The sequence below is a fragment of the Podarcis vaucheri genome (genome assembly GCF_965113315.1).
Source record: "Podarcis vaucheri genome assembly, chromosome: 3".
Taxonomy (NCBI): domain Eukaryota; kingdom Metazoa; phylum Chordata; class Lepidosauria; order Squamata; family Lacertidae; genus Podarcis; species Podarcis vaucheri.
The window spans coordinates 47,947,755-48,069,295 of NC_138761.1; the positions used below are offsets into that span (position 1 = coordinate 47,947,755).

At 41.5% G+C, this 121,541-nt stretch overlaps 2 protein-coding genes and 1 long non-coding RNA gene across 8 annotated transcripts; all 3 read left to right on the plus strand.

Moving 5' to 3' along the window:
- The first annotated feature begins 5,289 nt into the window (after positions 1–5,289).
- On the plus strand, positions 5,290–17,932 carry LOC309528020. The gene is made up of 3 exons (XR_014217475.1): positions 5,290–5,745; positions 15,264–15,354; positions 16,865–17,932. It is a non-coding gene; the product is annotated as an uncharacterized lncRNA (long non-coding RNA).
- Positions 17,933–25,252: 7,320 nt separating this feature from the next.
- On the plus strand, positions 25,253–104,664 carry LYST (lysosomal trafficking regulator). 3 transcript variants are annotated; one of them, XM_082214946.1, is made up of 53 exons: positions 25,253–25,414; positions 34,462–34,545; positions 34,818–35,016; positions 35,596–35,686; positions 36,762–38,835; positions 39,158–40,103; positions 41,738–41,899; positions 43,734–43,890; positions 45,125–45,351; positions 46,406–46,472; positions 47,813–47,922; positions 48,900–49,323; positions 52,560–52,701; positions 53,938–54,111; positions 55,257–55,417; positions 56,433–56,623; positions 57,532–57,777; positions 59,196–59,369; positions 59,497–59,646; positions 60,884–61,021; positions 62,191–62,389; positions 63,287–63,418; positions 66,880–67,516; positions 68,462–68,639; positions 69,490–69,659; positions 70,885–71,115; positions 71,865–72,028; positions 72,130–72,282; positions 74,133–74,324; positions 75,057–75,235; positions 75,922–76,128; positions 76,215–76,391; positions 76,717–76,793; positions 77,814–78,002; positions 78,820–78,965; positions 79,053–79,149; positions 79,969–80,030; positions 80,715–80,770; positions 81,985–82,137; positions 87,249–87,493; positions 87,673–87,739; positions 88,627–88,783; positions 89,069–89,209; positions 89,366–89,583; positions 90,198–90,428; positions 92,042–92,231; positions 93,175–93,311; positions 95,200–95,298; positions 97,161–97,300; positions 97,585–97,682; positions 102,046–102,202; positions 102,708–102,779; positions 104,115–104,664. In XM_082214946.1, exons 3-53 carry the CDS (start codon positions 34,825–34,827, stop codon positions 104,251–104,253), a joined length of 11,316 nt encoding a protein of 3,771 aa, XP_082071072.1. In that variant the 5' UTR covers positions 25,253–25,414; positions 34,462–34,545; positions 34,818–34,824; the 3' UTR covers positions 104,254–104,664. The 3 variants fall into 3 exon arrangements, with proteins under 3 accessions (XP_082071072.1, XP_082071070.1, XP_082071071.1); XM_082214944.1 differs by having other exon boundaries at positions 25,254–25,414; positions 71,862–72,028; XM_082214945.1 differs by having other exon boundaries at positions 25,254–25,414; positions 71,862–72,028; positions 74,136–74,324.
- A 4,636-nt stretch (positions 104,665–109,300) lies between these two features.
- On the plus strand, positions 109,301–121,181 carry GNG4 (G protein subunit gamma 4). 4 transcript variants are annotated; one of them, XM_082215132.1, is made up of 3 exons: positions 109,301–109,602; positions 115,421–115,529; positions 118,630–120,839. In XM_082215132.1, exons 2-3 carry the CDS (start codon positions 115,431–115,433, stop codon positions 118,756–118,758), a joined length of 228 nt encoding a protein of 75 aa, XP_082071258.1. In that variant the 5' UTR covers positions 109,301–109,602; positions 115,421–115,430; the 3' UTR covers positions 118,759–120,839. The 4 variants fall into 4 exon arrangements, with proteins under 4 accessions (XP_082071258.1, XP_082071261.1, XP_082071260.1 ...); XM_082215135.1 differs by lacking the exon at positions 109,301–109,602 and adding an exon at positions 109,776–109,868 and having other exon boundaries at positions 118,630–121,181; XM_082215134.1 differs by lacking the exon at positions 109,301–109,602 and adding an exon at positions 109,903–109,989 and having other exon boundaries at positions 118,630–121,181.
- Positions 121,182–121,541: the final 360 nt, after the last annotated feature.

A 121,541-nucleotide genomic window follows, 5' to 3' on the forward strand; every position in this document is an offset into this window, starting at 1 on the left:
CCGTCTGACTCAACAGGTGATTCACCAGCAGCCATTGTTTCTGTGAGCTCAATCCTTTTAACTATTGATGAGTAATTCCTTAGGGCAGCTAATGGAAGTTAAGTAGGTTTGTGGGAGAACTCTATATGCGCGTGCTTGGCATGCGAAAGCGCAGGGAAGAACATTATACTTTACCGGCAGATCTTCCTGTCACAACATTCGGCGTCGAGCCTAACATGGAATTTCCAGTTTCTCAGAAAACGACGTCTATTTATTGACACTCTTAGGCCTAAGCTAGCTGAGCTGTCTTAATATGCCTAATTATTTTTATTACACCGCTTATAAAGAGTCTGTTTCTAATGTAGTGAAGGCTCCCAGAACTCTTCCAGTAACTTCAGTGGGGTTTAGGTAAGGCCAATATACATGACATCCCCTGGGAGTAAAGCAGATGGTTGACAAGCAAACAGATGGCATGGCTAAGCTCACTCTGACAGGCCTCACTTCACTGACAGGGATACGGATTTTGCTTGTGTTTGCATGTGACTGCATTTCTGTATTTTACCTTCCCATAGTCTGTCTCCAGGCAGACAGGGCTTTTTTTCAGCCAGAACTCGCTGGTGTTCATGGTGAGTTCTGGCACCTCTTTTTCTAGGAAAATAGCACTACAGACAGACATATTTTTCCCCTGAAGTTGAGCTCTGATACCAGAAGTGACCTAGGCTTGGAGAAATGGACTCAGAAGGTGAGGTGGTGGGAAAGTGCAGGCTCAGTTCTCTTTATCTGTGCAGCCCTTTTGCTTTAAATGAGGTCCCTCCTCATCCCTCTTGATGTGTCATCAGGACAGACATAGTCCCCCAAATGGGTCTGCTACCACCATCATACCCAGTTGTGTCTTTCTTCAGATGGTGCTTTTGATAAGCACATGTATATGCATATACATATTCACATGCTATGAAAGCAGGAGACAGGATAAGTTTCCACTCATGATCATGACATATGATTCCCCTCCCTCCCAGATGATGGGAACAAGCAGAGCACTAAGGAAGCCAACTGGCCAATGGGTACCCTGACATCACTTATTTCTGGTCATCCCCGACACCTCCAAACTGCCTCAGTAAAAGTGTTCAATTCCAAAAACAAGCTCCCTGCTCCCCAAAACACAGTTCCCTTGATGAGCTCTTCTTCTCTTTGCCCTGGGGCATCTATTTGTGTGTTACTTCCACAGGGTTTGCCCATGCTGACTTGTGCTATGGACCAAGCTGCTGATCTAAGGGTTGCCTATATTTAAGGTCCTCTTCTCATCCAATGGCTTCTCTGAAAAGGCTGGTATGCTGTTAAGTCCAGTTGTGTTATTTCTAGTACATAAAAAGTAGGCTTTTTGCACCACAAAAAAAGACCCAAAAGGTTATATTTCCTTGTTTCTTTCCGGCAGCTCCCTCGCATGCGCAGCCCAGTTCAGGAAAGGGGCGACAATGCTGCCTCTGCCTCTCCCGCCCTTCACCCCCGGGTCACGCTTATCCCAGGAGAAGAGCTGCTAAGGCTGAGTGTGAGAAAGCTGCCTCAGCGTGCCGGAGCCAGGCTCCAATGAGGGAGCTTGTCATGGGGGCGCCTGGTCATGCCTCCTCTAAAAAAATGCACCTGGGGCTGTGCCCCCCCCCCCAGCCATGCCCCTGTGTGTGTTCTTGCTTATGTAGTCAAAATGACCACATCAACACATGAAAGAAGTATCAGCAGGCTCAGGGAAACCTCAAGGTTTGCAAAAGTACAAAAAATATTAGGGGGAAACCCTAGTTGTGTGGTGGTGTAATAAAAAAATTAAGGTCTTATATATATTATAAATGTTCATAAATTTACCAACCAAGCATGTACATAGATATGCGGACCACATGTCTGGAGCAGCACAGGAAGACTGTCCTGAAACCATTTTGACTCCCAAACTGACCAAATGTTTTCTCTGCAAGGAGGGAGGGGGTGAGGGAACCTTCCCATTGTCTCAGGAATTGGGAAAACACCATCTCAAAGGAATAGCCAGACTACCAGGAAAGGCAATCAGATAAGGCATTATGAGATAACCTGGCAGACAGGAAAAACAACAACATTCAAATTTCTGTTGTAGACCGCCTTTTCTGTGATGTAGGCATGATGTTTGTGGGGGGTGGTCTTGGGTTACACCCCTTCTGTAATGTATGGAGGGGTGATCTTGAGCTCCAGGGCAGGGAATTCTTTGTTTAGGTTCCTCCTCCATCCTCCTGCATGTGAGGGGAGCACCCTGTTGCAACAGCTTTAATAAAGATCAGGCTTACTAGCTGCTTTGCTTCTCAATATTCTCTGATTGGCCTCTGTTATTTTCTCCTACCGATAGGGAACCCTCTTAAGGACACTATACGGGCTCTGGGATACCCCATAAGGGAAGAAGGGCAGATTTTGTTTACAACAGTGGAGGACAAAAACAATGTAAATAAGAATGGGCTTGCTCACTTACCATAGAATACAAACGGTGAGGGGGGGGGGACTGAGTGGGAGAGGGAATGGAATAGAATGGTGTATCATGGCTAAGCACACATGTACAAGAGCCAATTGCCTAAGGTTGGTTGTGTTTCTTCATTTTTGTTTGTTTTGTCTTCTAATAATTCATAAAAGCTGATTGGCAAAGTATGAAAAATAAAATGTGCCAGTAAACTCCCATCTGTCTGGTTCCCCTGTTTAACCCTATCAATAATGACATATATATATATATATATATATATATATATATATATATGCTTTCGTAGATTTTCACGGGTATAGGAATGCAGGTTTTGGTGTCTTCGGGTGTCTTCCCGTGTAAGAGTCGGGGTGTCTGTGCGACGTTTTGACGAGGTCTCACTCGTCATCTTCAGGCTGGTGCTTTCGGCTTCTTGTTACTGGAACAGAGCAGAGTCTGGTGTTTGAGTTCCTATAAATACTGTTGAGGGGTGTGGTGTATAGCCTCCAACGTTCTGGGCAGAGAGGAAGTTCCTAGATTAGTGTGCCTTTTCTTCTTTGTTCCTTAATTACTTGAGGGATATCTTGGGTGATTTCATGAGTGATATTCTGAATATCACTGGGTGGGTCATTAATTACTTGAGGGATATCTTGGGTGATTTCATGAGTGATATTCTGAATATCACTGGGTGGGTCATTAAGTGTAGATTAGTTGCTAAAGCTCTCGTGTCTTGACCTCTTGAGCTTGTGAAGAGTTTTTCTGAGAAGATGGCTGTGCTGCATTTAGTTGTGCTCTGGCTTGGCTTCGTGTATAGGGGCGAGCTATGGTTTTGTGCCTTGTGCCAGCCAGATCTGTGTAGGGATTGCAGGGGGGTGCAGCATCCGGAGGTGCCACTATAGTTTGGTTACTGGATGGAGTCTGTAATATGTCTGTGGAGAGGGTCTGGGTTTGGGTCTGGTGTGGTTGATTTGAAACCAATGCTTTAGACAAGTCAGAACACAAACCCAAACTTTGGCTCAGATATGTTGACGACACCTTTGTAATTTGGCCACACGGGAAAGAAAAACTAGATAGCTTCCTCACACATCTCAACAGCCTACACCCCAAAATACAATTCACTATGGAAATAGAAGACAACAACCAACTCCCCTTTCTTGACGTCCTAATCTACAAAAAACCTGATGGCTCCCTAGGACACACTATCTACCGGAAAAAAACACACACCAACCGCTACTTACATGCACAATCACACCACCACCCTGCACAAATAAACTCCGTAGCCAAGACTCTCATCTCCAGAACCAAACGCCTGGCTGACAAAGACCACTTGACAACTGAGTTACAGAATCTCTCAAATGTGTTAATCGCCAATGGATACCAGAAAAACAGGGTTACGAAGCTAATCCAAAAAGAAACACCCCCCAAAAACCAAGACACAGAAGAAAACAATGGCATGGCCCTCCTTCCTTATATCAAGGGCACTACAGACAAAATCAGCAAAATCCTCCATAAACACAATATCAAAACAGCCTTCTGCACCAACCAAAAAATAGCCAATATCCTCAGAAACCCAAAAGACAAAATCCAGCTGGAAAACCAAGGGGTCTATGAAATACCCTGCAAAGTCTGCCCAGCCACGTACATTGGACAAACAAACAGACGAATAAATGCACGTATCGCAGAACACAAGAATGCCGTCAAAAAAGAAGAAAAAACTTCCTCTCTTTTCCAACACATGAAAGAAACAGGACACGAAATTAATTTTGCAGATTCCAAATTGCTCTTTAACATGGAACATCACCACAAGAGAATAATCATGGAAGCCATCGAGATAGAGAAACACCCTCACAACATGAACAAGCGTGACGACACGTCCCGCCTGCCAGACATCTGGAAATTAGCCCTCCCCACAAAAACCGACACCAGAACCAGAGGCACACAGAACGCCGTCACCAATCAACCACACCAGACCCAAACCCAGACCCTCTCCACAGACATATTACAGACTCCATCCAGTAACCAAACTATAGTGGCACCTCCGGATGCTGCACCCCCCTGCAATCCCTACACAGATCTGGCTGGCACAAGGCACAAAACCATAGCTCGCCCCTATACACGAAGCCAAGCCAGAGCACAACTAAATGCAGCACAGCCATCTTCTCAGAAAAACTCTTCACAAGCTCAAGAGGTCAAGACACGAGAGCTTTAGCAACTAATCTACACTTAATGACCCACCCAGTGATATTCAGAATATCACTCATGAAATCACCCAAGATATCCCTCAAGTAATTAATGACCCACCCAGTGATATTCAGAATATCACTCATGAAATCACCCAAGATATCCCTCAAGTAATTAAGGAACAAAGAAGAAAAGGCACACTAATCTAGGAACTTCCTCTCTGCCCAGAACGTTGGAGGCTATACACCACACCCCTCAACAGTATTTATAGGAACTCAAACACCAGACTCTGCTCTGTTCCAGTAACAAGAAGCCGAAAGCACCAGCCTGAAGATGACGAGTGAGACCTCGTCGAAACGTCGCACAGACACCCCGACTCTTACACGGGAAGACACCCGAAGACACCAAAACCTGCATATATATATATATATATATATATATATATATATATATATATGTAAGTAAGTTTGTAGGAACTAAAGCAAGAATGTGCATGCAAAATATTACACCACAGAACAGATGGTTTGTAAAGTAGGCATCCAAATAGAATATTTTGCTGTAAAGCTTCAACTGTTTGCAAGCAATGCTATGATTTCCCTTATATATGGGGCCCTGGAGAACTGGCTTCTTGCCGAAGGTCAGCTGCATGGCAGAAGAGAGTTGCTCAGGTCAGTGGTGGAGCTTCAAGCAGCGCCACTTGGTATATTTGTGGTATGAAATATTGCAGAATTTCATCAGGATGTCACAGGAGGATATGCACTGATTGGAAACGAAGCTGCGTGGTCACCCCACAGTGTTTGTGGGTCAAAATATAGCACTGAAAGCAGGATTGCAGATGACTGCCCCAATAGCTTCATAAGCAGAAACTATCATGGCACAAGCAACCACTCGCCTTTTCTAGAAGTTGAGCAATAATTTTGTGCTGTGGTTTGGATTCCACTGTCTAATTTATCTCTCAGTTGTTTGCTGCTTATGACTCTAAGATTTAATTAGAAAGAAACAAGATAAGAACTGCGACCTGTGTGTTGTGAACAGTATGTCCAATCTTTGATGGAGGGCAATGCTTGGATTGCTGCAGCAGATGATTAATGCCTCATGCTAAAGAGAAAACACATACTTTGGTGAGTTCATTTTACTCTTTTAAGAAAATGTTGTGTTTTTATTCCTTTGTGATACGGATTATATTTAATAGTGACTATAGAAATGGCTGGTTGAAAGCAAGTATTTCTCCATGCCCCTGCCCCAGAAAAGAATCTGTAAGATGATGAAAAGCATGAAAAGGATAGAGAACTCTTTCCGTTTGTGTAGCTAATAGGAAAGAAGAACATGATAGAAGGTCTGATTATCAGCTGATGAAACAGAGCTTGAGATAAAATCTTTGCGTATCTCCAAAATCAGTTACTGCTGTAAAATGTGAATGGATGGCAACAGATTTAATATTTTTTAATTGTCCTTGCATTCACATGGAATATATTTTGCATGCCTTGAGATGATCACATGCAGCCTTGGATAACGAAGCTTTCTGTCTGAGTAAATTCATTTTATGGTCTATGAGAACGATGACAACTGAGCTGCCTTGCATAAATGATTTACAAGGACAATCTTGACATCGTTGTTAACATACAAGCAGGCATGCTGAACAGTAGTAAGACTTCAAACACAATCATATGCTACATCCAGTCTTACTTCGATTAGGCTTCGATTAGGCTGGAACTACCTGTTTGTGCTATCAAATCCAGATGCAGTTAAAATATGGATATTGTTTTAAACCACATAAAGTGAAATGAAATATTTCTGGATTTTTGCAAAACCCCAGAATAATGAGAAAAGTGTGATTTGCCTTCCTTTATTTACAAGGTTCAGCAAAGCCACTTTTTCATCATCATTGCTTATCTGTATGCTGCTTTTGCATGGTGACCCATGCTTAAAGTGGCTCACAGCATCAGAAAAATGCACACAGTTAAATATAACATTTCAAGATATAACAAGAACAACAGTCATAGATTAATTAAAACATCTCATACTAAAAAACTGTACACTTTGATTAAACAATCCACTTAACAATTCATAATGAGGCCTAAAAAAAGGAACACAAGAACATAGTCCAAAGAGTAGCAAAAATAACATTTTCCCCCAAACTGAAATGTCGGCCCCAGCAACTCCTAAATACCACCCCATTCTAATGACTTCTAAGCACCTTGAACATGATAAGCAGCATTTTTAGCTGAAGGTAGTCAGGACCCTGCCTTCCTGGGTCTGGTGGCAATGAACCAGAGCCAGAGCTACCATTGAGCCTTTCTGAGCCAGTTGCCTCAAGCAACACTCTGGAGTGTTGGTAGGCAAACTAAGGCCCGGGGGCTGGATCCAGACTAATCGCCTTCTCAATCCAGCCGGTCCAGGAATCAGCGTGTTTTTACATGAGTAGAATGTGTCCTTTTATTTAAATTGCATCTCTGGGTTATTCGACCCAGCATGACCTTGGCATAGAAATTCGGCATAGAAATTCATTCATCCTCCCCCAAAAAAGTAGTCCGACCCCCACAAGGTCTGAGGGACAGTGGACAGGTCCCCTGCTGATAAATTTTGCTGACCCCTGCTCTGGAGGGATGGCAGGTTTGGATCTGGATGCCATGCCCCGCCTCTTGCCTGCTTGCTTGCGGTGGCAGATACTTCCTTCTCTCTGGGGCAGTTTCCTTATATTCACACATATCTTTCTATCCTCCCTCCAAATAAACACACTTCCTCTTTCCTTACCACTGAGCCAGCTCTCTCTTGCCTTTGCGCCATGGCTTCCTATCTGGAGGCTGAAGCTGCTCTCTTGCCAAGTTGGGAGTCGGCTTGTGAGGAGACAACTGGGCACGCAGCGTAATGCTTGAGTGGGACTATGTGGGTTAGTGGTTTGATAGAGGTATGGAAAGGAAGACATTATGAAATGGGGAGGGGAAATGCTGTTGTGAAGAAATGGGGATGAAATGAAGAAGGAAAACGTAGGTGGGGAGGGAAAGCGTTCCATGCTCCTCCCTCCCCACCTGTGTTTTCCTTCTCCATTTCATTCACCGTGCTTCACTACAGTGAAAAGTGCGTTTGCTCAATGGAATTTGCTTTCTCCTTTTTGCCATCTTAACATTTTTCGGTAGTAGAAAGATGTAATACTTGTGACATCTGATGCAGAGACAGTACTGGAAAGTTCAGAAACTGAATCCAGATGATTAAAGTGAAGCCTGGTTAATGGATATACTTGTCAGTCTTTGTTACTGCTTTGGAGTTCAAATTACAACTCAGAGATATAAGAGAGCAGCATAGGCATCAGGAAACTGACAACAACACTCCATGCAAGTTAAATACCTATGTTTACATCAGGCACGAGGGTTAGCAGATGATTTTGTTTGTCTTTCTGGCTCACTCACAAGTTGGAGCCTGACTACACACTTCAAGCAAATACATGTGACAAAGCCCTTGATATACACGATACCATTTTCAAGAAGAATAGCAGCTTGAAAGGGGCAATATTAAATAAAAAGAAACCAGGGGAAAGGCGTGCTTTATCCTTCCACCTCTCACTGTTTCTCTTGCAAAAAGATGTACAGCTACTTCCCACTTACGGATTCAAAATGTTGTTCATTCATGTTTTTAACTGTGGAAGGGCGGGAGCTGCTTATTTGGAGTGGAGAACCATCAGAAAGGGAAAGGTGACCTAAGCCCCTTTCCCACCCCTTCCATTCAAAATCATCCTTCATGACACCTATGAATATTGATACATGTAGCCCAGTGTTGTCTGCTTTGACTAGAAATGGGCTTCGATGTCTTGCCAAGAGTCCATTTTCAGGAATTGAGATTCTTTAATTGGAGATGGGACTGAAGCTAACTTGGGACTTAGGCTGCACAGTGCTGTAGTGGAACAGGGACTCATTCCCCACCCCACCCCACCCCCCAGCAGATAATAACATCTGCTGGAGCAGTATTTGGTAATTGTTGTCAGTTTGGAGGGTGGTGTGTCTAGCTGCTTGATCCCTTCATGAAGTAGGCTAGTCTGATTGGCCTAAGGCAGGTCACGCCACAGATTTCATGGCTAATCAGGGATGACAACCCAGGCCTCCTCAGCCAAAGTCTGACATGCTGATTGCCAGCTGATCCTAATAAACTGGTTATTGTGCTATTTATTATGCTAGGTAAAAGTTGGGGATATAAATATATGCTTTTTAAAAACGTGTGTGTGTATGTGTGCGTATGAGTTCCTTAAGCCAACATTTTTGCTGCAATATCTTCTAATGAATTCTATTGCTATCAGATTTGCAGAGTTTAACAGCCACTTTTAGAAGCGTTCAGAAATGACAAAGTGGAGGGTGTTTCTAGCTCAGCCTAGGAACCACATGCGTGGCACTTTGGATTCCATGACAAAAGAAAGGAAGGGTAATAAACACAATAAAATAAAGAAATGAAATATGGAGCAACACAGCTGCCTGCATTTTTTAATTCCTCTTGGGGCATGGCTAGAGACTCTCATGTGGTATTGCTATAGGGGCAGCCTATAGCATGGGTAGAGTTCCACTACCCATGTCTGCATGCCCTGTGTCATCTCCTCAAAAGGTAGTATAGCCAGGGCTTAGTTAAACTGATATTTATACTCTGCTTTTCTTTGAAGAGAATATTCACAGTGTTCCACAATAAAAATAATGAAATATAATGCATGTTCCTACTCTAGATGCAGTGTCAACTGGGCCCAGTATGGTCAAAGATTAACCAGGACTGGTGCCATCCCCTCCACCTCCTGCCCCTTTCTTCTTCCTGCTTACCTCTGCCGGTGGAGGGAAGCTAACATCACTGCCAGTGTGGTGCTCCCTCTTCTGCCCAAAAACATGAAAGTGGGCAGAAATGCATCTAGCAGAAAACCCCAAAATGAGGTGTTCTGCAATGGAACTGAACTAACTCCATTGCCATCATGTGACTGCATTGACCCCAATCCAGGCCAAATTCCTGGCATAGCTATCTGCTTGCCCCCAACCTTCCACCTACATATGTGGCAGTGGCCCCACCATCCTGTTAAGCCCTGCCAGGCAGTGGCCAAGTTTGGATTATGCCCTAATTATGTAGAGGTAAAGGGACGCAGGTGGTGCTGTGGTCTAAACCACTGAACCTCTTGGGCTTGCTGATCAGAAGGTCGGTGGTTCAAATCCACACAACAGGGTGAGCTCCTGTTGCTCTGTCCCAGCTCCTGCCAACCTAGCAGTTCAAAAGTGCAAGTAGATAAATAGGTACTGCTGTGGCGAGAAGGTAAACGGCATTTCTGTGTGCTCTGGCACTTGTCATAGTCCTCCGTGCACCAGAAGTGGTTTAGTCATTCTGGCGACATGACCCGGAAAGCTGTCTGTGGACAAACACTGATTCCCTTGGCCTGAAAAGCGAGATGAGCGCCACACCCCATAGTCGCCTTTGACTGGACTTAACCGTCATGGGGTCCTTACCTAATTATGCAAAATACATCCAAGCATTAACGTCAGTAGTAAAAGAAAACCAGAGGTTCATGTCAATTGCCTGCAGCAGCCAGCTGGCATTTTGTACGATGTTTTCTGAGTCGCAGTAACATTCTCTGAGCATGGAGAAATGGAGATTTCAGAAGCTGTTAGGAACATAGGAAGCTGCCTTATACTGAGCCAGACCACTGGTCCATTTAGCTTAGTATTGTGCATGGGCTCGTCAGGGTTTAAGGCAACTTTCTCTTCCTCTCCTACCTGGAGATGCTGGGAACTGAACCTGGGACCTTCTGCATGTATAGGAGATGTTCTTCCACTGAGCTATAGCCATTGTATTGTATTAAGATAAATGGCTCTTCCTAACTCACCATCTGGCTAGCCCATGGGGGCATGCAATTGGAAGACTCCCCACACATGAAATTATCTAGCTACAAACACAGCACAGCTAGAGGGAGGGGAAGTGAAATGACCAGGAGGAAGAGGGGGAAGTAGCAGTGCATGTTCTTTTTAAAGGCAAGGGAGACTATCTTCCAAGTGTTCTGCATTTCATCCAAGTGTTCAATATTTTGACAAGCCCTGTCACTATGGGAAGAAATTTTCCGAGCTCCCATATGGTAACTACCACATTATTTTAAGATAACAGCTGTTATATTCTATCACATAAAAACACTTTCAGCAACTAGTCAACAACCCTATTTTCAAGTTGTAAACGAATAAATCTTATAAACATTATTTTCATATTGTTTGCCAGCAAGCCCCCATGTTCTGAAATTCCATATTGATAAAATATGGCCAAAATGCCATTGAGAAAATCCTATCCTTTGTTGTTATTAATGTTTTGCTCCTGCATCCTGATCACTGATAGAAGTTTCTCTCAAAGTGGGGATTATGGAGCATGAATGGCTCATACTTATTTCTAATTAATTTCCTTGTGCCATGCCCCATGTCCCCTTCATGGATCACTGCCTTGCCGTGGCGAAGGGGCTTGAATAACTCAGAAAAGCTATGAGCTATGCCATGCAGGGCCACCCAAGATGGACAGGTCATAGTGGAGAGTTTTGACCAAAAGTGATCCACCTGGAGCAGGAACCGGCAAGCCACTCCAGTATCCCTGCCAAGAAAACTCCATGGACAAAGGCAACAGGCATATAAAAGTTATGACGCTGGAAGATGAGCCCCTCAGGTCGGAAGGCATCCAACATGCTACTGAGGAAGAGCGGAGGACAAGTACAAGTAGATTCAGAGCTGATGAAGCAACTGGGCCAAAGCCGAAAGGACACTCAGTTGCGGATATGCCTGGAAGCGAAAGGAAAGTCCAATGCTGTAAAGAGAAATATTGCATAGGAACCTGGAATGTAAGAACCATGAACCTTGGTAAGTTGGATGTGGTCAAAAATTAGATGGCAAGAATAAATATTGACATCCTGGGCATCAGTGAACTAAAATGGACGGGAATGGGCAAATTCAGTTTGGATGGCCATCATATCTACTAATGTGGGCAAGAATCCCATAAAAGAAATGGAGTGGCCCTCATAGTCAACAAAAGAGTGGCAAAAAAGAGTGGATATTGAACAACTGATTGGTTCAAAATTGGGAAAGGAGTACGGCAAGGCTGTATATTCTCTCCCTGCTTATTTAACTTATATGCCGAATTCATCATGCGAAAGGCTGGGCTGGATGAATCCCAAACTGGAATTAAGATTGCCGGAAGAAATATCAACAAAGTCAAAGCCCTATAAGGTACTTTGTTTTCTTTTAAAAACAACAACAACAACGAAACTCAGTGGTTGCAGCATTTATGGATAAGAAACCATTGAAGTTGTGCCCTATTATTTATTAGTTTTTCCGAAGTCGGTGGAAATCAGGTCTATGTTGTTAAACCTAATATTGATTTGCCATCATGACTGATTCTTAGCAAAACCAGTTAGACATCAAGCCTCTGAAGTGATGGAAGATTGATTGCAAAACCACTCCTCAAAGAACAACCGATAGATCACAAACACAGGAGTCTGTGCAAACAAGATTAAAGGGTGTCACCCATCTTTAGTATAGTTCCACTTATAATGTTAGTTGTGTTAAATTATTTTTCGCTGCAAAATAAAACCATTTGGCCAATGACCTTGGATGACGGGAGCTGCAGTTGTTGTTAGTGGTGGTGTTTTTTTATTAGACATATACTGCCCTTCATCATAAGATAGCAGGGCAATTCAGTGACACCTGAAGGTTCAAAGGTTCCCCAATGTTCCCTGGGTCTAGAGGGCCAAACAGTTTGCATTAGGCAGCTTCCTTTTCTACACTTTCAACATTTAGTTAGGCACTGAAACCTTGAAGTGTCACAGCCAGAGTGAGTAAATAATAATAATAATGGACTATATGGACCTGTGTTCAGGTTCAGTAAGCAACTTCAGATATTCCCCACATCTCCCCCCCCACCAAATTTTTCATATGCATTAATATTCAAGTGAATATATGCCACTAACAAAAGTTTTTGTTCATATTGTGTCGTTTTATTTCCCTACTGGAAATGTACAGACAAATGGGAACTAAGGAATAGTGGGAGAGAGATGGATTCTTTTAAAAACAGGAAAGCTTCAGTCTTTTGTTTATTCAAGTATTCATTACAGCGGTACCTCAGGTTAAGTACTTAATTTGTTCTGGAGGTCAGTACTTAACATGAAATGGTTCTTAACCTGAAGCACCACTGGGCCTCCTGCTGCTGCCGCACGGCCGGAGCACGATTTCTCTTCTCATCCTGAAGCAAAGTTCTTAACCTGAAGCACTATTTCAGGGTTAGTGGAGTCTGTAACCTGAAGCGTATGTAACCTGAAGCGTATGTAACCTGAAGTACCACTGTACATTTATATGCTACCCCATTCTGCGGAGATCAGATCAAGTGGTACAGGTGAGAGCTGAGAGCAGAGTGGAGACCAAAGCTGGACAAACCCTAGAAGGAGCATGACATGTCCCCCACCAGAGGTACTACCCCGACCCTAACACCCCATACACCCCATTTCACATAGTAAAAGCTGCCTTATAAATAGGTTTCAATAAAGCTGCTTACTGTATCAGCAGGTTCAGGCTTTTGCATGAAGATCTTCCATCCTTGGAGAAGGAACAGACTCCACACCTTATGCCTGACTGGCTGCACAGGTTGTGAGCTGTGTATCATCCCCCTCTCTGGAAGCACACAGGTTGTTTCTTGGGCAGGAAAGATTTTACTCTGGTTCAGGGATATTCAGAAAAGGGGATGTGATTATGATATACACTGTTACATACACATCAAAACCAAAACAAAACAGGAGGTCGCCATTGAAACCATTCCTATACAGTATTCTTCTGATTGTTGGACATTCCATTTATAATTGACTCAGTTCATTTTTTGCGCTTAATAGTAGTTGTAATCCTGCTCATGACTCCCATCTGTCTGTTCAAATTTCTCATGTACCAAATAATGTCTGAGGGACCGGAGCTTAGAGTTTTAGCTATCACATGATACAGAGTCCCATGCCTCTTAATCAGAGCATCAAGTGATTAATTCAGCGTGCTTCTCATTTCCTGCCTCAGCCTGCTCCCTACAAGTTGGGGCGGCAGCCTGGGTTCACTTCAAAGCTTGCCGTCAACATCTCTGCAGCTAGTGTGGTTTTGTTGCCCTTTTCAGCTTGCCTCACTCCCAAGAAAGTTTTCTCTTGAGGGTTTTCACAGAAGAGCTGCAGAACAACATGGCCATACATTCATTCAGGATGGAGAGGAAACTGAACAGGTTTCCCTCTGAGCTTGAAACCAGGAGAGTCACCTCAAAGGTCTACAGTTTAATTTGTTGCAAACCGCAGTGTCACAAGATCCTAATAATTAAAGTTTGGGGAGTACTTTAATTATTCTGGAATCCATGCTCTAGGGTACACTGTAGCTGGGTCTGAAAGCAACTACAGTGGTACCTTGGAAGCCAAATGGAATCCGTTCCAGAAGTCCATTCGATTTCCAAAACATTCAGAAGCCGTGCAAACCGAACACTCACTTCCAGGTTTGCGGCATTCAGGAGCCAAAACATTTGACTCGCAAGGCATTCAGGATACAAAGTATGACTGTATAATCTTTCCCCAACCTGGTGTGTTCCAACTGTTTTGGATTATAATTCCCATGAGCCTCAGCTGTCAGGGCCATGCTGTCAGGGGCTGATGTAAGTTGTATTCCACCAGGGCACCAGGTTGGTGAAGCCTGCTCTATACTATTCTTTGTGCTGGCTTTCTCTGCTACAAGGATAAGGAATCTGTGGCCTTGCAGATGCTGCTGGACTCCAACTTTCATCCAGGCAGCATGGCCAATGGTCATGGGTGATGGGAGTTGTAGTCCAGCAACATTTGAAGGCCACAGACTCTCAATGCCTACTTTACTATGTTCAGTTCAAGCTCCCTCTATTTACCTTTTGGCAGTTCAGTTCCTTCCTTTCTCTGCTTGTTCACTTCTCCTGAATACCACAAACCTTTTTTTAAGCCCAAGATTTCCACCTCTGGTTCTCACATACATGCCATTTCCTATGTTGTCAGTTTTTCTCTATCTGTTACCACAGAGCCTCTATCTGTTACCATAAGAAGAGCCCTGCCGGAACAGACCCAGGGCCTTTCTATTAGTCCAGCATCATGTTTTCCACAGTGTTCAGCCAGATGTGTAGGAGAAGCCCACAGGCTTCTTGCACACCTATTTCACTTGAGCAAAATACTGTATCACAATCAAGAGAGCAAGTGTAGTGCTCTCTGGGTGACAGTATTATCTTTCCCCACACACTGGCAGGAGAGCAGTTAGGGCCATGCAAGCAGCGCACATGCACTGGGTGCTGAGCTGTGGGGCTGCAGTCTCAAAGCTTGGTAAATGAGACTTTGGGAAGGAGGCGTGAGGCTCTGACAGGGTCCTAGAGTCTGCCCTACTCCTTCCCAAAGCCTAGTTAGCACTCTCCCAGGTGGTTCATTTGCATATTTGTATGCTTTCTAAGACTATAAGACTGTTTTAATCTTAGTAAGACACCCAGCTTCTTTTTGGGGTGCATAATATTGTTTTGCAAGGCATTGTTGCCTTCTGTAGTCCTCCCTGCCATCTCAGTTTTAAGGGTGTTTTCTGTGTCCTTTTTTTCTTTTTTACTGAAATTTGATCTGTGATCAACTTGATATTTTCAGATTTAATAATTTCAGTGGTGCGGTGACCACCTAGTGGGGCTCCTTTTCCAGAGATGAGCACTTAGTTCCTTCACGTGCAATTCTTTGAGAGGTAAATACATGTGAATTTTTTATTTTATTTTTAAGAAATTTTCCTTTACAATACAAAAATGTTTTAAACTTCAGGCAGAATATTGCTTTAATAGCTGTTCTGTTCTGGGTACTGTTTGATTGCTTTTATCTTAGGATATTTCATCCTGTTTGGCTTGTCTTACATACTTCCTGTACATGGTAGAGAAGCAACTAACTAATCAATTTATGAATATTGCATTACAAAAGACTCACATTGACTTTAATCGGCTATAGCTAAACATCCTTTAGCTATGCCTCTTCTCTTGAACGAACTGGAGTCTGGCAATGTATTCATAAACGTCTGCCAACATTCATCTTGGAAATAAAATCACATGGATAATATTTTCATAGATTCTGGATTCTGGAACACCAGACTTTGAGTAAATAGACGCCCAGGCTGCCTCTTTCTCTAGTGTGTGTGTGTGTGTGTGTGTATACATGTGGCCTTTTGTAGTTTGCTTTCTTGCACAGGATTCTTCCCTCTATTTATACACCAAGTATTTAATTGTGAAATCCTTGCTGTGAATCAAGATCAGCTTTAGGATTTGTGGGGCCCATTGCAGGAAGAAGGGAAGCTGCTGCTTTTCAGTAGAAAGAACAAGAAGCAGTTAGAGTTGCCTGAAGCCATTACAGGGATTCGCCAGTCAGATGACCTCCTTATTGAGCATTTGTCCTAATTTGGTTGCAGAAAGCTTAGGCAGTGGTTAGACTATCTCCGGTCATTATTGACGGTCATTATTGAATATTTGTTCTGATTTGTTTACAGAGCGGTTATACAACAAAAAGCCTTCATTGTGATCTGTTTGTAGATATTTATATGACTTCCTGTTAATCTATCGTTTATTCCAGTTTTCAGTGCATTTCTCCATCGCTTTCCTAAATGCAAAAGCATTTTTAAAAAGCGGAATTGTTGCACTAGGGCAGTACAGTGTTTTGATTCACTTTAGTTGCACAAACTTAAATTCCCAGTGTATGGTTGAACCCCTTCCTGAAACTATCAGTATACTAAATGAGTACATTGATGTTGAGGGTGAGCTGAACAGGGTTGCTAGAGCCTGATGATCTTTAGCTACTGGGGACAGCTAAATGCAGAAAGAGCTAACAAGTAAAATTAAAACTGAGAGTGAGAAAAGAGTATAAGATATGATCATGAAATAGCCCTGCTAAGTTTGCCAAACCAAGATCAATGTATCTGTGTGATGTGATTAATTTTGACCTCTGCTAAGGCTATATCCAAAGCAATGCTTAGAAGAGGACAGAAAGGAAGATACACGGGGAATAGGAGTGCATTTGGGTACCTGTGTTGCATATGATGGATGCCTAAACGAAAGGAATAGAACACAGCAGCGGAGTAAGGCTGGATAAAGACAGCTATAACTTCAATGCAAACAATTAGATTGTCATGTGTTAATGCTATACAATCTGCCAAACTGCTTGCTTAAGTAAGCTTCTGTACCCATTCTCGCTAAGGGCTTTGTTTTGTGTTTAAGGTGTATTTGCTCACTTGAGCATGCAAAAAAACAACAACCAGCCAGCATCACCAGAAAAACTGAAGAGGCTGTGCAGCTGGCAGCTTTTATGACATCAGTCATAATCTGAGAGAACTGCAGCTGAAATCAGTCAGCACAAATAGGAGGTGCTGAAGGCAGCTGACAAAGCATGCACTGGAAAGCAAAGCCTCCTCACCCCACCCCCACTCAGCAAAAAAAGAAAAGAAAAAGGAAAATCCTTGCTGCAGACGACTCATATACAGAAAACAGAATAAAAACTGGCTCATGTTTCTCTGTCAGCCTTCCCTTTCCTGCAGTAGTGTCCCAGAACGTTTTTATACAGGATGGGGTTAGCCATGGGCTATCTACAGTGGAGTTGTCATATCTGTATTAAAGAGAATGATATGTGATTATTTCCCCTCGCCTGCATTCTAATATGTGCAAAATAAGTGCTGAAAGATTCTAAAAAATTAATTTCTAATGGTATGTACAGTATTTATAATCAAGGCAAAAGAATGCTTACGGGGACTAGCCATGGAAGTTCTAGATTATTGACTACAATTGAGACTAGGGTTACATAGTGACGATATCTCAGTTCCTGCTTGTTTTTCACTTAACTGAAACATATATTTTTTTTCCTTTCCTGGTCCTTGTCCAATCACCCTTGGTTCACAGACCCTGCAGGAGAAAAGGGGAACAGTTTTGATCTTCCAAATGTAATATTGATATTGCTGCATGCGACCCCAATCTCCAAACAGTGCAGGACTCCAGGAGTTCCAGGTACTTATCCAAGGTCCGGTTTCCTTGGAATGAGGGACAGTGGAGGCTGTGGTGCCCTTATGAAATACGGTTTATTTACACATATATACAACCTGATGGTGGGACTCACAGCATGAACACCCCAAGAGTCTTGGTTCGCCCATAGTCAAAGCCTTGACTTCAAGCAGAAATCAAGCATGGCTCTGCCTTTCTGGCTTGCTTCTAGCCCAGCTTTCACAAAAACTCATTGGCTTTTGTCTTTCTTATTACCAATCAGGTGAGGGAGCCACCCCACCCCAGCCATTTTCCCTATGGCACCATACAGTGGCACCTCTGGTTACAGACGCTTCAGGTTACAGACTCCGCTAACCCAGAAATATTACCTCGGGTTAAGAACTTTGCTTCAGGATAAGAACAGAAATCGGGCTCCGGTGGAGCGGCAGCAGCAGGAGGCCCCATTAGCTAAAGTGGTGCTTCAGGTTAAGTACAGTTTCAGGTTAAGAACGGACCTCCGGAATGAATTAAGTACTTAACCCGAGGTACCACTGTACTTAAGTGGCAACTATGACCCTTGCCTAATTCAACATTGATATCCTCCTTTAGATTTTAACCCTTGCAGGATCCAGGACCCTGGGAATTAGAAGGGAATCGGGCACCATGCCAATTAATCCCCTGCCTAACATACAACAATATCAATGGATAAAACTGATGGAGTCAGCCTCTATAGCTGCCAACTCAGTACTTGCAGCAAATACTAAATATGCTCTCTCTCTCTCTCTCTCTCTCTCTCTCTCTCTCTGTGTGTGTGTGTGTGTGAAATGACCAGCAGATAATTTTTTCCAACTTCCATTTCAGCTCGAATTTGATAAGTCTGTCGTATTCCTATCGAAATTTACTCCTAAAATTCCAGGGCCCAGCTTATTCAGTGAAATAATGAGGACTGGTTTTGCCTTGCATGGCATCATGCCATATTCCTAGCCATCTTTATTGTATCTGGCTCCCTTTTTTGGGGAAAAAATTCTCCTCCATCCTTCTATCGGCAGTGCTATGAATTGCTCTACATGTTAACCTATCCTGTGAAACTGAAAAGAAGCCAGATGTTATTGACAAAGAACTCTGATCTCAGTTGCCAGAAAGAAAGGCAGAAAATTTGCCGCAGTATATGTCACTGATGCAGCACTGATGTTAAATGGTCTGTATCAAATACTGTGTAGGACAAACTGATGGAGAAGGCTAAATTTCAGGTTTCTGTGACAGGAACTCAGAAGTCTTCTAACTGGCAGCCAAATACGTCATTCTATACGGCGCCTGAAACATAGGCAGGTGTGGTAGTACAGCGTCAAATACTCACAGACAGGCAGTTATTTCTGAGGTGAAGCATGAAGGAGGCGCCATTGGCTAGAGAGTGTGCACATTGCTATTATCTCTTCATGAGTTTTGCCAGTTTATTATTGCAGCACTTCCCAAGCTTTCAAAACCTGTTTAACTGGAGACAGCAATGAGGCTTGTGAAGTGACAACAGGAAATTATGCCCCAATAGTGCCACTTTCAGCTCTCTTAAAAACAATGGAGGAGGACCCATCTTTAGTCCCCAGCACTTCAGCTAGAGCTGTGGAAGACCCTTGAAAAGCTGTCAGTCAACGTGGGTAAGCTAAGCCAATACTGAGCTAGGCTAACTCGGTGTAAGGCAGCTTCCTGGATTCCTAATTATTTGTCTTCAGACATGGAAGTTTTAGTTATTTAAAATTTGAACTGGTGTACATAAAGCAAAATGGTTCCCTGACAAAATGACTTACAGTCTAATTTGACATTACAAGAGGTGCATGGTGTAATGTAATGACATTCAACATTTCCCTGCCACCGGTAAGCAGCAGATAATGAATCTGGGCAAGTAAGTGTTGTATGCACTGACATCACACCTTTCTTTTACTGGGGTAGAGATAAAGGTCAGTGGCAGCAAGCAGCACACCCTAGGTTCTAGTTAGGCCCTATAACAGGAAAACAACAAAAAGAATAGAGTTCAGGCACATTAATAGATGCTTCCTATTAGCTGCATTAAAACAAAAAATATCCTATTTTTTTCTCAAGCTATGCGCCTTTGCAAGATAATTCAATCATTATTAAATCAGTAGAACAGCAGAGAAACAAACCTTGCAAAAACCAGCCTGTTATGTACTGAGTTGAATAGGATCCAAACTGCAGCAGTCTGATTGGTCCTAGAACAATAGGATCCAAAATGCAGCAGTCTGATTGATCCTAGAACAATAGGATTCAGAATGCAGCAGTCTGATTGGTCCTAGAACAATGCAGCAGTATGATTGGTCGGCAGGAACCACCCAATCATGCTGCAGATAGAAGTGAATCCACAACCTGATTGGCCTACAGGAGAATTCCGGAATTAGCCAATCATGTGCAGCCCATTGTGTATATAAGCAGATACTTTGAGGGGACTTTCATTATTCCTCCTCACCACTATGAGCTGAATAAAGAGCATGAAATCACTTTGCGACTCTGAGTATATTTCACAGCCTTAAGGGAAACGTAAGACTGCTTGGATATTGAGACTAGTCAGAGAAATAGCATTGTTCTTTTTCATGACAGTAAAGCTGGCAATCCTCCAGTACAGCTGATTTTGTTATAGGGTCAAGAGAGAGATAAGAAAATCCTTCTTTAGACTACAAGCACTGCCACAAGATGTGGGTCATTCTAGATTATTCTGGAAAAGGATTGGACAGATGTATTTATCAAGGGGTACGAATGATGGTGATAACTAGAAGGTTTGGGTTCAGGATATTTGAACGATTGCCTTCAGATAACAGTGGAACTGGTGCAGGCATCAAGAAATCAGGTGTTTTTAATTCATGTGCTAGAGGTGGCAGAGGGATGGGGGACAGCAGGTAGATGGCACTTTGGCAGGGCCCCCTCAAACCTTGCAGCAACACTGTTTCTGTGATGGAAAAATGGTCAAGGTAAAAAATCACCCCTGGTCGCTCTCTAGTGTTTTCCAGCCCTCTTCCAATTATATAAACTTCATTGAAAGAGAAGACACTATTTAAACAAAAATTATCCTTAAGAGCTATCTATCTGAATCTTGTCTGAAACTCCTGAGTCACAAAAGTCTACAATTCCAGAGGTAACGTTTGTGTAATATGCAGGGAGTTATTCCCACTAAAAAGTAAACAAGATTGCTTATCATGCACTATCACAGATAATCACAAGATTAGGAGTAAACTTGCTCAGTCATGCAAGACAGAGCAGGTAAATGGTCTGCTATTGCAAAGGAAGAAAATGTACGTTCTTGAGAAAGATTGAAGAAGACAAGGCTACGCTTAAAAAAACCCCAACAGAAATGAGTGATCTGACTGACATAGGACCGACTGACATAAATTTAAAAAATAAAACACAAAATAGTATAATTTCCACAGATTTACTTGAATTAATAATGCAGGTGGTGATGGTTGTTACTCCTCCTCCCCCTCTCTCCTCAGAACATGACCTTTTATGCAGTTTCATAAATAAAGAGCAAGTTCCTTTCCCCACAGCAGCTTAAATTCTAAAACTGGCAATGGGGAAGTCTACAGAGGGAGACATAGGTAGCAAATGCAAATACGGCCGCTTTCCTATACAGTGGTACCTCGGGTTACATACGCTTCAGGTTACAGACTCCGCTAACCCATAAATATTACCTTGGGTTAAGAACTTTGCTTCAGGATGAGAACAGAAATCGTGCTCCAGAGGCATGGTGGCAGCAGGAGGCCCCATTAGCTAAAGTGGTGCTTCAGGTTAAGAACAGTTTCAGGTTAAGAACGGACCTCCAGAACGAATTAAGTTCTTAACCCAAGGTACCACTATACACATGGACCTACTTAGTTGGGAATAAGCTCAGTGGAGCCTAGAACTGTGCTCCATATTGATTGAAATCCTTTGTTTAGAGTCAATCTATTATACTGGAAATCTGGCTTAAACACAGTGCAAGAAACACATTTAGGACAGTCTGGACTATGTGGACAATATTTTTTCTAATTATGTGTGGATGCAACAGTGGTTCAGTTAGGCCAGAAGCCCAGAGTCCCACTCCACTGAATGATCACGGCTCTCTCAGTAAAAGCCGGTTTTACCACATTTTGAAGTAAGTGAAATCATGCACATTTCCATCTAAAGGGGTGAATATAAGACTATTAAGCCCCATGTACACCAAACATTTGAAGAATTGTAGCTCTGTGAGGGGAGCAGGAGTCTAAGGCAGCACTGCAAACTCCACTTAATGGGAGCAAGCCCCACTGAATTCAATATGATTTACTTCTGAGTAAACATGGTTAGGCTTGCATTATAAAATTATGTAGCTGTACCACTAATACAAAAATACAACTTTTAATGCAATGACATTAAAGCATTTTAGAAAATAGACAAGTTCTCGTCTTTTCCTTTGTTAATAGCCTTGCCAATTGTGTTAAATAGATCAATAAACTTACAGAACAATTCTGTGTATGTTTACTCATAAATGAGTTCCATTGCATTCAGAGGGCCTTACTCCCTACTAAGTGTGCTCCGGATTGCAGTCCTAGACTGCAACCTAAAATAGGTGTTTTTATTATTTTATTAACTATTTAGAGAGGATTTGCAGTGTGTGGGATTGGATCTGTATAGCATAGTTAAGAAATGTCCAGGTTCCAGTTGAGCCTGTCAGTAATGTAAGTCAGAATAGAACTTCAGTCCTTTTTCAACAACTGCAAATTTGCAAAATGATGCACATCTTCCTAAAGCTATTTAATTGTTTGTTACCTTATCTGTAGAGATTCTATAGGTGGATACTTTGTTTGCAATCCAGTTCCCATTGAAGTCAGAGTTAAAACTCTATTAATGTTAAAGGGACTAGTTTGCGTCATTTGACCTTCATAAGATCATGTCTATCTGTTTAAAGAGAGCTTTATCTGTATTCCGTGGAGTGACAAAACCTACTCGTTTTTACACACAGTGAAGAAACTGCTAGTACAAATGCTATCCTTTGCAGGACTACATTGATTTCCAAGGCAGTTGGTGACACAAGTTTGCATTTGTGACCCATTTATCACGCACATTTAATGATAAGCAATTTTCATTTCATTTCATCTCACTGATTTAATTATTCATTTAATATATTTTTATTCTATCTTTTTATGAAAATAAATTCCAATATAGCTTACAAATTAGAAATACTAACTATATCAAGAATAGTAAAACAAAGGGAATAAATAGCAATAAATACACACACAAAAAGCAGTCAGCAGATAAGAACAAAACAATATTCTGCATGAAAAGATCTGGGCAAATAAACCTCTTTTCAGTTGATGCCACAACTCATATAAGAGTAGGCAACAAATGCTGAGACCGGGGAAGAATGTCCCACAGTTGGGGCAGCACTACCAAGGTCACATCCTTGGTCATCCCTCACTCCATCTAATCAAAAGGATGTACTTTCTTTTGTCCTGTCACCTGGTTAGATGCTGAGCAAGCTAAGCATAAAATGTCATGGGAATTACCAAAACCTCATTGAAGAAAAGCAAGGTTTGGGGGCTCTGAGAAAAAAAATGCACAACATGTCTGGTAGATTTACAAACAGGAAATAAATGCAAAAATATATAATATAAACAAACAATTTTTTGTGCAACAAGGCAACCTTTTTAGTTCAAAAGTGATTTCTAAACTCTGCTGCTTCACCATTACACACATGTATGTAAATGAATGCTTGTGGATAGGCAACATGACAGACAAAGGCAAAAACACGGCTCATTCTAATATGTAGTCACATGATGAAACCTGTAACAGTTGCTACTGAATCATCCTTGAATTTATACTACAGTAATACAAATTGAGCTCATTAATTTGCCTCTTTTGGGGCAAAAAGTGTATTGTTTACACTACAATAATAAAACATTAACAAATTAATAAGAAAGTGCAATCCTATATAGATCAATTTAGAAGTAAGTTTCATTGTTTTCAGTAGGATTGCTAAGTTAAATATGCATAGGTAAAAGTAAAAAAGGCAAAGGACCCCTGGATGGTTAAGTCCAGTCAAAAGTGACTGGGGTTGCAGTGCTCATCTTGCTTTCAGGCCAAGGGAGCCGGTGTTTGTCCACAGACAGCTTTCCAGGTAATGTGACCAGCATGACTAAACCGCTACTGGCGCATGGAGGACCATGACGAGTGCCAGAGTGTGTGGAAACGCCATTTACCTTCCCACCGCAGGAGTACCTATTTATCTACTTGCACTTTTTGATGTGCTTTCGAACTGCTAGGCTGGCAGAAGCTGGGACTGAGCAACAGGAGCTCACCCTGTCACAGGGATTTGAACCACCAACCTTCCATGCTATGTTCATCAACAGGATTCACACACACATTATGACATGTTTCCCACTGTTTAGTAGCAGACAATGTGAGACCCATGTGAGCTTCTCCACATGTCAATGAACCTTACTCCTGGTAGGGTAGCAGAAGTTTTTGTGTGATGCCCCAACTCACATGATCAGTTTACCACATGAGTCAGCTAGCTGCTTAAGAGCATAGGAAACTCACAATGGGATATAAATTCTTATGACAAGTGCACTGTACAGACCTGTTCTTTACCACACCTGCCACCATGTGAATCTTGGTCATTCCTTACCTCACTGGTGCCCAATAATAAAGCACTATGAGATTGTTTCTGGGGATGAACAGCTACCTGTTTATTGCTGTTAGGTTTCCTAAAGGGAAGTGCTGACACTCCTGTCTGTACACCATCACCAGTCACTAAGTAAGGCCTCCCAACTAGCTGCCTTCACAATGTGAATGCAGTACACATTAGACCCTGGTTAGACCCTGTATAATCAAAACAAGTCCTAAGTTTAGATTCTAAAGCATTCTAGAGGATGCTAGTTCATTTGCAAACAAGAACTGCCAATAAGGAACGGGGGCTTTCAGGCAGGTCCAGGGAAATGCAACTGTAATGGGACTAGAGATGTAAAAGACAGGAAGTAGCAGAGGAAAGGAGTGGAACGAACGAATGAATATTGAATGGTCACTATTTGTTCTGGTCAAAAACAAGGAAACAACTTCCAGAGAGGTACAGCCGTGTTATTGTGTGCAGCAATAACAACAAAGAGCCATGTGGTGCCTAACACACTAATAATAATAATAATAATAATAATAATAATAATAATAATAAATGAAACAAGTTCTTCTGAACTAGAGTCCACTTCATCCCTCTTCAGGAGAGGAAAGAAAGACATAGACGAGCAGTGCTGAAGTTAAGCGAGAAGGATGCAGGTATATAATGGCTTGTAAGGGGAGAAAGCCAGGCCGGTGCAATTGGGTCAGAAGAAGAAAAGACACCAGGAACGCTGAAGTCAAAGGCTGGAGCCCGGAGATTAGCGCTCGGAGCAGCGCGAGATGACAGAACGCGGATTTCCAGCTACTGCTGCATAATAAAAGGGTTTCCCTTCACACAGGTCAAGGTTCGGAGCTGCTGTTCCCATTGGTCCTTGGGTTGCACGTGATTTTAAAAAAAAATCCCAGGGGCAGGTTTGCGGAGTGAGCCTGCGCGGCTTAATCGGTGGTTTTGGGTTCGCGTTGCTTCTTCTTCTGCAGCAGCAGCGGCTGGAGGGGGCGGGCTCTCGGGTTTCCTTGGCGACTTGAAGTGCCAAGGAAGGGAGGGCTGGAGGCGGCAGGATTGCTCTCTTGCCATGAGCAGCAGTGCTCGGCCGCCGCCACCGCCGCCGCCAACGGGCTAAGAGCGGGGCTGGCGGAAGGCCGGGCTGGGCGAGGCGGCAAGAACAGGTAAGGCTTGAGAAGGAAGTGCAGGTGCTCGGAAGCAGCTGCGGCGGCTGTGCGGGGCCCAGCGAGGAGGGGAAGGGGAGGCACCCGCGAATGTCGCTGGTGGCACGGGCAGGGATGGCTGCTCCGCCGCCGCCACGCTTCCTGCTCCTTCCCTGCCCGCTCTCCGATCGCTTTGTTTCAAGGCAGCCCTTTACTCTCTACCCACACCCTTCCCCTTCACCCTCTCCACTGGTGCGCTTCTTGCGGGGGGGCACAGCCCATGACTTGGTGGGAGGATGCCAATTCCCCCCCAAACACACACACACGCACCCTTCCTCCATTGCAGGGATACTCCAGTCCGGCTGTTGCAATGGACGGGGCGGGGGGAGCGGTGCAAGGTTGCCAAATGTTGCTTATCTTAGTCAAGAGCTTCTCTTTTTCCTTCCTTAAAGAAAGTCCTGCCCGCCAGGTATCTGATGGGTTCCCTTCTATTTTAATGCATCTCTTCGGACAATAGGTTTCCTTTGTGGCTGAGGGCATGTTTCGATGTGGCCAGTGGTAACTTTCGTTTTGGGGCTTTTGAATTTTTGCATGGACGACGTACCGCATCGATCGCGTTTGCATTTACGTAGAAGGAGTTTCTCTCCCGCCCCAACCCTCCACCTCTTGATCCTGTGGTCGCTGCTGTCTCTCTGGAACATTACTAGCCTTGAGATACGGGGTCCTTGCTAGGCGGCTGATACTCTAGGCTGGCATCAACTCCCCCGCGTCTGTCTCTCGGCATCAGACGGCAGGAGCTGGAGGGACGGCACTGATAGTAATTAGCCTTAGCAGCGCCCAAGTTGCGTGCAGAGGGGAAACAGTGCCTGAGTCTCATTAACCAGGCAGCAGAATCCAGCTACCAAGTGTGGGAGAGGACTTCATGATAGTAAACAAGCTTCACTGGAAGCCTTTTGTCAGAAATGCAGCTGTTCCTTGAACTTTTATTTTTGGACAACTGCTCAAAAATGTTTTGTTTTTTTATTGTCACTGTCAGTTTTCTTAGCCTCCATGCTACATTTTTACTTTGGTCTCCTCAGGCACTTAGGAAAACACACACCCCACCCCAGTGAACTAGTGTGAACTAGTGGTTCCTACTGGGTAAATTTGCTTTGGCTTTCTGCCACAGATAGGTCAAAGAAAATAGTAAGGATTAGGACCATGGGAGCCTCATATGCAGCTTCGAGGTCTAGTCTTCAGCACTACAGAATTGTCTGTCAGCACTGTCAGTCCAATATGAGCAGGGGCCAGTTGCCTGCAATGAATTGGTGTGGGCTGACACTTGCCTCCTCAGACCCAAGTTTGATTCAGTCTGCTGCAGGTTAAGGTGGTGCTTCCTGAAGGAAACCTATGGGACCTTAATCTTACAAAACTTGTATGCTGAGCTCTGGGGCCAGACTTAACACATTTGAACTACGAGGGTGTCTTTTATTTTTATCATAACTTCGTGAGGTAGGTTAGGTTGAAAGGTAGTGACTTGTGTAAGGCTGAGTAGGGATTCTAAGCTATTTTCTTAGGCCGAAGCCCAACATTTTATCTCCTGCATCATGCTGCCTCAGACATTTGAGTTTGTTTTTAACCTGGATTTTGAATAATTAAGGCATATGATCACCTTGATTATATCTGGTGTTGTATAAGAGACGCATCCAGTATTTTGAGATTATTTGAACTGATAAAGCATCACACTGACAAGCCCTGTTGTTTAATTTTCTCCTGTGTTGTGCAGTAATTTGCAAGCTATTGACAAGCTGTTTTAAATTGCAGTCTTTTCCATCATACAAATTTAATGTGTTCTTCTGCACCTATTACCTACTGCTGTCTCTTCTAGAAACCACATTCTCATAATGTATTATTTGTTATAGAGGTGTTATGCATATGAAAAAGTATACATGTCCCTACTCACAGGCTATAATAAAGTGTTGAAATCACATTAGCAGCTTTCTGCAGTAAAATTTTTCTTGGATAACTTTAATGGGATTGTTCAAAAGATGAGCTGTAAGTTTAAGACTACTCAGAGTCCTGTAATGATAGTTCTGTTATATTCAGAATTTTTACCTTAATGAGTTCTAGCACATGTACCCGGTACCTTTATAGTTCTAGCACATGTAAAAGGTAAAGGGCCCCTGGTTGGTTAAGTCCCATCAAAGGCAACTAGCTTCTCAGTGATGGTGGATGAGAAAGATGAGAATTCTGCTTTATTGTTAATTGTACTGCAGACAAGCTAAGCTGGAAAAAAAGAGAAGCCTCCTAATGTTTGCGTTATAAACTGTTAATGGATTTCCCCTCCTATTAAGGTGAAGTTAGTGTTTCTAGTTTATTCTTCCCATCACAATGTTTTTGCAGAATCTTGGGTAGAGATCTTTGAACAACCAGCTCAAAGGCTACTTTTAAGCTAACCTCAGGAGTTTCCATTACATCCTAGTCTATTTAAATCTTGAAAGATCTTTAAATCTAGATTCTGACTTGGAAGTTAAAGTTGTTGCAGAATGCAGTTTAACAGAAAAGGTCAAAATACACTTTAAATAGCATGTGTAGAAAGGCAATGCGCAGTACTGTGTAGCATTTTATTTATAGAATCATAGGCTTGGAAGGTACACCAGGGGTCATCTAGTCCAACCCCCTGCAATTGTGGAATCTCAGCTAAAGCATCCATGACAGATGGCCAGCCAACCTCTGCTTAAAAACCTCCAAAGGAGAGTCCACAACCTCCTGAGGGAATCTGTTCCGTTGTTGAACAGCTCTTACTGTCAGAAAGTTTTATTTGAGTCTGTTTTGCCTAGTAGGAATTATGAAATGGAAGTACATTTCATTATGTAGCAAACAATTAAATAAAACACGCCGAAGTAGCCCCACCATACAGTAAATGATAAAAAGAAGATATTTAAATAGGGTGGGGGGAGGAATGCTAGTGTTTCAAGTCAAATAACTTTTGCTGTGTAGGTACTGGAAGTCAGGTATCAAAATAAGCAACTACTGATGTTGAATGTACAAGGGAGAAACACAAATGTGCAACTGAAAGTTGTATATAGTTTGTTTGGTACATGCAAACTCCCAATTTCCTCTTGCAGAAGGTAGGTGAGCTACATAAGGATATGAAAGAAGTAACCTCTCACCTCATCACTTATAGCAAGTACATTGTATGTGCTTTTACCCGAGGTCAAAATGTGTGGCTGGCCAGATGCACTTTGCAGGAGAGAGCAATCCACAATATGGGGACCATCACAGAAAATGCCTTCTCATGCACTGGAACCCCATGAACTTGCCAGCAGGTCTTCCCCCTGCGGTTCTCACCTGGCCAGGTTTATATGGGAAAAGGCATTCAGTCGCATATTTGGATGTCAACATAAGCAGTAAACGAGGGATGGGGAACGTGTGGTTGCTGGACTACAACTCCCACCATCCCTGGCCATTGGCCATCCTGGCAGGGGCTGTGGTGGATGTCCAGCTCCATCTGGAGGGCCACAGGTTTCCCATCCCTGGACTTAGCCCTATTTGTACCTCATGTTATATTGTGGTTATGTCCATCTCTGAGGCTAATATAGGAGTTTTGTCATAACTGTATTAGGACATCATTTTCTAATGAAAGGCTACACTGAGATTATTTTTAGGAGTGTGAAAACTAAACTTGAGATTTCCGTGGCGTTGGTATGATGGCTTTGTCCTCTGAAGCTGATGAATGTTCATTCAGAGCTGTTTCTATCTTGTTCAACGTTATTAAATTTTGTTTTAAAAAGGCATACTGAGGATTATACAAAATTTAATTCATTTTTTAGCATATAATTATATATATATATATGTCCAATACAGATCTATAGTATCCAGTGCTAATAAACATGTCATGTGGCAATGAATGAAGGTGCCACCTCTTCAGAACATCTCAGAGCTGCCCTATACTGACTCAGACCATTGGTCCATTTAGCCCAGTATTGCTGGCCTAACTGCAGCAGCTCTCTAGATCCCCCCCCCCCCATTCTTGCTACCTGCAGCTCTTTAACTGAAAATTCCAGGGATTAGAGTGGGACCTCATGCATACAAAGCCTGAGTTCTACATGATAGCTTGCAAGCCTTTTTGGTTAAGCCTGGGTTATCCGTATTCACATATAAAGAGGACTAGTGGCCCAAGCAAAAGGGGCACATGGGTAGATATTTAGCCTCACCACAGTCTCTTTTACAAAGTCACTCTCCTCTGCCAGTCCAAACTGGGTTCTGATCTTGGATGTCTTTCCTTCCTGAAGGAAAGCGTCTTGGCAAAAAGCTGCAGCAAAGTCTCAACTTCCACTTTGTATATACTTCTCTTATTCTAAGAACCAAACTCCAAATTCCCCTGGGAAAATGTGATTGGGGCAAACCCAATTTAAGATTGTTCCTAGTTGCATGTAGTTAGGACCCACTATAGCTGAGTTGCATTGAATGATTTGGTTTGCTGCTTTTTGTTCCGGTTATTGAAAGGAACATAGCCAAACCGTTCTCTGTACTATTTTGATACATTTTGGAGGACTCGCTTGCAGACTTATTTGGGTCGCAAGAAAAAGTGGCAAATACTATTACAAGTTTTACACTGTTACAAGTTTCTCCTGGTGAGATACAAGAGGTTATAGATGTGATTCAAGTCTCTCATTTCATTGGGGTTATGGGGAACATATTAGTTACCTTTGATAATCTCAGGGGTGTTATACTTGGTACAGAGGAAGTGACTGTAATTGCGTATATTATGAATTGTTATAGAGTTAAATCCTATATAGGTTTCACATGTCTCGGAGGACTGATATGTTGCATCCTTAAGGCTTCTTTTTTCGGCTGAGACCCAATCTTGTGAAACAGGTTCAAGTAACTAATAATAATCCTATTAAAACAAGTGTGTTGTCTGTGTGAGAGCCCTTGAAGCAGGGGAGATGGGGGTTAAGGGTTGTTAAGGGTTGTTTTGAGCAATAATAGAAGTAGCAATACTTATTCTGGTAGATTTCCTTTTATTGATTTTTAGTACAGGGTAGCCTTTTTCTGTCCAGAATGGGCTAAGAAATGGACTGTAACTGGCTGGTGTCCAGATGAGCTGCCTTAATATCTTCCTGTGCCTTTAATCATGTTTAGATTACTTCAGTGTGACTTATTTAGAAAATGTTCACTGATGCAGAACACATTTGGCTGCATGTACTGTATTGGTCTGAATAGAAGCCTCACTTTTTTTTCCCAAATTTTGACCGTAAAAAGTTAAAGTGCTGTTTAAATTCACGACCTTACAAAAATTGACTTTTATGATATCGCTGCTGAAACAGACATACAGTAAAACGGAATGGGTGTGAGTGTGTGTGGAATTTTAAGGGAGCGGCTTATATTCGGGTATATTTCCCCCCCCTCCCCATAGCTTATATTCAGGTGCGACTTATATTCGGGCCAATACCGTATTGAAGGAGATCTTTGCTTTGAAATCTATTGGTGGCACTCTGCTAATATTCTGATGGAGCCTAAAGTAATGTGTTTGACATATGCTATATAAGCTTAACTGGATAGACATCTAACTGCTTAATAGGCTGTCTGTCTTCAAGTGGCATAATTCCACAAATTTGATCAGAGGTGGGCTGAAAGGTATTTGAAAGGATGCTACTGGGCAAGAAGAGTCATGAAAATGTTATAGTTCTGTTTGATCTAAAACTTCGTTTTATTATATTTTCCCCCTTCAAAGGACTTTGGGGAGGAAGCAATGTTGCTTTATGGGTTCTGCTTTGAAATGTTGGAGTAGATGGAAAAAACTTGCCGAAGGACTGCTGTATTTTTAAACCTGTGTAAAATACAAATAAACACTTTCCTTTTATTATCTTCAGGTATTGGATAGTAGTAGTATAATGTGGGATAGCAGTAGTCATGTATATTTTTGAGTTGTGAGCCACCTCGCCTAGTCTGTCTTGTCTCTCTCTTCCACCCTCCCTCCTTCATAGGGCATAACTTAATTTCATGTTGCTCTTGTGGTCTGTTAATGCACAGCTCCATGGGCTCTTTCTCTCTCTCCACAGTCTGATTCAAATGTTACTTGACTTGAAAAGTTAAAATTATAGACTAAAGTATATTTTAAACCTATGGTTTAAAGTTTAAAATAACCTATGGTTTATGGTTATTTATGCCTCACTCTTCCCCCAAGCTATCCTTTACGTGGCAATAAACGGCTCCTTGCACTGAAAGGCAAGTGAAAACTGTGAGGAATAGTAGATGCAGTTCAGTGAATGAATAAATTTGCAGAAGGTTCCAATTTGGGAAAAACTTTCCCTCAAAAAAGGTTGATCCTTGTATTTTCCCAAGAGGTTGCTGTAAGAAGTAACTGAATGGAAGTTGAGTGGGCCTTCTGCTGCCATGGGCTAATGTGATTTGATTAACTTTGGGTGTGTAAACTGTGTAATGTTGGATATTAGCAGTTTGTTTATATTTCTGACTTGTGAGCCACCAGCCTGGAGATCTTAGAATAGACTTATTTCCCCTTCAAAAGAATGCTGAGCATAAACCAGCTATTGAAATCCTTGTTGGAGCCAGACTCTGTATCCCATCATATTTTTAAAATGACACTAAGGCAAGCAGAGCCAGCTGAAGGATCACTCTGTGTTAAATAAATAAAGCATAAACCTTTATAGCTTCCTTTTAAAATACAGTAATGCTTTAGTGTGGAGAAGACAGTGTTTACATTGTTTTAGGATTTCTTGACAGACCAGAATCGGGGAATATGCACTCCTGGTATTTACTAAGCAACCCACTGCCATCTATTCTTATACCCATCCCCAAACTTGTATTTTGGCCTCTGTATGGTGATAGCACTAGGTCTGAGTATAATCAGCCATATGTGTTGCATTGTTCTCATACTTCTCAGTCAGACTTGGGTGCATTAAAGTGTTTGTGTGTGGCTTGAAATGTGTTCTTCTGCTGAAACGCTTCCCGGCAGATGAACTCACCATATATTTGAGCCCCTTTGAAGATTAGCAGTTGGTCATGCAAGCACTCTTGTCATCCTAGCACTAGAAATCCACTTAAACACCTACGCACACCCACCCACCAGGACTTCTTCTGATTTGGAAAGCTAAGGGGACATGCATTGAAAAGCATGGGATGAACAAATGACTAATGGGAAGATGTGCAAACATCCTGCAAGCAAATCAGGATGGATGTTCATTTTCTTACAACCACCCTAGAAAGAAATCTGAACTAATGCTCAGTGAAGTCCATATGTAATCTAATCTTGATGTAATCATTGTGCAGAGAAATCAGGGTGAATATTCAGTAATGCTCCTGTACTTTGTTTTCCCAGAATGTAGGAAAGGGTTGTGCGGGGGTGGGGGTGGGGAGAGAGCCATTCTTCTTCTGTAAGCAAGTATCTGTGAGGTGTGTGCTTGGTTTAACTTATGAAGATGCAGAAGAAAAAAAACATGTTAAAACATGTTAAAATGGTAAATCTGTACTCCTTTGGGAGTCAAGCAATCATTAATGTTTTATGGTTAGGAAAAAGCATTTCCGGTGGATTGTTGTTTTGCTATGGTGTCTTCCTTTGCTGTTGTTGCAATTATGTATGGCGGTATAGAGTGCAGCAAATTGGTTTGTTTCTTCCTTCTTGATTGCCCGCCTCTCCCAGATTAGTCGTTATTTGGTAGGAAGAATCGATGTGATTGGCCCCATGCACAGGTTTCCATGCTTCTCATGCCATAATAGTAATGTCTTGGAGCTGGGGAGAAGTAGCTCTCATGTTGTTTTAGTAATACGTACTTCCAAGACTTATTGAGTTCAGCAGGGGACAGTTAAGCATTTGCCTAACTTGCCTATTGTTGATGGATCTGAAAAGTGCTTGGCTTTGGGTGTTATGATGTAGAGCTTCAAACACATTAGCCTGTTTCAGGTAATCATCTAAAGTCCAGGTGGTTGCAAAAGAACTGTGGCTAACCTCCGGGTTGCATGTTTCCTGCCAAACTGCAGCCTATTCTTACTCGAGCTACTTAAAATAAACCAGGGTATCAAACTTTATTTGTGATAATCTAAATTATGGTTTAGATATATTGGCTCAGCCAGGCCACTAGCTATCAATCTCATGAATTTTCTGAGTATTTTCTGAGTTAAGCTTTCAGCCACATCCATAGGCATGTGGAGGGGGGGAGGTGTCCAGGCACAGCCTAATGTTTAAAAAGACATTAAAGGTGGTGGCGGGGATCTAGGGAAGCAGACAGAGAGGCAAAGGCAGAATAAAAAGGCTAGAGTGGCTCTGGAATGGATCAACTTCTGCCTGTGTCTCTGAAAGTAGTGGTAGGGTGATTGGCTCTAGCTATGATAGTAAGTGAGGAGGGACTCCCTCTTCAGCTGGCAGAAGCTCCAGATCCATTCCAGACTTTTCCTTCTGCCCACATCTGTCTCTGTCTCAAGGCTCTGTCTCCATCTGAAGCCTGCTGGCCACCTTTGGTGGAGGGAGATCTGTGGGGATGAGGGGCTTCTCTTGTGATGTGCAAGTGAGGAGAAGGAGTCACCCCACCCCTGGCCCTCCAGATTTGCAGTGCCATGCCTCGTTAGCTTGGCATGGGTCTTTTCTCTGTTGGAAAAGTTACCTGTTTGGACTTCTTGGCCACTCTTGTGATTGTTTTCTTTTTAATCATTTTGCATCTTTACCTCTTCCTTATTTGTTTGTTTTATTTCCCCCTTCTTTCTTCATTGAATTGCACACTCTAATGAAATGTGCTGTGCACGCCTATGACCACAACCGTAACACTTTGCAAGAGATGGAAGGGGAAGAAATATGACAAGGAGGAATTGCACTGGGAAAGTTAAGAACTCCTCCTCACTGGTCTAAGATCCCATTTAACTTTTCTTTCTTTTAACATTGCATTGCTTTCTGATGAACTTTCTGTCTAACTCTGAGCATTCTTGCTATCACTGGGTGCTGCTTGCTTCTGTACACAGATGCAGGTGGTAGAAAGATGGAAGCAGGAGAGCTAACTATATGGCTGAAGTGGGATTTAGAGCTTAGGCATTTTGTTTTAACTTCTGGATTTTTGCTTTGTTTTGTTTTGCAGGTTTGCTGCAGGAGGGCATACCAATAATTGACCTATTTAACACTTCACAAAATATCATAAATGAGAGAGGAAGTTTAATCTCTGGTGAGTCTTGGATTTTGGGAGCATTCATTTCCACAACTGCATATCAATGGCAGATCACATTGTTAGAAAATTTCAGAGATCAAGGCAGTGTATCAGTAGCAAATAAATTGTAATTTCTTGGAAATTAAGTATGGAGATCCAGTAAAACTGGGTTGATTTAAGTGGCCTCAAAAAGTAGTAATCGTGTTGTTTCAGCTCCTGCAAGCTAGCTGTTTCTTTAACGTTCTCTCTCTCTTTCTTTCTTTCTCTCTCTCTTTCTCTTAAATATATAGCTCAGACATGAGCAGTGATAGTAACTCACTGGCACGTGAATTTTTGTCAGATGTCAGCCAGCTTTGCAATGCAGTGGACCAAAGGGTGGAGGCCAGGGAGGAGGAAGAGGAAAAAACACACATAGCCGCACTGGGGCAATACCTTATCCAAGGTCGTGGATTCATTTTGCTTACTAAACTTAATTCCATACTTGATCAGGTAATACTTTCTTTTTCATAACAACTGTAATAGATTTGGCTTGATACCCATCTTGCATTTCAAAGTGGCAAAGTAGCTGTTTTTTAAAAAATGTCAGACCTTCAGTTACAATGTTGGTTTTGGCATGTGTGTAGATTAAATGCTAGTTTAACTTTCTAAATGAATTTATCTTGCCATGGGCAGTTAAGTTATAAAAACCAGCATTCTAATTGTTCTTGCCTCATGCCATGCTGCTCCAAACCAGCAGAAGTGGTTTGTTTTTTGTTGTTGTTGTTGTTGAATAATACTCTTCTAGGAGCGAGGAATTATTTCAGCTTGGAAAGTTTTATTACAAGGATATGCTAAATACTTACATGCCCTTAGATTAGTTTGCAGCCTTTTAAGCCTGACTCTCACTTGGCTGAATTTAAAACTTAAATCATGCTGTTGGTGTGTCACACTACAGAAATAAATGTTGGAGGCTTTGGAAAAGGTATTAAAATGAAAGCAAAGAAGCTTTAAACCAAATGTTTTGAATCTGTGGTGGATAACAGTTTCTATCTTTCCGTAAAGATAAGCAAACCTTTGTTTCCTAAACAGGAACTGACCTGTCGCGAAGACCTTCTTACGCTCCTCCTCTCTCTTCTGCCACTAGTATGGAAAATACCTGTACAAGAAGAAAAGGCATTAGGTACATGTTCTTTACACTCACAAAGAAATGCCTCTTCATTATTTAAGATATATACTTGGATATTTGTTCTGAATTTTGGTCGTGTCTTTTAGGGTTGTAGCCAACATGGCGCTGCATGAACATTCTGTGAGTGCAAGGATTTCCTTCCCCTCTCCTCCGCCTGCACACTCCCTAAATATGTTTTGCAGGTTCTCCCAACCCCCTGGAGCCAGGTTTGTGGAAGGCACAGTAGGAGGAGAGGGGGTGGGAAATGCCCCACTGTGCAAGCAAAAATCCCTCCACTAACAGGATGCTTAAATGGGAAACTGCCCTGAATTTCCCATATCTCATATGCAAAGTGGTAAAATCTTAGTTGTTTATTTTTCTATTATTTTTCTGCAGATTATGTATAATTGCAGACTCTTATGAGCAATGTCACAGAGTAGATCAGTTGAAATCAATGGGTTGTATCCAGTGACGTCCATGTAAGAGCAAAACAGAGCAGCGGGTCTTCTCCTTCCCTCTGCATTGCCCTGAATCTGTTCTGGAGGGTTTGGATATCCCCTCCAAAGCAGATCTGAATAGGAGTATAGGGTGCTGCATAGGAGAGGAAGGATAATTCTGCTGCACAAGTGGAATTCTGCTTACAATACATTGGAATCGATTAAGTGGACTTAAGTCACTTGGCTAGGATTGGATATAACCCTAAATCTTCCTGTATGCACTTTTTAAAGTGCATGAATAACCTGCACTGCAGCTAGGGCACTGATTCAGGGAACATAGAACATTCAAGGACCTGAAAATATTTGCATGTATACGTATCAAATGTGAGAGTACAACTGTATAATGGTGTATTGGGAGTGAGTTCCGTACATCCTCTCCACTTTGTGTAGGACCTAGGTGATGGTGCACAAACATAACTGGGACCTGCTTATCTATGTAGGCCTCAGTTCATCTTAAAGATTCTTGGTGTAGTTGCTGAGGCCGTATGAGCCCAAGACTTGCATGTATAACTTTATACTCCTGGATCATGTTTAGACTGGCTCCGAGGCTCCATAGTTGAAATCATCTAACTGTAATTTTTGACTCCCGACAGATTTTAATCTGCCCTTCTGTGTTGATATATGCTTGACCAAAGAGGCAACTCCAGGTTCTCTCAAATCTACTCAGGAAAAAGAAGATCTAGAAGAAAATCCTCATCTGTCTGCAAAATTAAGCTCCCGGAAAAGTAGACGACAGCGCAAAACTACTCATCGCTATTCTGTGAGGGATGCAAGGAAATCCCAGCTATCCACCTCTGATTCAGAAGGCAATTCAGATGAGAAGACGGCCGTGATTATGAAGCACAGGAGGTCCCAAATCCTGCAGCCTTTTCTAACAAACCCACCTAAGGAACAATACATTACAGGGAAAGGCAGCTTTCTAGAAGCTGGAGAAGTCCAGAGTTGTAATCTCAGTAGGGAGCATCTAGGTGACTCTGAACAGGTTATTCCAGTGAAAAAAATCAGTTCTGAGACTTCAGAGGAGCCAGCTTCACCACCTGTCAGCTGCCAGGACAATTCTCCCTTTGACTTGTGTCATGTCTTACTATCGTTGCTCGAAAAAATATGCAAGTTTGATATTTCTGTGAATCACAAGTCGGCGCTGGCAGCAAATGTGGTGTGCACACTAACGGAACTTTTGTCCAAACTTGGAGACTGCTACAGTGCAAGCAGTACTGCCGAAAATGAAGCCGTTTCCTCAAGCTGGGCAGAGGAATCAGTTGCCCTGGCTCAGAGGATGCTCTTTAGGACAGTCTTGCCTCTGATGGCTGTGGATGTCAACAATGCTGAGACCATGCCTGGCAACTTAAGAAAAAATCTAATTGATTTGCTTAGAGCAGCTTTAAAAACTAAATGTTTGCTGGAAAAAACATACGAGCCTTTTGCTTCTGGGCAAAAGGGAGCTTTACAGAAGGGAATTCATGGCAGCCTCGCCATCTCAAGATACCGCCACAGAGCCCTTCTTTTGCCGGAGTTTATAGAAGGAGTTCTGCAGATCCTGATCTGCTGCCTTCAGAGTGCTGCCTCCAATCCAATTTATTTCAGTCAAGCAATGGATCTCGCTCATGAGTTCATCCAGCATCAGGGATTCAGACTGTTTGAAACCACTGTGCTGCAGATGGAATGGCTGGTGGCCAGGGAAACCGAGATAAAATCAGAAGCATCGGAATACCTCTCAGCCCTCATTAACAGCATCATGAAAATAATCAGCACCATCAAAAAAGTGAAGTCAGAGCAACTTCATCAGTCTGTGTGCACCAGAAAGCGGCACAGGCGATGTGAGTACTCTCACTTCATGCATCACCACAGAGACCTCTCAGGGCTCCCGGTTTCTACTTTTAAAAACCAAGTCTCCAAGAACCCATTTGAAGAAACGCTGGATGGGGAAGTTCATTATCCTGACCGGTGCTGTTGCGTTGCTGTCTGTGCTCACCAGTGTTTGCGGCTGCTGGAACTGGTTTCACTTAACAGCACATGTTTTCAGATCTTGTCCGGTGTCCATAATGTGGGTATATGTTGTTGCATGGACCCCAGGTCTGTAATCACCCCCTTGCTTCATTCTTTCAGATCACAAGTATTGAAAAACTTTCAGCCACATATATTAAGCATCCTTAATAAATTTATATTGGACCAACTGGGAGGAGCGCAGGTCTCTCAAAAACTCACGCAGGCCTCCTGCAACATTTGTACCATTGACTGTGATCAGCTTGCTGAACTGGATGATGTCTTGCATGGGAATGCCACTGACGTTTCCCCATCAAGTTCTTCAACTCCCTATAGGTTTCAAGGAATTTTGCCTAGCAGAGGGTCTGAAGACATGTTGTTGAAGTGGGATGCCTTGGAGGCGTACCAAAGCCTTGTTTTTGAAGAGGACGACAAACTGCGCTGCATGCAGATAGCCAGCCATGTTTGCAATTTGATTCAGAAAGGCAACGAAGTCATTCAGTGGAAACTGTACAATTATATATTCAGCCCAGTGCTCCAGAGAGGTGTTGAATTGGCTCATAACTCTCAACAACTAGGCGTTACTACAGCCATCAGCCAGGCAGGCAGCTACCACAAATGGAGTTTGCCTCAGGAAGTGCTTCAAATCTATTTGCAGACTCTGCCTGCGCTGTTTAAATCCAGGTATGTTAATTTTCTTAATTGTTGGGGAATTGGGCTTGATCAGAGACTCACAGACAAGGCAGGGCAGCAGGGAATTTGGTGAAGGAACAGTGGTGGGACTGCTGGATTGGCACTTACCTCCCTACACTTTCTTCCCTGACACCCTCCTTCTCAATAAGCACAATAATCATAGAATCATGTTTGCTGACAGGAGGTCAGGTGTGTGGCACTGACCCTCAGTACCAGCTGCCCCTGGCAGAGGTACACAATCGGATACAACCCACAGTATGCTAATTTTTTGGGTTCCTTTTCTATCTAATTGGTTTTCTGCTTTTCTCCACAGAATAGTAAGAGAGTTGTTCATAAGCTGCAATGGAATAAATCAAATGACTGAATTGCATTACTTGGACTCTGTAAGAAGTTATTCTTTGAAAGTGTTCGAAACATTAATATTTTGCCTTGGAGACCAGCAGACGGACCAAGTGATTCCAGACTTAGATGTCTTAGACAATGAGCAAAAGAAGTCTGCGTTAGAATTAGGTGCTTTGGTTCATAGGCAGCAAGTAGCTTCAGATGTGCCTCAAAGCCTGACCAAATTTTATGCTGGGCTCAAAGAAGTCTATCCAAAGAAGAAGAAATCAGTCAGTCAAGATGTTCACGTCAACATGATAAACATATTTCTCTGTGTTGCTTTCTTATGTGTGAGTAAGGAAGCAGAGGCTGATCGAGATTCCACTAATGATTCTGAGGATACTTCAGGTTATGACAGCACAGCTAGTGAACCTTTGAGCCACAGGCTCCCATGTCTGTCACCAGAAAGTCTCTCTTTGCCTTCTTTGGAACATATCCATAGGGCAGCAGACATTTGGTCGATGTGCCGCTGGATCTATTTGTGCAGCTCAGTTTTCCAAAGACAATTCCATAGACTTGGTGGCTTTGAAGTATGTCATAAATTGATAGCCATGATTATTCAGAAACTTGCCAAAAAAGGAGCCAAGGAACAAGGCGAGCAGGAGAAGCCTGTTGAAATGAGTAATGAGAGAGGGCAGTCAGATCAGGATAGTCTTGATGAAAATCTTGACGGTGTAGGACAACCTGAATGCCCTTCCGGTGACCATTCAAGAGTGGAACAAAATTCAGCTGATGGCACTGCAACGTTGAAAAGAGCTTTCATGCAGGAAAACGAGTGGTCACTCCAGGGTATAAGACTCTTGGAAGCTCTGCTAGCTATTTGTTTACACAGTGCAAATAATTTCCAGCAGAAGTCAGAAATGGAGTCTCTTCCCCAGGTAACCTGCCATGAAATAATTACATTCATATTGTCATTTAAAAACCATTTTAGAGGTAGGAAGGAAAACAACTACAGTGGTGCCCCGCAAGACGAATGCCTCGCAAGACGGAAAACTCGCTAGATGAAAGAGTTTTCCGTTTTGGAGGTGCTTCGCAAAACGAATCTCCTATGGGCTTGCTTCGCAAGACAAAAATGTCTTGCGAGTTCCTGCGGGTTTTTTCCCCTTCCCCCCCTTTTTCTAAGCCGCTTATCAGTTGATCAGATAAGCCGCTAATAGCGCTAATCCGCTAATCCGTCAATGGGCTTGCTTCGCAAGACGAAAAAACTGCTAGACGAAAAGAATCACAGAACGGATTCTTTTCGTCTTGCGAGGCACCACCGTACTGTTCTGGATTTTAAAGTCGCATCTTACTTTCTAGATGGCAAGCTGAACTTCCAATTAAATTTAGTCAAATTGCAGCATTTTAAATGGTACACAGTGGATGGTTCCATTGAAGGAAAACAAGCTGTTGCAGGAATAAGAATAAAGTAATTGGGCATAAAGTGTGAAACGCATCTCCATAGAGAGATCTGGATGCAGTGTTCAGCCTGAGAAAATTTAGTGAAAGTAACCTAAAGATTAGGTGCATTGAGACTTATTCACATGACACATTTCTTCTTGTTTTGTATTATCTTGCCGCTTTTAAGCCTTGAGTGTTGTAATTGGGTGTGTTTTTCATTTACCGTATTTTTCGCCCTATAGGGCACACCGGCCCATAGGGCGCACTTATTTTTTTTTGGGGGGGGGGGAAGAAAAATATTTTCCCCCCCCCAAGCCCCAAAGAGCAAAGAAGCCATGACAGCGAGCGGGATGGATCCTGCTAGCTGTCCTGGCTTGGTTTTTAGCCTCGGGGCTGGGGGTCCGGGAGCAATGGGGAGGTTGCGCAACCTCACCATTGCTCCTGGAGCCTGCGGGGCGGGGGGAGCCCGAGCTTCCCCAGCCCCCAGAACGGGTTCCCGCCGGGCTCCCAAGGCTTGCGGATAGCTTCAGCAAAAGCCTGCATTCGCCCCATAGGACGCACACACATTTCCCCTTCATTTTTGGAAGGGAAAAAGTGCGTCCTATGGGGCGAAAAATACGGTAGGTTTTCGAACCATGTATAATGTTTTACTATGTATTTATAAAGAGTCCTTTAAAAGAGGCCCCGTACACATGTTCCACTGGGCCTCTTTTAAAAGACTCACCCTGTATATGCTGGAAGCTACCCAGAGTGACTGGGGCAACCCAGTCAGATGGGCAGGGTAGAAATAATAAATTTATTGCTATTATTATTATTATTAACCAAATATATATTGTATGAAATCTACTGATAAATTAGAACTGTTCAGAGGAAATCATAGTGATCTATATACCATGTATAACATGCAAAAAGCACATTATTTATTAATTTCATAAAATTTATATACTGCTTGGTTGTAAAAACAAAACAAAGAAGGCCTTCAAAACAAATATGCTTAGTTCTTGATGTTGTGATGTTGGCAATTGTGAGAAGGCCAGGAATTTAAATAGTGAAGAAACTATAATTGCTTTTAGTACCATTTTATTTAACCAGGACAAGCTTGTAAGCATATTTACCCCCTACTTGAATGTAGAATGTGTGTGCAGAAGATATATTACTTGAAATGCGGGACCATCTTACAAAATCTAGAATAATGGAGACTGACTTGGTGAAGCCTTTATTTGATTCTTTGCTTCGAGTTGCTTTGGGAACCTATTTTGCTGATCTTGATCATTCTGAAGAGAAGAAAGAAAAGGTATAATTAGATAAAAATGCATGTTTTGTATTGCCTGCTTGCTTGTCTGATAGCCTAATTTATGTTCTCATTATATGTTACGGAACATTAATAAATGTTATATTTGTACCATCAGTCTTCAGAAACAGTAGGCTCTTTACAAATAGTTCAGATAGCAGATGGGTCAGAATTAGAAAAATCTCTCATAGGGCATAGCGAAGGAGTGACTTGATGGGCATAAGAATAAAGGAGTTGCCTTCTTCTGTATCAAACCTCTGGGCATGGAAAATATAGGGACTAACGTAAGAACAGCCCTGCTCAATCAGGACAAAGGCCTATCAAGTCCAGCATTTTGCTTTCCCACAATGATTAAGAAGGCGGCAATAGGAAGCTCACATGCAGGAGACAAGGGCTATTGCTGTTTTCTCCCACCATTGGCATTCTGATACTGGAGGTGGCCCATAGCCATCATGGCTTAGAGCCTTATCTTCTGTGAATTTTACAAATCCCCCTTTAAAGTAATCTAAGATGGTAACCATCACTACAGAATTCTGTAGTTTAAGTAAAGGATAAAGGGACCCCTGACCATTAGGTCCAGTCGTGACCGACTCTGGGGTTGCGGCGCTCATCTCCCTTTATTGGCCGAGGGAGCCGGCATACAGCTTCTGGGTCATGTGGCCAGCATGACTAAGTCGCTTCTGGGGAACCAGAGCAGTGCACGGAAACGCCGTTTACCTTCCCGCTGGAGCGGTACCTATTTATCTACTTGCACTTTGACATGCTTTCGAACTGCTAGGTTGGCAGGAGCAGGGACTGAGCAACGGGACTCAGCAAGTCTTAGGCGCTGTGGTTTAACCCACAGTGCCACCAGCGTCCCATAATTCCGTAGTTTAGCTATGTGCTATTTATCTTGAATCTTCCAACCTTCATCTTCATTTGATGGCCCTGGGTATTAGTGAGGAAGTAAAATATCTCTTTATCCACTTTCTCTACAACATGCGTTATTATAGACACCTTCACCATGTCCCCCCTTACTCACTTTTTTTGTAAATAGAAAAGCCGCAAATATTGTAATCTTTCCTCAAAGGGAAGTTACTCCAGTCACCTTTTTTGTGCAAGTTTCTTTTCCTTTTTCTTCTGTTCCTTTCTCATTTGAGCACAAGGCATCCATTTTCTGAAGGAAGCCTCATTGTCTTAAATAGATTCCTTGTCTCTGCTCATTAGCCATGCTGACATCTTCTTGAACTTGGTGCTATCTTTTCTAATCTGTGGTGTGCATTATAGCTGAGCTTCTATTGTTGTGGTTTTAAATTGCCCTGAAGCTGTCTGGAGAGATTCAGCTCTCAACAACTTCTTCTTCTTCTTCTTCTTCTTCTTCTTCTTCTTCTTCTTCTTCTTCCCACTCCCCTAATTTGTTTTGGAAGTTCTGAAAAGCAGAATTTGAGGACAGCTGGAAGGTCTGTCTTCTGTTGACTTCAAGAAAGTGGGCAAGTGAGGGAGCTTCATAAGTTGTGAGCCAGGATGTCTATGTGGACTTGAACATGAAGACATTGGGGTTTTGTGTATCTAGTTTATTTGCTGAATGCAGTTTTCTTGGAACTTCTTTGGATAACTTCATGGTCCGTCTTGTTCTTTCTGCTCTTGTATGTAACTTCTACACTCTGCACAACAGTTAAACAGTATTCCAAGTGCCAAAATGACAGAACAGCTAGAATCCATAACAATTGAAGTAATGGATGTGTCAAATCTTGTCTATTTGAAAATACTTGACTGTGGTCAAATATTCTATGAAGCCCAGAATCTTCTGCAGGTTTTTAACGGATGAGCTTAAACATATAAAATATGCATGTCACAGATCCAGCAGTCTGAAAAGGAACCTGCACCTCAGGCTGGTGATATATCTGAAGAAGCTGAAGAATCCCAGTGCTGTGGCTTTACATTTTTTGCTGAAGAAGAAGGCTATGATGCAGACAGTGAAAGCAATCCTGATGACAGTGAAAGCAAGGATGAAGGTAAGTCTGAACTTAATTTCATGTGATGCACCCATGGTTTTCTCAGATACATCTTGGTTTACATTCCAGCAGCATTCACATGTGTGCATAGTAGTTTTCCAGCTCTGGTGGTTGAATCATGGTTTGATGGTGAATCTTTAAATACAGTGGTCCAGTTCACATGTCATGGTAAAACATAGTTAACAGTTTACCATGATTGTTCTGATCTCTGCTCCTCCACTTCAGTGCATGGGGAAATGGACCACAATTCCTGTACAGTATTAGCATTATGTCTCTACTGGGCATTGTGGTTTGTTTCACTCCAAACCACTATCAGCAAGCCAAGTACAAACTTTGGCTATTGATCATCATCTCCAGTTCAAACGTTAACACTAAGCCAGTGGTCGTGTTTCTTTCTCCAGTATAGTAGCAGGAAAGAACAAAGCGGGTGAGATTGTCACACTCATGGTAAACCATTAAATATGGTTACCACGATGTAAGAATACTGGAACCCCGTAGGCTTATTTGTTCTGACAACTTGTACAGATGAATCTGTACTGGTTTTTGGCTGGCTGTCATCTTAAAGTCACATTTGCTGCTTATTTTCACTCATGTTTTGTAGTCTGCTTGCCTGAGTCTGGAAAGGAGGAGCATGTTGGCAGCATTGCCTAGGATCTGCAAAATTTAAAAATATTACTACTGAATCACAGCAGTTGCTGCTGCTGTATTCCTCTGGTTCCAGATTTCTTATAAACTTGTGAAATGAGTAGACAAGTTATAACTCTTGTTTTATTTTGCTCATGGGACCTGTAATTTATTATTATTTTTTAATTGATAGTGGTACTGTATTTGAAGCTTTCAGTGTACAGCTCAACCTTTTATAAAGCAGGCGCTTTGTAGGTTATGATTTTCCTTAAGCAGGATGGCACAAAAGTGTCGGCATGCAGTAGTGGTGGTGAGGCATAAGCACATCAGTAAATAGAAAGATTTAAAAAATGGATTATTGTAGTGTATATGCTTGTCAATCTGCAACCCACTGCCCGATGAGTCCCTTAGTATATGAACATGCATGGTTTACTTTGTGCATTTCTGCATGATAATTGTATGCTTAAAAAGACCCCGGTTGTCTGATAACCACACCAGATCCTTGTTAATTAAAAGTTGGGCAGTAGGGGCAAAGCTCCACAAAATAGGTAGGTAGATAGGGCAGAGAGTAGCTGAATTTCAGCAGATAACCATGCTCCTTCCTTTCTAGGAACAGACATTAAGAAAGATAAAGGATGTTTCGGCTATTCCAGTTTTGCCAGTGACACAGCAGAAACCCTCATTCAAGGGGAATTAATATATCCTGAAATCTGTATGTTGGAATTGCATTTACTCTCTGCTAGCAACCCAAGCCTAGATGTCCTTACACATGTTTTCCAGAGCTTCTTGAAAGCAATCAGGCTGAAGGGAAAAAATGCAATGTTACTTATGCAGCAGGTAAGTGACGCCAATTCTATGACCTTGCACATATATAGTATACATATCTGATATACAGTAGTTCTACAACAGGGTCCCACACATTCACAAGTCTCTGCTCATCTGTCCCTGAATTACTTGGCCAGTGTAGGTGGGATAGAAAGTTGGGAAGGTCATAGACAATTCAAGGAACCTTTCAAGCGCGTGATCCCTATTTTCTTACCTGCCCCCTCCCCATTGCTTTCCTCTGTTTTAGGAGAGCCATCAGTGTTCCAATGGCAGTAATCATTTCACCAAATCACATCCCAGCTCAGACCTATTTGAATGCGCATGAATCAGCTTGCCTCACACTAGCAAAAGAGGCAGAGAATACCATTCTCAGTTGGCCTAGAACAGGCATGTCCAAAGTCCGTTTCAGGGGCCTAATCCGGCCTGCCTGTTGATTTAATCTGGCCCCTGTGGCAGTATATGTCCTGGGGTAAAATCCTTTAAAAAAAGCTCAACAACTTTGGGGTAAAATTGTATGTTCACTTCATCAAATCTGGCCCTCTTTGAAAAAAAGTTGGGGCACCCCTGGCCTAGAAGCATAGGGTTTAGAGTAAGTGTGGGCGAGAACAACAGCAGAGGTGAGCAACAACCAGAATGTCTCTTTTCTGGAAATGCTGTAAGAGTGCTGGACTTAAGGGCGCAGACACAATCTCCAAGGCTTGAAGAAAACAAAAACAAGATCTGTTCATTGTGCAGTTCATTAAGCACTAGTGCATCTGTAGGCCACATTCCCATATATCTGTTCTCTATTTGGTAGTCATCTTAATGTCGTTAGGATGGTCTTCAAGTGAAGGCAAAGAGTAAGAGCACTGAGGTAACTCTGCAGTTGAGGTAATCAACTGGGAGAGGAAGTCTGAGGGGACAGGACAAGGTCAGGCAAAGCCAGCTTAGAAGGAGGTTGGGACTAGTACTCAGCCAACCACTAAGCTGAAGCCCATTTTCTAAGGACACACTTCCCTATCACTTGGCAGGCATTTTGCTAATTCAAGATGATTGTTCAGTATATAATTTTTTATTTTATTTCTAGGGAGCTGTGAAGAGTCTCTTGGTAGGGTTCCTCCACATATTGACACAGACAGATTCCGATTTTCATGGTGAGTTATAAATAAAAGCAGTCTTTACCTTTTTGGGTACTTCTCACTTGGGCAGGTACTCTTAACTGTAAATTTACAGGTCTCACTGAGCCATGAGTTTAGCATTACGTTCATACTGGCCCCAATGAGTATCACAGAGTGTTTGTTGTGGGGGAGGAAGGGAAAGGAGAATGTTAGCCGCTTTGAGACTCCTTAAAGGGAGTGAAAGGCGGGATATCAAATCCAAACTCCTCTTCAAATGAATTCCAGAAAATTGTAAGATTGAATGCTTCTCGGTTTAAAGAAAGAAGTATAGCCACGGTGGGGCAATAGCCCTAAGTCAATTTATGTTTTGGGTCTCAAGATTTTTGGTTGACAATGTCTTCTGCCAGAAATGTCTTCTTCTTAGGACATAGATTTAAACTAAGAATAATGGAGTAAGTGAATATTACGTCATTATAATCTTGACTTCATAGTATGTATCCACTAAACAGTGGTATGAAGAGTTTGGTGACAGCCTGTCTTGAGTCACAGGGGCAATTGTTAAGTATCATGTTATGTACCTAAATAATGTGGCTTAGAATTTTAGTAGCTCTTCATACCATTGGAAAGTTTCTATTTTTCTTCCTAGGAATTTTTGTTGTTGCTTTAATTCCACTGTGCAAATGTTTTGATTCTAGTTTGCTTTGAGAGGTAGTCTGATAGTATATACAGTGCTACCTCGGGTTACATACGCTTCAGGTTACATACGCTTCAGGTTACAGACTCCGCTAACCCAGAAATATTACCTCGGGTTAAGAACTTTGCTTCAGGATGAGAACAGAAATCGTGCTCTGGAGGCGCAGCAGCAGCAGGAGGCCCCATTAGCTAAAGTGGTGCTTCAGGTTAAGAACAGTTTCAGGTTAAGAACGGACCTCTGGAATGAATTAAGTACTTAACCCGAGGTACCATTTTAGTGCTGTTGCATTGTTTAACCTAGATAAGTATTAATCAGGCTATCATCTACCTCAGAGACCCTCCTGCTCCTGGGGACAAGGCACTTTGAGGTTTTCCCAGTATACAATGGGATAGAAATGTTAGTAGCAAAACTATTTTATGTTGTTGAAATGCTTATATACCAGCCTGTAAGAGCTGCATATCAGGGTTTTTCAGTCTTTTTCTGGTGACAATTCTGTGCAGGATCAGTGGTTGTTCTTGATGTTTTCCTGTGTTTTAGGAGAAATATTACCCAGCAATGCAAGAACTGCTATCAGGATGGGGAGAGGGGTTGACCGGGTGACTTCTTGGATTCTAGCTGCTTATTCTAATAACTTTGGTAGTTTTGATAACATTTTAAAATGAATGATGCTGTTGCTTTTTAGCATGTCAGCAGGTGCTGGTGGATCTGCTGGTGTCTCTGATGAGCTCAAAAACCTGTTCAGAAGAGCTGAGTCTTCTTTTAAGAATCTTTTTGGAAAAAACTCCATCTACGGTAAATTTTTTAGAATGAAATGAAGTACTTTGAAGTACGCTGCCAATGTTGATATAGTAGCTATTTTGTTTTTATTTAGCATTTTCAGAGTGAAGTGGTATGTCAGCCCCCTAATCACATAGTGTGGGTGAAGCAAGTGCCAGATACACATGGCTGGCAGGCAGCAAGCGAGCAAACAAGCAGGATGGGCCAATAGCCGAGAGGGAAAGCCATTCCTGCCACATCTCTCCTCCTCTCCAACAGCCTTCCAAACCAATAAGAATGCTGTGGGATGTGCCTTTCCGGGTCCAGCAACCCTCTGCCCTGCTCTTAGATCCCTCCCCCTCAATTCCAAAAAAATATTAAGAGCCACAATTGAAGGCCCTGCCCCCCATGGGCAGGGGGTTGGCAATCCTTGCTGCAACTAGACACATTGTCATTACAGGTAACTAGTGTCTTGCACAGGGGTGGCCTTCTGGGGGTGGCACATATACACAAAAACACATATACTCAAACTAATTCCTATTAGCTGCTGCTACCCAAACAATCTTACCTTCTGGAGCCGGCACACTAAACGGGTCTTACCACCCCTACCCACAAGCAAGTCAGAGCTTAAAAGTTATTTCTGCACTGGGAAAAACCTGGGCGAAAAGAGTTTTTAAGCTCTCTGGCTTCCATGGATTTAATTCATGTAATTTCAACCAGGTGACCTTCAACTGTGTAAAGTTGAAGCAGCACATGTTCAAGGTGCATTAGTTACAAGTTACTTGTAGAAGGATATTGTAAAGTTGGAAAAGGTCAGAAAAGGGTCAACCAAAATGATCAAGGGGATGGAGAAATTCACCTTTGAGGAAACTGAATATTAGTTGTCTCAAAACAACTTTTTGAGCTGCATCAGTTTCTTTAAAGTGAGCTAATTGAAACTGTTCATTCTTGCAGTTTAGGGTATATAGCAATGAACAGTTACATAGTTCCTGTCTTATTTTCATTTCTTTTAGAGCACGTTGCTCAAAGGAATTCTGAAGATTTTGGAGACAAATACCGAGATGAGGCCCTTACATCATATCTCATTTCCTTTGCATCAAATACCAAATTCAGGAAGTAGCCCTTCGCAAAAACCAACTCTTAGTTTTGGCAGCAAAACCATAGGACTACTAAGACGAGCAAAGTTTGCACAGACCAAGAAGGAAGCAGAGGGGGAGAGCTTGCCTCACCATCTACTTTCTTCTTGGCATGTTGCTCCAATCCATTTGCCTCTGGTTGGGCAAAACTGTTGGCCGCATATGTCTGAAGGTTTCAGCATCTCGTTGTGGTTTTGTACGGAACGCATTCATGAAGTAGATATTTCTTTAGAGAAAGCAAAAAGAATGAAAAGGAGGAGCAAATCACTGATTTCACACGACAGCAGTTTTGATGACATGGGTAAGTCATATTCTGTAATACAATAAAACTGAATCTGTAAAGATATATAGAGAGAGGGAGAGTGTGTGTGTATAAAAATCAGGTCATTCTTCTAGCTGCATATAGTGCCACACATTCAGATGAAAGAACATTGATTCCAAAGAGAGCTTTTTTGAGTTGAAAGATTCCAGCTATAGATAAACATTACACATTGCTGTTCTGTAAGGAGCTCCAAATCACAGTATTGTGTATTTTTAAAAATACTTTTATTTATTTATTTTTAAATATAATAGGATAAAAAAACACTTTTCAACAAAGCAAGAATCAATGGAGTACAAGAATATGACAATTCGAGTAAAGAGAATTATTGCAAAAGCCAACATACCATGCATATTTTTATTCCACTGAAACATAGGAGTTTGGAATTTCATAGAATCATAGAATTGTAGAGTTGGAAGGGATCCTGGGGGTTTGCTTACCCCTGCTATAAATAGTTGGCTCTTGAAGTTTTCTTAGTATGCGTGAATCATAAGTCACACAATAAGCCATTTGCTTACAACTGTATTATTTGCTTGATACTTTCCAGATCCTAGTTTAAGTTGAAGGTTTTAACATATTTCCATGTCTTAGTACCACAGATCAGCAGGCTCTTTAGTCATTTTCACCAGAGGCTTGATACTTAAATCTGCTTCCCTCTCCCCGCTTTCTAAATGGGTTTCTAATATGCATGCAAATCTACCTTGGCTGGGATGCATGCTTCTGTTTTTCCATTCTCAATTGTCTCCTGCATTAATAGTGGTGTTGTTGTTGTTTAGTCGTGTCCGACTTCGTGACCCCATGGACCAGAGCACGCCAGGCACTTCTGTCCTCCACTGCCTCCCGCAGTTTGATCAAACTCATGCTGGTAGCTTCAAGAACACCATCCAACCATCTCATCCTCTGTCGTCCCCTTCTCCTTGTGCCCTCCATCTTTCCCAACATCAGGGTCTTTTCCAGGGAGTCTTCTCTTCTCATGAGGTGGCCAAAGTATTGGAGCCTCAGCTTCACGATCTGTCCTTCCAGTGAGCACTCAGGGCTGATTTCCTTCAGAATGGAGAGGTTTTTTGTTCTTGCAGTCCATGGGACTCTCAAGAGTCTCCTCCAGCACCATATTTCAAAAGCATCAATTCTTCGGCGATCAGCCTTCTTTATGGTCCAGCTCTCACTTCCATACATCACTACTGGGAAAACCATAGCTTTTACTATACAGACCTTTGTTGGCAAGGTGATGTCTCTACTTTTTAAGAAGCTGTGTAGGTTTGTCATTGCTTTTCTCCCAAGAAGCAGGCGTCTTTTAATTTCGTGACTGCTGTCACCATCTGCAGTGATCATGGAACCCAAGAAAGGAAAATCTCTTACTGCCTCCATTTCTTCCCCTTCTATTTGCCAGGAGGTGATGGGACCAGTGGCCATGATCTTTGTTTTTTTGATGTTGAGCTTCAGACCATATTTTGCGCTCTCCTCTTTCACCCTCAATAAAAGGTTCTTTAATTCCTCCTCACTTTCTGCCATCAAGGTTGTGTCATCTGCATATCTGAGGTTGTTGATATTTCTTCCAGCAATCTTAATTCCGGCTTCGGATTCATCCAGCCCAGCCTTTCGCATGATGAATTCTGCATATAAGTTAAATAAGCAGGGAGACAATATACAGCCTTGTCGTACTCCTTTCCCAATTTTGAACCAATCAGTTGTTCCATAGCCAGTTCTAACTGTAGCTTCTTGTCCCACATAGAGATTTCTCAGGAGACAGATGCGGTGATCAGGCACTCCCATTTCTTTAAGAACTTGCCATAGTTTGCTGTGGTCGACACAGTCAAAGGCTTTTGCATAGTCAATGAAGCAGAAGTAGATGTCTTTCTGGAACTCTCTAGCTTTCTCCATAATCCAGCACATGTTTGCAATTTAGTCTCTGGTTCCTCTGCCTCTTCTAAATCCAGCTTGCACTTCTGGGAGTTCTCGGTCCACATACTGCTTAAGCCTTCCTTGTAGAATTTTAAGCATAACCTTGCTAGCGTGTGAAATGAGTGCAATTGTGCGGTAGTTGGAGCATTCTTTGGCACTGCCCTTCTTTGGGATTGGGACGTAGACTGGTCTTCTCCAATCCTCTGGCCACTGCTGAGTTTTCCGAACTTGCTGGCATATTGAGTGTAGCACCTTAACAGCATCATCTTTTAAAATATTAAATAGTTCAGCTGGAATACCATCACTTCCACTGGCCTTGTTATTTGCAGTGCTTTCTAATGCCCATTTAACTTCACTCCAGGATGTCTGGCTCAAGGTCAGCAACCACACTACCTGGGGTGTACGAGACATCCATATCTTTCTGGTATAATTCCTCTGTGTATTCTTGCCACCTCTTCTTGATGTCTTCTGCTTCTGTTAGGTCCCTACCACTTTTGTCCTTTATTGTGGTAATCTTTGTACGAAATGTTCCTTTCATATTTCTGATTTTCTTGGGCAGATCTCTGGTTTTTCCCATTCTGTTGTTTTCCTCTATTTCTTTGCATTGCTCATTTAAGAAGGCCTTCTTGTCTCTCCTTGCTATTCTTTAGAAATCTGCATTCAATTTCCTGTATCTTTCACTATCTCCTTCGCATTGGAGGTCTTTAAGCAGAGGCTTGACAACCATATGTCAGGAGTGCTCTGATGGTGTTTCCTGCTTAGCAGGGGGTTGGACTCGATGGCCCTTGTGGACTATTCCAACTCTATGATTCTATGATTTTGCTTGCCTTCTCTCCCCCGCTATTTGTAAGGCCTCGTTGGACAGCCACTTTGCTTTCTTGCATTTCCTTTTCATTGGGATGGTTTTAGTTGCTGCCTCCTGTATAATGTTACTAGCCTCCATCCATAGTTCTTCAGGCACTCTGTCCAGCAAATCTAAATCCTTAAACCTGTTCCATTAATAGTGTTAATGACATACAATTTGCAAGAAAAGCTCAAGGGTGTTTTGCATATGAAAAACTGCAGGCAATTCACCATTCTTAGCTAGCTATAAATTTATCAGTGGGTTTTCCTCACTCTAGGAAATGCAAAAAGGAAACAAAATGGACAGGAAATTTGGGCATGCCTGCGATGTATATTTCAAATCCAGCTAGGACTCTAGTTTCAACCATGTTATGGAATGCTAGCTACATATTTATACTTTATAGAATGCAAAGCAGTTGCGCTTGTCAGCATCCATTGTTTTAACTATGTACCTGATTTAACCGTTTTTCTAGAAGAAAGCAAAGCTGGAATTGATCACCTCAATTTAGGAGACAAACTTCTTGAAGATGGTTGCCTTCATATATTTTCACTGGGGTCCAAAGCATTGATGATCCAAGTGTGGGCGAATGTGAACACTGGAAGTTTCACATTTCGGTACTGTAAACTTGTTTGTACACACTGACAAATGCATTATTTCTTCTTCTGTTCTAGTAGGTTTAATGTAGGGTCCCATTCAGGGAATTTTAAGCACAATACAGGCAACCACCCATTTTCACGGGGGTTATGTTCTGAGTTACCACACCCGTCAATTAAATAATGTATATTTGAATCCCCATTGAAGAAGCCTGCAAACACCCCATTCCACCCCTTTTTGTGATGTTTTGGGGTTCAGTGTGATTCATGTGTGCACAGTCATGTACATATTGAACTGCATAAATGGTGGGTTGCCTGTGCTATGTTATCAGGAGATCATAGAATTCTTAGCAATGATTCTTATTTATTTTTAACTAACTGCAGTCAGTCTTGTTGCTGCTTGGAGCTCAGGGAATGAGATGCATAAAATGGGTCAGATGATTTTTACCCATCGTCTGTTTTAGATCAGTTTTAATTGGTAATATCATGCTGGCAATTGTATTTCCCGGAGCCTAGTTGGAGAAGAAATCTGTACAGTGTGATAAATAAGATTTTCAAGACTTACAAAAGCGAACATTAGGGGAAAAAAGGATTAATTTACCTTATTACTGAAGGCATAGTTGGGCCGTGTAGTATCCTGATAAAGAGGAATGAAACAGAAAAAAGTGCTCTGAGTTGCTTTGAATATTTTCTTGTGTTTAAAAAAAAAAGCAGGGTAGACAATAAACTGGCTGAAAAATTACACTGCAGCAGAGGGATAAAAGAATAGCTGTGAACAGTTTCAAGCATCCATAATAATGCAGGCGGGAAGGTTGTGCCAACAGTTCTGGTTCTTGAAGTGAAAAGCAACCCAGGAGAACATTTAGGTCATCTCTGATCATCCTGTCACAGGGTAATGATGAGGAGATGGCCATGAACTGGAGCACTGTTGTTTAAACAGTAATAACTAAAGGGGGGGGGTATAGTGGAGAAGGAGAGGATCCAAGCTTCAAAGAACTGTTACAGAAAAAGGGGGGAAATGCCCCAATTAGTTGTAGGCAGAAACCTAGAAAATGAGCGGCAGATAGTATTTTTGTCACTAACAAACTGACATCTCTTGGTTCAGTCTATAAAAGCAATGAAAAACATGGCAAAGTCTGTATGTATTGGAAACCCAACAGACATAGTGTTCCAGAGTAGTATTTTATGCATAAATTTAAAAAAAACATACCGCAATTTAAAAGGATGACAGACTGGCATATTCTCCTATTTTCATAGTATGTGTATGGACCCAAACGATGAAATGAAAGCTGGGCTACTAGCACAAGCGGAAACACCTGAGAACACATTCCTTGTAGGCACGTGGCAGCATATGGCACTGACATACCAGCAACAGCCAGAAAGCAAGAAAAACATCCATGGAACACTGTCCTTATGGATTTCTGGTCAGAGGTAATTCCCCAATGTGGTAAATGATAGAACTATTATCATTAAAGAAGCTCTAGAGGCATTTGCCTTCTCTCTAAATTGGAACGTGATGAAATATGGAAATGCTCACAGCTGAAATAATGGAGTGGTTGCTTACCCTTCTGTTTCTGTTAAACTCTTGCTGCTGGAATCCTTCAGTATCCTTAAATGAGCTCTTTGTACGACTTGCCATCCTAATTAAAGCTCCACTTGCAACCATAAATGCCAATGAAATTGTTGTGATTGTTTTTATTAATTTTATTAAATATTTATAAGTGGCACTTTCATATAAACAAGGCGGTGTTAAAATGCACCAAGATTCGTACTCGGCTAATACTGTATGAAAGAGTTAGCGGCAGGCAGGCCTGGAAGGTGGAGGTGGCAGTGTAGAACTGGCAGTGAGAACCTGTTCTAGGGCAAGTGGGAAGGAAGTGGTGAAGTCAGAATACAGGTGCACTTGCTTGCTTGCAGCTGCAGCAGCAGAGAGCAGGCTTGACTGTTGACATGGCCTTACCAGTAAAGTTGCATGGGGAAGAAGAGGATGTTAAATAACCTTCTTCAAGCACCTGCCCTAAAGATCTTGCATCTCTCTAGTCTCACTGTTAAGTGGATTTATATATTATTGTTTCCCCCTTGAAGTATGCATTATAGTCTTTATTCTTAATATATCAGACACATGACTGATACATTTATGTCCATTTGCTTTTCTGTGGTTCTTTGGTCTGCTTCAGTGAGAGATGTTCCTGTTGGTCTACGAAAGAACATCCTCAGTATTTGCTGGGCCTGGTGTGAGGAAGCTCTATATTAATTGGTTGCTTGAACCAGGGTAGGGTAGCAGCAGGAATGGTTACTGCAGAGATTGAGGCTGTGGGCCCAGATGAGTGCTATCAGCCATCTGGTGATCTAGGAATGATAGGTGCAGCAGGTATATTTGAAGCACTGTCAGGGTATCTGAAGCACCCTGTAGGGGTGTGGAGCCAATTGTAGGAGATGGCTTCAATTTTATTTTACACAGCTTTCAATTTAATTATCACAGAAGAAGTGAGATTACCTATTATAAGCCCTTTAATCACTCTCGCTATTCAATTGAAATTGTTCAGGATATACTAAAGCTTTCTTCTTTTTCTTAGAAAACCCGAAATTAGTTTAGATTATACCCTCCCGAGGAAAACAAGCTTATCTTCTGACAGCAACAAAACCTTCTGTATGACTGGCCATTATACATCATCCCAAGATGAGTATTTGCAGTTGGCTGGAAGATGGGACCTGGGAAATCTGCTGCTCTTCAATGGTAAGTTTGTTTGTTTTTGCCCTTATGTGTTGCTGGTTATCTTGTACTAAACTGGTACCAGATATGAAAGAGGTTTTTAAAACTTTATTAGTGCCGTGCCATAGTTCTTATACCTAAAAAAAAGACAATTAAAACAAAAGAAGAGCCTGCTAGATCAATGGCCCATCTAATCCAGCCTCCTGGTCTCATAGTTGGCAGCCTGAGGCCTGTAGGAAACCTGCAAGCATAACAAACACTCTCCTTCCTGTAGTTTCCAGCGACTAGAATTCTGTATTTCTGTGACACTTTAGCTGCAATCCTGGTCTCCTTTTGTTTCCTTTTTTCATATGTTTTGCTCCTTTAAACATTGTTTTTTTCAATAAGAGCTGCCTTGAAGGCAGGATATAAGTCTTCCTACTAAAATAAATAACACTGCTGCTTTCTGGAAGGTGGCTGCCAAAAGGTGACTCAAAGAGCGTTGCTGGGGGAAGATCGCGTGTGAGGGCATGAGCACTGTCTGAGTCATTGTGGTGCCACATGGAAACCACATTGTTTCAGTTCCTGATATTATGGAAGACTTTTTATTAAGCCACCTTGAAAGATTCTTGGGGATGTAAATTGGAATAGGTCTGTTTTTAACTTTAGCACCATCGTTGAAGTAGTGTGCAACTTAGACTGTGTTGTTCGGCTTGTTCTTGCCTTGTGACAGATACCACACATTCAGGTCTTGTTCCATAGAAGTAATAAAGTATATTAGCCGGTGGCTCATGAATTTTGGCCACTGCAAATCCAGTGATCCGTGAAGATACATATTTGCACATTGCATGCCATGGGATTTCCTGTGGCTTCACATCTTGCTTTGCTTCTTTGAACGCAGATGCAGGCATGTCATCCACATGTGCAGTGTAATATGAGAACCAAACCTATGGGGACCTGTCTATCACTTATGAACTAAGATGTAGGTGAACTACAATAGAAGTATTATTTATTGTACATGAGGCAGCATATATTGAAACACATGTTTTTGTTTTTGTAGGTGCAAAAATTGGGCCAGAAGAAGCATTTTATCTTTATTCTTGTGGACCAGACTTTACCTCTGTAATGCCTTGCAAATATGGCAAAACAATAAGTGATTATACCAAATACATAGATAAAGAAATTCTGCAATGTGAACAAATCAAAGAACTCCTAATGACAAAGAGAGAAGTGGACACTGGACCTTTAACGGTAAGTTTGTAATCCTAGTACAGTACTAAATCTCTCTCTCTCTTTTTCCCATTACAGCATGAAAAATGAATGAGAAATTGTAAGCCACAATGCTCAGTGGTGACATTTATTTTAGAAGCATAGCCTAATTTATCTCAAGTATTCAGGGCAGGTAACAAATACCAAGAGTGTTTCTCTCCTACCCAAAGTCTTATTGTCTCAGGCCTGTGTGGGGAACCAGTGACCCCTACAGATGTTGCTGAACCACAATTCCAATCATCCATGGCCATTCTTGCTTGGGCAGATAGGAGTTATAGTTCAGCAACATTTGGCTACCAGAGGCTCCCAAGCCCTGGTGTATCTGTGATGTTCCCTTGGTCACTTGACTTGCATTTGGTTTTAACCACACTTTCTGTGACCACATTTTATTGGGAATAGCATTTGTGCCCAGGCCATCTCAGGCCACATCCTGATCTAAAATTCAACGCGTATGGCAGTCTTTGCTGCCACATTAGTTCTGTTAATGCTGCTATTGCAAAAAAACACCCCAAAAAACAAGTTCCAAAGACCATAAATGGAATAGGTGGAGAAGAGGGGATATGACAAAATGAAATGCAGCGAGATGTGAATCTAACTTATGGTACAAATATCTCAAACTCACTCCTCAACTTATTCAGATGCATTTTGTCTCCCTGAGAAACCTTTATTTATTCCTAACTTATCTCCTGTAGGTTGTCTCCTTTCTACCCTATAACTTAACTTTGTTTTCCATGTATCTCAACTCATAGTTACATTTCTGAAAGGCTAGTATTATTTCATTAAATGCGTAGGGATGAACTGCTGTGCCAGCTATGACAGTGGAAGCTCAAAAGAAAAGTGGTGATTTGGGTAAAAGCTGCAAGCTCCTTTAATGTTGTCTTGTATTTCAGGAAAGCCTTGCTACTGTTTACACCACTTGCTGCCCTGGCCACTATACAATCTATGAGCCAGTAATCAGGCTTAAAGGTCAAGCGAAAACCATTCCTTCCCAACGACCTTTCAGCTCAAAAGAAGTACAAAGCAATTTGCCAGATCCTTATTACCTGAAAGTGCTACAGCCGGCAGAATACAAAGGTCTTCAGGGCATACTGCACGAGATTGGTGGAACTGGGTCCTTTGTCTTCCTTTTTGCCAGGGTAAGATGCTGAAAAATTGCTTTACCTCTTAGTGCATTTGTCATGGCAGACTTTCAGGTCTTTTGATTGTTAGTATGTGGGGAAGCAAATAAAGTGAACTGGTGCATGAAACCTAGGCTGCTCCCAAACTGGCACCTCATAGGGCTACTAATAAGGAGCATTGTTGTTAATGGAGGTATAAGGAAAATGCTGTCAGTAAAAAAAATAATATTTTTCTGCTGTAAGCTGTAAGCAGAACTACAATCAGGGATATTGCACTTTTTTGTGTGTATAACCTGCTACGTTTCATCTACAGCAGCGTATGTGACACATCAGGTATGGGTGGGGAAGCTGCAGTTTACGTACAGTGATTCCCCCCCCCCAAAGGCCCAGCAATTCTTTTAGCATTAATTAAATAATTAAAACCTACGTTCTTACTCATTTACTGATTGCCCAATACTGCCCATAATGAAATCCTAACCTACCACTTCTTGCAAAGTGTTTCAAAATTTGTTTTGGTTTGGATGTGCAGGTTGGAAGTCTTTTAATTAGGAAGAAAAGCAACATTACTAAAACGGAATTGACTGGAAAAATAGCAGGGTCCCGTCCCCAGTCCCCCCGCCCCATTGCCATGCCAACTCCAGGATGGTGAAGCAATTTGTCTGTATGTATGGCAAGGCTGTGGATGTGGCAGAGGCCCCACCCTTACACCCCCCCCCCCGGGTCTGGATTTTGCCCTTCAGAGACTATGCTATTCATAGATTCAGGAGTACTGGATTAAAATCACTTTAATTAATAATGGGTGACATCCAGTGGACCACTGTGAAGTCCAGGGGACTGCATGGGTGAGGAAGGGGAGTTCCAGCATGGCCATTTCCCAATTTGCTTGAGGCACTCTTGAAGCACTTGAAATACACTACAAGGGTGGCCTAAATAGGCATTAAAGATAAAGGTAAAGGGACCCCTGACCGTTAGGTCCAGTCGCGAACAACTCTGGGGTTGCGGCGCTCATATCTCTTTACTGGCTGAGGGAGCCAGCGTACAGCTTCCGGGTCATGTGGCCAGCATGACTAAGCCGCTTCTGGCGAACCAGAGCAGTGCACGGAAACGCCATTTACCTTCCCTCTGGAGCACTACCTATTTATCTACTTGCACTTCGACATGCTTTTGAACTGCTAGGTTGGCATTACTTAGTTGTTATTCTGTCCAGTGCCTTGTTTGGTGATAGGATTGCACATGGTCTAGTCTCCCTTTACAAATCAACCCCTGCAATAAAGGCCTAAAATGTGCCACCAGTAGAGACCAAGAGCTTGCAGATGAAATAGCTCCTCCATGATACCTATAACAAGATAATCCATGTGCGGCAGGACAAGTAACACTGAAGTAACACTCTGTCAGACATGCTTTATTACTTAAGCGGCATATTGGCTTATTTTTAGGTTGTGGAAATCAGCGACTGTGAAGAAACCCAAGCTTTAGCTCTGAAAGTTATCCTTGCCTTAACCAAACACAATCAGCAGAGAATACATGAGTTAGAAAACTGCAATGGTTATTCCATGATTCATCAGGTGTTGATAAAGCCCAAATGTATTGTTGGATTTCATATTTTGCAGGTAAGGTGCTCTGCTGAAACCTTCTCTTTGCGTTGACTGATCTTGGCAAAATCGTTAGTCTACTTTTCACATTCACTTCTGGTTCATAACTTCACAAAACTGAATCTTTTTGCTATCCCTCTGCAAGACTCTCCTTGCAGGATGCTGCAGTGAGAAGATGATTCATCTGAATGAAAATGGGCAGTTCATACTAGATGTAGAGTCTAGAGCGGTGATTCAAGATGTCAAGCTGTTGGAAGAGCTGCTACTTGATTGGAAGATATGGTCTAAAGCCCAGGTGATTTGCACAGATCAGAACATGACTGCTCCACAACAAAATCAAAGTTAAAATATGGTTGTTACCAGAATTTGATATCTCTTTATTCCCCCTAGAAAGTGTGACGTGGTTTCCAAGGTCCCTTGGACCTCTAATGACCTAGATATATCCAAGAATACCCCCAAGCTATGCATTTTCTCCTTTAGAGGGTGTGCAGCCCTGTCCAGAACAAGCAGTTGGCCTGTCTTTCTGAATGTGCACTTATATAGAAAGGATTTGCTTTTTAATTCACGTAGGGGATCTCAGCCTTTTAGGGACCCAAGGGTACATTTGAATTGAAACTCAGGAGCACCACAAAATACCCATTTTACAGTAGAAAAAAATGGCAGCGCTCAGAGCCCTCCTGCAAAGTGGGCACCTCCAAACACCCCAAAATACTGTTCCAGCTAAACTTCAGGGTCCTCTCAATTTTAAGAAAAAAATGTAGAGGGGTTGTGGGGCTTGGGAGGTGCCATAGTGCTCAAAGGTGCCCTGCTGGGCATGGATGCCTGTATAGGCAGGTCAGTTACCTATTGTCTTCATGGTTCCCCTGGCAAACTTTTTCCTTGGTGAAATTTCTCCAGTGGTGTTAAAACAAATCTGTATTTGTTGTGTAAATGCTTTCATTGGTATACCAGTATCAATATATCTATAACCAAGGATTTTAAGAGCACGTTGGAGAAGTTAAACGTTCTGCAATATATCCTCCCTGCTTTGTGAAGAGAACTGGGGCAGGAGGCAGAAGATGCAGTTGTCACCTGTACCTGTGTTTAGGAAATAGTTAAAAGTGCAGAAAAGCCCCATCCTCCTGAATAATCTTCATAATTCTTAATGGTTATTGCACAAGTTTGACCACAAAAAACAGCCTCAGCAGGAGCATATGCAAACTTCTGATTCACAATCATTTTCAGGTCTGAATTCAGGTTCAAATGTTGGACTGGTGCTAATAGTACTTTAGACGGAAGCCTAACAAATATTTTGCTGGTGTCTAGATGTAAAATGTAAGTCCTGCATTCATTTGTGACCGCTGTTATGCTAAGCGCACAGGATGTTTTTCATTGACATCCCACTAACAATCTAGATTTCTGAAGTTTTGGGTTGCCTTGCTGGCTACAGTTTTTTTTTATTCTCCCAGCATTGCCAATACACTTTTGATGGCAACTTGCTTCTAACTTCATTTTGATTTTTTGTGTGCCTAAGACTACTTCTCTTTTTGCAGCCCAGTGTTTGGGAAACACTCTTATCAGCTCTGGAAGTCCTTATCCATGATGATCATTGGCAGCAGACGTTTAACATTAAGCAGCTCCTCAAAGCTCAAGTTGTGCATCACTTCCTTCTTACCTGCCAGGTTCTGCAGGTAAGGCACCTCAACCTTTGTTTTGAATGTTTCAGGTTCTTGTCTGTAGGAGTGAACATGTACATGATGGTTCACAGCATCTGACTCACACTCCCCCTCTTTCTCCAGCCCTATTAATAAAGATATTACATATAGTGATGATTTTGAACAGAAACTGTTGAATAGTGAAAGCCGTCCGGCTTTCCCAACTTCCACTGATGCCACTAACTGATTTATGATGATTTTAGTTAGATCTGCAAATGCCATAAGTCCTATTTAACTGTTATAACTCCACCCCTGATATCAGGCAGCTTTTGCTGGTGTTCTGGTGTAACATTTGCAACAGATAGCCCTTTCTACCAGTGCAGTCTTCCTGTGCTACTTAGAACCCCAGTACTCCAGAGTGCTTAATCAAATGGGGAACCTTCATAATTAGAAAAGGCTCTCCTGCTGTAGAAGTTACACTAGAACATGTAGAAGCCTGCAGAGCTATGTGATGATTGGGGGAGGGGGGTACAGGTACATAGCTCCACAGCCTTTTTCTACTCATGTTGCTCCTTTAAAGTATATCTGAACAGGACTTGAGATGACCTTGCATCACAAAAAGTATGCGCTTCTAACTTTCCTGGTCTGTAGGTCCCTCATGCCTCATTGGAATATTCTCCACAGATGCCAGTTAATGCAGATGATAGCTATATCTGAGATAGTAGATATGCATTACATTAGGTTTCAAAATTGCTTGATAGCAAGTTTCCACACGCACAAGTTAGGGTGGACCTTAGTGCTGCAAGCTATAATGCCAGTGTTTACAGGACCATGCTTGTAACATTGTCAATTGATCCTAAACCTTAAGTGTTGAGAATTGGTATCCCAGAGTAATTACCTTACAGATACTTCTAAAAATTCTAGATTTTGAAGGGGCCAATGGATCTGATTCAATCTCCTGTTTTGAAAGAGATAAACCATTGCCAGCAGGGAATTTTCTGACCATTTCTTGGAAAAGGTTATAAATAGCAGCTATACATAATACTGTAACATGCCCTCTGCTATACATGCATGTATCCTAGAAGTCTGAGTACAGGCAAAACAAAGGAATACAGTTTCATCAGATATATATCCTTGAACAGTACACAGAAGGAAATTGTGGTTTTGTAGGACTCTATTTGTTTTTCTCTTTGTTTCTTTCTTAGGAGCAGGAAGAAGAAAACTTCACATCTATGCCTACAGAAGTTTGCACATCATTTGTGAAAATAATTGAAGAAGTCCTTGGTTCTCCCCCAGATCTGGAATTGCTGGCACTGATCTTCAATTTCCTTTTAGCAGTTCACCCTCCTACTAATACATATGTGTGCCACAATCCCAGAGACTTCTACTTTTCCCTGCACATAGGTAAAGTATTGTTTTGACCTGAATCAGAAAATAAGAAACTAACTATATTAATACCACAGAAACATAGCAGCTTACCTTTTTTCAATCCCTGCCCTCTTAGTTTTATAGCTTCTACTCTTGATTTGTCTCCCCAGATTATATTCATACTTGCATTCTGATTGGTTTATGGTAGCAGATTTCTAGTCTCTCAGCCCTATTGTATTGAATTCAGAGCTTGATGTTCAACATATTTGACATATTTGTAAAAAGCTAATACAGTTGCACCTTGGATCCTGAACACCTTTCGAGTCAAACATTTTGGCTCCCGAACACTGCAAACCTGGAAGTGAGTGTTCCGGTTTGCGAACATTCTTTGGAACTCAAACATCCGACGTGGCATCCGATTGGCTGCAGGATGCCACGCCTTGGTTTCTGAACATTTTGGAAGTCGAATGGACTTCCAGAACGGATTCCGTTCGACTTCCGAGGTACCACTGTACCTGCAAAATAAATCATCTGATTTTAGGGATAAAGGATTTGAGGCCTTAAAAAATGACTTATTCAAAGTTGCTCTGTGCATTGGAACCTTGGATACTAGCTGTTTCACAAACAAGGTTGTACTTTATCAGTATCTTGCTCATAAACGTTCATGTCATCTTGGTCCTTGTTGCATGTACAGACACTGAAGAGTCAATTCTGTAGGTTTGTAGAGTGTGTCGTTGAGCTTGGTAAGATGCACTTATGAATAAATACATACAGGATTACACTGCATCTTTGTCAACACCCTCTAATATGTTTGTTCAGAGTGGCTCCGATGAATCACATTACTGGTCAAGACTTAGCGTAGTTCAATGTCTCCACTCTGTGCAAGGAATGAAATCTTCTGAGATGTTAAATTCCCTTGTTTGCTTTTTCTAGATGGCAACATTTTCCAAGAGAAGGTCCAATCCATTATGTATTTGAGGAATTCCAGCAGTGGCGGAAAATCTATTGACAGTCCAGCACTGGCAATTACAAGTCCAACTGGATTTTCAGCTGTTTGTCAAGAAAGTAAGTAATTGCCACAAGACCTGAGCTTCCCAAGTTACAGTGAAGTGAGAAGTGCAGCATAGAAGCTTAAAGGGACTGATTCAGGCTGGTGTAGGCAGCTGTGGTGGTGAAGTAGATACACTGTTCCTGCCTTGCCTTAGGAGAGAAGGCTGGAGCAGGGTGCACATTGCAAACTTTCTAGTGGTGCAGCTGACCTGCCTAATGGTATGTGAATCCAGCCTTGGCAGAATTGGTGGCAAAGCTCTTGCTAATGTTTGGTGCCTGATGGACATGATAATAGCTTACAGGAGATTATTAGAGGTTACCGCCAACACACTTCTGCTGCGCTTTACTGCTTGTGTGGTAGCACCTCAATAAAACCACTTCTTACTGTTTGTAGCAGAGTTTTCCCCAGAGGCAGAGGACAAGAACAGGAGTCATACTTAAATTCACAGTCAAGAGCTTCTTTATTGCTTGACTGGTTGCACAAGCATTTCTGTTACTATTACATACAAGCTGTTTACATTCCTTTATCTTTCCAGCACGGTATAATCTCAGTCCAGTAATTAACAATCCTGACACAGCAAAACTCACCGTATCAGCAGCACACATTGTCTTACTTCCAACCTTGTTGTCAGCGTGCGTGCTGACAGCGTGTGTGTGTGTGCTTTCCTCGTGTGGAAACTGCAGCCTGCAATTTCCTCCCTTTATTTGCACATCCAGCTGACACCAATCCATCGTTCTGCCCGGACACTGAGGTCCAGCGCCGAGGGCCTTCTGGCGGTTCCCTCGCTGCGAGAAGCCAAGTTACAGGGAACCAGGCAGAGGGCCTTCTCGGTAGTGGCGCCTGCCCTGTGGAACGCCCTCCCACCAGATGTCAAAGAGAAAAATAACTACCAAACTTTTAGAAGACATCTAAAAGCAGCCCTGTTTAGGGAACCTTTTAATGTTTAATAGGTTATTGTATTTTAGTGTTTTGTTGGAAGCCGCCCAGAGTGGCTGGGGAAACCCAGCCAGATGGGCGGGGTATAAATAATAAATTATTATTATTATTATTATATAAGCCTAGAGTGCCACTCCTACACACTAAAGAAAATTCCGGAACCCTCTTTAAAGCTTCCAGGATCTTTTTATCTGTTTCTTAAAGAATGTTTTCCTAACAGAGATGTAGGAACTTCTAACATTAATATAAGGGGGTCTGATATTTAACGCTCTGAAAAAAAATAGATTAAATTGAAAGCAAGGGGCGATATTCAGCTACATTTTACTTAGAGTGGACCCACTGAAATTAATCAACACAAATTAGGGCCATTAATTTCAGTAGATCTACTCTCAGTAAAACTTAGTTGCATACCATCCATGGCGATTAACGAAGCGTGTGCATTTCCAAAAGTGTAGTGAGTGTGCATATCCAATTTGGAAGATACTGGGATAAGATCTTCCACTTCCATTTCTCTCTTCAGTGCGGAAATTGTTTGGGGGTATTGGTCATTCGTTTTCAGAAAGCTGTCTCTGTGAGTTTCTGTATGTAATGCGAAGCTCTGGCTGTGAAGCTGGATTGTTTACACAGCTGCAAGATAAGAAAGTGAAATCATGCACATGCGCATGGCATTATGTGAGCAACTGAGAGTTTTGGTTTTGGTGTACTGAGAGGATGCAAGCAGATCTGCTGCTGTGGGGACCCACAGTGGTCTCTGTATACAGCAACCTACACTTAATCTACCTAGAACAATCTTGTGTTGCTGATCAATCAAGACTCAGGGCCAATTCCGCTTGCTTCACTGCCAACTGTGTTTCAGCTCTGCTGACGTCTGGTGGGAAGTTTGCTGGGCAAATCTGTTTATGGCAGCCTTCACACCATAAACAGCCACAGAAATGTCAAATTACACAGATATTCTATGCCCAAGACCAGTGTAGTCCTGGAACATTCTGTATTTAGGACTTCTGAAGTATTTCCTACAAGTCCTGGTGCTCTGCTTGCCTTGTGTACTGAAGCATGACTCAGAAGACATGTGTGACATCCGTTTTACTTTGGAGGCATGATATAAAATGCTGTATGAACACTTTGTGTGCAAAACCAATTAACAGCCTATATTTAGCTGACATTAATTATAATGCAGCAGGAAACTTTTTCAAGAAATGGATGTTCTCCAGTAGCTTGCTGTAGGTAACTGTTATGAAATATAGTCCTTTCTACATAAAGGTCCTGACTTATTATGCTTTGGAGTCTCTGCTTTAGAGACACAATACATGTTAACAAACAAATGTTTGGAACAGAGCTGTGGTCTCTCACCCCCAGTGTAGATGTCCCCACCCAAAGTTCAAAATCCCTGATTACTTGTGTTTCAGACCATGCTAGTGAAAAAATGTGTGTTTCGACTGGAGAAACAGTGGCAAGGAAAACTTAAGCACTCCCTTTTAGTCCCTTTGGCATTGATGCAAATACATAGCAATGTCAAAGCATATTTATAAGATGCCAAATAAGTTTCCACCTTCAGTTTATCAGCAGCAAGTAATAGTACATTACCAACCTTCAAAACAGTGGCATACTGCTTATATTATACAAAAATAATATTTAATTTACAAACTTTTGTTCAGTGGGCATGTTAATTTCAGTTAAATTAGGCGGGAAAGTGCTGGTGAAATTTCTTCCCTAGAGTAGTGTTAAGAGAGGAGTTGGTTGTTGACAAGGAAGACAGTAAAGATGAATAAATAAAAAAATTCCTTCCAGTAGCACCTTAAAGACCAACTAAGTTAGTTCTTGGTATGAGCTTTCGTGTGCATGCACACTTCTTCAGATACACACCTTCAGATACACACTTCTTCAGATGTGTATCTGAAGAAGTGTGCATGCACACGAAAGCTCATACCAAGAACTAACTTAGTTGGTCTTTAAGGTGCTACTGGAAGGAATTTTTTTTATTTTGACTATGGCAGACCAACACGGCTACCTATCTGTAACAGTAAAGATGAATGAGTGTGAGTGAACTTAAATAATGGGCGAAGAACAGTATTAGGTTTTATCCAGAAGCACTTTGTGGACCTTAAGAACATAAGAAGAACCTGGTGGACCAAGCCAGTGGTCCATCTACTCCAGCATCCTGTTCTCACAGTGGCCAACCAGATACATGGGGGAAACCAGGGACCAGTACATGAACACAAGAGCTCTCTCCTCTCCCATGATTTTCAGCAACTGGTGTTCGGAAGCTTTCCTACCTCCAGCTTCTAGTAGCCACTGACCCTGAAACCTTTTTTGGAAGCTGAATGCCCAGCATGGCTTCCGCGGCTTCTGATTGGCTGTAGGAGCTTTCTGCAGCCAATTGGAAGCTGCACCTTGGTTCTCAAACCGTTTGGGGAGTTGAATAGACTCCCAGAACAGATTAAGTTGGAGAACCAAGGTTCCACTGTAATATTTTCATTAAGGACTGATGTAAAAAAAAAAAAAAAAATGAGAATAGCACTTGCCATATTTGTTTTCTCAGGAAATGATTCTTCTGAAATCAGTGAACTACAGACAGCAGTTCCTCAGGCACCTGACCGGCGGTGTAAAAGCCTACCAACATCTCTTACTTCCTCTCCACAAATGCACCGAAAAGGGTTCTGTGGGAACATGGGCAGCAGTGCTGAGAACTTGAATATACTTCGAAAGACTGACGTAGATGAGCTACTGCATAAAAATAATTTGGTAAAGAGCTTGGAGGTTTTTAAAATGATGCAGGAGGTGCATTTACTCAGTAGCTGTGAATCGGCAAAAACAGTTGTAAATGTGGGAGAGTTGACTTCTGCTGAGACGTTTGATATTTCAAAGGAAGAGGTGGAAATGTTGGACAAGCCTTCAGAGAACCAAGAAGCAAACACAGGAATGAAATCTAGTGAAGATGGCGCTGCACCCGCATTGTCCCTGAGGCGTCCTGACAATCTGAAAGGGTTGTCTATCTTTCAGAAAAGTCATGGCAACTTTGCAGGTTTGGGATTAGCCTTTTCAGCTCATAGTGGATCCACCATTGCTCATTGGCCAAGCCTGGCTGATAAGAGTGTAGCTTCGGAAGGCTGGGAACATCTCGCCTTTTCCTCGACTAGCAAACAGGCTCCTCTGAAATCCGAAAGCACTGCTGATAGGTACGTGGATGTGAAAGTTTATAATTCTCACGTTCATGCAGTTTGCACTTGGCAAGAACTGAACTTTGCTTGGCTGATTTTGTGGACAAAAGTAGCCCCAAAATATTAGGTGAATCATCCCTCAGAACAGAGGTGGGCAACCTCAGGTCCTCCAGATGTTGCTGAACTACAGCTCCCATTATCCCTGGCCATTGACCATGCTTGCTGGGGCTGATGGGAGTTGTAGTTCAGCAGCAGCTGGAGAGCCAAACTGTTCCCCACAACTGCCTTAGAACAAGAGTGGTTAACCTTTTTGGAACTGAGGGCTGCATGGATCCATGATCAACCCTTGGGTTCATGGCAAGTAGGCATGGGCAAAGTGTAGAAATTGCTATGGCCTCTTTTTTTTAAAAGGACAAGTTTGAGAAGGTCACAAAAGCCGTTTGGGATCACAGAATTGCAAAGAATGGCCTTTTTTATATATGTGTGAAATGGACCTATTTTGCAGGACCTTAGGGACACAATAAACCATTTAATATGCAGTCACACAGAGAAAAATACTATTTATTTATATGTATGCATGCATGCGACCTGGATTATTTTATTCTACTGTAGTGGTGTTTTCAGCAACCACAGTTTGTCTGGTAACTTGTGCCCCTTCACAAGACACAATTCTCCATGTGATTGTGTTCATGAATTACATATTGGAACTTTCCTTTTGGATAGGACTCATGCTGTAGAGTTTTATATAAAGAGTGGAGCTATTAAGATAACTTTCTATTAAAGAGATTCATTCTCTTCTACTGGGTGTAAGACATGGTGCAGTTGAGGCAGAAGCAAGCGGATTACCATTCTTCTTGTTGCATTCCAGCCCCCACTCATTCTGGCAATGACTGCAATCTTCTACTACTGTGCAACAATAAATACAAAGGGCATCTTAGTAATAAACTCTCTTCTTCCGATCAGATCAACAGAAGACTGTCTCGTACTCGTATGCTGTGGTTTCTATCAGCTCTTGAGGAGAGTACTTTTGATCTTGCCAGATGTCATGCTTCAAGATGTGATGGACAAGCTTATTCAGCCAGATGTTCTCATAGTTCTTGTGAACCATCCGTCTCCTCTCATACAACAAGGAGTTATTAAAGTAGGAAAAATACGTGTTTGTTTGTGTTTGTGTAAAAGTATAATATACACATTTGCAGCCTTATTAAACTGCTTAAGCAATCTCATGGGTCACAATCAAAGCTGTAACTAGGGACCTTTCCTGAACATCTTCTCTCACTCCCACTACCATAATGCTAAAAATAGGGGATACCCAATGAAGTTGACTAGCTGTAGGTTTAGAATATGGTATAAAAAAGTAGTTTATTTAATGAATGAATGCCAGTGAATGGCCTAGAAGCACATGATCATGCAGCATTGTCTGTGCCAGATTTACACATAAGCTAAACAAGCTATAGCTTACGGCCCCACTCTCTTGGGCCCCCCCAAAAAAAATTAAAGTAAAAAAAAAACCACTGGAAGTACATTTCCAAAATATAAGATAAAAAACAAATAAAATCTACATACAACAACAGCGTTTTGTGTTGTGTAGGCTCCTATTTGTTATGTGCAAATGGCTTTAGATACCTATTAGGTCTATAAATTACCATATATTCAACACAAGGAACAGTGACAATTTGTTGTTGACAAAGGACAGCTGGACATATAAAGGGCCCCATTACCTTCAGTAGCTTAGGGCCTCATTAAACCTAAATCCGGCCCTGAGCATTGTTTTATATACGGTATATATCTTCTATTCTCTGAATGGGAAACCACCAGAATTAACATGCAAGAGTGGGAAATAAGTACAATATATATTAAGTATAATTATATTAAATGTGTATATGGACTTCACTGCCACAAGCAATGGCATGATTGCTACCTTAAATACTGTAGTTTTAGAAAAAGAATTTCATAATGAATAACTTAAAATCATTCTTCTGTTCCCTCAGCTTTTGGACACATATTTCAGCAGAGCAACCAGGGAACAAAAGGAGAAGTTCCTGAAGAATCGTGGTTTCTCTTTGTTAGCTAACCAATTATATCTTCACCAAGGCACTCAAGAACTTATGGAATGCTTCATGGAAATGCTGTTTGGTCGATCAGTTGGTCTTGATGAAGAGTAACTAATACTTTTTTATTCTCTATAGATTAACTTATTTTTAGCTGAGCTAAAAATTGGGCAGTATGCTGTAGGCAAATATAAATTGCTTGCCAAGTGCCTTCAGTTCCCTGCAAAGGCTTACTCAGAATAAATCAATTTATACTATAAACAGTTCATAAGAACTCCAGTTCCATTAGTGCACCTCAAAGAAAACCATTTCATCAATCCTTATTTTGTTTTGTGAAATATACACTCCTTCTTTTGTACTGTGTGTTGTATTTGGCCAGATTAGGCTCATTTGGTTGTATCCAAAGCAGCACTAATAGTGTTCCACAGCTCTTTAATTTCCTCTTCTCCCCCTTTACATGCGCAAAATCTTCTCCAGGGTTTCTCCCAATTTTAAAGATACCCTGGGCAAGGCGTGTCTCTCTCTGTGTGTGTGTGTGTGTGTGTGTGTGTGTGTGTGTGTGTGTAGGCAGGCTCCAGGAGAATCACAGAATTGTAGAGTTGGAAGGGACCCCGAGGGTTTAGTTCTACTAGTGAGAGTCTACTGGTGAAGGAAAGGAAAGGAAAGGAAAAAGGAAAGGGAAAGGGAAAGGAAAGGGGAAAGGAAAGGAAAGAGGAAAGGAAAGGAAAGAGGAAAGGAAAGGGGAAAGGAAAGGAAAGAGGAAAGGAAAGAGGAAAGGAAAGAGGAAAGGAAAGGAAAGGAAAGGAAAGGAAAGGAAAGGAAAGGAAGTTTTTCACCCCTGATCTAATTGTTTCACTGCTAATCCCTGCAGTGTATCAAAGTCTCTGTTTGTGGCCAAGTTATTTTATTTATAGCAAAAGATTTTCCTGACTTTGTGTTCATGATGGTGCCAGCAGCAGAATGATTTATCACAGCCAGTAGGGTTTATCATAGCCAATAAGATTTTTAGTTTTTCTACTAATGTGATTTTTCTCTGTCCTGTAATACAGAAGCTGAATTGAATTTGTTATCTCTTATTATTAAATCCCAGGACTTGTTAGGCTAGCAAATTAAGTACTTAGGATAGTGCTGTGTGTCAAATCATGATGCTATTCAGTGCCAGAGGTTTGATTTCATCCACATACCTTGTTATTAACCGCATACGAATTTGTAAATCCAAGTTCCATCTTGCTTCTAATAGCCTAACACAGAAAGGTCAATAAGATGTGGGTTGATTGTTATTTTTGTTGCATATTTAAAGCTGCATTACAGATTGCCTTTTCCTCCCTTTAACAGCTTTGATTTAGAAGATGTGAAAGGTGCTGGACTTTTTCAAAAGTGGTGTGTGATACCTGTTCTGGGGCTTATAGAGAACTCCCTCTACGATAGCGTCCTGCTGCATAACTCCCTCTGTTTCCTGATGCAAATCATAAACTCCTGTTCTAAAATGGCAGACATGCTGCTAGATAATGGCTTGCTATATGCACTGTGCAATACTTTGGCAGCTCTCAACGGGTTAGAAGCCAAGTAAGTGATGGATTAGTCCTTACTATTTTAGAATTCCTACACTGTATAGATTGCTCTCGTTTTTGTTCAAGTAGCAGGCAGTCTTGTCCCAAGAAGCAGTAAGCAAGTGACAGGAGAGCTCATTTCCATTCTTAAATTAGTAATGGGTCTAATAAATTCTGTTGCCAAAGAGAGTGCTTATTATCTCAGCATAACAAGTCCTTCTTACAGGGCATGAGTAGGCAAGCTAAGGCCCAGGGGCCGGTTCCGGCCCAGTCGCCTTCTAAATCCAGCCTGCGGACGGTCTGGGAATCAGCGTGTTTTTACATGAGCAGAATGTGTCCTTTTATTTAAAATGCATCTCTGGGTTATTTGTGGGGCATAGGAATTTGTTCATATTCTTTTTTCCAGAATATAGTCTGGCCCCCCACAAGGTCTGAGGGACAGTTGACTGGCCTCCTGTTGAAAAAGTTTGCTGACCCCTGCTTTAGGGTTTCCTGTATTCAAATTTTTAAGCTTTGCATGCTGTTATAAACATTTGTTTAGAATGTGCTGGTCATTGTACAGGATGAGCATCTTTCGATGGACATTTCCTAGAAAGCTTACGGTTCTTAGTTAGATGTATAAATTAAGTATTGGATGGGAAGGTCAGGAATTGCCAAGCAAATAATGGGATTAGGGTAGACACAGGTTAGTTGGCACTGAATATGTGTGTCGTTCTTATAAAAATAATGGAATTCAAGTGAACGATTTTACTTCCTTTGCAGCAGCATCTCAAACGACTACAGGTTACTTGTGTGTGATATACAGCAGTTACTTGTAGCGGTGACAATCCATGCCTGCAGCTCTTCAGGTTCCCAGTATTTTCGGATTATTGAAGATCTCATGGTGTTACTTGGACATCTTCAGAACAGCAAGAACAAAAGAACACAGAGTATGTCGCAAGTTCCTTTGTGTGAATGTACTGAAAAGTAACTTTTTTATTTATTTTAACAATTTCACAGTTTGAAGAAATGCTTGATCTCTTCCTTTCAGATATGGCCATTGCTTTGCAGTTCAGAGTCCTACAAGCAGGCATTGAGTTCATAAAAACTGCAGCAAATCAAGACTCAGAAGATCTAAGCAATTCGTCCCAATTAATTCCTTCACATCAGCAGGCTATATTGCAAAAACGTCAGAGCATCGCTGGTGAGTAATGAAATTCAGCACAAGTTGTTTCTTTTTCTTTTTTCTTTGAAATTAGAAATCCCTGATCATAATTTGCTGTGAAACCTATCCCATTGTGGAGATGTTCTTTTAAAATGTTAAAGTTTCCCATGAGTGAATGTTGTTATCGGGGACTTTGCAAAGCAGGATTGGGACATACAATCTTGAACCAGTTCAGTTAAATGACAGCATTGCATGTGTGCACATATAATTAGGTGCCCTTTCATATAGAGGAAGACCAGCAGGACACCGGCTAAGGAGAGGCAGACTTTTTGGGACTGCATAAAAACAGCACAAACTGGAAGAGGAGCATTGATCAGAGACAGGAATCAGGATGGGGTACCGACTAAACATAGTGGAGAAATCCTGTTCAGTTCTCATGAAAGTGTACCAAATTTCCCCTTCCTGAAACAATACGCAAGCCTTCCTTTTGTGCGTCTCTAAATTTTGTAATGCAGTTGTACAGCAAAAAATGTGTACAAAGATGCATGTATTAGGGGAAAGTGTGCATTAAAATGCACCTGAGTGCAAAAACGACTTAACAAAAGTGCATTATATTAGGGAAGGTTGTTTGCAAAAATATGTATGCTAGGAAAAATGAGCACCCAGATGATAACAATTTTTCACGAGGACTTGATTCGAATGCTAAGGTTAGAAAAATGGAAAACTCTGAGAATCCAAAATGGACATACTCTCCATCCCTAGACTGCACCTGGTCATCATTATTTAGTTATGAGTTCAGAAAACAGCTAGTGTAGACATATCCTTGGGCACATTTGATCTCCATCAATTCACCCAGTTGGGATATTAGCTCAATAGCCTCCTGCCATTTTCAGAACTGGAGTGCCAGTTCAACTTTTCCTGTTTCTAGACTCTCTTTGAACTCTGATTTTATTTTATTTTATTTTGTTGTAAAATGACTTTGCAGTATGTATATACAGTGGTGCCCCGCAAGATGAATGCCTCGCAAGACGGAAAACTCGCTAGACGAAAGAGTTTTCCGTTTTGGAGGTGCTTCGCAAAACGAATCTCCTATGGGCTTGCTTCGCAAGACGAAAATGTCTTGCGAGTTCCTGCGGGGTTTTTCTCCTTCCCCCCCCTTTTCTAAGCCGCTAAGCCGCTTATCAGCTGATCTGATAAGCTGATAAGCCGCTAAAAGCCGCTAATAGCGCTAATCCGTCAATGGCCTTGCTTCACAAGATGAAAAAACCGCTAAACGAAGAGAATCACGGAACGGATTCTTTTCGTCTTGTGAGGCACCACTGTACTTCAGATTAGTCACATAAAACTGATTTTTTTTTGTTTTTTGTTTAAAACAAAGGTTCAATTGCAATGAAAGACTCCATTATTCCTCATCTACCAAGACAACATTTCCTTTCTTACGGTCAACTTGAGATGCCTTCCTCCTTCAGTCTGTTAAATTTGGAGTTGTCCCTCCTGTCCCCTTTTGGAACTGCTTTCTGTTCGTTCCCTACAGATACAGGTGCAGTAATGGTAGCTGTGCCTACCAGCTCATTCTGAAAAAACATTTCTCAGGAAATGCTTTTGCAGAATTAGATTTAGAGCATCGTGTCATCAAAAATGTTTTGATGATATGTAAATCAGCTAGATTTCTTGAAGCTGTTTTGACACTTAGCCTGGCTGATTCCCCCACCCCACTTTTAGTTCACATTGATGAATCGTCTAACATTTGTGCTCCTTTCCTAAGAAAATTGAAAGTTTCCCTCCTTTTGATCACCACTAGAGTCTTTATCAGTAGCGCTGGGGCTCTTAATCGATAGCTCTTTTATTGATATTTCTTTTTCTGTTGATATTTCTTTTTCATTTTGAAGCAGCTAGAAAATTTTCTCTTGCTCAGTCAGACACATTGCTAATGAGAATGCGCACAATTGCAAGCGATGAACTCAATTTGATGATGCAGCGAAGAATGAGTCATGACAACCCTGTTTGTGCCACCGAAGCAGAGCTTACACAGAGGTTACAGAGAATTACTGTTCTGTCAACCAACAGGTTCATGTATCAAGGTAATAATACTCCTTCAAAAATTATCAGGTTGTTTTTAATGTTAAATGGGTGGGGTAGTAACAACAACAACCTTAAAATTCATCCCATTTACCAATAGCTATATTATCAACTTCCTTAATTGAATATTTGCACTCCACTAGGACATAGCATTGGTTTTGCCAAACTGAAAAGGGCATTTCCATTTCTGGCTTGCTTGGCTTACATGAGAAGCATTAATATTTGCTTTTAGACAGAAGTAAGATTGGAATTGTTGCACGGAGTTTTACAAAATGGCCACACTTTCAGGATGTAAAATTAAACAAATTAGCTAATAAGAATGTGAGGAAATATATGAAGTCAGTATGGAGTAGACCCATTGAAATCAATGTTGATGAAATCCATTGATTTCAGGGGATCTACTTTGACATTGTTGGATACAACTTAAGGTCATTTGCTGCAGCATTATTTAAAAGAGTTCTTAAGCCACCTCTCTGAGCGCACTGTCCTAGTAAGGTGACTTACAAAACTCTAAAATTCATGAAAAATGCAATAGCCCACATTGAGAGAAGCAGTAACAAGATTTTTCCCAACTTACAGCACAATTCAGCCGAACACAGGCTTGAATAAATTTATTTTTATACACATTATAGTGGATATTACTTGTGTCGCTTAAAAAAGGGTGAACGTGGCTCCGGATTGGAATCATCTGATTTTTAACACTGACCTAACAATGTTTTTTTTAAAAATTACAGAGTTTTCTGAAAACTGCCTTGATATTCTGGACATAATGGAGGACCCAGTGCAGAGCAGACTTTCAGTTTCACAGATGGAAGAGGCAGAAAAGGAGGATCAACCAGAGCAACCTAGCCTTAAATTTGCTTTCTTGAAAGAAATTTTGAAGATAATGATCGAAGGAATTGGATTGTCTGTTGTAAGTTACCATGCTTGGTGTTATCTCCTGCAGCCTGTTGTCTCCAATACCTCAGTCCCCCTTTATGTATTCTGGATATACAGGTCTTACAATTTGTTTTCCCCCTTTATTTTATCAGTTCTCTTTTAACCTGTAAGCCAAAATTATCTCTTAGGGGGCATGTGTATTTAGGTTTGGGGTCAGAATATGTTTCCTATTGGAACTTGCATAAAGTTTCTAAATAATTACGTCTTATTTAGTAACTGTTGAATGTGGATTTGATATGCAGCTTGAACAGTATTAAAACATTCCAAAGCTTTTGAACCCAATCCTGTAAAAATTTGTTCTTGTTGATTGAAGCCATTTTTATTAAAGCTTTTGGCTTTTACCTCCATTTGTGTATGTGATATATACAGTGTTTTTTTCGGGGGGGGGTACACATACCCCTAAACATTTTGTGAATCTAAGTCTGGCCTCATTGAAGGGAAGTATTTCAATATGAGTAGGAAAATGAGAGTTTTTTTAAGAAAAAAAGCACAGGATATATATCTGAAACATTATTCATGGCAGGAGGGGGTGGAATCTTCAGTGACAGTGCATTACGTTACTTGCATTTTGTTTTATATACAAAATCAAACAGAGGCTTTATTTGTCAGATTAGGAAAAAGCATCTGGTTAAGTTCTCTAAACTTTTTTTATTTCTTTAGGGCACAAGTAGATCTAGTACCCCGAAGCAACAGTGGAAGAGAATTCTCTTGTCATGTAAGGATACATTTCGCGTGCAGCTTGGAAGATTGCTTGTGCATGCTCTGTCTCCAGCACGCCCTTTACAGGAGAGAAAGCAAACTCTGGAGATCCTATCTGAAATCAGCCACCAGGAAATTTTGCGAGACTGTCTAAGTCCAACTTTGCAAGTAAGCATGGTGGTGCTTCTTAACACTGAACGAGAAATCCATTGACCTTAAAACCAATTACTTACAATTCTTGTTTTGCTTTTCAGCATGGGCCCAAACTGTCACTCTACTTATTTGAGTTAATGCACGATCACAAGGAGCAGCTGTCCAATGAAGATCAGTTAGTAGTGGGAGTGTTTATGAATGCATTAAAACTTTGTGGTTACAAATATATTCCTCTCAACGCACCACCAAAGCCAGACCTTATAAAAGCTATGAGAGAGGTGCGTAAGTCTATACAATCACTGTTCTTCTTGATCTTCATTTGACTAATTGTCATTGAAATGGTCTTTAGGGGACAAAGTCACATTTTTGCCTTGTTTAGGAGATGTATACATCAGTTGAGAGGAAACAGTTGAGAGAGCTAGCTTTTGTGCCACAAAAGATTGCTTTCTAGAGATTTCTGGAACATTTTTCTGAAGATAATAAAAAAGGAAAAGCTTATAAAATGCTTTAAAATGAATCATTGATACAAGAAATAAGAAAATACTGGTAAGTAACTGAAAAGAAAAGAGCCCCTAAATCTTTTTTCTAACAATTTTTTGTCAGGATCAAAAAAAATATGAGGCAGAGGAAGATGTAAACAAAGCTGCTTGGGAGAAGACTATGGCTAATAATAGGCAAACGTAAGTTGTTCCTGTTTTCATTAAGAATGGCATTAGGTGTGAAGTTGTCACCAAAAGCAGCACCATTACCAATCTTGTTTCTACCAAATTCCAACACTGCCATGAAATGAGATACATATGGGATCGCATCATACCATGTGTTTCCCCACTTCTAACCGCCTCTATAGTGAAACAAAGGGAAATGTATGGCATAGTGTCACGTCATATTTTATTTAATGACACATCACAAAGGAGGAGGTGGCAAACTCAACAGAAGCTTACAATTTCCAGTAGCCACAGTCCCATGTGTTTGGCCATGTCAAGTTCCACTCCCTGCCTTCTGCTTGAATGGCCTTAGTGCTTGCATGGTCTCTCAGTGCCCCAGCAGAAGCCAACTTGAAACAGAAGTATTTCAAGCTAACTTTTTAAAGCTACACTGTACTGTGTCTCGGATTCCGAAACATGAAATAGTTACTGTTGTGCTGACAGATAATCTGTTCCTACCAAGTTTAGTAGTTTAGTACAGTGGTGCCTCGCAAGACGAAAAGAATCCGTTCTGTGATTCTCTTCGTCTAGCGGTTTTTTCGTCTTGCGAAGCAAGCCCATTGAAGGATTAGAGGATTAGCGCTATTAGCGGCTTTTAGCTGCTTTTAGCTGCTTTTAGCTGCTTTTAGCTGCTTTTAGCGGCTTATCTGCTGATCGGATCAGCTGATAAGCGGCTTAGCGGCTTAGAAAAAGGGGGGGAAAGGGAAAAAACCCAGCAGGAACTCGCAAGACATTGTCGTCTTGCGAAGCAAGCCCATAGGAAATTCGTTTTGCTAAGCACCTCCAAAACGGAAAACTCTTTCGTCTAGCGAGTTTTCCGTCTTGCGAGGCATTCGTCTTGTGGGGCACCACTGTATTCCTGTCATATAAGTGAATAAGACTTGAATGCCTGGATCCACCCATAAATTGGGCATGTTCCTAGCAGTATTTGGACTTATTTTATTCTTATAAAACAGAGACAGCTGATAATCCTTTTAAGTTGATTTGCTTATTCAGTCTCTTTCAGCGCCTGGATGCAAAGTCGAAGGACATTTCTAAAGCAGCTGGAGATATCACCCAGGCTGTGTCTCTGTCCCAAGGAATAGAAAGAAAGAAGGTGATTCATCACATCAGAGGAATGTATAAAACAGACTTAAGTGCTAGCAGGCACTGGCAGGAGCTTATTCAGCAACTAACACATGACAGGTAAGCAACTTCACTGTGGCAATCTCCCTTTCTGGATATGAGAGGCTGTTCTTGTGTTCGTCTCTTATCTCAAAGGAAAATGATCTGAAATACATATAGAAAATATTTGCTCGTTTATAAAGGACTTAATGCCTTTTAACTTCTAAAGAAGGTGTCTTGAGCTATAAGATTTCATTCTTGACTGTGCTAAAGTAATCTCGGCATCTCTCCTGGTTGTGCAGGAAGAAGTGGAAATAGAGAGCACATCTTGGACACTTCACTTGGACTTGCAAAGGCTTTTCTGCATAGTGCAAAACCATGGTTTGGGGTTGCATGTGAAGTGTGCCATTCTGTGTCTACAAAACTGATGAATGAATTAGTAGCAAAGTGTTTAGGAATATATGAGTGTCTGCCTCGTTCCCCACCACCATCTTCAAGGAAAGAGTGATACAAACCAAATTCCTGTTCTTATAGAGAATACATGCAAGACGTAAACTTAATAAACTTAGACTTCTTCTAACATGCTCTCAAAAATCAGGATGGGTTAATGGAATAAAAACACATTTTACTGCAGGTCACTGAAAGCTGAACCAAATTGATTTCCTAGTTTCTCAAAATTATACCCATCCTCCATTTTCAGTACCTTAAGAGATTGTGTATTTTTATCTTTGAGTAGCTTAACTGTACTTTTTGAATGTGTGGTAATATTTTGAGGCTCCTGAGAACTGAGTTTTTGGGCATAAGGTGACACTGGGAAGATCTTGACTTCCTGAAATTTGCACCACTGTTTTAAGACAGAAATGGTCCCTAATCCCTGATGAAATGCTGCTTCTTTCAGAGCACTCTGGTATGACCCAAGCTCCTACCCAACATCTTGGCAACTAGATCCGACAGAGGGCCCCAACCGAGAGAGGCGGCGTTTGCAGAGATGCTACTTAACTATTCCAAATAAGTATCTTCTCAAAGACAGGCAGAAATTTGAAGGTATGCTTTAATATCCTCTGGGGTTCCTGTTACCGTCTCTTAAATGTTGCAAAAAATAATTTTTTGTTTTGTGTTTTTTTTTAATAGAGGTTATTAAACCCCCTCTGTCATATCTCTTTGAAGACAAAACACATTCTTCTCACTCTTCTACTGTAAAAGATAAAGCTGCCAGTGAGCATATAAGGTTAGTTTGAATTGGGGAGAAAAAGCTTTTGCATAGCTAGACCATCTGCGTAAAAAGTGACAAAGAAACTTTGGACGGTATCCAAGAAAGCAGTTCCAGTAGCACAAGGATTTTTGTTAGCACAAGGGAACTTCTGATCCCTTTCCTCTCCCTGGGTGCTTCCTGTGCCTTCCCCAGATATGCTCCAGAGGATTGGGAGAACCTCAAGAACAGAATTAGGGGGCATTTGGGGGAGAGGTGGTGAAATTCTGTTGTGCAGCTAGAAGTAATTGCCATGCTTCATTAGATGCTGCCCTTCATCTAAGGAAAATTGGCATAATTCAGGATTGCAAATACCCACTTTCCTGTTCAAAGTGAGAATTGGTTCCTGGTGATCAGGAACCATTTTCCCTCCCCCCCCCCATCAAATTAGGCAGTCCGTGACTGATGAAGGTGTACAGTATAGTTACACCTTATGCGGGGATTCGGCTCCAAGGGTTTTGTATACACACAAAAATGTGTACACTCATACTGCCCCTCCTGTGAGCATCCCAAGCCTTCTGAAGTTGGAGCGCTGTGAGGGCCTTGCACAGCAAGCAAGGCAGAGAGCTTTAAAGTTCTTTTTGTACCAGGGAAACTTTGCATTTAATTTGTGGAATTTCAACTAGCCAGCTTTCAGCCGCGTATAGTTGGAATCATGCAAGTGACCTTGACTGGTAATCCAGCTGACAGAACACATTGGCCATGTTGCTAAAGTATTGTATTTGAGAATGGTAGTTTTGACATGCTTTGGAGAGGTTCGTAACAGCAAACCAGTGAATTCCCTGTATGTCGCTGCAGAGTAAATCGAAGATGCATCAACGTGGCACCATCTAGAGAGACTCCTGGTGAATTGCTACTAGGTAACAGATATTATTTCTCTAACCTCACACTTAAGCAGTTGAGTTGCTTTGTTTAAAGTGAATGTTTTGCAAACAGCACCTTTTTTTAATAATTTGGGAAATGTTGGAAAGAAAACTTGCAGGAAAAAGCTATTATTCCTCAGGCCAAGCTAGACATCATGTTAAATGCATGGTTCTTATAAATAACTGTTTTCCCCTTGTGTGTCTGTCGGGATTTGGACAACAGTGCACAAGGTGAGGGATTTAACCTATCTCCTGCTGTGGTTCCAATGAAAACTGCTGTTAGTTCCCAGAGAACCTGCTAACTCATCAGCACTACTGCTATGATCCCAAGGAAGGAAGCTTCCATTGATGTTAATAGACATTTTATTCCAAGACTGAATAGATGGTTTTTTGTGGGTATGGGGTATTTGCATCAGGACCATGATGGAAGTGAATGCAGATAGGAGTGCTGTCCCCTCCTCCTTACGTGCTGTCCTAATTCTGAGGCCAGTGGGTCTACTCTGACCAACATTGGAGCTCACTCCATGTTTATTTTTAGAAACTGTTCCATAGCTGAGGATCTAGGGTTGACTTATTTTCATGTCAATTCATTGATATCAGTAGTATATTTCCAGTGTAATAGGGTTATATATTACAAAGTGGGTGAATAAATAATCCATATAAATGTTCTTCATGGTGCAGGTAAATGCGGAATGTATTTTGTGGAAGACAATGCTTCTGATACAATTGAAAGCTTGGTAAGTAAAAAAAGTAAAAAAGTGAATTGACTTGTTTTTAAAGTTGATTTTTTCATTAGCATAATTTTAGCAGTAACCTGTGATTACTGGTTACTTCTGGGTTGCCGCGGAGCGCAACCCAAAAGCGCTCAACTTGAAGCATATTTAACCTTAGGTATGACTGTACATACGGTACTCAGATCCCATTAAACTAATTGGGTCTGAGCAGGCATGTATATCGGATTGTATTTTCAAGCATCTAACTTAAATAAAACCTGTAAGTACTTGGTCCTTTGGAATTATCATCAAGGGATTACAGACCAGAGGCTGGGACTGCAGGCCAGGAACATTTAATGGGAGTGATTTGGTTCCCATGTGCAGTGACTCCCCGCAAAGTGCTTGCACTGGTGAAAACACCGTAAGGGGAACTGGTAATGGACCACGACACAAAATCCTGCACTGAAGACTCTCTAGAGTGCAGCTTGTTTCCCTCCCAGCAGTTTTTGTTTTGGGGATGCCAGAATGTGCAGCCAAGAGGATCTTCTCCAGAATCATTGGGATTCCTAATGAGAATCTTAAGAGGATGCAGGCACACAGCAACCAACCAACCTATGGTTGTTTATGCATGAGAAACAGGCATCCTCTTATCCCCTGCCAACCCCTGCCAAGGGAGGTGTAGTGCTAGCTTGCCTTAACACCAGAGAGGCCCCATCAAGAAGATTCCCTGTCTTCTGGGCATCTACTACCCATAGGGTTAGCCACTTCCAAGCTTTTCTGGCTCTTCCTCGTTGCTCCTGGCACTCTTCTTCTCTCATGCAACATCTCATAACTCCACTCAAGTGCTTTATACAGGGATTAGTTGCATGTGATACTTTCCTGCAAGCACATCTGGTCCATAGTCCTGGTGGGAAGGTGGGCAGCTCATGTGTGATGGTGGCATGGGGCGGTAGGTTCAGGCCCATAGCAGTGAGCCCTTGCTTGGAGCCTGACCAGGTCAACTGCTCCTGCTGGCCATGAAGTTGTTGAATGCTTATTGAGTCAAATATAATATGAAATCAAGAATGATAGATTTAGATAATGTAGTATGTATTAAAAGTGTTCATATGCCACCCAATTGCAAAGTTTATTACTCAGTATCTGAAAGATTACAAAATATTAGTGTGGCAAATAAATGCATTTTAAATGAACACAGTTTTTAAAAGGCTAATAACTTTAATATGCTGTGCTTTGTTCAGAGCTTTCATGGTGAAACTGAACCAGCATCATTTTCTTGGACATTTGAAGAAATCAAAGAAGTGCACAAACGTTGGTGGCAATTAAGGGACAACGCTGTAGAAATATTTTTAACAAATGGCAGAACTTTGCTATTAGCTTTTGACAACACAAAGGTAAATATTTTCCATGACAGCATAGCAATGTTGAGCAACAGTTAGCCTAAATATATATTTTTAGTATATACCAAAATAAGCTTATTAATAGAATAATAAGGCAGATTTTTCATCACTTCGTTAAAGCGGTGAAATAACTTGGTGTTCAGCAAGGAGAGAATAGTGACCTGAGAATGTTGGGTTTTTTAGATTGTATCTGATAGGATGTCAATCACAATGCTATCTATTACTGTAATCTGTTTTATTAGTAAGAGGGGAAATAATTTTAGTTTTGAATTTTCAAATCTCATTAAAAATGCTTAGTTAGTTGTTAGATGGAATTTGATAGAAATTGTATTCATTTTCATTAGCTTTCAACAATGGTTACTTTGGTAGATTCTCAGTAGTCAATGGGCAACCAACCATGACAGGAATAATGTGTACATATATATGTGTGTCCCCTTCATGGATCACTGCCTTGCCGTGGCGAAGGGGCTTGAAGAACTCAGAGAAGCTATGAACTACGCCGAGCAGGGCACCCAAGATGATCAGGTCATAGTGGAGAGTTTTGACCAAACGTGATCCACCTGGAGTAGGAACCGGCAAGCCACTCCAGTATCCCTGCCAAGAAAACTCCATGGACAAAGACAACAGGCATATAAAAGTTATGACGCTGGAAGATGAGCCCCTCAGGTCGGAAGGTGTCCAACATGCTACTGGGGAAGAGCGGAGGACAAGTACAAGTAGATCCAGAGCTGATGAAGCGGCTGGGCCAAAGCCGAAAGGACGCTCAGTTGCAGATATGCATGGAAGCGAAAGGAAAGTCCAATGCTGTAAAGAAAAATATTGCATAGGAACCTGGAATGTAAGAAGAATGAACCTGGGTAAGTTGGAGGTGGTCAAAAATGAGATGGCGAGAATAAATATTGACATCCTGGGCATCAGTGTGCTAAAATGGACGGGAATGGGCGAATTCAGTTCGGATGACTATCATATCTACTACTGTGGGCAAGAAACCCGTAAAAGAAATGGAGTGGCCCTCATAGTCAACAAAAGAGTGGTGAAAGCTGTACTGGGATGCAGTCTCAAAAATGATAGAATGATCTCGATACGAATCCAAGGCAGACCTTTTAACATCACAATAATCCAAGTTTATGCACCAACTACTGGTGCTGAAGAAACTGAAATTGACCAATTCTATGAAGACTTACAAGACCTTATAGAAGTGACACCAAAGAAGGATGTTCTGCTCATTATAGGGGATTGGAATGCTAAAGTAGGGAGTCAAGAGATAAAAGGAACAACTGGCAAGTTTGGCCTTGGAGATCAAAACGAAGCAGGGCAAAGGCTAATAGAGTTCTGCCAAGAGAACAAGCTAGTCATCACAAACACGCTTTTCCAACAACACAAGAGACGACTCTACACATGGACATCCCCAGATGGGCAACATCGAAATCAGATTGATTATATTCTCTGCAGCCAAAGATGGAGAAGCTCTATACAGTCTGCAAAAACAAGACCTGGAGCTGACTGTGGCTCAGATCATCAGCTTCTTATAGCAAAATTCAAGCTTAAACTGAAGAAAGTAGGAAAAACCACTGGACAGGTAAGATACAATCTAAACCAAATCCCTTATGAATACACAGTGGAAGTGAGGAACAGGTTTAAGGATTTAGATTTGCTGGACAGAGTGCCTGAAGAACTATGGGTGGAGGCTCGCAACATTATACAGGAGGCAGCAACTAAAACCATCCCAATGAAAAAGAAATGCAAGAAAGCAAAGTGGCTGTCCAACGAGGCCTTACAAATAGCGGGGGAGAGAAGGCAAGCAAAATGCGAGGGAGATAATGAAAGATACAAGAAATTGAATGCAGATTTCCAAAGAATAGCAAGGAGAGACAAGAAGGCCTTCTTAAACGAGCAATGCAAAGAAATAGAGGAAAGCAACAGAATGGGAAGAACCAGAGATCTGTTCAAGAAAATCGGAAATATGAAAGGAACATTTCGCACAAAGATTACCATAATAAAGGACAAAAGTGGTAAAGACCTAACTGAAGCAGAAGACATCAAGAAGAGGTGGCAAGAATACACAGAGGAATTATACCAGAAAGATATGGATGTCTCGTACACCCCAAGTAGTGTGGTTGCTGACCTTGAGCCAGACATCCTGGAGAGTGAAGTCAAATGGGCCTTAGAAAGCACTGCAAATAACAAGGCCAGTGGAAGTGATGGTATTCCAGCTGAACTGTTTAAAATTTTAAAAGATGATGCTGTTAAGGTGCTACACTCAATATGCCAGCAAGTTTGGAAAACTCAGCAGTGGCCAGAGGATTGGAGAAGATCAGTCTACATCCCAATCCCAAAGAAAGGCAGTGCCAAAGAATGCTCCAACTACCGCACAATTGCACTCATTTCACACGCTAGCAAGGTTATGCTTAAAATTCTACAAGGAAGGCTCAAGCAGTATGTGGACCGAGAACTCCCAGAAGTGCAAGCTGGATTTAGAAGAGGCAGAGGAACCAGAGACCAAATTGCAAACATGCGCTGGATTATGGAGAAAGCTAGAGAGTTCCAGAAAGACATCTACTTGTGCTTCATTGACTATGCAAAAGCCTTTGACTGTGTTGAACACAGCAAACTATGGCAAGTTCTTAAAGAAATGGGAGTGCCTGATCACCTCATCTGTCTCCTGAGAAATCTCTATGTGGGACAAGAAGCTACAGTTAGAACTGGATATGGAACAACTGATTGGTTCCAAATTGGGAAAGGAGTATGGCAAGGCTGTATATTGTCTCCCTGCTTATTTAACTTATATGCAGAATTCATCATGCGAAAGGCTGGGCTGGATGAATCCCAAGCCGGAATTAAGATTGCCGGAAGAAATATCAACAACCTCAGATATGCAGATGACACAACCTTGATGGCAGAAAGTGAAGAGGAATTAAAGAACCTTTTAATGAGGGTGAAAGAGGAGAGCGCAAAATATGGTCTGAAGGTCAACATCAAAAAAACGAAGATCATGGCCACTGGGCCCATCACCTCCTGGCAAATAGATGGGGAAGAAATGGAGGCACTGAGAGATTTTACTTTCTTGGGCTCCATGATCAGTGCAGATGGTGACAGCAGTCACGAAATTAAAAGACGCCTGCTCCTTGGGAGAAAGGCGATGGCAAACCTAGACAACATCTTAAAAAGCAGAGACCTCACCTTGCCAACAAAGGTCCGTATAGTAAAAGCCATGGTTTTCCCAGTAGTAGTGTATGGAAGTGAGAGCTGGACCATAAAGAAGGCTGATCGCCAAAGAATTGATGCTTTTGAATTATGGTGCTGGAGGAGACTCTTGAGAGTCCCATGGACTGCAAGAAGATCAAACCTCTCCATTCTGAAGGAAATCAGCCCTGAGCGCTCACTGGAAGGACAGATCGTGAAGCTGAGGCTTCAATACTTTGGCCACCTCATGAGAAGAGAAGACTCCCTGGAAAAGACCCTGATGTTGGGAAAGATGGAGGGCACAAGGAGAAGGGGACGACAGAGAATGAGATGGTTGGATGGTGTTCTTGAAGCTACCAGCATGAGTTTGATCAAACTGCGGGAGGCAGTGGAGGACAGAAGTGCCTGGCGTGCTCTGGTCCATGGTGTCACGAAGAGTCGGACACGACTAAACGACTAAACATATGTGTGTGTGTGTGTGTGTGTGTGTGTGTGTGTGTGTGTGTTTATAAAATATTTATATACTGCTGTATCATAAAACAAACCAAAGTAGTTTTTTATATGAATTGGATTAGTCTTTGGGCAATCTTGACATTATTTCTGCAGAGTTGCATATTTTAACACTTATTAAAATGTTATATCACTTTCCCCAAAAGTTCATAACAGTGTTCAACCAACCAAAAATATTTAGCACTATTAAATTACCATCCAAGAAACAAAGTACATCAGAAAACCCACAGTGCCATTCAAAGACCTGATAATTTTTATTTTTATTTTTAAAAATCACAACCCTGAGAGGAAGCCTGTCTTAGAACTTCTGTCCACATTTTGGACAGGCGTCACTGAAAAGTCTCCAGCCCTAGCAGTCACTGACTAAACTTCTTAGTGGTGATCATTCATATAATAGCATGCATAGTTTGTGTATGTGAGTGTGACTTGCATTTGAAATGGAGGATACCTACTCATTTATGATTGTATGATTGTCCTAAATACTGTTGAAACTAATACATATCCAAGAACTGGAGCCTGAGAACTGCCTGCAGAAGGGCTGGCTAGAAAGTGATTTCCCCCAACATTACCTCCTTCCCTAAGCAGTCCCTAACCCCTCTGAAAAGAGCCCTAAATGGCCTCAGCCCAGTATACCTGAAGGTGTGTCTCAACCCCCCACGTTCAGCTCGGACACTGAGGTCCAGCTCCGAGGGCCTTCTGGTGGTTCCCTCACTGTGAGAAGTGAGGTTACAGGGAACCAGGCAGAAGGCCTTCTTGGTAGTGGTTCCCACCCTGTGGAATGCTCTCCCATCAGATGTCAAAGAAATAAACAACTATCTGACGTTTAGAAGACATCTGAAGGCAGCCCTGTTTAGTGGCGTTTTTAATGTTTGATGTTTTATCATGTTTTTAATATTCTGTTGGGAGCTGCCCAGAGTGGCTGGGGAAACCCAGCCAGATGGGCAGGGTATAAATAATAAAATATTATCTATCTATATATCTATCTATCATCTATCCATCCCATAACTGCAGGACACTGCTGACTAGGATGTGCTGTAGTGGTGGAGAGATGTGGAGAAGCTGTGAGGAGATTGTATAGAGGCAGTGTCTGTGAGCAGGACATAAGGTGTCTCCACAAAATCTGGCAATTGTTCTATTCAGCAGGGTCCCAGAATCCTTTTGGGGAGAGGGTTCTTTTCAGAGGGCCTGAGAGAAGAGGAGAAGGTAGGAAAGTCCCCTTCTGCCAGTTGCCTTCCATGGGCAGATCTCTCCCACTGCAATGCTTGATTAATGCATGTAGGTATTTGCATGTGTTAATTCAGCTAAAGTACTGAAATAAAAGTATGAATATGTTATAACACTGAAATATGCACGTTTCAGGATACTAGATCATTTGTGGTTTGGTAAAAGCTTGATGTTTTGGTTCTTTTTAGGTACGTGATGATGTGTACCACCACATCCTAACAAACAACCTCCCTAACATCTTGAAGTATGGCAACATTACAGCATTAACCCAACTGTGGTACACAGGACAGATCACTAATTTTGAATACCTCACTCATTTAAACAAACATGCAGGCCGTTCCTTCAATGATCTTATGCAGTATCCAGTATTTCCCTTTATACTTTCCGACTATACTAGTGAAACATTGGACCTCAATGATCCATCCGTTTATAGGTAATAAGAAATATCATGAATTGTTTCTTTTAAAGTAATTTACTAAATATGCCATCTGCTGTAGAATTAATATATTTTTATTAATAAACACCCATTGTATTCATTGTTGAGTTTCTTAACTACAGCAAGTATCAGTAATTTATGGAACTGACAAGCTGCTAATATTTGTATAATTTCAGAAATTTGGTCAAACCCATAGCTGTACAATCAAAAGAAAAGGAAGATCGTTATGTGGACACTTACAAGGTATTAAGATATCTAATGCATTATTGCTTAGTGCCAGCCTGGTATAAAAGGAGAACTTAGTATAGTCCATAGTAACACTATGGACTTTGCTTTTCATTCTGCAAACATATGCATACATTTCCAGTTCAACTGAGTGAAAGTAAATAAAACGTTCATAACCCAACATTCCTCCCCATACTGGCCTTTGTGAAGAGATTAGCAAGTATCTTATCTGCTAAATCAGGGCTAAGGTACCTCTGGCCTGTGGGCCGATCTACCAGGTGGCCCAATTTGGCCCGCAAGACCATATTCCCCAAACCACACTCATCTGTCAATCAGCTGACATCACTGTATGATTTAAGCTGATGAACAATATGGCAGAGTTTAGTCCTGGGGGAACACGCTACAGATCCCTGTAGAGAGCAAGATTGAATTCTTAATTCATCTGCTGATGAGTGGAAAGTTCAGTCTTGCTGCGTGCTGCAACAGCAGCACACTTTCTGCAGGGAATGTGCTGGCGAAATATACCTTTTGCCCATGCTTGTCATGTTATCATGTCACCGGCAAGGTGGATAGTTCCAACCACCTGTCAGATTTGGGCCTTTCACTTGATCCAGCAGGATTCTTCTCATTTTCCTGTGTACTTCTACTATAAGCTTGCCTAAAGTGTTTTTTTAACTGGATAGGGGCGTATTCCAGATAGTTAAAATATCAGAAGTCTAATGACACGATACCTCTGAATTGGTTGTAGAGAAAGCCTTTGCCCACCAACCAAAGGGAGCCTTCATGATAAGTACAGGTGGATGGATTGATTATGGTGTCTGTTTACATAGGGACAGGACTGTGTGTCCATTTCCATGTGGATTTTGGAGAAGCATACCTATGTCCATATATTCTCCCTTTTGCAGTATTTAGAAGAGGAATACCGTAAAGGAGCAAGGGAAGATGACCCAATGCCCCCTGTGCAACCTTATCACTATGGATCTCATTACTCCAATAGCGGAACTGTACTTCACTTCTTGGTTAGGATGCCTCCTTTCACAAAGATGTTCTTAGCTTATCAAGGTAAGAATTGCTTTAGGTTTTCATATATACATTTAATTGATCATTTATATGGAAGCTGTTTGTATTTATCGCTGTTTCGTTAGCCAAATGTGGCTATTATGATATGTGTAGTACATTTATATAGCTTTGGAAATTTTTATACTGGTGCTTTGATAGTATTGTATGACCAAAAAAGTAATCCATTTTGGTTCTGTTTTGCCCTATTACAGGGTTCTATAAATGTATAGCTCATGCAATGTGTTCTTTTCTGTAGTATAACCAGTTTAATTTGACTTCATTTTACAGACCAGAGTTTTGACATTCCAGACAGAACCTTCCACTCCACCAACACAACCTGGCGCCTTTCATCATACGAATCCATGACTGATGTAAAGGAGCTTGTTCCAGAATTTTTTTATCTTCCTGAGTTTTTGGTTAACAGAGAAGGTGTGTTGGGGTTTCGTTGAGTATAAAATTGGGAGGAGAGGAACATTGTGTAGGCAGCTCTGAGCTGCTTGAAGGGAAAAGTGGGTTGCGAACATTTACTTGCATTGGGTACTCAAACCCAAGCCAACTACTATAAACAAGGCTTTATATTTGTAGGATTTGATTTTGGGGTGCGTCAGAATGGGGAAAGAGTGAACCATGTGAATCTCCCACCTTGGGCTCGAAATGATCCCCGACTTTTTATCCTGATCCACCGTCAAGCTTTGGAGTCGGACCATGTTTCCCAGACAATCTGCCATTGGATTGATTTAGTGTTTGGGTATAAGCAAAAGGGCAAGGCTTCAGTTCAAGCTATCAATGTCTTTCACCCTGCTGTGAGTACCTTTCCCCCCGTAAATCAATTTTTACTTATTGTACAGAATCACTGGATGTTGTATTTGTAGAACGTGTTACAGGACACTCCCCGACTTCCTCTTGTGAAAGTTAGTTCAGGCATTGGGAATTGCCCTACATCTTCCTCTGTGAGGATAGATGCAAAGAAGTCCTGGAGCTTCTTGGCAATCACCTTGACCATTTATTAGTGCTTCTTCGACTTCTACTAGGCAGCACCAGGTCCTCAGGGAAAGACTCTGCACCCTAAAGACCTTCCTGTATTCAGCTAACTCTCAGTTTACTCTGCCAAGGTGTGTGAATTCAGCTCCCACTAAAGAAACATCCACCAACCATTTTGGGTCATTAATAGGCAGTGTGCCTGACAAAGGAGTAGCTGGCCTGCCGCCATAGTGCATTTGTCTTGTTAGTTTAAAATTATGATCTTGTGTAAGAACATTACTTGTCAGTCTGCAGATTTGGTATGCTTTACCTAGTTTTGTCTAATCCAAGTCTCAAACACATGCAGATGTTAAATGCATCAGACTGTGCAGCAAGAACCCCCCTTTTTTGTCTTTTCAATAGAACATTATATTCTTGTATTTGGCTCGCATTTTAGACATACTTTGGAATGGACGTGTCAGCTGTAGAAGATCCAGTTCAAAGAAGAGCCCTGGAGACTATGATAAAAACATATGGACAAACCCCTCGCCAGCTGTTCCACACCGCACATGTCAGCAGACCTGGATCCAAACTCATTATGGAAGGAGAGCTCCTTGCTCCCATGGGGCTATTGGTGCAGCTTGCATTCAGAGACACAAAGGAGCAAACTAAAGAGATCACATATCCGGTATGTCAGAGTGATTCATAAGGCTGCTTAATATTAATTAATATGTGGCAGCTAGTGTGTGGGGTCTTTTTGTAGGGGAGTATCTGGAAGATTCCCCTTCTTTCTAACCAGGGAAGGGGATCCTGTGGCCTTTCAGATGTTCTTGGACTCATGTTCCCAACAGCCTCAGCAGCACAGTCAGTGTTTGGGAATGGTGGGAGTTGTAGTTCATCATCAACTGGGGGGGGGGCACACATTCCCTACCCTAATTCTAAAGTTTCTATCTGTCTGAAAATCACCCTCTTATATTTCACGCTGTTTTCCTTTGACAAGGAGATATTTCAGCTGGACTGCAAAGCATCAAGTAATCTTTCATGTTCCTGATTACTTGCTCATTTTATTTTCTCATGTATTATTATACAGGTATCCATGTCAGTGTTGACCAAAGAGGTCCACAGATTTTCCTTTAAAAGGAAAGAAGAAACTCATGTTTAAAGAAAGCGTTCACTGATACTAATCTCCAAATGTTGTCATTAAGTTTCTTTACAGAAATGCTTTATTAAAACCTGAGATGATTAGATCACACACTTTATTTTCCCCAGGAATGTATTTTACTTACTCTAAAAACATTTGGCATACCTAATTCTCAAAGCGGCTTAAAACTCACAACACAAAAATCTAAAATAACAATAAAATCCACATTAAAACCACAAATTTTAACAAACCACAGATATTAACATCAAATCCAAGCCCCCATTAAAACACACACACACACCGGCAAAACAGCTATCAGGCTACCAAAGATAAACCAGCAAAAAGGGAAGAATATTGTAAAAGCCTTTTAGGTCAGCTTGGTTTTTAGCAGCACTGATAAGGTCTGGTATACCTCACTTGGCAGAGGGTGCCTCAACAGAAGAGGTTCTAGCTCTGGGTATTTCCTGCTGTGCTTTTGGAGATGAGGGATATGAGTTGGGGCTTCAGATGATGATTGGGACTTGTGGGGAGGAAAATTCAGAAGAGGGGATGGGCCTTAAGGTACTCAGGCCCCAAGCCATTTAGGGCTTTAGAGGTTAAGATCAGTACCAGGAAGCCCGAAAATGGGAAAAAATTAAAGATTTGATATAATTTACCTTTAGCAAACTCTTAGGCCTGGCTCAGATGTAATGATCCAAGCGCGGTTTATCAGCCTGTAAACAAGTCCTGTGCTTTCATGCTCCTTCTTCATGCCTCTCTTTCCAGCCTTCATTTCTCCTTCAGAAACACTTTCCTAGTTTCTTGAACCACAGTATCTTGTGATTCTGAATTGCGAGACTGATTTTTAAGGGCTTACTCCCAAACCAGGATATGAGCCAGGATTGGCCATTCCAACCCAGTAAACCATTGTTTAGCTTAGCAGTTTGGAATTGTTGCGTCTGAATTTTGCCCTTTTGTCTTACACTATTCCGTGCTTCTATTTTCCCTTTGATATTTGTTCTAAGACCTTATATATCATTGAAGTTACCTTTGGATTAATACCTGTTTAACATTAATGTATGTTAAAGAAAATGGCATTCAGCTTGAGATTTAAAACGCTTAGCTACAATGACTGTTTAAAATGTGTTAGCTGACAGCTGTTTTATTTCTCTGTCTTTTAGAGTCCTTTACCTTGGATTAAAGGCTTAAAGTGGGGGGAATATGTAGGTTCCCCAAGTGCCCCTGATCCCCTTGTCTGCTTCAGCCAACCACATGGAGAAAGGTTTGGCTCCCTGCAGGCTCTGCCAACAAGAGCAATTTGTGGTTTATCCCGGAAGTTCTGTCTTCTGATGATCTATAGCAAAGAGCAAGGTAAGGGTGCTCCGTGGTCTCTGCAGTAGCATTGCAAAAAAGATTTCATGCTGCCAGCCTAATTGTCTCAGCTGCTCTGTTGTCCAGTCTCTCACTCATTCAAAGATTGCAGCTAATATAATGCTGAGGCCTGACTCATATGTTACCTGGGTGGAATAATTGCTGCTGAGATCTCAAAGTGCACGGGAGCAGAACTGTGTGGGAAGCAGTTTGTGAAGTGGCTCCCATGTGAGTTAGAGCAATTTTAGCCACATCTACAGAACCATCCAGAAATAAGTGGTTCTGCAGATGTACTAAGAATCTGCTCCAAAGTCAGTTCATGCAGCCAGTTTCCTAGTGGTTTGAGATCTCTCTAGCAGTTGTACTGCTCTGATCACATGTGAACTGGTCCCAGTAAACTTGTTAAACAAGGATTCTTCACAGTGGGAAGTGTTTTTTATGTTTAGGAAACTGAAGAATTTCAAGTGTGTCTGTTTTCTATCAAGTTCAGGGTTTGATATTTGGATATACAGCACAGACAAAATTAAAGATGACCACATTATTGAAGGAAGAGGTGGAGAAACTCGGGTCCAGGGGCCAAATATGCCTTCCCAGGCTGTTTTGTAAGGCCTACAGTACTCTCCCTTGCTGGATTTTTGCCTTGCTGGAATTTGACCTTCAACTCTGTTAATGCAAAGATAACACCCACCTTTGCCTGTGCCCCACATGCCACTAGCATGTGGCCCTCAAACGGTTTCTTAGCAGGGAATGTGTCCCTCCCATTTGAAAAGGACTCCCCACCCCCTGATTTTAAGACTTTATTCGGAAGTGTCCATTTGTTGCTCAGACATTTGAACAGTGGAATTTAAAATCCAAAAATAGATACATAATATGTGTCTTTTTGTTGTAGACTAACACACTGTGAGTATTCTACTTAATCTGAATGTCCTGACTGCTGTTACAGGTGTAAGAAGCATGCACAGTACAGATATCCAGTGGTCAGCCATTCTGAGTTGGGGATATGCCGACAATATACTGAGACTGAAAAGCAAGCAAAGTGAACCTCCAGTGAACTTTATACAGAGCTCACAGTTTCATCAGGTAAAAGCCATTTTTATTTCCCCTCTTTTCACCTATAGAATGCCGTGTTTGAAAAACAGTGTTCATCTGTGGCAGCGAAACCAGACCCATAGCATCTTAGATGATATGCTGGTTCAAAGATAATCTCAGCCTAATGATTTATGTCCAAGAAATCAGTCTAATGATTTTTTCCAGATGCTCGCCGTTCTTGCCCCTCTCCTCCCATTGCTTGTCTCACTTTGGCACTTTGTGCCAAATGACTTATTAAAATATCAATTTCCTATCCTATTAAGAACAGGAAACTGGTTTAATCTCTGTTTGCTAGCCACAAACTGATCCCTGATACCATATCCTTGTTTTTTAACAGAGATTAAACCCCAATTTCTTGGTTTTGGTGTTATGAGAAACTGTGGTTTATTAAACCCAAGATGGAGGCCAATCAACCATGTGTTATGGTGTGAAAGGGATGAGGGAGCATGTGGGCACAGTTTTATGTCTAAATTAGGCCAAGACCTAATACACGTATTATTATAACATGAGCTTTTATGGACTGGACCCCACTTTAGACAGTGTTCATCCTCAGGTGGCAGCTATATATTTGTTAGTGGGGCCAAAAGGCCACTTACTGGAAATCCAGCCTTTCTTATTGCTGTTTCTTATGAATGTGTGTGAGCAGGTCTGCAACTGAAGAAATGGCTTCTCATCCATGAGGGCTTATACCACTATAAATCTATTAGTCTTACGTTCATGTCCCTGATTTTCCTGGACTTCTGCTTTCTCTGGATTGTAGAGATGTAGATAAACCTGCTAATTTTGTGAGCATTTCTCTGCTAGTAGTATTTGTTTACTACATTTCTGCCCTCCCTTCCTCCTCAAGGTAGCCCAGGGCAGCAAACAAGCAATAAAACAATGCAACTAAAACAAAACATGCTTATCACATTAAAACTTTAAGAACATCTAAAAGCATTTTTTAAATGGTCACTTGCCCTCATAGTTAATAATTTCAAGGTTGCCAAGAACAGTCTTTTTCAGCCATCAAATGCCCGGGCGAATAGGAATGACTTTACTTTCTTCCTGAATGTGCATAATGAGAAAGGCCAAGACCAAGAGAGACCTCATTAGGGAGGGCATTCCACAGACAGGGAGCTGCCACCAAGAAGGCCCTGTCATAGGTTAGCACCAGCCGGGCCGGGCCCAGCAGTAACACCATGAATAGCGCCTCCCTACCAGTCATCACTTGACTTGTTCACTTCAGCAAGACTATAGGAAAACGATTGTTCATAAATTTATGGCCTTTTAAATTGTGTTTGTTTGTTTGTGTGTGTGCATTATTGTTTTTGTCTGTTACTATGTTATGCATTATTGTGGTTTTATATTGTAAACTGCCCTGTGAGCCCTGAATGAAGGGAAGTATAGGAATTTAATAAATAATGAAGGCAGCTATTTACCTCTGTTAATATGAATGAATATGAAATCCGGAAAAGGTAAAGTAATTGAGCCCAGTTAGGCTCATGTGCCGGCCGGCCTGCAATAGGATTTTCTGTTTTTTGAGGCGCAGCTTCCTCTGCACAGCTCTAGAAACTACTTCTGGGCTCCCCCCGCAAGGTTTGGATTCAGCTTCCTTTGTGGTGTAGAATAGCTGCTTTCAGATTATGAAAGCAAGGAGCCCTGCTGTGCTGGGTGACTCTGCACCCTCATTAACCAGCTGTAGGTTTCTCTGTGATTAAGAGAGCTTTAGCCATTGCACTTCCAAGAAACAGCTAAAGAACTGAAAAGTGTGGGGTGTCTGTTCTGCAGTTATAAGCCACCTTGAAGGGTCTTTGAGATGAACAGCAGGGCATAAACTTAATAAAAGCAAAAGTAGTGTGGGATACTGTTTAAATGTCTCTCACTTTTTCTTTTATGCAAGGTAACAAGCTGCGCTTGGGTGCCTGACAGCTGTCAGCTTTTTACTGGCAGCAAGTGCGGGGTCATCACAGCATACATGAACAGATTCACTAGCAGCACAGTAAGTAAATGAAAGAGAAATAGTGACTAGTTAAAAGCCTGGCTATAGTAAATCGTATTTATTTCTCTCTCTATGATTATAAAAACAATAATACAAAGAGAAATCATCTTAGCAAGAACTGATCCCCCCCCCTTGCCTTTTTTGTTGTTGTACCAAATTGGTTTTCTGATTGGGCTGCATCTTCTAGCAAAATGTTTTATCATTGCTTAAATTGCAAAATGCTTCCTCTTTTTTGTGGGTTTGCTAGATAAATGAAGGTTTGGAGCCTAGTTCCATGTGATGCAGGAGATCCGTGATTAGATCTTCATTTTTATTTTACATCAATTGCAGAAGTTACAATTTGAAAATATTGTTTGTGGTAAACGAGAGTGGTGCTTTAAAGACCAGAAAATAAACTGATACAGAGTGGGCTTATATTTGGTCTATAAATGCTCTCAACCTAAATGTGGGCATTTCTCCCATTCCCTTCTGCTCAGGTGTGACCATCTTTATGGGAGTCCCATAGCTCTGGCATTTCTACACACAACAGACAGCATGCAAAGGAAACTTCTGTGTCTAGTCTGCTTCTCAAAATAAAGCCATATGGTGTGACAGCATGTTCACTGGCATCTGTTTTGGTTTCTGCTCCCAGCTGACTAATTTAGGTGGACAACTTGATTCGGTGCAGGGCAGGAAATAAGTATTATGTATTTTATTTGTTAGTCGCTTTTGTCACAGAGTGACCCAAAGCGACTTGCATTAAAATCAGTTCAGAACAACAACAGAGTCATGGAATTGTAGAGTTGGAAGTGACCACGAGGGTCATCTGGTCCAACCCCCTGCAATGCATCAATCTTTTGCCCAATGTGGGACTCAAACTCACAACCCTGAGATTAAGAGTCTCATGCTCTACCAACCTAAAAACCTAAAAAAGCACAGCTATACAAACAAAAGGCAGGGCTGCAGATCCCACCCCGCTAAAAAAGGCCACAATGCCAATCACGTGTGAAGTAACTCATACTTAAGAATGAAAGACATACAGTGTGGGTCTAAACTATTTGCGTTGCTGTTTCTACCTGAAATACCAGCGTGATATGGCAACACAGTGCTATGATTTCTAACATAGAGCAGATGTAGACGACAGGCCCTATACCTTTATCCTGGCACAAGAAATCTTAGGCTTGGTACAGGAGAGAGACAGGTCTGTTTTTTAATGGGCTGTTGGGAGTCTAGCACCACATTGATGCGGCTAGCGTATCTAGGAAAAGTGTTGGTTCTTGTCTGTCGCCTCTTCCTTCTGTTCTTACCAGCTTCTTTTATTATGATGACGATTCTGCACCTCAGTTAGTTTTTTGGCTCTTGAGCGAGGAAAGGGTGGAATTAAACAGTAGTAAAGTTGGGCAAGGTTTTATTTCCTTTTCGCCGCGGTTTGTTCTTAACAGTGGCAATGTGAAAGACACATCTAGATATAAATTAGTCAAGCGACAATGTGTCTTGACAAATAAGGCAGCTGTATAGAGCTTTTCTCTGTGCTAATAACTATGTGAGACATCTGAAGATGCTACCTTTCAGCACTAATACCATACTACCATTTGTTTGTCAGCCAAGTATTCAGGTTGTGTGTGTATTTTAAGTGGTATGGATGCTTTTGACTTGAGCAACCCTCACTTACATGTTGTTGTTTTGATAGCTGAAATGGAAAAACAACTGTACAGAATAGGAGCTATCAGTGATGCAAGTGCAAATCGTTATTTAAAACATCTATACCCTACCCGCTAGCTTAGCATCAGACCTCGTTTTGCAATATAGTTTTGTGCCCTCCTTATCGCCCACATCCCAATTCAACCAAAGTTGGAACTTAGTGTGTCTTTGTTCCTTTTCAGCCATCTGAGATTGAGATGGAATCTCAAGTGCATCTGTATGGCCATACTGCAGAGATCACCAGCTTGTTTGTCTGCAAGCCTTACAGTATAATGATAAGCGTGAGCAAAGATGGAACTTGCATCATCTGGGATTTGAACAGGTACGAATATGCTTCAATATATCCTCATGCTGGCTTGACTGCGCCCAACTTCTATATTTTAAATATTAAAATATAATGTAGGATTGACTTCTGTTTCATTTATCATAAAATGGATGGTGATAATTAAGTACTATTCCACCCGTACTATATAAAAATATTGTAGTCAGATATTCATAATGGATATTGGAGGCAGGCACATTAAATGAAACGTTGATTGAAAGATACTGATACTTTCAACAGCAGTGAAAGCTTCTTCTTTAATCACTGAACTCTGATTCTTACAGGCTCTGCTACGTGCAAAGTCTTGCTGGACACAAGAGTCCTGTAACAGCAGTGTCTGCTAGTGAAACAACAGGTGACATTGCAACAGTTTGTGACTCAGGTAGGTACCTTCACAAAAACAGTGCTGTGGTTTGTTTCCTTCCTATTGGGCAAAGGCTGGTGCAGGACAGACATAATTTGAGCAGTGTGCACAAGGGTGCTGCTGGTTCAAGGGAGGCTATCATTTATTTCAGACTAGCTTACCTTGGTGTGCAAACAGGACCATTAAATCAGACCCTGTAGTTCAGTCTAAGCTGATGGGCAATGGCTCTCTCCCTGGAGATGCTAGGGACTGTATGTGGGACCTGCTGCATCAAAAGTTATGCTCTTCCACTGAGCTGTGTGCCCCTAAACACAAGATGCCGGGGTTCTTATTGGCACATACTAGCAAAGACTGACCCACTAAACAGGGCTGAGGAACCAGAACTGGCCAGTGGGCCAGATCCTTATCTCATCCACTGGCAAACTACGGCAGGTAGGTAGAACCCTCCATAATGACACCTGCCAAAGTTCAAAGGAGGTCTCTGTAATGGCTGGTCATTGCTTAGAGCAACCTTCTTTGAAGACGAGCTTTCAGTGCCAATCAGCCGAAAGAGGCTTCTTTTAAATGGTGATCAGCTGATTGCCTTTTGAAGTTTCTACAGAGAAAGCAGATCGTATTCTAAGCACTGGGGAAAGCGCGTTGAATGCAAACTACTTCCTTTGCAAAGAAACAAAATGCTCCCTTTAAAAACAAATGTGCTGCTTCCCAAGCACCCAAAGGGGCTTAGCAAGGCCTGTCTTTGGGGCTTGAGAGGTAGGTGTGGGGCTTGACTGTCTTTGGGGCTTGAGAAGTAGGTGTAGTGGCCTGTGTAGCTCAAGTGGCCTGGTCACCTAAAGGGGAGCTTCATTTCCCTTCTGCCAGGTGCCCTTTGTTCACCATTGAATGCTGTTCTAGAGGGTGATCCCAACATTCAGTGATGGGTTTGAAGGGCTGTAGCGTAGGAAGGTGGGACCAAACACTCTGCATACCTGTGATTCCTGGACATCATGTTTACTATGCATTTTCCTGGGTGAAATGATGCTACATTGTAAAATCTGTATGTGTGCGAACACAAGCAGATGAATCTCAATCTCTCAAAGGTTTAATGGTTCAGCTAGCTCTTAAAGAGTTTCCATTATCTGAAGTTAAGGCCCAAACATCAGATTTGTGATCCAAGATACTGTATCAAAAAAATTCCTGTGGGGGATATACAAGCCGAAATTGCTTTTCTTAAAATTATATCTTCTCCTTGCTTCCTGATATTAAATAACTGGTAGCATGGGGACTGTATTAAAATGTTCATTAAGTATACATGCAAAAGCAAGACAAATATCGGTGATATTCCCATTGGCTCTGCAATAGAATTAAAACAAGCAGCGCAGGTGTTCCAAAATAGGAGATTCCGGAAGAGAATGTGGATTATCTGTAGCTATTTGTAGGTTACTGCACATCTCTAGAGACTGAATTGATTTATCAGCAACTCTCTAAAATCCTAGAGAGATTAATGGCCAGTTTACACCTTCATTTGTTTCCGCTCCTCAGCTTGAGCTAAAGGTAATAATGACTCTAGTCACTAGAGTACTTAAAGGTAAAGAGGGGTTGGATTAGGGATGGGAAATGATGTGTTATTTATCTAGATATTACTTTTAACCTGTTCCTTTTCTTTAGTGATTTAAAGCTAATCAATTTTTAAAGCTACCTCCTTGCCACCTGCCTCTTTATAAATTCATGTTGGAGTTAGATTTTCTTGCTATTCTGATACCTTTCTTATTTGGTTGATTGGCTGGTAAAGTTCAATCAAAAGTCATGACCCAGAGGTGTCTTGTCTTCATTTAAAAAAAAGAAGAAATATCAAATGCTTGTGTTCCTTTTTATATATTTTATTCTTCTTCCTTTATATATGGGAAAGGGCATGGAACTATGTGAGTCACCAAAGCGCATTCCCCTTATCAGTGGAAATAGATGTCATTTTTACCTCCCTCCATGAGGAATTCAGCACAGCTTTTCATGCCTATTGTCTGAGCAATAGCTGCGGAGTCACAAAATGCAGCCTGCTACTTCTCATCATGTCTACCTGGCCCATGAAAAATGTTCAAGGCTAAATTAACAAACACCCCTTACTCTTTCAAGGGTGGGCACCACATTACCCTCCACAAGGACCCCATCTGAAGATCTCAGACAAATTACTTGGGGTGGGTGGGGTGTCTCTCGCTATCCAAGCAGAAGCTGGCTAACTACCGTATTTTTTGCTCCGTAAGACACACTTTTTTCTTCCTAAAAAGTAAGGAGAAATGTCTGTGCATCTTATGGAGTGAATGCGTGGTCCCTGGAGCCGAATTGCCCAGGGGCGAAAAGCAGATCATGCTTTTTTTTTTTTTTGGAAAGAGGGAAATGGATGTTGAAACAAAGCCACTGATCGGCAAGCAATCAGGAGGGAGATAAGGCTGCTGGTAAAGGAGGTTGCCGGGGAGGGGGGGAGGTAAAGACAGCGAACTTGCAAAGAGAGGAGACAGGAATACAGTGGTGCCCCGCAAGACGAATGCCTCGCAAGACGAAAAACTCGCTAGATGAAAGGGTTTTGCGGTTTTTGAGCTGCTTCGCAAGACGAATTTCCCTATAGGCTTGCTTCGCAAGATGAAAACGTCTTGCGTTTTTTGCAAGTTTGTTTCCTTTTTCTTAACACCGTTAATACAGTTGCGACTTGACTTCAAGGAGCAACTCATAGAACGCTGTGTGGTAGCCTTTTTTGAGCAGCTGATCGGCAAGCGATCGGGAGGGAGATAAGGGACTCTAGAGATAACGGAGGCTGCCTGGGAGGGGGCAGGTAAAAGCACATGGATCCTCAGGATTTTTGCATTGGGTCACCCCAAATTCTCCATCAGATCACATAGCATGTCCATGGCTATAGTCTGCACAAAAAAAAAAAATCATGTGTCCACTGTTTCGTGGGGCCGCAATGGCGCGAAAACATGGTTGCAAAGCACGGATCCACATGGATTCTCCAAACTCACCATCAAATCACATGTCTGTGGCCACAGCATGAACCACAAAAATCATACACCCACTATTTCGTTCAGAATATTTTATTTCTTGTTTTCCTCCTCTAAAAACTAGTTGCGTCTTATGGTCAGGTGCGTCTTGTGGAGCAAAAAATATGATGTTTGGGGTGCTTTAGTTCATGCACAGAGCAAGGCTAGATCACCTACAAGACCCTCTTTGACTCTGTGATTCTATTAATCTGGCATTTCAGTTCTGTTCGTTAATTAGGTGAAGTAATGGTCAAATTATCCATTATGTCAGTCTGCACATCAAGAAATGGCTTCACGCAACTTACATTTTCTTCCAGATGTTGGATGCTCTCATCACACTGATGTAATACAATTGTAAAAGTAGCTGAAGGCACATTTCAGAAGGCAATCTTTCTGCATTCCCGTTTAGGCCATATGATATCTCCTGGGGGAAGAAATATACTTTTCTCCAGTACGTCCCTAAGCATAGCCTGGTAGGAAGCCAGAATATGCATTGGTTCTGTGCTGACCTTTCCATCAGCTGGGCCATTACATCTTGCATGTCTTTACTTGCACTACTGGAAATAGAAGTTTTATCTGTTGCCAGTCCTTATTGTATCCATTGTTACTGCATTTTAATCGTTCTTCAAACCACTTTGAGAAGTACAGTGGTACCCCGCAAGACGAAATTAATTCGTTCCCCAAGTTTTTTCGTCTAGCGAATTTTTTGTCTTGCGAAGCACAGTGTCGGAAAAGTTTTGGAAAAGCTTCAAAAATCACCAAAAACCTCAAAAAAGGCTACCACACAGCGTTCTATGAGTTGCTCCTCGAAGTCAAGTCACAACTGTATTAACAGTGTTAAGAAAAGGAAACAAACTTGCAAGAAGTTTTCGTCTTGCGAAGCAAGCCCATAGGGAAATTCGTCTTGCGAAGCAGCTAAAAAACCACAAAACCCTTTCGTCTAGCGAGTTTTTCGTCTTGCGAGGCATTCGTCTTGCGGGGCACCACTGTAGTTTGTATCTAAGAAGCTGTATGTGAATGTTTGAAATAAAAGAAATGGGAAAATATTTGAGATCCCCCTGATTAGAGCAATTTAGGGGTGCCCCTTATATTGACAAAGATGTCCCCCTGCAGTCCAGTAACACCTTCAGTTTGTTAGTGGTTGTTAGGTGTGATTGGTATTACCTATTGATAATGCTATTGCTTCTGTGGAATTCATTTGGCTTTTATGTTTTTGAGAAATAGTCAGTACCAAAAAATGTAATGTCAGTGCTTGCATATGATTGGATGCTAGTCCTTCATTCTTTTGAGTGGTCTTTTGGGTAGTATATTGTTTCATCTAGATCATGTTCTGGATTTTATTTTGCTAATGCAGCTGTTCTATTGTGTTTCAGTTGGTGGTGGCAGTGATCTGAGACTTTGGACCGTGAACGGTGATCTTGTGGGACATGTGCACTGCAGGGAAATTATATGCTCTGTTGCTTTCTCTAACCAGCCTGAAGGAGTCTCTATCAATGTGATTGCTGGAGGGCTGGAAAATGGAGTTGTACGGTGAGTGGTTACGAGAGACAATTTTCCTTTTTGATTGCAAGTGCTCCTTATAAAAGCTATTCTTTGGGAAACTCTGTGCCATACTTCTTTTCCCATGCATCTGTTCTAAAGATGTTATTTCTGTGGAGCAAAGGGGACAGCTTCCTCCATACAGTAACCCTAGTTTTACAGCTTTACAACAAGGTTGTGAAGGAGGGAGGGAGCTCTTGCTTCAGAAGGGACCCATTTAAAACAGATGAAAAGGGCTTTTAAAATCTTTTTTCTAAAAAACCCCCAGTTTGTCCATGACACTTGCACTAAAAAGCTATACATATGCATTAGTGCAGCAAGGTCATGGGTGCGTCTGAAAAATGCCAAAAATCTGCAACACAGGTTTAACCAGAGACTCTGGCAGGACACAAAAAGAGATGAAAGTGCTAGTCTTAAAATACTGCAGCCAAATCTCTGAAAAGCTGCTTTTGGATTGTATCCGGTAGCAGTCATTCTGTCTTTGTCTTTTCCTTAGGCTGTGGAGCACGTGGGATTTGAAACCTGTGCGGGAAATTACATTCTCTAAATCAAATAAACCTATTGTAAGGTAATAAACAAACAAACAAGGAAACAAACAAATGGCTTCATTTTGGAACACAGCAATTTACTGTTACGCTTTGAGAACATGGTTTTCTGTGTAAATTGATACCTTTGAAATATGTTTTGCTTACCTTTTTGAAGTTACTATTACAGATAATTTTGAGAATTCTGCATTACTGTCCGTTACTGAATTTACTGTCCATTTGCATCTATGTGTGTTCCCATTTAGTTTGTGTAGTCCACATATTACCCTCAAACAACACCAATATCAATTTCCACTGTAAATTTGGGTTTGTCTGATATGGGGATAATCCAATAAATTGGGGGAAATTGGGCTCACAACTGCTCTACTGAGGGCCGCAGTTGATCAGTTTTTGTGTTCAGTTGTCAGTATAGCGGTACCTCGAGTTACAAACGCTTCAGGTTATAGACTCCGCCAACCTGGAAGTAGTAGCGGGAGGCCTCATTAGCTAAAGTGGTACCTCAGGTTAAGAACAGTTTCAGGTTAAGAACGGACCTCCAGAACGAATTAAGTTCTTAACCAGAGGTACCACTGTATCTGCTACTCCCTTTCCCATGCCCACGACTTCCTCAGTGCTTTCTTTCTTCTTTTTCCTGGCTGTACTCATAATTATTTCTGGCGCGTTCCTGAATGGAGGAATAAATATTCTTTCTTTTGAGCTGTCAGATTACATAAAACGAGAAACTTCAGAAACAAGCCACATAAAAACAAATTTTAGCGCCAAATAAACTGGGCAGCAAACTGAAAGGTGTATGCCAAGAATTTATTTTCAAAAGCCCTTTCTTCCACAGTGGGCTAGTAAAGGCACGTCAGGAGCTCAGCCATATATATTTCTTTCCATAGATATTTCACATACATTTTCTTTCAACCCCTAAGATTTGCAGGAAACCAGAAAACTGCACAAGGAAATTTATGGTTGCCTGACTCTGCAGCACAAGAGGCAGCCGGGATGGGGGGCGGGGGAGAGAAAGCACACAAATTCCAAAGAATTAGTATAAAATAAGCGTGAGTGTAGACTTGATGTGCGGCAGTTTTCTTGGGACCTATTCAGGGGTGAGGGTGGAGGAGCTGTTGCAAACATTCCTAACGTTTTTCAAAATTGAGTGAATGTACAATGTGCTGTTTTGTATGAGACTTTTTTTATTTAGAAAGGCAGGGTGTGGGTGTCAGTGTTGAAAATAAATGTATGCATTAGCACAGGTATATTAAAACTGTGTCTCCCCCCTCCCACCCCCATTGAGGAGCATCCTTAGTGTTAGGGTTTAAAATTCTCAATAACCCGTGAGATGTGACAGATTTTTGTTTTGTTTTCCTTTACAGCCTTACATTTTCCTGTGATGGCCATCATCTCTACACAGCAAATAATGAAGGAACTGTTATTGCTTGGTGTCGCAAGGACCAAAAGCCCTTGAAGCTCCCCATGTTTTACTCATTCCTGAGCAGCTACGCAGCTGGCTGACGGCTGTTCTCCCTCCTTGGCCTTGGTTATTTTGAAGCGCTTTCAGTCCAGGGTAGATTATAGAACTTCTTCTGTTTACCTGGATCTTGAAATACTCTTTAACATCTTCATGATAACTGAGAGTAGATTAGCAATATATCAGTGAAAGGCTGCTACGAATGCTCACGCACCAGACCATATCACTGGTTATAGGAAACCTTCTGGTGTGCTTTTTTTCAGGAGAGAGTAGAAGCGCTAACCCAGAAGTTTAAATGCTGCAATGTATAATGTAAAAATATTTTTACAAATCATTTCGTGGACATGTATATTCTAAATCCTGAAGCGCGAATGGTGACTTCTGCCCCTTTGTGTTGTAAAAAAATAAAATAGAATTAAAATACTTCAAAGGTTTATTTAAAAAAAACCAACAAAGTCTGTTTGTGTGTATAACTTATTAGTTGACTGTAGTACACCTTTCTCTAGAATGGACACACCCAGTTACCAGTGTTTTAAAATTCAAGAACTCAGATTTGCTTTATAGAGAAGCAAATTAACTCTGTAGGTGTCTCTACACCAATGTTGTTGAAATACCTGAAGTACAATTCTATGAAATGTGATTCTATTTATTCACTGTCTTAATTTATAACAGACCATAAGTCTATAGCAGTTTAAGTATATATGGTACCTGTACTTTAATAGGCAAAACTGTTGTGACAACATGAAGCAATACAGAGATCTTTCAAAATAATTTTCAAATTGTATAAATCCCAAAGACTGGAACATCTTGTGGTTTATACTCTGGACATCAAGAATGGGGAAGCAGAAGCAGAAGTATGCTTCTATTTGTCATGTAATAATTGTAAAAACTCTGTAATGGCGGATGGGGAGGGGAGCAGAATTATGGCAATCTGGCTAACTGAGCAATTCTGTTAATTCAGATATTTAAACTCCACCAAAACTATTTCTTTCCAATTCAGTTTTAGCAATGGTAGGGGGTTGAAAAAGTATAAATATCATAATTGTGTTAAAATAATTTTGATTTGTTTAAAAACTGCCTGAATTACATTTTAAAATATATCTGTATGATACTAATGAAGAGTTACATGCACAGAACATGATCTCACAGACTAGGAACTCATATGTTTTCTTTTAAAATTATGCATTTAAACATAATTATGACATTTTCAGCATGACTCCCCCCCTTGTTAAAAGCAAATTGTAACAATATTTACAATTAATAGTTAAATATGTAAAGCCTTTAACATTCAGTTTATAAAATTCTGAATCTTAATGGCTTTCTCATGTGACTAGTTCAATAAATAAGTTTATTTAAATTTCTGATATACATGTGGTATAAATGCATCTACTCTCTTTCTTGGGGAAAAGCAAATAAGCCCAGAATTCCATAGAGATGTATTAACTTATACATTTTTCCATAATCTACATCTTTCATTTTGTTCTTCCCTTTGATGTTTCTTTTGCATGTGCCTCTTTTAAAAGCATCACGAAAACTGTAACTGATCACTTCATAAATATGCAATCGACACCCTTTTTCTGCTCATTCAAATATAAAATTGTAGGAGTCTTGAAGCTTTCAGAATTGTTTCAGAAAATTCTTTTGGGAAAAAAAGTATTTCTGATTAAACCAGAATCTAAAAAAGCACACTAGGCATGGTGTGTGAATATATGTATGTCTCTTCCTAGTCTTTTCCCAACTTTATGCTGACGTTACATTAACACCTATGGATTTCCACATTTAAAATTGCAAAAGGAAAATGCATTTTGGTTCGCATTTCAATCATGTTTACCATCTAAAAACAAGGACTTATACTGCAATGGTGTGCTTGAGGCAACATCTTTTTTCATTGTTCTTGAGGCATTTTTTATTGCTTCTACATTAGGATACAAAATGTCACTTATGAAGTCTTACTTTTAGGACATTATTATAAATCTTAAATATGCAAAACAACTGACCTTGTGAGATGCAGTATTTTTATGCAGAGCTATAAGGTTTTTGGATAGAATTATATTTATTCAGCATGGTAGCTTTGTTCTGGAAATCTTAATAACACCTCATGAGGTTTATGCATACATTGAATACCCCTGTAAATAATAATATAATTACAGTATATTTATGTTCACTGCACCTATACTGCTGAGTAAAAAAGTATTTCATACAAATATAGATAAGGCATTAATATTATACAGATGAAAACTAGAGTCTACAAACCTCCACAGGGATTCTAGGTATGTTTTCTTCTTCTTAACTCATATTACTTATTTCAGTTGTTATTTTGTTTACATTTGCTGCAGTGCCATCTCCTTCTTAGGACCAGTTAAATGCAAAAAATAAATTACTGTACAGATCTTCAGTATTGTAAGATAATTCTACTTTGCCCAGAAACTATAACAAGTGAGCCCTGTTCTTAGCTGTCAATTGTTCCCAGATGATTGTTAAAGAGAATTGATCAGGGAATTCTCAACTTCCCCTTTCCCCAAACACCATACCCACCACATCAACTCACTCTTATGCTGTTTTGACCTGATGTTGGCCATATGTTTCCCAGATTGCACCTTTTTTGGCCAAATTACATTGTGAAAATAAAGGTGTGCATTAGATTTGATGGCACACTGACATTAGCCAGCAATTTTTTATTTTATTTTTTGGTTTCAAGGTTCTGAAAATTGAGGTGCACATTAGATTTGATAGTGCATTAGACTCGAGTACATATGGTACATCAGTTAAAGAACTGAAACTACCAGACATAGAACTGCATTCAAGAAGTTATATTTGACAGTTTGGTAAAATTACAACAATAAAACAAGATAGGTGTGAATTTAGCTAATTTGAATTAAAATGTACGTTAAATGGAATTAAATGGTCATGAATCTGAAACACTTTAGACTTTTTACGGTTGTGTCATATAACTAGCTCCAGATTTGACAACAGCAAATGATCTCACTCCACAGATAATTCAACCCCAACATATATAAAAATGTTTTCTCCTTGGAAGGAGCACTTGACAAAGACATTTTGATTTTTCTGGCTATATTAAATTTTATTTTCAGAAGTGCAATACATGTTGGGTGCCTGAGGTAGAAAATCCACGTTGCACAACCCATCAAAACCAGGCTTGTGAGCAATTCCATTCACTTCAGAACTTCCTATTGGACTGTGCCCTGAAAATCGGATCTATCTCCCGCCCATTATGCTAGTCCTTTGGCCTACAACTCCCTGCAGCTCCAGCCACCACAGACACAAGGTTGGCAAAGGCTTCACTGTACCATTCTTAACAAAAGTCGGTCTGCTACCTGAGGTGACCACCTAATTTTGCTTCATTGTGGGCTGCATCATCTCTGTGAGCTCTGTTGTTGTAATACAATACAGTTTTTGGGGTATTTTACCTCACAGACCCCTTTCAACCAGTCAGTCACAGCTGTGTTTTCCTCTGTTCTACTCCTGCCTCCCGCACCAGCACAGTTATAATAAATAGGGATTTCATGTATGCCCTACATGGGGCTGGCCAAAGACATAATTGTTGCTTCAGGTGAAGAACAAGAGGGTGTCTCCTCCTGTTCCATATATCCATATACAGAAGCTGCTTGGGCTGGCAGTTGAAATCCATTCCAGACAACCTCAGTGCCTGGAGACAGACAGTCAGGTTGTGCATCCATAGCAGAGAAGGAATGACTGCTAGAAGGAATGCAGGCAGAAGAAACGCCATGGTGCATCTCCAGCAGCACAACTGGACGCCTTCATCTGCCCCAGCTGCAACAAAACGGGTCTCCCACATCGGTCTCTACAGCCACAGCAGGAGCTCTAAATTTCCAACAGTTTGACGTCATCTTCCATCGTCTCCCGAGGCAGACTGATGCCAACAAGAAGTGAGGGGAGAGCATCTTCCACACCTAACAGTAGGCTGGATTTGGGAACCCAGGCATGGTTATGGTGGGGAATGGCTGGGGCTCAGGAGGAATAGCCAGAGGCTGCTACTCTTGGCCCTAATGTCACATCCTCACCATCCATTTGGGCTTTCCCCAAAGAACTTTGGGAGCTGTAGTTCCCCCCTTACATAGCTGTAATTCCCAACTCCCCATTAGTTAAGAGCGTTTTAACATTTTCTGGTTAACACCATTATTTTGCGGAGCCTCCATCAGCGTTCCCTGTAGTAGTATGAAGAGTAGAGGCACCTTAATAACGCATGGTGTTAAAACCGTTGCCAAGGTCCTCTGTGCTTGGAGCGTGGCTAACAAAATGTTTTAGGAACGCTTCTTTGTCCTTCACACTTTTTCGTGTTCGCTATGGGAACCATCTGTATATCACTGGCAAACACGATTCCTTCTCAAAGTGTGAAGTAGCTCTTACTCACCCCTCACACTTGTCATGTTAAATTACAGATTGAGATTGGATGACCTTTCCCTATTAATCAAATCCAAATCGGTTTGTGACACTGTTACTTATGAGCAATATTCTTTTGCTGGTCCCCAGTTAACCCATAAGTGTGTCATCCCGAATCTCCCCCCCCCCATGTGCAAAAGTGAACCCGTGAACACCTCTTTCAGGGCCCACTCCATGTGACGGGATACAGCTTTATTTGGTTATTTAAACATTGCGATTGGTTTAGTGCCTCTTTCTTTCTGCCAGTTCATACCAATATAACACGACGGCCTATATAAGCAGTAAACTCTATGTTAGCTTTCATGGGTTGGAAGGAATTCCTAGCGTTACTTCCCTATTTCTAGGGAAATTTCTGCGTTGCTTAAGAGGCAGAAACGTTGCTGGATGGGCAGAGAGAGAGAAAGAGACTCTGATCACTTTAATTTGCGCGATGGGAATTCACACACGTTTCTCTCTTCCTACAACACGCGACACCCCGCAGACGGGCTGCCCTCATTAAATAAAAGATAGATGTGTGTGTGTGTGTGTACAAAAATACACACACACATACATACATACACACACACGAGAAGCCAGGAGTAGCTAGCAGGTATGGAAGCGCGCTCTTTCTTGCTCTCCCACCCAACTCCATTGACGTCACGAGCTGGAATTCCTTTCCGTCGGGGCTGCGCGCGCGCCCCCGCCTGCCTTGCTCAAAGCCTGCGAAGAGCTTGGCTGGGCTCTCCCGTCGCAGGAGGGCAGGCGGCTGAGCAGCCCCGCGGGTCCCGCCGGGCCCCTTTCCGGGAGGGAGGCGCGTCTAGCAGGGCGTGGTGGGCCGGCCGTGCTCCTTCAAACCCCCCCCCCCGCGCCGGACAGGCATGTGGCGCCTCGACGCGAGCCTGGTTGTAGCCGGGGCGTGAGGTGGCCGCTTCGCGCTGCTCCGCCGTCGAGTCCCTCGGACTGTCCCGAGCCTCCGTCGTCGTCTGCAAGGGGTGAGTCAAGGAAGGAATGGAAATGGGAAAGTAGGCAAGCAAAGGCAAGCAGCAGACCGGTGGGCTGGGTCGGTGTCTCGCCCAATTTGGGGCGGGAGTCGGAGACTTCCCAGGGGCGCAAGGCTTCAGGGATCCCTTGGCGTGGGTTGGTTCCAGCGATCTCGTGTTCTCTGTGATGGGCAAGGGAGCAAAATACTGCGAGGTGTATAAGTGCCTCTTAGTCCTTATAGACAGATACGCGTGTGAGACCCGGGTCCTGCGTGCATGTAAGAAAATCATATTTTAATCACTCGCACGTCTTACAGGGTTGACTTCAAGGATACTCTGCTTATCCGCAAATGTGGTAACTTGGGAAGGAACTACTGAATAATGGGATAGTCTTTCCAGGTGAGAGTAGTGTTCTACCTAATCCTAAAGCTAATGGCTCCCTGGGAGTAGAGAGATGGTTTGACAAGGAAAAATAGTGGGGTACACTGCCCGATCTTGAAAACATGTATTTCCTGGCATCAGAAATGGGTGGTTGGGCTATGCACTCTGTACTTGCTCTGAGACAGACTTTTCCATTGTGCATATGTTTCTGCGGTTGAGCTTGTAGGTCCAAGGAATGAGTTCTAGACAACCTGATGCAAATGAAGCTTGGTGTTTTCTAGGTTAGACGAGACGGGGGTTTTGTATTTTAATGGCTCACATGTGATTTGTTGGCCAGAATCATCACAACCCTAATGGCTCTGGTACCTCTCACTTGAGTCAGTCTACTAGTAAGAAATAATGGGTACTGTGAGTTTCCATAAAGGGAACCTGCAACCTAGCCTCTGTTATCAGAAGAGCCTTCATGTCTGCATAGATCACCCGGAAAATCCTGGATTCCAGTGGCCATTGTAATACTGATTGGAGAGGGGTTATTATGTAAAAAGTGATGCTTGTTCAGAACAATTTGAACATTATGAACATGGAGAGATGGTAGACGAAGGAGATGGTAGCCAAGAAAGGCAATAAGCCAATTTTGGCACATATTTCCCAGAATTCTGCAGACATGTGTGAGCTGTGTGAGAACGCTTATCAAGATGACCTCCTGCTGAAAGCAGATATCTGTTGCTTGATGTGCATTTGAAAATCTTGTTCAAATAAATCTGAATATTTGTAAGACAGGCAGACCTCCTAGTGCACGCTCCCCCCTCCCCCCAGTTTCGTAGCTTCCCGAGTGCAAATAGAAGCTTGCACTGCAGAAGGTATCACAGTGTCCCGAGTGAGATGAGCAGGGCACAACTGGCACAGCATAAGCATAATCATGAGGAGAAGGAAGGACAAAAGACGAGTGAGAATGCATCGCGATACGGCTCCATAAAATTATGCATGTGGTGGAGAAAATGGATTGAGAGGTTTTCTTCCCTCTCTTGTGACTGGGGGGGGGGCGGGCGGGGGGTCTTCCAATGAAGCCAAGCAGTGGAAGATTTGGGACAGAAAAAGGAAGCACTTCTTCACACAGTGCATACTGTACTTAGATAGCTTTAAAGAGGATTAGATAAATTCATGGGAAACATCAGCAGGAGAGGACTGTCCTTGTGGGCTTCCCATAAGCATCTGGTTGGTCAGTGGGGAAAGAGGTGATAAGACTAGATAACCCTTTGGCTTCATTTCAGAGGGCTTTTATGTTATGGCAAACTTGTCAAAATGCAAAACTAGGATTTGTAATGCTTTTTCTGCTTAGTGCTTTTCTCCCGTTACTGTAAAAATAGATCCATGTGTACATCCAGTGCTGAATTGTTGGCATCCGTCTGTCTTGAGAGAAGTCAAACTGCTGAGGTAGTATCAGGAAGTGACCTCCCCAGGGCATAAGTCCAGGCAGTGTGTGTGGAGGTTCTGGGCTGCCCATACAACAAGACCCGTCCCCCCCCTTGCCCTCACTGATGTAGTCCGAAGGAAAGCAGAGCAATATGTTTGGCATCAGCTTGGCTGCAGGAATTGCTAGAAGGAGGCGTACAAGGTGCCCTCGTACCATCTTTGGGACCCCAGTCTGGATTTGTGCAAGGTTTACTCCTTAGCCTTTTCTTCTCCTGAAGATAGCCTGCAAGGCAGCGGAGGTTTAGGATCAGAGTTTTCCTTCTAGATGGGATTCCTTCCCAGGTTGATGAGCCCCATCTGCCCCTACATTCAGTGTTGAGTGCATTCATTAAAAAGGAAAAAAAAAAAAACAACCCCAAAACATTAGACTACCTGGGACCAATCAAAATTCACAGGGGATATCATGCCTTATAGACCTTTATATAGACAGTGAACTCAATCTTCACTCAATCTGTGTCCAGTTCTCCACCTTCAGGATCTTTTTAGGGGCCGAAGAACAGTCCCTGATTTGGTGCTGAAAACCTCTGAGGTGGGTGGGTACCCCCTTACGTTGCAGATAGAGGGACTATGCATAGGGACTGTGCAGATAGAGAGACCATCTCCTGCTGTATTTCCCACCCCCACTACACACAGATATAGTTTTCCAAAGCCAGACTCTGTTCAGGTTTTGACTTTGGAAATAGATAGATGGATATGCTCGTATTGGCCTCAGTTGTTCAAAACAAAAAAAAAGTTGTCAGCTGAACTGCAAGGCAATGGTTGTGTAATAAGAACCTCTATCTGCTATCAACTTTCCACCACTTTCTGCATTTAACAGAAGTGTCTCAAAATCAATGCTTCCATCTTCCAGCAACAAAGAAACATTGGTTTCCTGGGGGGCTATCCAGTGTTTTGTTTAGCACCACATCCATGACTCTCAGCTTACAGAGTGAAAGAAGTGTGTGTGTGCAGAAGTAAAACCAGAAGCACCAGCGCTGTTTAGCCACACGCATTCTTAGGCTATATAGAACAAAAAAATGAACTTTGGGCCAATGCAGATATTATGGCTTCAATACCAAGGCAATACCCCCCCCCCCACGATACCCCCTTCCCACATGTTTTGTTTAAAAATCCTGCCTGATTAAAAGTTTGGGTGGACTTGAATTTTTTTCCACATTTTGTTTGGTGATAATAAAGAAGCTCTGGAATTTTTCCAACTAAAAGTGGCAGTTTAACTCATAGCTGTGCATGCTGATGTAAACTGCCTCTTCTATGGACTAGCTTATTTGGTGGGTTTTCTCTATGAGAAAAATGTTTTTGGCATGCAGAGTTGGAAAATGGGGCTCTAGGAGATGACATCACTGTTCCTGCTGTGAAATAAATGGCAGTCATTTATGGGGGCCCTTAAAGATGTGAAAGCAAGTCAGGCATAAAATTTCACTCAGTTCTATACAGTCGTACCTTGGATCCTGAACGCCTTGCTACTCGAATGTTTTGGCTCTTGAACGAACGCCGCAAACCCGGAAGTGAATTGTGGTTTGTGAACATTATTTGGAAGCCAAACATCCAATGTGGCTTTTGCAGCTTCCAATTGCATGCAGGAAGCCTTGGTTGTCGAACATTTCTGGAAGTTGAATGGACTTCCGGAACGGATTGCGTATGACAACCAAGGTACGACTGTACATGAAGCTTCAATGAAAGTATGGATAGAAGTATCATAACGCATGCATTGTGGTCAATTTTTATTACAAATGGAGTGGAAAAGATTCATATAGCATATCAACACTACAACGCAAATATATGAATACGAGTTGTTGCCTCCACATGTGATGGAGAAACAGAGAAAGCCTACCCCCTTAAAAAGCATGTTGTATGGCATCATCATGGGAGGGACATATGGTGAATTGGTGATGGCCATTTCACTGATAAATAATGGTACAGTGATTAATTATTTAAGAGGCAATTCCCTAGTGCCCTGTGTGATGAAATGAACTTTTTGAGCCTTGTTGGAAGCAAAGTTCTCAATCAGATCACTGTAATGCAAACCTCTCCCAACATTCATCTGAATTCAGTGCTAATTCTAATAGGTATTCTTGAGGCATAGAAGAGTGCGGGTAATTTTATCAATTTCAGCTTTGAAAATTACATCTCACCAGATGCAATGAGAATAAGTACTACACATAAATTGGGGTAAATATATTGACTATTAGGGACGTGGGTGGCGCTGTGGGTAAAAACCTCAGCGCCTAGGACTTGCCGATCTTATGGTCGGCAGTTCGAATTCCCGCGGCAGGGTGCGCTCCCGTCGTTCGGTCCCAGCGCCTGCCAACCTAGCAGTTCGAAAGCACCCCCGGGTGCAAGTAGATAAATAGGGACCGCTTACCAGCGGGAAGGTAAATGGCGTTCCGTGTGCTGCGCTGGCTCGCCAGATGCAGCTTCGTCACGCTGGCCACGTGACCCGGAAGTGTCTGCGGACAGCACTGGCTCCCGGCCTCTAGAGTGAGATGAGCGCACAACCCTAGAGTCTGTCAAGACTGGCCCGTAGGGGCAGGGGTACCTTTACCTTTACCTTTATATTGACTACTATGTTTATGGATAAATTGAAGGGCTGACAGACCTGCATTATTATTATTTTGAGGTTGATTATATAACTTAAAAATTCTCTTGATCTCAGTCAATAACTCCGTTGAATTGATTCCCACTTGGGAGGCAGTGTCCTAGTGCCCACTGGAGAAACATCTTTTCAGCCCTTTCCAAAGGCATCATCTTCCAATTTAGCCAACGATTTAACATCAAGTGTGAATTCACACTTGCCTTTAAGCAGCACCATTTGCTTACACTTGTCATCTAGGTTATTTCATCAGCCTTCGGTTGAAAGACAAATGCATGATTCAGGGACTTAGCAGGCCCTTGAGACAAATGCTAAGAGAAACCAAGTCATGAGATAGCTTTCTCCATTCTAAAAAGCTAGGGAGTGATTTGATCATAAAATTTAAAATAGTCAGGTGGGGTCTTTTGGTGAGAGTAGTCCATGAATGGTATAGGCTACCAGCCTTTTTGGATCCAGAGGCATATTTGGCAATACACCCAAACCAGAGAAAAAGTAGGCGAGTTAAACACCAAATGAGAAAAGCATGTACCAGAAGCATTCTGGGGAAATGGAGATAAGAGGGTGGGGTGACTGGATGTCTTCACCTTTATTTCTAGCCAGCCCAGTGCCATCCATTGTGGGGGGGGGGAACACACCTGGGAGGGGACATTGGCGGGTTGCAACGGTGGTGTCTGAAAGCACAGCATATTGCCCATGGGACCCCAGAAGTATGGGTTGTTTCATAAATGAACCTCCTCCCCCTGAAATTTATACTGCAAATTTAGCTAGTAGGCTGCCATGATCACTAGTGTTGGTCACACTATCCACTGCCTAGGGGCTATCCAGAGATCTGAGTCTTTACTATCCCTGCTTAGATATATAACCTGTTTCATGGCTCCTTCTATGGCATAGAAATGTGGCCTGACCTGATTGGTATAACTGTAATCTGTTGCTAGTAAAGAAAACTAGAAATAGTGGTACCTCAGGTTACATACGCTTCAGGTTACATACGCTTCAGGTTACAGACTCCACTAACCCAGAAATAGTACCTCGGGTTAAGAACTTTGCTTCAGGATGAGAACAGAAATCGTGCAGAAGTGGCGCAGCGGCAGCAGGAGGCCCCATTAGCTAAAGTGTTACTTCAGGTTAAGAACAGTTTCAGGTTAAGAACGGACCTCCGGAACAAATTAAGTACGTAACCAGAGGTACCACTGTATTGGATATACTGGAAAATTTCTGAGAAAAGAGAGTTTGTGGAGGTAAACTGTAACACTTTTCCATGCCATGATGTATGAAATGAGAGAATGATCTCAGGATAAAAACATGGCTAGAAAGGAATATATGCTTTGATTTGCTTACATTTGGAATTTGAGCATTTCCCCCATGCTGCAATTTTTATTGTTCTAGAAAAAGGAGGATGAAGGAGGTAATGGCTAATAACAGTACAACAAATATATCTCAAGCAAGAAAAGCAGTGGAGCAGCTGAAAATGGAGGCATATCTGGACAGGATAAAGGTAAATTTCAAACTGTTACTATGTCTACATATATTACATCATAATATAATGTTTATTCTTGGGGTGCATAAATATTTGGTCAGCTTGTGCTGAAACAAAGGACACATTTCTAGCATTGACAGGATGTACATCTCATGCCTGAAAATCAGTTGGCTGTTGACTTGAGGATCAGATTACACCAAAATGATTTCTTGACGAGCTTTGTAGCCACCTCTCACTGTAGATAAATCTCGCTCTCTCCTGATAAGGGCCATCTCTCCTCTTAATTCAGGAAAAGGTACATTGTTTCCTTTCCCAAAGGAGTCAGTGTACTTATTAAATGTCAGACTTGATGCATTCTTTTCAGAGTACAATTTACTTTTGCTACATTGAACAAAATAGGATTCAGAGGCATTCTAAAGCCTTGATGGTCTTTACATTTTCAGCTTGCTGTACAAAGGGCCCACTTTCTACAGTAATAAATTAAATGGTGGTACAAGTTGAATTCACAATCATGCAATGGCATTAAAAGCAAAACACAAATGGCAAATCTGCTGGTTTTTTCCTTGTCAGAAACTGAAACTGGATGCCTTCAGCTACAAAGCAAAAGTAGCTTCTGAAAGCGCCTCCATAAGCACATGTGTATTGAAAGTGTTAAGACTGTGCCAAAGCAGATTTTGCTTGAAGTTATAAAAGCAAGTGACTCTGCTTCTAAAGATAAACGGGTCTAATCCTGTATGGTGATTGAATAGTAGAGGCCTAGGAACCATTTGTAAGCCACTGTGCCTTCATCAGAGGAAAAGTGAGGTATAAGTGTAAATACATTATTAGTCCACAAGATGCATCTTTGTGTAGTTTTTTGTGGGGTTTTTTGGGTATGTGTGTATGTATATGTGTGTGTGTGTGTGTGTGTATGTTCATAAACCACTATATATAGTACCACTATATATATATAGTGGTACCTCGTGTTACGTACTTAATTCGTTCCGGAGGCATATGTAACCTGAGGTACCACTGTATATATATATCTTAAAGGAGAAGAGCAATAGCTATGATCCAGAAACTCATACGCCACTGTTATTGTGAGAGTATTTTTTTAAAGGAAGAAGGTTAGTGAAATTTTAATGAATTAGACAAGAGTGATATAAATCGTTTGTGTAACTAAATGTCTGTGGATATCCAGTGGGTTGATCTTGCTGCCTTCCAGTCAAGAAACACTGTAGTTGTTTTTTATTACAAGTGACAGATCACACACAGTTATATACAATAGCTATTGTGTTTTCTCTCTTCCCTTTTTTAAAAAAGAGGCTGAGCAAATATCTCTAAAATAAGTGTTGTGAGATCAACAGTGGCGTTACGGAGATGTTTGTGGATGTGCTCATTTTAGACAAAGCAAAAGCAGAGTGGGCGTTGTCACAAGAATAGCAATTATGTCTGTCTTGTCATGGAAGGTGACTGTAGTAATTGCAGCATTTTCTCTTGTCACTGAATCTTATAATTATAGTGTATCTAACAGGATTATGTTCTAACTTGGGCTGCTTCTAATCACCTCCTTTGCTCTGAAATGTAATGGTAAAATTCCACAGTTTTCCTCAAGGCTGTTAACTCACGCTAAAATCTCAAATGTTTGATAACTTGAGCCCCTGAGTAGTCATTTTATCTTGAGGAAGGTGGTAATATATATATAGTATATAAAAGAGGGCAGGAGAAGGAAGCAGTATTACTTTCAGTTAATGGAGAAGCATGGAACTGGGAGGTGTCAAAGATAATTTTGCCCATCCATCTTCTTTAACTTTGAGACATTTATCACACAAAACTACCATCTCTCAAAAGATGAATCTATAAAACAGAATAACTCAGTCTTTGATTATTTCAGATTTTACTGGAATAAATGGAAGTTGTTAGAACCAATGAGCAAGTATCGGAAGGCTCAGTTAAGGAAGATTTAGTGGTAGTTATATGCAGATGTGATTTCTGTTTTTAAAGTTTTACATAGTTTTTGTTTATATGTATGGTTTTTAATTTCATTTATGGATAGTAGTACATATATATATATTTTTATAAATAAAATAATACTTATCCTCATGTCTTGGACAAGGAAGCGCATTGCAATATACACTGAACAAAAAGTGGAAGTTGCTTTGAGGGTTCTGTACTACTGGTTTAGTCTTTATTAATAAGTAGGTTTAGCTCACAATTGCTCTTCTGCATTCACTGTGTAGTGAGGCAGGGAGGCCAGGACACCAGCAGAAGCTGTGTCCGAGTGGTTCCAAGTTGTACTGATACATGAAGGAAATGTTTCCCAAATGAAATTCAACTTTCTCTGGTGTTGTAGAGGATTAGCTAGTTTCTTCCCACCCTGCTGCCTTTGACCATTTTCCTATTGCACTAGGTCATACCCAGGAGAGCTTTTGGGGACTTGGTGCAGTTCTGCTAGTTGCTAACTGGGTGTTATAGCTGTGGTAAGAACAATGTGAATAATCTCAGAGCCACCACCCACTACAAAGATATCACTGTCTAAATCTAACCCAAGTCTAACAAGCCATTTAAACAAAGATAATGATAGTCTTTATATATTGTCCTCTTTCATTTTGTTTCGTTTTAACCAGTTGAGAGTTCAATGGAGCTCTTCTGATTCTCCAGTCAACACTATAAAACATCTGATAAAAGATGCAGCAAGACAGCAAATGAGCTGAACATGTTCTTCACATTAAAAAGTAATTATACACTTTCTACCGGTTCAGCCTGTGTGGGCACCATTTTCAGGCACTGCCACAATCCTGGAGAAGGCAAATGAATTATCATAATGAACGACAGAAGATGTAGGATTGCTTTAGACATTTACCAAAAGCAACATATTTCTGGGTTTGCGATGGCATGCTGTGCCCCCAGGGCATTCCTCATTTGCCTATTAAGAGGACCCTTCTTGCTGCCCAGTGCCCAGGTTTGAGAATAAAGACTGTGTGCTCTGAGGTGTCTTTTTGCTTTTATTAGTTCAAATCAGTACTCTGTGGAAATATTTCAACTGAGTCCGTTGGCCCTGTGGCAGCAGTGATGATGCTTAGGTTTCTGTCTCCCCCTCCCTCCCTCCTTTTTTTTTTTTTGTTCTAAACCTTTCTAGGTATCCAAGGCTGCGGCTGATTTATTGGCATACTGCGATGCTCACATGGGAGAAGATCCCCTTATTATTCCAGTGCCCACATCTGAAAACCCCTTCCGGGAGAAGAAGCTCTTGTGTACTATTCTCTGAATCACCTTGCAATTAAAAATGACCTTTGGGAGAAAACATTACTGATGGTGCATGCTTTTCCTCAAGACATCTTCTGTACAATAATTTAGTCCAAAACCGACTTGCTAAGAACACAGTATGTTCTTAAGCTAGCCTAATGCCAATTTTTAAAAACCAGTCCTTTGTACTAAACATTTCTGTCGACTTATTTTTTTAACGAAGGAGCCTTATTTGGTTTCAGTTATATGCCTAGCTGTCAACTTTTCCCTTTTCTTGCAAGGAATCCTATTCGGAATAAGGGAATTTCCCTTTAAAAAAGGGAACAGTTGACAGCTATGGTTATATGATAGTTTGATTTTGCTAATTAGAGTGTGTGTGTCTATTCGTGAGAGATTCTGATACCAAGATGAGCAATATCTACTCTCAACTTTTAAAAATCCTTTGTATTTTTATTTAAGAGTTGTGCTTAGTGACATCTCGAAACACTGGACCTTTTAGAAATCTAACTTTCCCCTATCTTATAGACAACCGTTAAAACTTCTGTCCCTTAGAAACATAGGAAGATGCCTTTTACCAAGTCATAGTGGATAAACATTGATGACGATATCAGAATTTTTAATATTTTAAAAATGTAAATATTAAGTTTTTCAAAGGATAACTAGGTTAATGTTAAATAATCTGGCTATAAAAATGTTAGCCCTACCAGGCATATTGCATTAAAGCAGGCTTTTCAAGTGTAAATGACAAACCCGTTTGATCATTTCTCAGATAGGAATATTTATACTCTACCAACTAAACAAACATAGGCAATTCATTTTTGCTTGATGAAAACAAATCGTTTTAGCCTGCCCAGTAACTATATCAGATCTTGCGTCAGCCAATTGGTCATGGCTATTTCATTTTATTTGCTACTTTGTTTTTGTGAGGGTGAATCAGGCAGTGAAGCAAAATGGAGCCGCACAAGGGAAGAGGGAAGAGAAGACAAAATTTGTCTAGTGTGCAGGTTTCCATATCCCAAACATGCAGCACATGTGTACTCAGATGTCCCACTAAGTTCAATGGGACTTATTCCCAGGTAAAAAAGGGTATAGGATTGCATTCTAAACCTCAAAAACTATCATAGTTGCTGATGGTAAGAAGCACCCTCCATTGGAATATTTTTTCTTAATACGTAAAAAAAGGGAAACATGCAAAAATGCATACAGCAAAGAAAGGCAATGCTGAAATGAGAATGCAAGGGTAAAAAACTGTAAATACTCTATTTACTTGCAAGTTAACATGGTTAGGGATCAGATTTGCACCACTTAGGAAATATATATGAAGTATCAGTGGAAAACTTAAGTCAGTGATTTAAATTGCTATTTTCTTCTTGCTTATTTAAATTGTTTTACCCTGATGGAGGCCCGTACAGGAATATTCTCTAGCCCTATGAGGAGGTGCCATAGTCTGAGCCTGGGATCTTCTGCGTACACACACACACAAAAGTTCTGTACCACTGAACAATGACCCTTCCTGTTCCTACTCATGGGGATTTGGAGATGGAGGGTTTTTGTTTTTGTTTAAATAATTCAGTACATTCAGAACTTTCAAGTTAAAATGAGACCATGGTGATCTCATCTCGCTGGTCAAAATGGCGCACTGAAGTTTAGCAGGGCCAGTTCAGTTTAAATGAAGAATTGTTGCTCAGAAGTTTATACAAATTTTGCAGATATTGATTTCCACACTTCGCACTGTAAACCATGAATCGCCATTACAGGATGGAATCATAGGCTATTTAGCATTTGCTTTTATCCCAGGCTCAACACCAAAATGCCACCACCAGTCTTGGTCATCTGCATGTTCTTAGTATAGTTCAGCACACATTAAGCAACTGTATTTTCTATGTTTGTTTTGTATGTTAGCTCTTACTCTTAAGTATATCTTCAGGCCCTTGAAATTGTGGCACAAGGATGAACAGGGTGTTTCCTTCGAGATAAACAGGTAGTACCTCTAAATTATACAGTTAATGTGCTCCTTGCTATGTGATCAACAGTCCTTTTCTCCTCATTTAAGTTTTTTATGCTTTCAATATTAATTTTAATAAAGGTTATTTTGATTTGTGATCATTGTCTCTGTAATAGTTTGTCTGCTTGTTTGAGAAGAGTATAAATGTTTTACAAGTTGTGTGTCGTTATCACACACCTGGGATTAAGTCCCTCTGGTACTGTGGATTCATTTCAACTTTGGACAAACCACACCTTCTTCGCCTCAATTCCCCCTCATAGATTTTGAGTACTGATTTTAGAACTGAATTCTACTGCTGTATTGCTGTTTTATGATGATCATTGGTTTTTATAATTTTTATGTGATATTGCTGTGTTACATTTTAGTGATCTTTATTCTGCGCTGGGAACCTTCTGGTTAAAGGGTAGGTTTTAAATAAAAGTAATAATATTCAAGTTTCATGTATCTTGCCAGCCTAATTTGTGTATTATACATTAAAATGCTTTGTTTAAAAAGTAAAAATCCAAAAAACAACTTATTAAATGCTCAACCTGTTAACAAAATAAGACAGTGTTCGAGTTTTGAAATTTTGTTTGAAGGGCCATGCTGCCCAAGATGAGGTATGCAAATAACCTATATTTCTCTGTTGCTTACTATGAGTGTCTCACCTCTTCAGGGAAGGTAAAAAATAAAATACAAAATGAACCAAGAAGTTCCATAATCCCAGACAGTTGAATTGTGACTCTACAGTTTTATCTCTGTTCCTGCTCTTCCGTGCCAATTCTAGCTGTAACTTCCCATAGTGGGGGAGAAAGCTTTTT

Bases quoted from the DNA above. Each gene is read 5' to 3' on its own strand.
- LYST (XM_082214944.1), top strand. From the start codon at position 34,825: ATGAGCAGTGATAGTAACTCACTGGCACGTGAATTTTTGTCAGATGTC. The intron at 46,473-47,812 runs GTGAGTTATAAA...GTTGCTTTTTAG, and splicing joins GACAGATTCCGATTTTCATG to CATGTCAGCAGGTGCTGGTG. The intron at 61,022-62,190 runs GTAAGGCACCTC...TTTCTTTCTTAG, and splicing joins TTACCTGCCAGGTTCTGCAG to GAGCAGGAAGAAGAAAACTT.
- GNG4 (XM_082215132.1), top strand. From the start codon at position 115,431: ATGAAGGAGGTAATGGCTAATAACAGTACAACAAATATATCTCAAGCA. The intron at 115,530-118,629 runs GTAAATTTCAAA...AAACCTTTCTAG, and splicing joins CATATCTGGACAGGATAAAG to GTATCCAAGGCTGCGGCTGA.